This window comes from Thamnophis elegans, chromosome 1 (genome assembly GCF_009769535.1).
Source record: "Thamnophis elegans isolate rThaEle1 chromosome 1, rThaEle1.pri, whole genome shotgun sequence".
Taxonomy (NCBI): domain Eukaryota; kingdom Metazoa; phylum Chordata; class Lepidosauria; order Squamata; family Colubridae; genus Thamnophis; species Thamnophis elegans.
In genome coordinates, this window is record NC_045541.1 from 153,996,012 (window position 1) to 154,140,190 (window position 144,179).

General features: G+C 39.9%; 2 protein-coding genes across 2 annotated transcripts; both read right to left on the bottom strand.

Annotated features, from left to right (window-relative positions):
• Positions 1–41,048: 41,048 nt before the first annotated feature.
• Positions 41,049–55,335, bottom strand: SNAPC1 (small nuclear RNA activating complex polypeptide 1). The gene is made up of 10 exons (XM_032235645.1): positions 55,101–55,335; positions 53,021–53,180; positions 51,716–51,856; positions 50,685–50,792; positions 49,897–50,055; positions 48,756–48,824; positions 48,344–48,406; positions 46,325–46,469; positions 45,189–45,290; positions 41,049–42,596 (listed from the first exon to the last, which is right to left on the bottom strand). Exons 1-10 carry the CDS (start codon positions 55,226–55,228, stop codon positions 42,562–42,564), a joined length of 1,110 nt encoding a protein of 369 aa, XP_032091536.1. The 5' UTR covers positions 55,229–55,335; the 3' UTR covers positions 41,049–42,561.
• A 7,787-nt stretch (positions 55,336–63,122) lies between these two features.
• Positions 63,123–109,054, bottom strand: HIF1A (hypoxia inducible factor 1 subunit alpha). Its single transcript, XM_032235661.1, has 15 exons — positions 108,803–109,054; positions 88,406–88,596; positions 86,363–86,508; positions 84,587–84,671; positions 81,977–82,089; positions 78,895–79,097; positions 77,536–77,642; positions 76,423–76,570; positions 74,838–75,058; positions 74,385–74,668; positions 73,632–73,757; positions 72,033–72,445; positions 69,346–69,454; positions 66,599–66,722; positions 63,123–63,504 (listed from the first exon to the last, which is right to left on the bottom strand). Exons 1-15 carry the CDS (start codon positions 108,844–108,846, stop codon positions 63,353–63,355), a joined length of 2,466 nt encoding a protein of 821 aa, XP_032091552.1. The 5' UTR covers positions 108,847–109,054; the 3' UTR covers positions 63,123–63,352.
• Positions 109,055–144,179: the final 35,125 nt, after the last annotated feature.

Genomic DNA, 144,179 nt, shown 5'->3' on the forward strand with positions numbered 1-144,179 from the left:
TGTGGTTAACAAATCTGAAATTCACATTGTCTTGCAATTTAAAAGAAAACTTTTTTAAAATGGTTGATATATTAAAGGTGCTTCTAATCACTGTTGGAAATGTGCAAAGCATCAAGGGACATTTATAGGCTTGTGAAAAAGCAAAAACATACTGGATAGAAATACAAAATGTGGTGATGCAAAAATCGGTTTTAGGTATGGCAACTGCAGAGAGGATATTATAAGCACAAAGATGGAAGTCTGCAGAAATAACAGTAAGGGAAGAAAGGTTTGTGAAGATGGCTGAGTTTGCAGAAATGGTTAAATTGACTGGTTTGATCAAGGAGAGAACTACAATTACTTTTATAAAAAAAAAACCTGGAAATCCTTTATAGACTTTTTGCTGAAAACGGATAAAAATGAACTGCTGATTTCAGGATTTATTGATTTAAAAAGATTTTTATGGGAAGGAGGGAATTGTGGTCAGAGGAAGTGGCCTTGAATTAAATTATTGCCAAACCTATAAGTCAGCTCTTCAGAGTTCTGAAACAGGCTAGCCAATTGAGGTTCCTATAGATGCTGGCACAAATTTCACTGTCAGGAATAATGACAAAGGTATAGATTGAACAAGGGGTTGGGTATCTAGTATCTGTCACTTACAATCATGAGATAAATGGCCTTGCTGAAAAGTTTAATGGAACTTTGGATTAGCAAATGAATTAATGAATGCTGTAATAACTGGGACTTGATGTTGTCCATGATATTGCTATTAGCTTACAGGTAGTACCACACTTGTGTCTTGAGTTCTTCCCCTTTACTCTTTGCTTACATAAGAAAAACTATCAGAAATGATCAGAAGAATGTAGTTTATGTAAAAAGAGGCAACATAGTCCAGATATGGGAGCCATGGGAATTTTTTTTAAAAAAACTTGCCTTAATTTACTGTAATTGTGGCGGAGAATTTACCCTTAGAGTTTTTAGTTGTACCCAAGACTAGCTTTAAAAATGCTTGTGATATCCATGTAGGTTCTTGATTTTTTGGTTTATCAGCTACATAGGGCATCAGGGTTAGCCAAGGTGGCGCAGTGGTTAAATGCAGCACTGCAGGCTACTGCTAGATCAGCAGGTCAGCGGTTCAAATCTCACCGGCTCAGGGTTGACTCAGCCTTCCATCCTTCCAAGGTGGGTAAAATGAGGACCCAGATTGTTGGGGGCAATATGCTGACTCTCTGTAAACCGCTTAGAGAGGCCTGAAAGGCCTATGAAGCGGTATATAAGTCTACTGCTATTGCTATTGCTAGTCCAAAGCCAGAATAAAGGAAGAAAGTGAAAATCCTGGATGTTCAACTACAGAAATATGGTTTTCAGATAGATTTATTCCATTTGAAAACAGCAAGTGTGAAAGAAATCAAAATGGAACATAAGACTCAAGGGGAAATGATTTCAAGCTTCACTCATCATTACAGGCATAAGTAATTATTTCATCATCATTATCATCATCATAGCATTTTTCCCCACAGGGGCAGGGTCTGCTTTTTGGGTCAACAAGCACCATCTTGCCTGATCAAATGCAGCATTTGGGTCGAACGGGACATTTTTCATGCCTGCATTTATTGTATCATGCCTTCTTTGCTTCAGCCTTCCACGCCTTCCACATGCATAAGTATATTTCAGATCCCTAATAGTTGACAGCAATACTAGATCAATACAAGAATCACTGCTTTTTCTTTCTGTGTTTTATTTATGTGACAAGGAGAATATATTAAAGGAAAAGAAGGTACCTCAAGAGTCAATCAAAACTAAAATTGCCATTCTAGCTGGTAGAGCAGAAACAAAGCTCAGGAAACTCAACACCAGAGTGACTGATCAGAAGCACTAAGACATTCCTCTCTCTCAGGTGAGCTTTAAAATTAGGAGGGGAGGTGCTCAATTTTGGTATTTGTTCTTTTCCCTTCTATCATAACCAGCTAGCTGGCTTTCCATATTGACTTCTATCCAGTCAGAATTGAAGTCCACGATAGACAAGAGTTGAAGAACCAGAAGAAAATAGGCATCTAAAGGAAGGCAGAGCTACATGAGAATTAAGATCTTTTTTTAAAAAACTGAAATAAGTATGGGTTGATTTAAGCTATTTCTTGGCATTCTTAGTCTTTGTTTTATCTCTATTATGAGTATATTTAGACATGTTTTCACTCCTGTAAGGTTAAAGTGCACATGAATCATGAGATTTTCATTTCCTTTTCTCCCACAGCCTTCCATTTTCAATTAACTTCCAATCTTACTTTGCAGTATGAAACCAGCAGTCTCATAATGAAAAGAAGCTACGCACATCTCAGCCTTCCTGTTAGCTTCAGAAAGAGAATCTAGAGTGGTGTTTGTCCATCTTAGCAACTTTAGGATACGTGGGCTCCAACTCCCAGAATTCCCCAGACACAGGTCTACAATATGGGAATTTTTTTCATTCCCTTCCTCTAGAATAATGGTAAGGTGAAGGTTCCCTTGCACATGTGTGCTAATCATTTCCAGTTCTAGGGGCGGTGCTCATCGTTGTTTCTAAGCCGAAGAGCCAGCCTGTCCGAAGATGTCTCCATGGTCATATGGCTGGCATGACTAAATGCCGAAGGTGTACAGAGCACCGTTTCCTTCCCATCATAGTGGTCCTTATTTTTCTACTTGCATTTTTGCGTGCTTTCGAACTGGCAGAAGCTGGGACAAGTAATGGGAGCTCACTCTGTTACGCGGCACTAGGGATTCAAACCACTGAACTGCCGACCTTCTGATCGACAAGCTCAGCGTCTTAGCCATTGAGCCACCACGTCCCACTAGAATAATGATACAAAGGGGGACATTCTCTACAAAGATGATATTACTGCCCAAACAAATCCTCCCTCACAACTCTCTAAGAAAGTGATTAGGGGCTGGAGGCTAAAACATAAGAAGAACGGTTGCAAGAATTGGGTTTATCTAGTCTAGTGAAAAGAAGAGCTAGGAGTGACATGATAGTTGTGTTGTAATATTTGAGGGGCTGCCACAAAGACGAGGGGGGAACCTATTTTCCTAAGCACCAGAAGGCAAGGCAAGAAACAATTAATGGAAACTAATCAAGGAAAGAATCAACCTAGAACTAAGGAGAAACTTCCTAAGAGTGAGGACAATTAACCAATGGAACGGCTTGCCTTCAGAGTTGTAGGTGCCCCATCACTGGAGGCTTTTAAGAGACTGGACAGCCACAGGTTTGGAATGGTATAGGGCAGTGATGGTTAACCTTTTCAGCACCGACTGCCAAAACTGGAGCGCAAGCACATGTGCGCGAGAACCAGAACCTGGAAGAGAGCAGCTGGCTGGTGCGCATGTGCGCTACCAGCTGGTACAGTGCACATGCCGAGAGAGAGCTCTGCATGCCACCTCTGACACATGTGCCATAGGTTTGCCATCATGGGTACAGGGTCTCCTGCTTTTTCAGGGGGTTAGACTAGAAGACCTCCAAGGTTATTTTTAACTCTGTTATTTTGTTAAAGTGTCACTGTAGTTATTGTGGAGGTGGGCTTATAAACACTGCTTGAAGGAATCAGAGGAGTCAACCCACCACATCCCTACTTGTGTGTGCAAGCATGTATTCCATTACATATGTCAGCCACTGCTTCTAACGTCCTTTACAAAAAGATGCTGAGACCAAATATTAACCCTGAATAGCTAAGAGAGCAATCAGCATGCAGATACAGTAAGCAAGAACATACTTAATGGTTCGCCTTCAGAGGCTTCATCAGCTCACCATGTTATCTTCTTCAGGTTACATAAAAAAATCTAGATGCTGAAACCACAATAGGTCAGCTCCTAAGTAAGCTGCATGAACAGAAGACATGGGAACTTTCTCTGAAGGAACAAGTTGAGCATAGAAGTAAAAATACATAAACAAAATCATACAGACTGTGGGCGTTATACTTCTTTGGCCAGCTTTTAACTACTGAAATTAATAAGGGAAAAAAACCTGGCATGTTCACCAAGGGATTTGGCTTTCTTTCAAATTTCAGAAAGCAAGGAAAGATAAATGCAACCGTTTATACAACACATCTGTCTCTTTTGGAGGAAGGCCAGAGTGAGCCTTCAATACCTTCAGAAGAACGAATAGGAAATCAATCCACAAGACACTCATTTAATCTTACAGATGCACCTTGGCAACAGACCTTTTTATAGTGCTCTGAAGGCAAACTCGTTGCTTTTTCTGGGCTCAGATGGGTTGACACGTGCACTGAACCTATGAAATTCTAACTCTTCTGTTGAACGGGAAACAGAATGATGTTACCTGGGTAACCATGCCTTTCGTGAAAGGATGTTTGATTTTTTTTTAAAGTAATAATAATAAGCCCAATAGTAAAAAGGGCAAAGATTCATGAGACAATCGCCATAAAGATTTTTTTTAAAAAAATAACAGCTTGACATTTAAAAGCAGTAACAGAGAAAAGAGGCAGATTTTACTATTTAGTTAATGGTTGACATATACATTAGCACCAAGAGGCCCTTTGACACAAATGTAGGTGGTTTCAACTGGTCCCATAAGACAATTCAAAATGAAAAGTATAAATATAAACCTGGATGAGAATTCCACTCACTCATTCAATTCATTAATGAAGGACAATTTCTTTGATAGGTGTACAGGAATTTAATTCTCCTTTATCCGTTTGCCTTTATCCTTCTCATCTTAAAACCTTGAGGTTTTAAGATGAGAAGCAGGAAGATAAAGTTGGAGAACTATAAAACAGAAAGAAAGAAACTATATAAAAGAAGCCAGTGATTCTATAATCTCTTCAGCATTCTCTATTTCTGTATAGTCTTCAGCCTTCTGAGCTAGATTTAGACCATTGGGCTTACCTGAAAGGTCCTTCTCTGTGCACTGCGGGAGAGTCCAAGCAATGGGTTAATTCAGTCTGGTTGTCCTGGAAACTGAGGAAACTTTTCCCTGACCACGCCTCCTGGCGTGATCGCTCTCCAGAAATTTGAGATGGTTTGGCCGTGAGGATGCAGCAAAAAACGACCAAAGAGTTCCATAATGTTGACACGATGGCTTTGAATCCCTGGATGGACCAGGGTGGGTTGGACTCTCCCGCGGTGCACAGAGAAGGACCCTTCAGGTAAGCCCAATGGTCTTTCTCCTGTGCACTGCTTGGAGAGTCCAAGCAATGGGACATACCCAAGTTAATGTCCATCTGAGCGGGCAGAAGAAGAGTCCCAGGATTCGACCGGAGAAATCACTGCCTGGAGCACCCGCCTGCCAAAGGCCGCCTCAGCTGAGGCAAATGTGTCCAGTCTGTAATGTTTGATGAACGGAGACAGTGAAGACCATGTGACCGCCTTGCAGATCTCATCGATCGAGGCCTGAGTGGCCCAAGCTGCAGAAGTAGCTGCACTGCATGTAGAGTGGGCAGTTATGTGGCAAGGCACCGCCCTAGACTGGAGTTTGTATACAGACGTGATGCACGCCCTGAGCCATCTACCAACGGTGGGAGATGAGACTTTCTTGCCCATGGACCTGGGATGGAATGAGATGAAGAGGGCCTCAGACTTTTGGAATTCTGAAGTGCGATGGAGATATATCTTCAAGTCCCGTCGCACATCCAGTTTGTGCCACTTGTGCTCACTTGGATGGGAAGGATGAGAGCAAAAGTTTGGCAGGATAATTTCTTGCGACCTATGAAACCAGGTATTGACCTTCGGAATGAAGGTCGGGTCAAGGTGCAAAACGACCCTGTCGGCGTGAATGATACACAAATCCTGACGAACCGATAGGGCCACCAATTCTGAGATACGACGGGTGGCCCCTGGGAACCCTGCTGAGGGGTAGGAAGGGGTCTCCAGACATAACGGTTGACAAAGCTGCCACCTGGCAATGGAGCATGGCTGGAGAGAGACCCTTCTCAAGGCCCCCCTGCAAGAAGTCCAACACTCGAGACACTGGAACCGTGACCGGATTGAGCCGTAATTCCTCGCACCACTTGGCAAATGCAGCCCAAGTAGAGTCGTATATCCTCGTTGTCGAGGGACATCGAGCAGCTTGGATGGTACTCACAACCTCATCCAACAATCCCTCGGCCTTCAGCAGGTCCCCCTCAAGTGCCAGACCGCCAACTGGAGCCACTGGGGTTCCGGGTGGACGATGGCCCCCTGGCTGAGGGAGACCTGATCTGGAGGAATCCGCCATGGCAGGGACACTGACAGGCTGACTAAGTCGGCGAACCATGACCTCTGGGGCCAATGAGGCGCTACGAGGAGCACCTCCGCCCCCTCCGCTATGATCTTGTGGAGAACCTGCAGAAGAAGAGGGAGAGGAGGGAATGCGTATAGGAGGTCCTGGGGCCAGCTGCAACGAAGGGCGTCCATTCCTTCCGCCCCTGATGAATGGAAGCGGGAGAAGAACCGCTATAGTTGGGCGTTGTCCTTGGTGGCAAATAGGTCAACTAGTGGAAGGCCGAATCTGAGATAGTTGATCGAACAGAGCAGGATCCAGCCGCCATTCTGCGGAGTCTATAATGGTCCTGCTCAGCCAGTCCACTTGTGTGTTGTCCACTCCGGAGATGTGGTCGGAGCGAAGGGACTCCAGATGTCATTCCGCCCAACGACTCAGGGCCTCTGCTTCCGCCATCAGACTTTTGGATCTGGTGCTGCCCTGGCGGTTAATGTGCTCCTTCGTGGCCACATTGTCCGCCATCAAAAAAAAATGTGGCAGTGACGGATGGACCTGTGGAAGTGTCAAAGGGCCAACCTCGCTGCTTGCAGCTCCAGGAAGTTGATGCTGCAATTCGACTCCACTGGCGACCACTTGCCCTGAACCACAATGCGCCCCATGTGCGCTCCCTAGATGGCAAGACTGGCATCTGTGGTAATGACCAACCGGTTGGGCTCCTTGAATAGATGTCCTTTGAGGAGTGCAGGTGATGTCCACCACCGGAGGGACCTCTTCACCGTCTGTGGTATGGGAATCAGTCTGGTCGAATTGCTCCTGCTGGCTCTCTGGTGGGGTAGAAGAAGCCACTGCAGCGCCCTGGAGTGGAGGCGAACCCAGGGGACAATCGACAGGCAGGAGATCATTTTCCCCAACAGCTGGGAGAGGAGGACCACCAGAACCTGCCTCGCATGCATCACCTTGTGGGTCATGGACCTGAGGGCCTCTAACCTGTCCTGGGATAGGAAGACTGCAGGACATAGTGTCTATCACCGCCTCCAGATGGTTGATTTTGGTGGTGGGCGTAAAGTGGCTTTTCTCTAAGTTCAGGGAAAAGCCGTGGTTTCTGAGTGTCCTCATTGTGATGTGAAGATCCTGCAAGGCCTGCTGCCTGGACGATGACTGAACGATGATGTTGTCCAGGTAGCATTGAAGCCTTATGGGCCTGCATCTGAGATGGGCTGCCACCACTGCCAGGACCTTCGTGAAGGTCTTGGGCGCTGACCAGAGGCCGAATGGAAGGGCCCTGTATTGAAAGTGGTGGCCGGCATAAAAGAAGTGCAGGAACCTCCTGTGCCGGGGGTGAATGGGAATATGGAGGTAAGCCTCCCTCAGGTCAATAGAGGTGAGGAGGTCTCCCTGGCGGATCCCCGCCAGGATCAACTGGAGGGACTGCATCTTGAACTTCCGGTAGGCAATGTGCTTGTTGAGGTTCTTGAGGTCCAAGATGGCCCTCCACCCCCCTGAATTCTTCGGGACCAGGAAAAGAATGGAGTAATACCCACTCCCTTCCTGGTCGGGGGGCACCTCTCTATCACATTGATGTCCAGGAGATGTAGGATCTCCTGGTCCATCTGCTCCCTCTTGAGAGGACAATCTGCAGGACCCAGGCATCCTGTGCTGTCTGAGCCCAATGGGAGGTGAACAGTTGGAGTCGACTCACAATGGGTGACAAGCTCGGGGAGTCACTTAGATTTGCGGAAGGGCCTGTTGGAGGCACCCCCACGATTGAATTTGCGAAAGCCAAATTGTTGCCTGCCTCTGTCTTGAAAGGAAAACCTGTCCTGAGCTCTATCCCCAATTGCCTGGAAGACCTATTGGGGGAGTTGAAGGAAAAGGAGGTGGAAGGTTCTGAGGACTGAAAGGACTGCCTTCTCGGGTATGGGGCGGACTTCCGGTCCTGTTTTTTAGAAGTGGATGGTAGGACCTTCCTCTTATCCTTTGACTCAATGAGGTAAGGGCCCAGAACCTCCCCAAATAATTTTGATCCCTTAAAGGGAGCTGGAGCCAATTTCCATTTATGCTTCAGGTCCACTTGCCAATGTCAGAGCCAGAGCAAACAGCGGGACGTGGCATTCACAGCCAGAGCCCTGGAGGCGAATTTAGTGGCGTTGAGGGCAGCATCCGCCGCATACTCCGAAGCCGCAATAAGCTTGCTCACGTCCTGTTGGAGACGCACGTCTCCCGCGGGGATTTTATTCACGAGTTCATGCAGCCAAGTCACTGTGGCCCTACTAAAGAATGAAGTGGAAGAGCACTCCCTAATGGCCCAAGCCGCCGCAAGATGAGTCTTGTGGCAGACCTTCTCTATCTTCTTATCCTCTGCCTTGAGATCTTCTAACAGGTCCGCTGGAAGAGAGGAGTTAGAAGTAAGGGCCTTAATGGTTGGATCCACAGTCGGAAGGGCCAGGATATCCTCTAGGATGGGCTCCATTGTATAAAGCTTCTTGTCCACCCTGCTGGGAGAGGACAGCATGGTAGGTTGGGTCCACTGGCGCTGGATAAGGTCTAGAAACAAGCCAGCTCCTGTTGAGGAGTTGGGACGTCAAACATGGCTGTGTTTGGATTTACCAGGGCCGAATCAGCTGGAGGTGGAACAGGTTTGGGTTTAATACCCACCATGGTGGTCGCCTTGACCTTACAAAGAACAGATTTGAAAAGGCTGGGCTTGAAAAGGCCCGAGAAGGCAGGTGCATCTGGGAGAAGATAGCAATAGCAGTAGACTTAGCAGTAGACTTATATACCGCTTCATAGGGCTTTTCAGCCCTCTCTAAGCGGTTTACAGAGAGTCAGCATATTGCCCCCAACAATCTGGGTCCTCATTTTACCCACCTCGGAAGGATGGAAGGATGAGTCAACCCTGAGCCGGTGAGATTTGAACCGCTGAACTGCTGATCTAGCAGTAGCCTGCAGTGCTGCATTTAACCACTGCGCCACCTTGGCGCAGATCCTCATCCTCTGAGAGCCCCTGCCCCACCTGATCAGGATCTTCTAAGGCCGAGGCCTCGCTAACCACAGATGACTCTAGGGAGGGATGATGAACCCGCTTAGCCGGGGGAGGCCCGCCCTGATTGGAGGGAGAAGTGACGGGAGCCACAGGTTTGTTGTGATCCCGCATGCCATCTGCAATGCCCTTTGCGATGGCACGTGCAACCACGGCTTGCATGCGGGTGGACAATTCAGGTTCCTGGTCTGAGTCTGGGTCCAGGACAACGAACTCCTCCATATGAGAGGGAGGGTCCTCAATTGACTCACCCCAGGGGAGATCCTCTGGGACAGGGTCTTGGTCGTGAGACCAAGAGGGGGCCAGGAATGGAGGTTTAGTCAAGGTCTTGGGACTCTACCTCCTCAGCCATCAGGGCCATAGGATCCCTCCTATGGAGGGGAAGGACAAAGGAATGTCCAGGAGGAAGAATCTGGGGAGTGTCCTTTGCCGCCAGGCGCCGGGCCTTCTCAAATTGCTTGTCAAGAGCCCACTGGTGCCTTGCAGTGTCTCTGACCTCAGCCACTGTAGGGGCCTTGAGGGAATGTGCCTGGGAGGTCACCCTGCCTCTATCAGCCCTACTGCCCTTGGGAAGGGAAGAAATCTTGTTATGGCCCTGGGAGAGTCCGGGTCTACTGGCTGATGGACCAGATGAACTGGGCATTTCCATTGTCAATGACCGCACAGGCTGCTCTGTCAAGCGCAGGCCAATAGCTGGAGTAGCTGAGGCTGTTACTGGCTACACTGCAATACAAAAGGAAAATCATTTATTAAATTGAGCAGGAAACATGCAAGTGCAAAAAATCATTTTAATCCACCCATTACACCTGATAATAAATAAGACTCAGTGCCAGTGATATTACATGGAGGTTGCAGCCTGCAGCGTTAGGCTGACAGGCCAGTCAGGAAAGCAAGGAGGCCCAGGCCCTTGAGCAAGCAGGGAAAAAAGGGGCAATGCCTGGGAACCCTCCCTGTGCCGATGCGGTGGCCTCAAGTAGACCAGGGCCCCAGCACCGCGTTGGTAACGATGAAGGTGGCAGGTGGACAGGAGGCAAAGATGCTTTTTTCCCCCCAAGATGCACGTGGATAATGCTTGGGTCAAGATCAAAACACAGTAATTGGAAGCATTCACCAAACATATCAATTCAAATTCACATGGGAAGATGTTAAGAAAAATAGTCTAGGTTTCCTGGACTGTACAGTACACATTAAGGAAGACAGACGCCTTAACATTGAAGTTTACAGAAAATCCACTCACACAGATCAATATTTACATTTTGATTTCCACCACCCACTGGAGCACAAAAAGAATGTTGGTCTTACCTGAACGTGTCTTTTAAGAGGAGGGGAGGGAGTGGTCACCAGTGGGTATTCTCAAAACCTGACTGGCCCAAAGACTGAGAGCAAAGCCGATGGTGGCAGAGGACACCCTAGAACCCAACATTCCTGGCTGGAACGAAACAAACATGGCCTCCGACCTACGGACCCCCTCAGTCTGCCGGAGGTAGATCCGCAGAGCGTGGCGGACATCCAACCGATGCCAGAGCCTCTCCCTATCATTGGACGGGCCCGGGCAAAAGTCGGGCAGGATGATCTCCTGAGCCCTATGAAAGGGAGTATTTACCTTCAGGATGAAGGTAGGATCAAGGTGAAGCACCACCCTGTCCTGGTGAAAATGGCAAAGGTCGTTCCTGGAAGACAGGGCGCCCAGTTCTGAAATACGTCGGGCGGAGGTAACCACCACCAGGAAAGCCACCTTCAGTGACAAGAACCATAGATGAACAGACTGGAGAGGTTCGAATAGGGCCCCTGTCAAAGCCCTGAGCACCAGGGGAAGATCCCACGTGGGGAACCTGTGGATGGGGGGGAGGCCTGAGATTAGCCGCCCCCTTCAGAAAACGCTTGATCAGGGGGACATGGGAGAGGGAAGAAGACCCCCCGCAGGATCAAAGACAAAGCCGCCACCTGGCGGCGCAACGTATTCTGTGAAAGCCCGCTGTCAAGGCCCTTCTGGAGGAAGTCCAAAACATTAGGAATAGTGGCCCTATCGGGAGAAATGACCAGAGAAGAGCACCACCGGACAAAGGCCGCCCAGGTGGAATTGTAAATGTGGGTCATCGATGGACGTCGAGACGCCTTGATGGTACAAATGACCCCGGAGGACAGACTATCCCCCCTTATAAGCCGCTGTTCAAGAGCCAGGCAGTCAGATGGAGCCACTGGGGCTCTGGGTGAATCAGAGCCCCCTGCAACAAGACCACCTCCCCACGGAATCCTCCACGGAAGGGCCACCGACAGCTGGACCAGGTCTGCAAACCAGGGTCTCCTGGGCCAATAAGGGGCCACCACAATGACCAGGGCCTTCTCCGCCGCCACCTTCCTGACGGTCCCCGGGACAAGGGGAATGGGAGGGAATGCATAAAGAAGGCCGGAGGGCCACCGGCTCCTGAGGGCGTCCGTGCCCTCCGCCGACCTGGACTGGAAACGGGTGAAAAACCGAGGAAGTTGGGAGTTTGCGGGCGAGGCGAACAGATCCACCAGAGGAGTCCCGAACCTCTGACAGACCCTCCGAAACAGCAATGGGTGGAGCTGCCACTCGCCATTGTCCAGAGTCGCCCGACTCAGCCAATCCGCCTGGACGTTGGAGAGCCCGGATATGTGTTTCGACACCAAAGACGACAGGTGCCTCTCCGCCCAGGTGCCCAGCCGCAGAGCCTCCAGCCAGAGGGCCCGCGAGTGGGTTCCCCCTTGACGATTGATGTGGGCCTTCGTGGCTACATTGTCCGTCAGGAGGAGCACCTGATGCCCCTCCACCAAGGACTGAAAGTGATGCAGAGCCAGGTGGGCTGCCTTCAGCTCCAGCCAATTTATGTTGTGGCGGAGATCTGAGGCCGTCCACCTGCCCTGAGCCATCCGAGAACCCACCAGGGGCCCCCACCCAAACAGACTTGTGTCTGTAGTGATGGTCACCCTGTCTGGCTCCCAGAAGCAGCGGCCCCGCTGAATGGCCGGGGAAAGCCACCATGACAGAGAGACCCGGACCCCCGCCGGGAGACAGAGAGTCCGAAGAGAATTGCTCAGTCGCCCCCTCTGAAAGAGGATGAGCTCCCACTGGAAAGGCCGAAGGTGAAGCCTGGCCCACGGGACAATCCCGATGCAAAAGACCATCTTGCCCAATAACTGTGACAGAGAGAGGACCGAAGCTAACCGGCTTCCGCGAACGCTTCCCGCCAGTTGATGAAGGCTGCTCTGACGTTCCTGGGACAGCCGCACCACCCCCGACACAGAGTCTATGACCATCCCCAGGTGGCGAATACACGTGGAAGGGGAAAGATGGCTCTTGGCGAAGTTCACCAAAAAGCCCAGGCTCTGAAGGCTCTGAATGGTGAGCCGAAGATCCGAGATGTCCTGAGGAATAGACCCCGCCTGAACCAAGACATCGTCCAAATAACATTGGAACCGCACTGGGATGGAACGTAGATGAGCTGCCAGGGCCGCCAGAACCTTCGTGAAAGTCTGGGGAGCTGAGGCCAGCCTGAAAGGAAGAGCCCTGTACTGGTAGTGGCGGGACCCGTGCGAGAACCTCAGGAACCTGCGGTGAGCAGGTAGAATAGGTATTTGAAGATAGGCCTCCGTGAGGTCCAGAGGCCAGGAAGTCCCCCTTCCGTATGCCCTGAAGGATAGACTTAAGGGAGGACATTTTGAAACATCTGTACACCAAGAAACCGTTCAGGCGCTTGAGGTCTAGAATCGCCCTCCAGCCCCCCGTGTTCTTTGGAACCACAAACAGGTTGGAGTAGTGGCCCAGGCCCCGTTCCTCTAGAGGAACTGCCTCCACCGCCCAAATGTCGAGAAGGTGGGCGATCGCCTGATCCATCAGGCAGCGGCGCTCCAGGCTCTGAGACAGAGGGAACGACCGGAAGAGGTTTGGGGGATGGAGAGAAATTCTAACCTGAGACCATGACGAACCGTGGCTCGGACCCAAGCGTCCGATGTGATCTCGTCCCATTGATCCGCATAGAGGGAAAGGCGGCTGCCGATGGGACGATTCGGGTTCGAGTCACTTCCCTCTGCAGTAGGGACGGCCGCCTCCTCTACGAAAGGGCCGCCTGGACTGGTTCTGGAAACGGTTCCTGTCCTGAAAGTATGACCTAGGGAACTGCCTATCAGAGCGGAAAGAAGCAAAACGCTGGTTATAGTTGTAATCCGAAGCCCTATACTGATGCCTATGATAAGGATGAGGCCTATTGTCGGACTTCTTAGCGTTAGATGGGAGAACCTTCTTCTTGTCTTTATTCTCGACCAGAATGTGGTCGAGGACCGCACCAAAAAGATTAGGCCCTTTGAATGGGGCAGCGGCCAAGTCCCACTTAGCCTTGTTATCTATCTGCCAGTGGCACAGCCAAAGGAGCCTGCAAGAAGTGACAGAAGTGGCCAAGGCACTGGACGCAAACTTGACCGTGTCTAGGGTCGCATGAGCAGAAAACTGGCAGGCCGTCATGATCTCGAAGAGCTCTTGGTGAAGCCGCTCATCCTGAATGGGAATCCGCTCCTGGAGCTGTTTAAGCTACATGACCGTGGCGCGGTTAAAGTAAGAGGCCGAGGCTGCGGACTTGATAGCCCATGCCGTGGCATTAAAATTCTTCCGCAAGGTAAGCTCCACGCGCTTATCCTCCGGCTTCATTTTATCCGCCGCATCACCTGATACCACTGGGGGGGAGGAGACAAGGGTGGCCACTGGAGCATCAATGGCCAGCAGCTGAATGGCCTGAGCAAAGGTCTGCTCCACTTTATAGTGCCGGCGGTCATTGCTCCCAGGAGCTGAGAAATTGGAGGGACGAGCCCACTGGTTGGTCAAGACCTCCAGAAACAGGGGAGGAGCCGGAATCTCCTCCTTGTTCGTGGCTGTGGCAGAAAACATGGCCATGTCAGGGTCCCTAGGCGTGGGCACCGAAGGATCTCCCTTCCCCACCTTGGTGGTCTTTCGCACCTTGTCCAAGAGAATCTTGAACGTGGCTGGGACAAAGAGACCTGCAGAGGAAGGGTCATCTGAAAGGCCCCTTTTCTCGTCATCCAAGAATCCCATGTCCTGGATATTCTCCACCCCCATAACTGAAGCCTCCATGGAAGGAGAGGAAGCCCGATACTGGGCCCTGCCAAGCCCTCCCTGTCTAGAAGAAAAAGAGCCTTTATCTCGCTGGGCAATGCCCCGTGAAATGGCAGCAGAAATAAGCCTCTTAAGACCTTCAGGGAGATGTTCCAAATCCTCCACATCACCAAAAGCAGAACTAGGCCCCCGTGGAGCCAACCCGCGCGAGGGACATGGCCCCCTAGATGTGCCCTCCAATGGATCCCTCGAAGGGGAAGGGGAGGTGGACCCCCTTCTCCTGGAATAGGAATGGGGCCTATCCGGAGAGATCGAGGGCGAAGAAGGGTTAAATCCCCTAGGGGAAGAGCATGCAGAAAGAGGCCCCAGGGGCGACTTGGATCTATCCCTGGATAAGGGCCCAGTTGACCTGGCCTGTCTCTCTGCCCTTGCAAAGATCTTTTCAATCGCCCTGTGTCTCCTGGCCTCCTCCCTAGTGGAGGCCCTAGACAGGCGCTGGGCAGCCAAAGAACCAGTGGGGGAGGCTCCTACTCCACCCCCCCGCACAAGGCCTTCTCCACCCCAGATTGGGTCCACCACCTGGCCCTGGGGGAGCTCTGCACCATCGTCCATAACCAACTCATGCGTCCGATGCTTTCTCGAGGGTTCCCAGGCTCTATAAGCCCCACCGGGACTGTGGCCTGCTGGCTCCTGCAAGGAATGAGGCCTGGGATGCCGCAGGTCGAATCGCGCTCCTCACGCCACGTGGTGGCAATCCAAAATGGCTGCCGGAACTTTCACCCAAGTTTAGCGGCCGTAAACAAACTCCAGCGGCTCAGCTGGGCTTCCAGCCATTCGCACCACTGCCAGTAAAATCAGGGGAGGCCACGTGGCTCCTGGCTCGCACCTCCCTCCCCTAAGGCCAACCGAAGCACGGGAATAAACGGAGCGAAGCGCGGAAGCTGCTCTGACTTGTTGCTGGCTCCACAAGCGCTCTCGCGCGCCTCGTGGCTCTGCCGCCACTTCCCTCACTCAAACTGCAAGAATGGCAACTGCTTCAGCAGCTGAAATAGGAGCTGGTAACCCCGCACTCCCGGAGATAGGGCTAAGGCTCCAGGCCCGTGGGGGGGAGGCAGAATGCCCCACGGGGCCCTCCCCAACTGCCTGAGGTAGAGAACTGTCCCTTGGGGCCGCAGCTGCACAATTTGGAATTTAGGAAAACTTTGTGCCCAATTAAGCCAAATAGAAATCCAGATTGCAATAAAAACAAAGCCTACCTATGGATATCTCAAACAGTACTTGGACCAAGAAAGACTGAGAGAAAACTGGGCCAGGATTGGAAGGCACCAGTATTTAAGGCTTTGCTCTCAGTCTTTGGACCAATCAGGCTTTGAGAATACCCACAGGTGACCACTCCCTCCCCTCCTCTGGAAAATGGAAGTCATCAGAACCTTACATCACCAAGCTGAAAGCCTGCCTACTAGCAAAGATGGGAAAGAAAAAGAATGGAAACACATCAAGGAAGCTCTCAGAATGTGTGGCTATTCCAAGTGGGCCTTCATCAAATCTCAAAAAAGACTCCACAGGAGCTCCTCCATAACAGACAATGACGAGAACAATAAATGAAGCAACGTTGTCATTCTGTACGTTCGAGGCATATTGGAAAAGCTCAGGGGAATCTTCAGCCAACATAACATACACTTCAGACCTAAGAATGCACTAAGGCAGAAGCTTGTCCACCCCAAGGATAAACCACCCAGACATAAACTGAGCAACATGGTATATGCAATACAATGCAGTGAGCCAGGTGCAGATCTTTACATTGGGGAAACCAAACAACCACTTCATAAACACATGGCACAGTAAACCATGTACAATGGTCAATAATCAGATCAGCAAAATCCAAGGCAATCAGTGAAGCCCTGCGAGGCCCAAGACTTGTTCCTAGCTTAGGAAGATACAAATGAAGAGAGTTGGGATTACAATTTAAATAGGGAAAAGGCTGCTTGCTCACTGCATGGTTGACAATCCTCAAGGATTACAATTTCCTTGCTACTGTCTCAACCTTTACCCTTTCCCCCATCAATAAAACAATTTAAAGCCAGAGTTATTTTCTTTCAATAAACCCCATAAAAGTGCACCTTACACTCTTCTGAGCTGTGGAAAATACAAACTATTGATGGTCTGATTTCAGAACTTAAAACCAGCATCTCTATTTCCTTTACCACTTACATCTCCCTCCACCCCACCAGCGAGTAACATCTTGTCGAGTCAATTTAATGTTGCATTTAGGGCCCTCCTGCTCCATACACCATTGATTTTTATTTTAAACAATACCAGACAGTCATTCTACCGCTTCCAATCAATGCAAAGATGTTTATGCTGGGCACATAAAAGCTTTCTCTGCTACAGAGAGACAATTGCTCTCAGCAAGGAACTTGCCGATAATTGCCAACGTTGTGGGATTATGTATTTCTCATTCTGTAACTCTGCAATTTACAGGAAAGACCAGCCAATTTTGACCAAGCAGCCTGCTAGACTATAACCGCCAAATATACCAAGGAAGAAGTCTGAAATCCCTATAGGATTCAGATTAAAGTGTGGCTTCCTGCTGACTGCTTCATATATCTTTGTATAGAGGCATAGCTACTCTAACTGCAACATCGAGTAAGCATCAGTTACAGCTTCAAGAGGCTTAAGGAAATAGGAAACATGAGCATCCCCCTCTAGTGGAAGCATAATGTAAGTTGTTAAAACTTGCTGAATTTTGTAAATGTACGGGATATGATTGCCGCTACTTCTTAGATATGGGCTGGAAACGGGAGAATTGTTTACCTGTGGAGATAAGATCATAGCTCACGGCCACTCACATAAGGTGCAGCTGATCAGCAGCTTAATGAAAATCTTAAGATACAGATATAATTCTGTATAATTCTCACCCTACTCTATTTTTTGAGGTAAGTGTCATCTGTCTAGTTTTTCTGGAGCTAAGGTGGATAGACCACGGTTAGTACTTAGACCAGTGTTTCTCAACCTTGGCAACTTGAAGATGTCTGGACTTCAACTCCCAGAATTCCCCAGCCAGCATTCGCTGCATTCTGGGAGTTGAAGTCCTGACATCTTCAAGTTGCCAAGGTTGAGAAACACTGACTTAGACTGAAGATCATTGAACAACATGTCTGTAAGCCAGACTGGAAATAGAAGGATAGCCCACCTTCGGGCCAGCAAAGTCAATAGGGAAGCCAGATTCACTTAACAAGAGTTTGACCTAATTTAACAACTACATTAATTCACTTAGCAACTGTGGCAAGAAAGGATGTAAAATGGGCCTTAAATGTTAGATTGTTATCTCTGTTTTGAAACAGCTTTCCAACTCAAAAGTTGACTAAGAAGTGAGATTGCAGGTAGTCCTTGACTTAGAGGACATTCAGATGCTTGGCAAACTGGCATGTCCTTATGACAATTGGGGTGTCCTGGGCTCAGTGGTGGGTTCCGGATCCCGTTCCAACCGATACGGTTGGAACAAGCCTGGCAGCATCCACATGGACGCGCGCATGCATCTTACGGCCTCCAAGAGCCTCCGTGTCGCTCCAGTTGCTCAGCGGAGCGTCGCATAGGCATTGTACATGCCATGCACATACGCGGAAGCGCAGAAGCCTTAAAAGACAGGTAAGGAGCTTGGGCAGGCGGGTGGGCCCTCCAGACCACCGTACCAGAACGGTATGCGGTGTTCCGGGCAGACTCCAGTACATTCAGCCTCATCACTGCCTTGACTTACTTAAGTCTTTAGCGTCGGTACGGCCTCGCCAATCCCTTCGCTGTAGAGTCGCATGCATCCCGAATCAACGGGATCCATGATTCTAGGCTGAGTACTACTTGAGCTCGCCGGGCCCAAGAGTTGACAGAGCCCCTTCTGTTGGAAAAACGGTGGGCACCTCGAGAAGGCAGGGGTTGTCTTGATAATGAGAGGCTATATTTTGCGTGTCAATTATCCTTGCCCACCCATCACTGCCTGGGCTCATGGGATCAGCTTTTGTGACAAGGAAAATCAAGGAAAATCAAATTCACTTAACAACAATGTGTTACCAACCTAACAATTCTATTGTGGTCATAAGTCAAGGATTACCTGTATTTGGCCACTGTTTACAAATTCGCCCATCACATAAAGGGAAAGTTACTGCCCTATTGGATTAAAATAAAATGTATAATATTTGCTTTTAAAAGCACCTATGGTCCAGTTTCTTATCCTTTCCCATAATTAAATGAAATCAGATTCATACTGCGAAAGAAACAAAATTATGCAAAATTTAAAAATTATGTAATGTTACTATAATTTAATTATATAGTCTATTTCTACAGAAATTTGCAAAAACAAAATATAATTTCTCTTGTGCTGCCAATCATATACTCAGTCATTTACAATAAAGCCTGCATAATAATATTTCATTATTCTTAAGAATCAAATATCAATTCTGGAGACAGTAATTTTCACAAGGGAAATTTTCCTTGCTAATTACACTCATCCACCAAAACATATTCAAAATTTCGTATTGTAAACTACTGGCCTAATACAAACTCCACTTAGAGGTTTCTTCTCTGATTTTAATTCTTCTTTATGCACTATTTACTAAAGGAAGGCAGCTAGTTTAAAGTGGAAGGATCTTATACTGACCTCTAGTGGCCCACTATGAAACCATCCACTTGAGACTTCCAACCACTTCTGAAAAACCTTGCCAAGAAAACTTCAACAACTTGTCTAGACACAATTGAACAGAAAAAAATAAATGATTTTTTAAAAAGCATCTAATATGTACATCTCCTTAAATAAAATTATATTTCCCCCCAGTTTGCTAAAATGCCGGAACCCCTTTTCCCTTTCTTTGAGATTTCTTAGCCATTAGCTGAACTACTTTGATGCAACAGAAGCTTGGCTGTTTTAAACGGGAAACTTTTCCAATAGGAAAATAACTGGCAGTTATATCACAATTCTGGAAGATGGAACGAAATTCAAGAATGGATCATTCTTTATCTCTCTTTAGCCTCCTTTTTCTATTATCCAGAGGTCCCTTTTCAGTTTCTTCCATAGACAAACAAAACTTCCCTATACTACCCCAAAATAAGCCCTAGTTAAGGTCGCCATCAGTGGGGAGCATGGCCAACACCGGAGGCAGCGAGGTTGCTGGGGCCTACAGTGGCAGCCGCAGCCTGCACGGTGCAGTGAGTTGATTACCTGTCCAAGCAGCAGGCGGAGGCAGAGGAGGGAGGATCTGGACGCATTGCACAGGATGCGAGAAAGCTGAGAGTCTACCAATGGAAGCAAGGGATCACACAAATTTTACAAGTTGCCTTTCTCTACATAAATAAAGCTGCAAATGTAAATGCCTTCAACACCTGAGCTACTGCAATAGTTTAGCAAGCCAGGGTCTTGTTCCCCATGCAACTCCTTGCACATTAATGACTTGGACACAAGCTTTTTCTTCATTGGCATCTGCAGTGTGGAATAACCATAAAGGATTAATCTGAGGTTAATGTATTTTAAATGTCATTTAAAAACCATTAGTCTCCTTCTACTAATATCTGTTTCTTGTTTCAAAAGAATTGTGCATATTTTTCTTTGTTATTTTCACTGTTTTTATATACCTTACTGTATTGCAATAGTGGCGAATATCTGTAGCTCGGGTGTAGGATGAGGGTAAAGGTTTGTTCTCTCCAACTGTGGGTTGGTTTCTGAATGTTTTGTTAACAGGCTAGGTAACATCTTCAGCGGAGTTTAGGGGATGTTAGTGTCCTTCCGTTTATAAAGGCTGTGTTGTAGAGCTGGCAGCAGATTTGGACAGTGAGGAGGTTAGAGGAACATGGGCCAGTCATGGAGTTTGGGGAAGGCTCTGATTAGGGCTTTTTGTTAGAGGCAGAGGGGAAGGCAGTCAGACATCAGGAAGGCAGACAAACAGCTGGAGCCTGTTCCCAGTGTGCGCATGGGCAGAGTTGTCAGACGAAGGGAACAGCTAAAGAACAGGGGTCAATTTGGGAGTAAGGCCACAGGTGGACGATCAATGGCCCCTCCCAGAGGAAATAAAAGAGGAGTGAAAGGGTACTTTAGTTTGCAGGAGACAATTAATTTACTTAATGGGTTCATGACTCTCCAAGACTCCTTGCCAAGTTTTGCAGATATCGGCTGGCAGCACTCCAAGCCAGATAAGGTCTGTGACTGTAAATCCTCCCTTGAAAGACTTTGCTGGATGTGAATGAGCAACATTCACAGTAAATTAATAAAAGAGTTTTTGTTAGGACCAGGAGTTTGCTTCATGCTCTTGGGAAGCCTAGGTCAGAACAGGCTTCATGTATGTCAAGTGTTATAATGGGTCAGGTGTGAGTCATCAGTGGGTCTTGTGATAAGATTACATCAGGTCAGGGTCATTGGGAAGTGAACTGCTGATGGGGAGGCTGCGTGGATTGGTTGAGGGTTGGTGTTGTCTCTGGTTACATTCAGAAACCAACCCACAACCTCAGAGAACAAATCTTCACCCTCACCCTACTGTATTTTTACTGCTACTGCAAATAGTTTTAGGATTATTAAAGTAAGAAGAGGCATATGGGTACTCTTCTGGAGAATATATATATGTAGTTACTAAGAGATGACAAATGGCGCAAAACAACAGCCATCAACTATATGTATGATTTCAATGTACTTATCAAAGATAATATAAGTGACGTTCTGTGAAATATATTTTACAGAAATATGTATTATTCTCTACAAAGGCAGTTTGATTCCAATGCTGTCCTTCTGTGCAATTAAAAGAACAGATTTTTGCAATCACATACCAGTCTGTCCCTGTTAAAATAAAATTATTTTTATTTCAATACAGAATCGGTTAGTTTTAACACACTGTATCCTGAAATAATAATTTGAAAAAGAGAACCAAAACAGCAGATTCTCCTCAAATATTGATTCCGGTAGGAGAGAATATAGTAGGTAGCTCCAGAGTGGAACTGTGGAGTCTTTGGTACTCTCAGAGTTTGGTTCTTTGCCTGCAGATGTTTCATTAGCTGACTGGGTAACATCCTCGATGTTGCCTATAGGAAAACAACAAAGCTCAGAGAACATCAAGGACTCCAAATATGGATTTCTTTACTCCCAGGGGAGAGTGCAGTCAGCCCAAGGGAAGAAGACAAGGTGGTAATCCAATCATTCCATGTTCACAAACAGCCTGGACTGACAAGTGATGAGATACCATCCTTCGACATACCTGAGGTAGAAGACTACCATATTTTTCGGAGTATAAGACGCACCAAGGTTTTGAAGAGGCAAATTTTAAAAAAAGGTTTTGCACTCCGCAGACCTCCCGAAAATGGCCCCATTTTTTAGAAAAAGGGCATGAATAGCCTTTAGGAGGCTTGTAGAGTGCTCCTGGGTGGTGATGGGAGCAAAAATGAGCAAAAAATGGCCCATTTTTTGTCAAAAAAAGGGGGGCATGGATAGCCTTTAGGAGGCTTATAAAGTGCTCTGGGTGGGGCAAAATTGAGCAAAACCGGGCCATTTTTTGCTCATTTCTGCCCTCCCCAGCCCTCAGGAGCATTCTGGAAGCCTCTAACGGCTATGCATGGCCATTTTGGTGAAGGGGGCAGGGTTTCGGGAGGCAAAAAATGCTGTATTCAGTGTATAAAATGCACCCAGATTTTTACCCTCTTTTTTGAGGAGAAAAGGGTATGTTTTATACTCCGAAAAATACGGTAGTTCCAGGGACCTGGGACAGATAATATGCCATATATTGTTCTACTCTCCAAAAGGGGAAGATCTGAGGAACTCCAGATAAACAGCCTGGGATTCTTGAAGTGCTTTCTTTCCTGAACAGCTACTACGAGAAGTGCTTCCTTCCTTGAACTGAACAGAAGAAACCCTTCCAATTCCACAGATCCTCTTCTCTTACCAGCAACAAATCTTTACATGTTATCTTAGAAGAGGGTTCAACAACCTTTTAAGGTAGTAGGCACTATCACGTGGTTTTGCATGATGTCTTAGATGCCAAAACAAATTTAAAAAACGTGTTTTGAACATGAAATTACAAAAATTAAAATAGAAAAAAAAACCACTCAAGAGAACTCACGTGAGAACAAATAACACATGAAACCTCAGCTGTTACATTTTTAAAAAATATTTATTTACTTTACTTAGTTTATACGTTGCTGCATGCCAAACTCTTGAGTAGCTTAAAATGTCATATATTAAATTATATGATTAGAAACGGTAAAAACCATTCAGTCCATAAGTGCTCTCATAACACAATGTGGCTACAGCACTCGGGAAAAGTACAACTTTCCCACAAATCCCCAAAGGCAGTTTTTCAAGTCTCTTTGGAAACACCCAAAAAGAATCATAAGAAAGTAAGAAGTGGGATGAATCTGATAAAAGAGCATCTCTTCCAGGATTCTGTTACTAAACAACCTCTGCTTTCCAGTTTCATCCAGGGTTTGAAACATGTCTATGATGTCTCCCATCATTTTCTCCCCCTCTGAACTAAGAAACTTATGCTGTGATATTTCCTGCTAACAGCTATTCTAACTTCTTGATCATTTCGTAGCCCTTCTACTATTTATTTGTTATTATTAAGAGCCGCAGTGACACAGTGGTTAGAGTGCAGGACTGCAGGCTACTTCTGCTTCCAGCAGTTTGGCACATCAAATCTCACCAGGCTCAAGGTTGACTCAGCCTTCCATCCTTCCGAGGTCAGTAAAATGAGGACCTGAATTGTTGGGGCAATATGCTGACTCTGTAAACCGCTTAAAGGGCTGTAAAGCATTGTGAAGCAGTATATAAGTCTAAGTGCTATCGCTGCTAAGTGCTATTTTCCTTTAGACACATTTATTATTTGTTGAATTGGTGAGCTTTCATTTCTAAAAGTAACTTGGAGCTCTCATGTCCTAATTTAACACCTGAGCCACTTGCCACACTTGCTCTCCTTTTTTTTATATCTTTCCCAATTCTAGAGTATCTTTCTTCAAGTTTTGGGTTCAAAACTGGCTGGTGGATTTATAAGATTCCAATGTGAGGTTTGCTTTTCAGAACAGCCATCAGAACAATCGTTCAGTCACCATGTCCGAACCTGCTGCCTTGGCAAAGGCAAGATTTCAGTTTTTTCCCAAGACAGTATTTTGGCCAATGGTGATTTAGAATGCTGAGAAAATACCTGGAGGCCATGAACCCAAGACCATATATGTAGACCATTGTTTTCATGGCATTAACCATCCCAAGATCCAAACCTGTTTGCTCTTTAGAGGCATAGAATCATCAATTCCAGCCTGTAAGTTTACTGATATTCTGAGGTTGTTAGTCCTTTGATATAGTCCAGATAAAAATCACAATTGTAACTCTATATTTATTATAAGATTACATTAATAGAATCTTGCTAAACTTAAAACTATTTCAACCCAGCTCTCCTTTTACTCTCTGGAAAACAAGGAGGGTCCCTTCTAAAATGCTTCCCATGCTCAACTCCCCTTTTGTGACCTGAGACACCTTTTACAGTTGTCCAGTTCTTCCTGCTATCTCCCAAGATCATTCCCACATACCATTAGAAGCTAAAACAATCTTGATTGCTACAATCCTTGTGAGCATTACAGGTTGTGTCAGGCACAAGGAACCAGGAGCCAGGATAGAGCTCAGAAAGCACTGCAAATTTATTCCAGGCAAATCTGACCTGTTAACAGTCAAGGCAAATTGGCGACAGATAAGAGTCAACGGACTTCAAGACGGGCTGGACTTAGGTCTCTTTCGGGGGCATAGGGACTCCAAACTGATGATACATTTGACCCCACCCTCGGCCTCAGCCTGGTCATCTCCTACAAGTTCTCTTCTAAAGCAGAGGGATTTACTTGGGAGACTGCAGTAAGTAGATGCTTTCCACATTGAAAATACAGCTTTTCCTGTCAGGAGTTGTAGTCCTAGAACTGTGCAAGAAACTGACATGTCATCCCAGCACTGATTTTAAAAAAATGCTAGATATCCTTTTCAGTCTGTGCTTCAAGATGTTCAAAGATCCTTAGAGCAGACTTCCAGCTTTTGGGAGGGTGAAGATGAAAGACAATGTGGCTATACTTTCAACCCACTGTCAAGCTGGTTGCCATCTGGAAACCTGCCAGGAACTGGAGTTCAGGATCCGAAGCAAGAAGTTGAAATAAATACTGAAACAAGAATATATATTTTAAAACTAACAAAAAAGAGAGGGGAGAAAGAAAATGAAGGGCGGGTTTTTGATGCTTTGAAAGTAGAGAAGGGTAAGAAATGCTCACCATCGTATCTCAAAAAATCTTGATCATAAATAAAATAAATTATGAAACAATCAACAAATTCTATCATGAGCCATTGCCAAAACTGGCATTACTCAGACTTTCATCAACAAGCACACCCTATTTGTGAATGCTTTCCACATCATTATCATTTCTAATTCTTATTTCCAGTTTGGAGCCAAAGCCACAGACTGAAGTCACCATGAGCCAATTCAAAGCCTGTACTATATTTCTAATTACTAGCAAACTGAAGAACTGGACAAGAGGAGGAAGAGAGAAAGTTGTACTCACCAATTGACTTACCACCACATTCAGCCTGACTGCAATCAGATCTAAATCTTTGTGATCCCACAGCATCAGTAGTGGTTGAAAACTGATTTTATTTCTAGTTGTGTTGTATCCGAAAGTAAACTTTGTTTTTGCTACAACAAGCCTCAAGAGGGCTGGTTTCCTATTAGCAAGAACTCTTGCATCACCCGGGTTTTCCAGCTTCTGGATTCAATGCAGCATTTTCCTGCTCCAGGTGAAGAAATAAATACGAGTCCTACCATCCATAGGATGCTAATCCCATTCTCTATTCTCACTCCCATTCTACAGGAACATCACTGAACAAATGCAGACAAATGAATTTAAAATATGATATGGAAGAGTCAGAGCCCTGACTGAATGCCAGTTTATGCACTCTTCAGTTGGTCAACTAGAAAAGGCATCAATTGGTTCATGGTGATCTTGGCATTTTCAGGGTCTGTGGCCATGAAGAGTTTAAATCCAGCTTCAAAATGCTTTTGTGGAACTAAGCCCTGGAAATGATATTGACGCAGAGACAGCAGCCTGAATGAAATTTTAACAAGACACAGTAATTTAAAGGTTACAATAACAACAGCAAAAATACCAGTGCTGTACATTTTAACCATCAACGGTTCCTTCATCTTTTCTAATGAACTGCTACACATTTGACAGAAAAAGAATGAGCAACTAAATGCACTGCCTTTAATTAGAGTTCTAATTATTGTATCATATATAGCTGCAATGGAATATGAAACACCTCCAACTGGAAAAATAAAAAAAACTGGATTAATTATTCATTTCTATCTGCACTAGTCTTCCTATTGTTATTGTAGGGAAAATATTCATAAGAAATACAAGTAATACTGGAGAAAAATCAATTAAAAGGTGCGGAATTTAATTCCACTTCAATTGTGAACAGTTGACAAAATGCATCACTCAACAGACTTCCCATATCGCTCCAAGATATATCAAAATTAGTTCCATCTCATAATTTCAACACTGGGGGTGCAAAAATGCTTACATTACTAGGCAGGAGCTTTCACTTACTGGTAAGAACTAAATATTGTAAATTGAGTTATATAAAGTTTTGAGCCCCCAAATTTAAATATCTGGCATCTCCAATTAAAGGAATTAAGTAGCATAACTGGCATACTTTGCTAGAAGGGTACCAGGCCGCATGGAGCAACTGGCTTGGCTCTGTATAGGGCTAATCCTTCATTACATGTGCCATCTAACATATGAGAGAATATGCAGCTGGAGAAAGTATGTCAGTGGAGAGGGAATGTCAGCAATAGCACTGTTAGGGAAGCTCCCTGTTGGGAGAACGAGTGCGTTCAGAGAGGCGTTGTAAGAGTTGTGTTGGAGAACACACAAACCAGCATACAGAGACATTGCAGTTTAAATAGGCTTTTACTTTCGTGGAAATAGAGGTATCAGAGTCCATCAAACAGTCCAGGTCATACATGGTTAAGACAGTCAGTCATCAACGTCTTTCAGTTAAGGGATAATCCAAATAACATAGTCCATAATCATACAAACAGTCCGGTATACAAAGTTTGCTAGCAGATGCAAAACCTACAATAGCTCAGCCTGATCACTATACAGCACTTCTAACATCAGCTTCCAAACACTCACATCAGATCAGCATCTTACAGTGATTCTGGCTCCATCTTATGGCCGCTTGAGGAAACAGCAACCAATCACATTTACAGCATGATTTAAAGAAACAGGTACAGCATTGTTACATGATTTATATATTGCCAGCCCAACCGTTAGATTATATTCCTAACAAGCACCATGACTTCCCAGACAGGAAGCAACACAATCCATAGAAGACTGCTGTCAACTAGCAAAGCATCCCTGGCCTGCTCTTGAGTTGCCATAAGAAAGTGGGGATGGGAAACTGATGACGCAGTATGGTAGGCACAAACAGCAGCACATTCCAGGCATATCTTTCTCAAGGTTGTCTCCAAGGTTACCTGCAGCAGCCAGAGGAGCGTGATCTCTAAAGCCCGTGCTCCATTGGAGAATGTGATTTATGACACACCCTGGGGGAGGGGGAAACAGGGTGATAATTGGGTCATAAATTACGTGAGGTCAGAGTTGGCTTCACTTGGGTACCTGCTGACATGTTACTCCTAATAAATAACTGGTTTATTTTTAAGCTTGGCTCAAGACTCATGGTTTAATTAGGGCATCCATTGGAACCCTGACAACTGCACAGTTTTGAAGTGGATTGGGGAGTGAGGAAGTGGCTCAGGATAAACACACCCTAGAATTTCCCAGAATATATCTATTAGTTTAAAAAGTTATAGTTTTTGTCTGGCAAGATTCTGTCTGTTAAGTATGATCAAGTAAAGAACTAGACTCAAGAGAATCCACAGATTATCCCGGCTTCCCTGTATATAGCAGAAGAGAGCTACATACAACCTATGTAATAATACATCAATGGGTCACTGAATCAGCATTTTCTGTCAAATATTCATTCATAATCAAGTCTCTCTTACAAAATCACTGGTGAATGCTTATAAAAATGTTCTCGGCAGCTAAGCAGACTTTCTCAAGTACGTTTATTATGTTGTATGAACTCAGTCACTGTAATTGATAAACCATGGAGTTTATAACCATCCAATTGTGGATTATTCAATAAATAATATATAGATAACTGAAGGTTCAACCTAACATTTGGGGGGAAAAACATAAATCAAAGTTTGTAAACCACAAAGACTGTTAATTCAATATACCAAATCAAAACAAACCAAGGTATGGCTTACTGTTACTCTATGTAAGAATTACACTGCAAAAATCCTGAGCACATTTTATTATGGAGAACCAAATGTATAAAGTGGGACTGTATGAATATTTTTATGGAAACTAATCTATGATTTGTTATAGTCTTCCGGAGGCTTTTCCATTGTAGCTGTTCTTAATTTACTTTGTATAAGAGTTGAAATGAAGGAAAAGTACTCTGGATTATAAACTAAATCTAGAGATAGTTTATTGGCTGGGATTTTTATTATGAGAAAATAATGTGTCAGCTTGAATGAAATAAATAAAATGTTATTTTATAATTTAAATGTGCTATAGCTGTCCAAATAATAGACAACACCTTTAAGGTTGGGGCCTTTTAGGAAACAGATGAGTTTAATTTGTTCAGAAATTGGGAAGTGCCAGAACAATTAAAAAATATTAGAAAATACAGTATATACAAGATGAAGGATGCTCGTAGAGAACTGAAAAAACCATGAACTATAACACTGTTGTTTTTTTCGGTTAAAAGCAAAAGAAAGAAGGACAAATAGTATCCTGGTAAAAAGGCTGGGATAGTGGCCAAGCCATATGAATTTAATTATAAACAATATGAAGAACCACATAACTGACATACAACCCCATCAAACTGGCATGTCTCTAGTTCAGTGAGACACGTACTCAGCCTTAATATGTGTGGACTTCAACTCTGAAAATTCCCCAGCCAGGTTGCATTAGTTGTTCTGTTTATTTGTCAGCTTCTTTTGGCTCCAAACTTTTAAAAGAAAAATAACAAGAAGGTTCAATAATTCAGGCTTACTTTGCTCACTGCTCTCATAAAAACTCCGAACAGTTGTTTCAGAGATTAGGGGGATTTGTCATATGTGATTTCATATTTCCTTAGAGATTTGCTCAACACACTCAAATGAAAGAAGACAAGGCTATGTAGTTCAATGTATTGAAGCACATAAAAAAGATGAGAAAATGAAAACTTTGAAATTGGAACTAATTTTAATTACTTGACCGGAGTTTGCGTATAATGAGGGGGGGGAGTGTTCCAATTTCTTAATTACCCAAAACAACTTTGTATGTAGTCAGACTGAGACAACTCCATATCTTAACAATACAAATATTGTTATTTATATTATTTATATTATCAGGCTTTGTACATCCCTAAAGGTTTATAAGGCTGTCCATCCAAGGTCATTATGGAGGTGGATGTTCACCTATTTCCAAAATGGCTTTAGCCAGTCACAAACCTCTATTTACCTGAAGACAAATGGATAAAGTTGTTCAGCGACAGTTTCTCAACCACCAAAGTGCCCTTTCTATTTTCATCTTTTAAAAAAAAAAAAAAATTGGGCACTCTTCCAAGCACTTTGTTGCTACTGGTATCACCCTCTTTTTCCATTTTCTAAGCATTCCTATGGGTCTGATATGCTGGAGCCTGCTGCTTTATGACATCCCAGCAACCCAGTAATTTAATTTGCAAAATTAACATTGGGAGAAGGGGTATGAAGTGCATTCATGTATACAAGCTGTAAACAGACTATAAATGGAAATGGAAATGATGAACATGAAACAATGTGTAGGGTCTTGTGAAAATCTCAAGAACATACAAATCTTTTAAAATAAAATAAAATGGAAATGTTCCACGTTGTCAGCCATCTGACAACCATCTGGATTCACCACAATTTATCTTGTTTGACCCAACATCTGCTTCATTCATAGGAATTTGTTTAGGGGGCTCATTCAGGTTCAGTGCAGAATATTTCAGAAATGAAAGTATATAATAAGTGGGACTATCCAGTTGGTCCTGGACAATTGTTACTATTGTAAATTGCCATCCTTGTGCATCCCCCCAGATGCCTGAAGTATCAAAGGGAATCCTCACCTATTGGGGGGGGGGGTTCCCCCATCTGCAGTCTTGCCAGGAGGGAGGATCCCTGAAAGTACTTTCCCAGCTTCCTGGCCAGAGGTAGCTTTCTTGCTGCTGGCCTTGTGGCAAATGCGCTCCAAGGCTCGGTGCCTCCACCTTTCGTATTTGGAGCCAGCCTTTGGGAGCTTGGAGCTGCAGCCTGCTTCTTTGACCCCCTTGGAGGAGACATGCTTTCTCTTTGCCTTTGCCTTGCCTCCTCCTCTTCCCCTAGCAGCCTCTGTAGCAGTCTCTGACCTGATTAGCTGCTCCTCTGCTCCTCTGCTCCTCTGGTGAGGCTGCTGGCTGATGGGCTGGAGGTTTGAGTCCGGCTGACATCCTCTGTGCTGCTGGGCGTCACCATCTTGGATCATGTGGTTCCAAAATGGCCACTGGCTCCAAATTCAAAAAGTTCCTCTCCCTGGGAACATGTGGAAGCGGCTTGTGCCTTTGGGGCTGCCGCGCAGCTTCCACTGCCACTGGAGACCTCTTCTCTCACTTCGTCTGCTCTCTTCCGAACTTTGTGAGCTCCTGCGGGCCGCTATCTCTCTCCGGGAGTCGCAAGCAGGTGCAGGCGCTCCACTGCATTTAAAAATGCCCCGCTCGATCCCCTCGGGGGGGGGAGTGCTCCAGCACCGGCTGAGCCTCTCTGATGTGACTCCCGTCCCAGGGCTTCCAGGGAAGCATCCCCTCGCCCGCAGTTTTGATTAGTGCCCTAGGTCTCTCTTTATGACCTGGGCTGTGCATTGCCCTGAAGGGCTTGCTGCGTGTGCTCGCTCACTCTCTCTCTCTTCCCAGCCAGGGAATCAGCCAAGAGTCAGTTACTCACTCAGGCAGGGAGGCAGCAAATGCAATCCAGTTAACAATGAGTTCAGTCCTTTCTTTAAACATTTCCAGGAGCTTGGGATGATCACAGCCGCCCATTGAGGGGCTGAGTCGATAACTGGGTGGTACCTGGTGGCCAGGGGCGTGGCCAAAAGAGCTTATCTGACTCAGCCCAATCAATGAGAGGACAAGGTCAACCCATCCTGGATACTCCTCCCCTCACTATGGAGAAAAGCACTTTTGGGACAACCATGACCTGGATGACTGAAAATCTCCATAGACAAGAACTGAAGAAGCTTCTTGGATGAGAAGCAAAACATCTTCAAAGAATAAACAGAAAGTCTAGTTGCCTCTTGAAAAATCACTTTGGGGATTTCTATTCATTGTTTTTAATACGATGCATGCACGTTATGGAGAATAGTCCCCTGTGATAGCCCTTCAAGTATTGGGAAACTATTCTCATTTATCCTCCAAGTCTTTCTTTTTTTTCTTCTTTAAACCTAATTGGTTCCTTTAATCACTCTTCATAGGATTTAATCTCCAAGCTCCACACTTGTCTGCACTCTTTCCACTTTCTCAGCATCCTTCCTGCCTTTGGCAACCAAAAACTGAATAAGCATTCCAAGTGTGACCTGACCAGCGCAACAAAATGAAGAATACCACTTTCCACGATGTTAACATCTCAACATCATGCCTTTGTTAAGAGCGCTCAACAGCATATGGCAGCTCTGGCACACGTCATGCTTAGTCCATGATCTACCAAAATGTACAGATCCTTTTCACAAGTAATTACTACCAATCCATCTACTACCTGCTTTGTACCTGCACATCTCAGTTTCCCAAATATAGAACCTTATATTTCTTACCCCTGAATATTTTGTTGAATAGGATCCAATGTTCAAGTCTGTCAGGATCCTTTTAAACCAGTGGTAGTCAACCTGGTCCCTACCGCCCACTAGTGGGCGTTCCAGCTTTCATGGTGGGCGGTACGGGTTTTGTCCGATATTGAAGCACTTTCCTTTTTAAAATTTAATTGATTTCCCTACTTTATAAATCACCATTACTGTGGAACCGGTGGGCGGTTAGAAAATTTTACTACTAACAGAGATACAAAAGTGGGTGGTAGGTATAAAAATGTTGACTACCCCTGTTTCAAACCTTGAACCTCTTCTCAGGTGTTGGTAACTTCCTGACACTTTTATTCATCTCTCCCACTCTTCTCTTATTTCAAGAGAGAGTTCTCTTCTTTCCTACCATAGTTGTCTTCATAAAACAGCAGCAGTGCATACATACTGTCTTAATAATAAAACTAAAAACTGATCTATAATTTCAAATATGGTTGCATCTGGGCTGCAAAAATACAAATAATTTGTAGTTCTAGCAGCAAAGAGAGATTTCTGGCTCTTTAAAAAAATCTTTAGGTTTTTTTTTAATTTAGAGACTATCACACTCACAGAGCAACTATTAAAAACACAAAAATCACATATTTTAATAGACAATTAAAACAGGAATAAAATAATTAAAGTTTTTTGTTAGTCCCCTGGTGGTTATTTGGATTCTTACAGCCCAGAAATGATTATCTAAATTTTAAAAGTTTCTTTTGTTTGTATAAACTCCCAAGACATGTAGAGTTGGTAGTTCTTTAGGAAAATTAAAATATTTGAAAACAGACTACTTAAGCTATAATCCATCAAGAGATTCAGTTCCTGATGACGATGGTGAGTTGTATATTCCCAACTCAGAATAATACTTCATAGACTTAATTAGGTCAGCTACAACTTATCAGCTATATAAGTAGTGTATGCATGCAGAGTAGTATATGGTACAGGTAGTCCCTGACCTACAATCACAACGGAGCCCAAAATTTCCATTGTTAAGCACTTCAGTTTTGCCCCATTTTACAACTTTTCTATCCACAGTTGTTAAACTGAATCTTAGTTAGTAACATAGTTGAATCTGACTTCTCCATTGACTTTGCTTGTTAGGTCACAAAAGGTGATCACATGACTCCAGGACACTGCAACCATCATAAATACATGCCGTTTACCAAGCATCTGAATTTTGATCACAGTATCACAGGGATTTCACAGTCATATGTATGAAAACAGCCATAAGTTATTTTTTTCAGTGCCATTGTAACATTGAACGATCACTAAACAAATGGTTATAAGTCAAGGACTACCAGTGTAGTGCAGTGTAGTTTAATATAGTGTAGTGTAATGTAGTTCTTAGCTTTTAAAATGCCAATAAATATTTTAAAATCTTAAATTTCCTTTTTGTCTTCTCTCACCTGTATTAGCAACTCTCTATCTCTCTTGCACACACACACACAGCAAAAAAGCATCCCAAGTACTATCTGAATATGACCAAGGGATGTTATAAGACAAATCTGGAAGATACACAAGAGCCATGAGAGAGACTCCCTTCCAATTCCATTTACTCATCAAACATGTTTTTCCCTTTTCTTATCAATGTCCTGGGTTAAGAAAAAGAAAAAAGAAAAAGAAAAAGACCAACATTCTAAACTTAACACTACTCAAAATATTATATTAAAAATGTAGTAAGATTACAGTAAGTAAGTAAAACTGTAGTAAGATGTGTTTCAGCACCTAAGGTCAGGAAAACATGAAAACACTGCACAATTAGGAGATCTTAGAAGCAGTAGTTGTTCATTCATACAATCTTTAAGGACTAGTATGATCAAAATTAGAAACAGAAAATGGTTCCACCACAAAACCGCGCTCGACTAAACCGCGCCCGACTAAACCGCATCGCTGACGTCATCAACAGGGCGACAACAGAGCGGAGACAGAAGCACGCTGTAAACCCTAAACCTAAAATTAACCCCTAAACCTAAACCTAACCCCCCTAAACCTAATCCTAAACCTAAACCTAACCCTAAACCTAACCCTTAACCTAACCCTAAACCTAACCCTAAACCTAACTCTAAACCTAATCCTAACCCTTAACCTAACCCTAAACCTAAACCTAACCCTTAACCTAACCCTAACCCTTAACCTAACCCTAAAGCTAACCCTAAACCTAACCCTAAACCTAACCCTAAACCTAACCCTTACCTTAAGTTGAATCAGCTTGCTTTCAAAGCGCTATTTAAAGCGCCCTTCTTTCTCCATGCTGGCTGTTGTTGCCCTGTTGATGACGTCAGCGACGCGGTTTAATCGGGCGCGGTTTAGTCGAGTGCGGTTTTGACGGGTCACGACAGAAAATATCTCTTGTAAATTAAATGTTAACACATACAAAGATCTCCAACAGTACAGTAGCTAAGCAACCACTGTACAAACCAAAATAGAAAACAAAACAGCCATGACACCTTAATTTTAGGGGCTGTAATCCTTTTCAACTTGAAAATAGCTAATTGAATCAGTTCTGGCTCAAGGCTATTTTTCTATTTATTTATACCGATGTTTTCCTTTAATCTACTTTTTTGTTAATTTTCATTCCCATTCAACATGCTTAATTCACCCCCTCTCCCAATCTCTTCTAAAATTAAAAGTCAAGATGACTCAGTGACCAAAGTATTGGATTTTGCAGTTATTAACTTTTCCTTTTTAATACTGCAATCTCTGGCGTGTGATGCTAGTTCGCCTCCTCGTGGTGCACCTGGATAGCATGGAAGTGTGAACCAAACGACTAACAACAATTGGCAGCCAGACTACATTGAAGAATTGGCAGTTGACAGTTGGCAGTCAGACATCTTTGTAGAACTCCTGGCTCTCTAAATACATGGCAATGAACAACATCAAAAGGTTACATCAGCCCAATGTCTGGTTTTTTCAGCATGGACCACCCTGTCCTTGGATGGCTGGGTAGACTGGAGTTTGGCATTTGAACTACTAAAAGTCCATGTGTATTTGCCATAAGTTAAATAAATAAATAAATCGCAATCTCTAAAACAGAATAAAAGCCGACTTGATGAGGCCTTAACGTCAACAGATACAACAACCTGTCTAAAAACTAATAGTGAAAATACTGAAGTGCTGGACAGATTCTGCTTATTTTGGATTGACTATGAATAATAAAGGAATCAGCAGTTGAGAAATATGCCACAGACTAGGACAGTGATGGCTAACCTTTTTGTTGCTGGGTTCCAAAAAGAAGAATTGGCAGTTAACCACAGTTGGCAGTCAGACATCTTTGTAGAACTCCTGGCTTTCTAAACAAATTTCCGGTTGGCCCATTGGCCCTGTTTTTCACCCTGCCCAGGCTCCGGAGGCTTTCCTGAAGCCTGGGAAGGGTAAAAACTGCCTTCCACAGCCCTCCATAAGGCCAAAAATCAGCTGGCCAGACAGCTGGAACCCCCCACTGGAACTGACAGCTCACCTGCCAGCAGATATGGCTCCACATGCCACCTGTGGCATGCTTGCCATAGGTTCGCCATCGCGAGACAAGGATATGGTAGAATAGCCACAAAGGTTTTGTTAAAGATACTCAGATGTCATGGTGTGTCCATACCTACAAAGAATTCTCCAAGCTATGGTTTTCCTTATGATGCTCTATTCAAGTGGAAGTTGGATTTTGAAGAAGAGAGAAATAAATAGAAATGTTGATGTTTTTGAACTTTGAGAAGATAGCGAAGAAAACAAACAAATGGATCATCAATCCAGATTTCTCACTCCAGGCACAAGTAACGAGGCTCAAATGATACTTCAGATACATTATGCAAAGGCCTTACTCTTTGGAGGAGTTTAAAATTATAACTTTCTTATTAATTAAATACTACTACTACTACTACCACCACCACCACCACCACCACCACCACCACCACCACCACCACCACCACCACCACCAATAAAACATCAACCTTGGAAAGGATTTGATAAGTAGACAACAATCCCAAATCCAGCCTGAACATAATGATAAACATCAGCATTCTGAGAAATTCTCTAGCCTAATACATTTTAGTTATTGTCTAATTTTTTCTGTCAGTTTCAATTTGACAAATGCATACCATGTATTCACAAATATTAAGAATCAATGTACAAAGATATAAAAATCTAGAAAGACTTTTAATGCAAACAACATATACTTCTCTCTCTTCTCTTAAAATATGGACAACAGAAAGTTTAAAAAATTAAGTAGTATTATTCAATCTATTATATTAGCCTGTATGCGTAATGAAAATAATCTGCCACCCCAAATAGTTGAGCACCCAAATTATGTAATATTAAAATGTCCTGTTCAAGTGGGACATGAAAAGCAACTTATAGCACGAAAGAAAGTCATAACATTCAAAAGAAAAATAGAACATCTAACATGCAAATAGAAAATTCATCAGAAACAAAAGGTTTGATTTTACTTATAAAAATATGTGTCTGAAATATTTTTGTAAAGGCAAAGAACAAAAGCAACCTTGCCCATTTCAAACCACAGAAATCTTTATAGGGCCCTCTCTTGCAGATCTAAATGTCCTGATTCAGAACAAGATAGTTCTGCCCTAATCCATTTGAGCCTTAAAGTTTATATCAATATCTTAAAAGAGGCCTTCAAAGAAACAGCAACATATGTAGCTGTCTAAACAACAGCCCCATATGATTTCTACCTGTTTAATTAATTGAATGGGGATTGTCTTTAATTCCCATAATCACCAGTCAGGGGATTATGGGAGGCTATCAAATTTGGTGAAAGCTGCTTTACATACTGTGCCTTTTCTTGAAGAGTCTCAAACAAGAACTCAAGTTGTCCATTTATTTCACCTGCACTATAAGCAGATATTGTACCAGCTTTAGGGGAATTAAGTTGCTTGTGAAATTAACAGAGGATGCTGCTGGTTTCCTGGGCCATCTCCTTCCTCCATTTCATCATAGCAGACAAGGATGCCTCTTTGCTAAAGGCCTCATTCATGTCCTGCAGTCTACTTGAAAATGAACCTTTGCCACTGCAGAGATCAAGAGCTGAACAAAAAGCTTTCCAGGAATTATGGCACCTGACAGTTCATTGCCGGCTTTTCAATCAGCATCTAAGACAGGCTGGGATGGCTGTGCAATATTTGGAAAGCCACACATTGTATTCTGCAGCAGCAATTGCACTCAATTCTGAGTTCAGGCTTAACTAGGTTAGAATGTTGCCCAGCCCTATGCTTGCAGATGATGGTGATAACATAATCAAATCGACACAGCCTTAGATTAAAACAGAGCTGCCCAATCCAGGGCCTCAGATCCTTAGAAGTCAGATCAAAACTCGGATGGCCCAAATAAATCTTCAACGGTCTCTTCTGCCAGAAACAACTCCAGGGAACAAGACAGGATTGATGACTAAGGGACCCAAATTGCATACAACTTTTAAAACCAATTTGAAGACAGATTGAGAGATCTGGAAAGAAAAACTCAGGTTGGAGCAGCTAAATGCAAAGAGAGGGGAAATGGGGAGGGGACAGATGAGGACAAAGAGCAGGAGAGCATCCATAGACATCCCACCCCCCCCCCCCTTCTCCAAAAAAGAGCTTCCAAAAATATCAGCCTGTACCAGGCCTGGTGGGATTTGAAATCCCAAACATTGTAAAGGTCTCCCAACTGAGAGAAGTATGGCAAAAATGCAGAATGGATAGCAAAACCCGGGGAGGGGGGCTGGCAGACACACAGCTCCCACCAAAGCAAAGGAAGCAGGAATCTCTCTCTCACACACACACACACCAAGCGCAGAGTGGAAAATCCCCGCAGAGAATCCCGCGTTCTGCGAAAGCCCGCAAGAAGGGCACTTACTATCGGTCGCCATCTCTGCTGCAGCGGTTTGAAGAGACCCACTTTTCCAACCGAGGACTTGTGGAGGGGCGGCGACAATCGCCACCTGCTTTTCCACCTCGCCGCCGCCCGCCGCCGCCGCTTTCCCATTAATCGGGAAGGAGTCGCATCCTTTAATCCTTTACTTCCCTCCAGGAAAAGAGGAAGAGGAGGAGGGGAGGGATTTTACGCACGCGCTCGCCGGGATTCGGTACCTCGGCAGGCGCGTGCCGGAGGGGCGGCCTGCGGAGGCGCCGAGCTTCTGCAGGAGGCTCGGCACGTGCTCCAGAGTCCCTCCCCTCCCTCCGGCTCAAAGACCCGGGTGGAATCGGAAGGCTGGAAGGTACCGATGCTCCTCTTTAGTGGTTGTTGCTGATCCTCCGTCTCGCGGTCATTGGAAAGGTTTCCTGGAATGTTTGCATTAAATGCGCCAAGTAAAAATGAAAATCCTATAGAAAATCGACCCATATAGGGGGAAAAATGCTTGGACCGATTTATATTATCAGCCACAAAAAAAAACAAAAAACGTTTCCTATTCAGTTCCCCCCCCCCCCTCTCTTCAGTCCTGTCCAGTTTAGAGACTTGCCTTCGTCAAGATTTTCGGAAGTGGTTTGCCATTGCTTCCTTCCCAGGGCTGAGAGAAAGTGACTGGCCCAACCTCACTCAGCTGGCTTCATGCCTAAACAGACTGGACTAGAGCGCAGTCTCCTGATTTCTAGCCTGATGCCGTAACCAAATTGGCTCTACATTTTCTTTAAAATGGTGCAAAACAGATGATATACAAAATGATTAGCTTCGTTATTATCAACAAGTTTTGAAACAAGCAAGAACGGTTGCCTTGATTCTGGATAGGGGAAGGGGCATGTTTCTTCCCCAACTCCCAACCTGTTAAATGGTGTCTTCCTTCAACCACATAAATATCCTCTAAAGTATATTTAAAATATTTTTCTTGGTAAAGAGCTTTTAAACCAGTAGCCAATTAATAGGAATGTGAATAGCATCCTCAATCCTTCTCACTTTCAAGGTTGGTTGGGACCGGCTCCAGTAATGACATAAGATCATAAATCCTGGAAATTCTGGGACTTGGGAGTCTCAGTTGGTCCAGAGAATGTCAGGTTGGGAAGCTGACAAAAAGGAAGCTACATGCTGAACAAAACCCATTCTATGCTGCAGAGCTGTGCTTTCCACACAGAAATAGAGCCAGATTTAGTTTCTTGCAAAAAGAAGTTGGCAATATCAGGCTTATGGCCTCTCTATATCTGACCTACTCCTCGGCAACATTAATTTCTCTTACCAGAATTCCTTTAAAAAAAAACAAGCATTGAATCCAGTAGCTAGGACTGTCAAAAGCAGATAGCTGTTTTTTATTATTGAAATGTGTATGCCACTGAAACAAACTTCCAGCAGTTTATAACATAAAAATGCAATAGAACATCCATAGTAATAAAAAGAAAAACAAATGCAATAAAATGTCTGTCATTGTGGGGGTGGGGGGGGGGGGAGAGATTACTTCACAACTCCAATAGCATCACAAGAAGAAAAAACAAAGGTGAAAACTATAGTTCAAATTAGAAGTGCAATAGTGGCCATTCATATCTCAAAGGCACTCTTTAGAACAGTTCAACTGTCATCAGCTTCTGAATGGTCATAATTCTGGAATCTCCAAAAAGCAGAGAGATCCAAAAGTTACTCTTTCTGGCCTCATTTCACCCAACTGGGATGTTGGCAGCTACACTGCTTCAAGGTTGCAGGAATACACACGTAGACACCGTACTCAGAAGCTGAAGCAGATAACAGCAGACAGAAATGTAATTTAAATGTCTAGCAGAGAATGCTTGCCTAAAAAAAGGCCGATAAAGTCCAAGAATAATAGCATAATCCAGAGTCACAGAAAGCCAATCAAGTACTTGGTAGGTCCAAGAATCATAAACCATTATTCTGAATTGTTGTTTCCAAGAGACTGAAGGCAGCTGGCTGCAATTATTCAGGCCTCATCCTTTGCTTAGAAAGAAGCCTCATTGACTGGCATTGCTCTGCTCACTGCTGCAAGCATCCAGACTTGGGAGATTGTGCTTAATCATCCAACAGCTCCAGCTGATCATAAAATGCCTGTGATTGCTCAGCCTCCTCAGATTAATCATGACTTGAAGATTCCCAAGTCTGATAATCTACAGTCTCGGCTGGAGCAACATTGCCAGTGTCCGAATCAGAATCCTGGCACCTGACAGCAGTGGTTTCTCCTGCAAGCCATCATCAGACACCTCAACTCTGATTAGATTGGATAGTCTTTGCAGGTATCTTGATGCCAACCCAGCTTTAAAGCTAAAAAAGCATTTTCAATTGCAGCTGGAAGCATATTGATAAGGCTTCCTTCCACATAAGCCTTTTGTCTTAAGATAATAGCAATTAGCAACAAACAGGCATTTTACACTAACTGCAGTTTCTGAGTGCTGAGTTTCTGAGTGGTCTTCAAAAAAGACTGAGCACATAGAGCATACCGTGATGATAAAAGAATGAATCATGTAACCAGTTTGTGGTTAACTATGATAACAGTACATAAATCTGGGTGGAGGTGTCCAGATTTGTTAGGTATCCAGTAGCTGCATGCTCAAAGTCAGAATTCTTAAGAATTCTGATTTAGCATTTTCTGTAAAGGTAGCCTTTTCAATTAAGTAGCCTTTTCAATTAGTTGTTGTTAGTTGCAGTGTCATGTCCGACCCATTGTGACCCTATGGACAACATTCCTCCAGGCTTTCCTGTCTTCTACCATCCTCTGGAGTCCATTTAAGTTCACGCCTCCTGCTTCAGTGACTCCATCCAGCCACCTCATTCTCTGTCGCCTATAAAGTATATTTAAAATAGTTTTCACATTTGGTAGTCAAAGTATTTTTCATCTTCAGGATCTGGTCTTCTAAAGAGCAGTCAGGGTTGACCTTCTCTAGGACTGACCACTTTGATAGCCTTGTACTCCAAGGGACTCGCAGGAGTCTTCTCCAGCCCCATAGGTCAAAGGCCTCAATTTTTTGATGCTCAGCCTTTCTTATGATCCAACTTTCACAGCCATACATTGCAACTGGAAAAAACATAGTCTTGACTATACACACTTTTGTTGGCAGGGCAGTAATCCATGAAGGGGTTTCAATCAGTAGGATTGCCAATTAGAACTGAACTTTGATGGGCTGTTATTCAACAGTTCTGTAGCGGACTTCTTTACCCACCTCCTCAGCTTGAGATCTGCAGCAACATGAGCAGATTTTCAAATGTGAATTTAAAGGAGTTCCTGTGCAGTTCAACTCATTAAAAATATACTAAAGATTTTATTGTTCAATTATTTAGGGCACTCATATGAGCTGAAATGCTATGTTTCCCAGTTACAATACATTTGCTTAAACAGAATTAGTAGTTTTACAGAGAAAAATACAATCCACACACTGTTCTTTTAGAAAAGATGCCAGAAAAATGCCTTTACAAATGGAATTCTTTATCTTTCTGCCTTAGGCTGTAAAAGCAGAAATTCTTGTATTTCTGAGAAAGCTATAAGCTTAAGAAGCTTGAGAGACCACCTGCTGCCAATTACCTCCCACAGACCCATTAGATCTCACAGGGTTGGCCTCCTCCGGGTGCCATCTACAAGCCAATGCCACCTGGCTATTACCAGGGGGAGGGCCTTCTCTGTGGCAGCTCCGGCCCTCTGGAATGAACTCCCCGCAGGGATTCGGACCCTCACCTCTCCAGGCCTTCCGAAAAGCCGACAAAACCTGGCTTTGCCGGCAGGCCTGGGGGTGATGAGTTCCCTCCCCTCTCGACATGTATGGTTGTGCGATTGTTGTCGACTTTTATTATTTGTATTTTGTTTTTTATGTTCCCCCTTTTTTTCCCCCTTTGAATTGTTCGCCACCCTGAGTCCTCCCAGAGAAGGGCGGCATACAAATAATAAAATACCAATACCAATACCAATTTAAATATTTGAAATAAACAGCAAAAAGTCAAATTAACACAAGACATTTATAAGCAAATCAAAGGACTATGTGTCAGAGAGAGACTGTCCTGGTCAGAAGGAGGGTATCAAATGGGATCAGTCTGGAATCGTTACCAAGATACAAGAAGGCAAAGTCTGACACCATCACCATCCCACTTAAATGCCATTGAACCGTACGTAGTCTTTCCCAGGGGCAAACTACCAGACTGGGAAGATTGCTATGAAATAGGCATAGAACAATAAACAGCAATTTGAATTCTTCACCTGTGGATAAAGATGGGACAGCCTAAAAAAATGGAAACATTGGGGGGTGGGGAGGGAAGAGATGAGTTTTCCCCATATTTTCCCAAAGCTGCTGCTTGGTTTTCCCATCTCTACCTGTGGGTCTGGTCATCAGGCAAATTTGGAATAGGAGAACTTTTGCTATAAGATTTTGAAAATAATTAAACCAATATTCCAACAATCCTACAATGAAATAAAGACTAAGGTGATTAGTAGCAAAAGGAAAGACTACAAAATTTGTTTAAGGTTTAAAACAAATGTTTCAACATTAAAAAAAAATTTATGGATTTTTTTTGCTGGCATTAAGATTGAATGAAATGTTAATGATTTATGGATTTGCACATGCATAAGGGATGGGTTATGGGAAGAAGAGATGCTTGCATGTAACCTTATGGGAGTGAAGAATTACTGAAGATCTGAAATGGCTTCTTTAAATAGTTTTCTTATTTCTTCCTTTTTCTTTGCACTTTTATTCTTTATTATTTTTTATTTCTGAGTTTAGTTTGCATTGTCTTTGACTGCTGTTATTAAAACAATATTGAAACAAGCAGGACAAAATTATGATTTCTTTCAACTTCTTATAATACATCACATTTCAGCCTGCCTGTAAATTTCAACCCTTAGTTTAAGCTAGGAACCATCTGGTTTTCTATCTTCTCCTTTGTGAAAAATCTAGAATCACATAAGGATCTTTCAGTCTAGTTCATAGTGCATTCAAAGTTTTGCAGAAAAAAAAAGCAGAGCTGAACTCCATAACCTTCAACAGTGCAAAAATGTTAAATCTTCTAATTCTTCAGAATGTTGTTTTGTTCTAGGTTCTTCTAACAATAACTTACAATTACAAATAAACCAATGGAAGCAGGAGTAATATACATACATAAAAAGCTAAAACGTACATATGCACTGCATTTACAAATCTGTTACTGTCCAGTACAAGTGGTTCTTCTTTCATATAATTAACGTGGTTGAAGACTTTTTAAAAATGAAACTAACTTTTACCAAAATCCATTTTAAATATGAATAAAGAATCCATTATAATCTTCTATGAAGTAAATCATATGTAATGCTTAACAGAATTTACATAATGTCTTTTCTGCTTCTGTGCCTTCTTAACAAGTGTCAAGTTCACAACATAGCATGGTCACTCAGGGTCACTCAGATTGCCTCATTCCTGGCTGGAAAACATGGTTCATTCAGACAGATGATTCATCTATCACCATTTCCCTTAAGATGCACTGTTAATGAGCCTTTTTCCTCTTGGTAGGTATGAAATCTGAAAATGGAAGAAACAAGACCATAGCTTATAGCTATGAACAAAAAGAACTCTATATTCAAATCTTAACAGTTTTTTTGTTTAAATTGACCAATAACAACTATTTTCAATCAACATAAAATGCCGTATTTTCCAGCGTATAAGATGACTTTTTAACCCCCAAAAATTATTTCAAAAATTGTGGATCGTCTTATACGCTGGGTATAAGAAAGGCCATACCAAAAAAACCAAAACAAAATAAAAAGCAACGCCAAGCAAAAAGCTGCGCCACCATCAGCGCAGACGCCGGCCTTTCAATCGTTAACCTCGGCGCTCCTCGCCTGGGCATGTGGATGGATGAGCGCTGGGATGGCTTAGTAACGTCTGGCTGGCGGTCTGGAGGAGGAAGGCGCTGAGCTCAAACTATGAAAGCCCAGCAGCACGGAGGCCTTCAGCCGGCTCACGGGTGCCTGAAATTAGATCTTCTTATATGCCCAGTAGCCTTATACAGCGGAATATACGGTACTGATTTTCTCAATACATTTCACATGCATTAGTAAATTTAATGTTAGATATTTCATGTGCTTAGGGAGAAAATGACCAAATGATTACTTATATACCTTATTCTGAATCAATGCAATCAAAAATTATCTAGGCACCCTAACAATTCTGTAAACAACTGTATTCAGAAGTATAGAGTTTGGGTTCCTTGAAATTAAAGAAAAAATAGACTCCAGATTTTGACTCCATTTTTCCTGGAAACAATGGGATTTCTTTGTGGTTTCTCTCTAGAAACTAACCAGATGTGACCTTGCTTAGCTTTCTGTAATCTGTGTAGGTCAGCTATGTGCTATGCATGCTGTGGTGATGTTAAAAGCAGTACTTAGCAAGCATTGCAAATAGGTAATTGAGGATCACATCTTAGAAGGAAGAATATAGTCCTTAGTGCTCTCTGAGCCTGGTTGTCTGCTTGCTGCAAACATTTAAACTAGGTAACATCTTCAGTGCTAGGAGGGAATGAAGTTTGCTAACTGTTTACATCAGGGGTCCTCAAACTTTTTAAATGGGAGGGGGGAATGCACGGTCCCTCAGACTGTTGGAACCAGATCGGCTGGGTGGGTGTGGCTAGGTAGTCATGTGACTGGGTGGGCATGGTCAATTTACCAGTCCATTTTGCCAATTTAGCAAATACACACAAATTAAACATTAATTTGTTTTGCTCCTGAGGTGTTTGCTTTTGTTTGCATGTTGCTCTTTTGGTTGATTTTTCTTTCTACTGGACCATTTTTTAAGTTGTTTAGGAGTCTAGTGGTCCACTTCAGGAAACTCAGTTTTGCAGCAATTCTTCTCCCACTCTCTGACAGGTAGATGTTCTAGCCTTTTTGTTTCCCTTTAGCTTTTTCATCAGCTCTTTTGGTGTATAAATATTGCCTATCTCAGGGGTCCCCAAGCCCTGAGCCACAGACCGGCATTGGGCTGCGACCCACCAAATGGTCGACCCATCAAATGGTCACTCACGCCCTCGTCACCTCAAGACTTGACTACTGTAATGCGCTCTACATGGGGCGAGCGATACTGGGTGTACCGAGGTACACCCATGTTACACCCATCCTCCGTGAGCTGCACTGGCTCCCGATAGGTCTCCAAACGTGATTCAAGGTGCTGGTTATCACCTTTAAAGCCCTACATGGCTTAGGACCTGGATATCTACAAGACCGCCTTCTGCCACATCCGATAAGATCTGCCCAGCATCCGATAAGATCTCACAGGATGGGCCTTCTCTGGGTGCCGTCGACTAGACAATGTCGTCTGGCGGCTCCTCGTGGGAGGGCCTTCTCTGTAGCTGCCCCGGCCCTATGGAACGATCTACCCCCAGAGTTCCAGACCCTCCCCACTCTCTCGGCCTTCCGAAAGGCCATTAAGACCTGGCTGTTCCGGCAGGCCTGGGGCTGTTGACCTCTTGAATGAGGTCCATCCCCACTAAGGTTGAGTGCATGTTGTGTCTTTTTTTTAACTTGCCTTGTCTTTCTATTTTAAATTTTTTAGTATTCTTTTAAATTGTTTTTATGTAAGCCACCCGGAGTCCTCCGGGATTGGGTGGCATATAAATTTATTAAACTTCAAACTTCACCAGGAACCATGCCACGCAAGCAAGCAAAGCCCCATTTGCTTATGTGCGGGATCCAGGCAGCACGTGAAACCACACCTTCCCCAAGTCTGCGGAAAACTGCCCTCCACAGAACTGTCCCTGGCAATCAAAATGTTGAGGACTGCTGGTCTATCTCAGTTTGCCAGTTGAGGGCTGATTTGTCTGAATGCCAAGTTTGCAGGAATTACTTTGTGTTTTTTGGATGTAGCTTGGTCTAGAACACCTTGTTGAAAAATTGAGTTGTTCAATAACTGAGGAATTACATTACCTGTACATGAAAAAGGTTATAGTTTAACAGCTGAATGTTTTTCTCCAGTGTAATATTTGAAAGGAAAACTTCTCAAATGGAAGAGAGAAGTGGTACTTAAGTAGGATTACTCATATATCTGTTTGTGTCGGAGATAGCTAAGAAGGATTTTTCGTTTTTGGTCAGAGGTATTGTGCAAAAGTGTACTATAACATACCTTCATCACTTGAGTGATCATTTCCTCCTTCTTCATCATCATCTCCAATCACAGGCATATTCAGTCTCTCAATATTTTCCTGTGCTGTCGGTAGTAAAGTTCCTGCAAAACAAACAAAATTAAAGAGAAATTTTCATTTCAGCTTTACTGAAATTAGATTATAACTTTGATAGCCAATCTTATAGGATACCCTTACATTGGAACAAGCAACATTTGAGGGATTTGGAACCATAATTCAGCTTTCCAAATTTCCAAAAGCTGCATCAAATGGTTAAGGTGTAATCAAGCAAGGGTGCTTGAAATTTTTGTTCCTTTTGAAAGATAATATTTGTTTTTTTTTAACTTCAGTTAGCAACTCTATGCAACTACAAAAGCAACAACTATTGTAATAATGTCAAAATACAATAACAATTACAGATTACTACAATTAATTGTAAAAACAGTTGTAATGTTTCTAAGAGCTCCATAACACGCAAATCCGAAAGGCCTTCTGGAATAGACAACTTTCACAAGCAGGATAAATTTTTGACAGCCATCCATTTACAGAACTTGTTTTTCTAATAGATCCTCATTGCTGTAAACTTCTACAAAAGCAAAATGCAGACTATGCCTTTAGTTAACTTTTGAAGATCAGCAGTTGAGTCAGAATGATTATTTTAGCTTATCTCATAACATATATGTTCCACCTTTGCATTCAAAAATACATAAATGATATGTATTGTCCCGAGCTTAAATTGGATTAAAATCTTCCCATATCATAATTGCAAAATCCTTCCCACTAGACAGGAGACTGTTACAACGATTTACAGATGAACTAATTCTCTTTCACCAGACCTTTTCATCAGTTATGAAACTGTTATGAAATAACACACACACACACACACAAACAAAACTACAGGCAAATTATTTTGTAAAACAAGGAAGGACATTCATGAGTAATACATTTAAAAGTGGCAAGCACAATATAAGGCTATTTTTATTGATTTATCACCCACCTTTATTATCAAACATTTACATCTCTTGTATTATGGTACATCATTCACAATGCACAGAATGCACACTGATTAGGGGGCCTATACACCAGGGGCATTGTAGAAACAGCAATTTCCCCAGATTAATCCTACTATGCTAATTACCTCTCTTTTCCTGATGTTCTGACTTCTTTGCTGTTGGTAAACATTTCCTGACACTTCTTTTCCTAGGCAATCTGGTTTTCCCACAATTTGATCCCAATCCAGAAGATTCCAGCCTAACTTGGCGATGTCGCCTAGACTTTGAAGCCTAAATAGATTTTCAGCCAGGGAAAGTGCAACAAGAAAAATATCCAAGCAATGAATACACAATAATATTGCTCTGAAAAACAAAGATGATGTTCCAATGAATTTATCATAAGGTATTTAATTCTGCCACTGTGTTTGTAAACTGATCATATTGCCATGTTCATCAAGAGCATCTTTACAACATAAATTAAATCCAAACCTAAGTCAAATGGTATAGGTAGGTTTAAAAGTGCACTAATGGAGAAAAGATACATTCTATTAACTATTAGGCTCTACTATCTGCAATTGGGGATACAAGCTTGAATATTGTTACGGTATTGCTTCCAGGGTAGATGGGGGTGGGGGATATGCAATTTCAAAAAGGAAACTTCTACTCAACCCACTAGAGCGGACAGGCAGGGGATTCTATGGCTCGCCTTTCCTAAGAAGGTTCATGTAACAGGACCAAGAAGAAGGGCCTTCTCCATGTTGGCTCCCTCCAGCCCATCATCCCATGGAAATAGGATTGGTTCCCACTCTGACAAGGCCCTAAAGACTTTGCCAATGGGTTTAGACCCCAGAGTGGGATGGAACCCACCAAATGGCTTATCTGACTGACTGTTGTTGGGGGGGGGATAGATTTTTGCTATTTTTATGTTGGATTTTCATCTTTGTAAACCACCTGGAGTTATTGATAGTGAATTGGGCAGCTATATAAATTTCTTCAATAAAATCAATGGAATGAAGTGGTTTGCTGCCTCTTCTCTCCATGGCTACAGACAGTCTTCAACATACAACTATAATTTTACAGTTGTAAGTCATGGCAATCATTAAGTCAGGATTAAGCTGTTAAACAATTGCAATTTGCCAACTTTATCTTTACATACCAAGAAAGCATGTTAAGGGTTACATTCAATGTTACCTAAACAGATTTCTACTTATCAGCAGGACATCTTGTTTAGCACTAATTTAATTTGTCTGTTTCAAATGGCTTTTCTTACAAGCACACTGAAACACAGTTCAGCACTTACATTCAGGTAATTATGGCCTTTAAGAGAGTCAGTGTGTTGTAGTGGTTAAAAGCATAAAGCTAGAAAGTGGGACACCATGCAGTCTAGTTCTGTCTTGGGCACAAAAGACAACCTTAGTCCAGTCACTTTCTCTTAGCTATAGGAAGAAAGCAATGGCAAATCGCTTCCAAAAACTTTGTGAAGAAAACAACAGGGATTCGTCTAGGGCTGTGATGGAGAACCTGTAGCACGTGTGCCCACTATGGCACACAGAGCCATTTTGCCTGGCACATGTGGCATCAGCCGTTCCTCTTCCGGGTTTCTGGCATGCATGCGCATATCACTGGCCTTTTTGTGTGCGGCAGTGCCGGAAACCGGAAGAGCTGGTCTTCCATTTTCCAGTGTGAGCATGCAGCCGGCAGCTGATCGGCACGTGCCCATGCATGGCAATTACCAGAAGACTTGCCGGAACCCGGAAGTAAGTTTTTCAGGGCATGCATGCTCCCTGGGCAACTTTTCTTCCTGATTGTGGCCCAGACACACATGCATGCGCATGAAAGCTCCATTTTTGGTCTAGGGCAGTGGTTCTCAATCTGTGGGTTGGGACCCCTTTGGGGGTCAAACGACCCTTTCACAGGGGTTGCCTAAGACCATTGGAAAACACATATTTTTGATAGTTTTGGGAACCGAGACACCAATTTTATAGTTGGGGATCACCACAACATGAGGAACTGTATTAAAGGGTCGCAGCATTGGGAAGGTTGAGAACCACTGGTCTAGGGAATCTCTGGAAGTTTTTGGTCTAGGGAGTCACTCCGCCATTACTGGTCTAGGGAGTCTCTGGGAGTCAAAGGCACAGAAAAAACTCCAGCCTTTACATACTTACCTGAGCAACTGCAGAATATGATCTGGATTTGATTTCAGCTAATGTTTGAGCTCTGCCAGATGCCTGAAAAGAGAAGATTGCCAATACAGTTTGCACTACCTTTTTTTACTTCTTGGCTTCTAATATTTTAACAATTTTCCATATCATGCACACAAAAACTTGAAATATGCTAGAAATATATTATTTTTCTTTGTAAATAAATTACTGTTTCAAATACCTACTCAGCTTTGAGGACAATAAGGATAGCTATCCAGGGATAATCTATCCCCACCCCCCACCCCCTGGCCTCTTCTTGGTTCTGTACTACAGAGCTGAATTAGAAATGACTACAAGGGACTTTTATAGTAAATTATATCCTATTAGGAATTCCTATAAATAAAATATTCCACCATGATGATGATGATTTCCTTACATCAGACTCTTGGGAACAACCTTCTTTTCTGTTCCTTTTTTCATCATCTACAGTAGATAAAGGGGATTCCTGAAAAAATACAGATATTATTTAGATCCCAGAATACATTACATACACATTGGATTTATACAGTTAAATCATTATACAGATGAAAGGTGACTTTCCTCTCCCAGAAATATCACAAGAGGACCCATGCATGTGCATAGAAAGCTGGTGAACCGCTACTCCATTTAAATGGTAAACTAGTTCCAACATCATCCATCAGGAATTTCGTGCCTCAAGAAGCAAGATTATGTCGAACCGCGGTTCGCCCACGTTACACCCATCCTCCGCGAGCTGCACTGGCTACCTGTCGGTCTCCGGGTGCGCTTCAGGGTACTGATGACCACCTTTAAAGCACTCCATGGTAGTGGATCTGGGTACTTGAGAGACCGCCTCCTGCCGATTACCTCCCTTCAACCAACTAGATCGCACAGACTGGGCCTCCTCCGAATTCCATCTGCCAGTCAATGTCGACTGGCGACTACACGGAGGAGAGCCTTTTCTGTTGCAGCTCCGACCCTGTGGAACGATCTCCCTGTTGAGATTCGTACCCTCACCACCATCCAGACCTTCCGCGCAGCCCTCAAGATCTGGCTCTCCCAGCAGGCCTGGGGATAGGTTTCCAAGTTACCCGCCCGAGTGTTGATTGCTGAACGAAAGTTGTGTTTTATTTTTTTTTTCTTTGTTCACATTTTGTTTTGTCTTTTGATACTGCACCCCCTTCCCTTGTGATTGTAAGCCGCCCTGAGTCCCCTCAGGGAAAAGGGCGGCCTATAAATCTTAATAAATGATAAAAATGATAAATGATGTCTGCCTCTGTCAACATGTCTTTGCAACATGTCTTTAAATATTAAGAGTTTTGAGTTGCCTCCATCTCAAAATCCTTTAGAAAGATCTCAAAGACAGATTTTTTTTTCCACAGGGCTATTGAAGCTTAATAGTTTATAAAAAGATTATAAAAATAGCTTATATAAAGTGATCTGACTGATGCTGGAATTTTGTTCTTACATTGATTATTATTTTTCTAATACTATGTAGTGAAATCCATTAGTTTATAGCACTTATACACCAATTTCTAAAGAAAAATGAAATTATATACCATTTTCTTTTTCTGCCACTGTTGATAATCCAGAATGATATCTTGGAACTTGGCTGCGAAATCATCTTTAATCAAACTGATAGCCTTATCTGGCTGACTTTGATCCATAGAGATCAGACATTTCATTTTTTTATAGTGCTCATGAATATTTTTTGTTTCCTTATAAGAGAAGCAGATAAAAAACAAAATTTGTTAATATCCCCATCAATAAAAATTGAGATTGTTGTCATATTTTTCTGTACATCCTGCTCTTAATGTTTCATCCAAAAAGAAAACATGATCAGTTCTGCATTCATATCAGGAATATATGCTGGTAAAACTAAATTAAAAGATTTGGATCTGTGTCGGATCATAGAATTGTTAGGGAAAAAAACTTGCTAACTAAAAGGTGCAAGTTATGAATATGCCTTTAGAAATTAAAAGAGATCGTAATATCTTTTTATATAAAACTTATCAGAGATCTCCTTTGTTTCTATGTTCTTTAACTTTTCAAAGGAATTCCTGGGGGAGATCAGATGGAGTTGGAGATCTCTCAAAATTCAGTTGTACTTCTTTTCCGGGTACTATGTGAAAATGGCCTGGCTTGGATTATAGCAAACAACTTGAGGTTCAAGCACCAAATATAATCCATACAAAGTATGGATTACATTCACAGAAAGATATTTGGATTATAAGGTTTTTTTTTAGTGTTATATCTATTTCTCTGTAAAATTGTTTATGGATATCATTGTTACAGTGTATAGGACATAAGCCAAAAATAACCATGTTGCAAAAGATGTTAAGTATACCTCCAAGAAATTTTCATGGCAAAGCATGGCAACACGATCAGTAGGATCTCTGAATTCCCTCTTCATCTCAGTATTTGCATGCATGTTCTTTTTAGTCCTAAATGAAAGCTAAGAAAGAGACGGTCATATCAGAATCAAAACAATAGGAAAAGCATGTATCTGAATCACCCAACATGCATGAAATGTCAGGCCTTGTTAATGCCACAATAGCAGTAACTCTGAACAAATTCCAGTACCAACCAAAGAACTTCTTAATGAGGGGGGCACCAAGTGGAGCCACATTTTTCAAAACAACATCCATACTGTGTTACACATAATCCAAAGAACCATAGCAAATCAGAATTACTGCAGATCCCACCAGGTCCAATTAGGTCACATTTTGCAGCAAATAGTTGAGGATTATGGGAAAAGCCAATCATTGTAGAGACAACAAGCATTCTAAACCAAGTTGTCAGCTCAATCTTTCTAATGTACCGTATTTTTCGCTCCATAAGACGCACCTGACTGTAAGATGCACCTAGGTTTAGAGGAAAACAAGAAAAAAAAAATCAGGCAGAGCCTAAGAGGACCACAGATAGGTGTCCTGTTATGTGCCAGCTCTGCCTACTGACTCGTACACTGAGGAAAAGAGACAGAAGAGGCGGGCAATGACAAAGACAGAAGAGGCGGGATTCAGCACTGTAAAAGGACCCTGACGCTACGGGCCAGCCTGAGACACAAAATTTTCTCTGTAAGACACACAGACATTTCTACCCACTTTTTGGGGGGAGGGACTGTGTCTTAAGGAGCGAAAAATAAGTTATTAATTGAAGAAGCATTTGTATGAGAAAGAAAACTGGATCTGTGCGAGAAAATCAATTTCTCCCATTGTCTTGTGATGCTTAGATATTGCAGGACAGAGAATAGGAAGCAAATACCAGACAGAAACAATCCCAAGTTTTGTTAGCAAAATGATAAGACGACCATCCATTTAGCCAGAAAATAGGGACGGTACAATGAGTACTTCCGTTAATATGGTTTTAATAACTCACAAATTTGGGCATTGCTGTGAAATAGAATGCTTTGTCCATCAGAAGTTTCCTGAAGATATATGCTGCATCATAGTGCTGGGCATCTAAAAGTTCCTGCTTGAATTTGCTGACTTCAGCCCAATCTTTAAGTGCAACCCTAATCTGAAATAAAAAACAAACAAAAATGTCATCAAACAAGTCAGCAACATACCCTGAAGTGTGAAGTAATTAAACAACCTATGTGGCTAATGAAAAGGATATTACAAAGGATGTCAGCACAGTCAGATACCTAAATCACCTAGCTCTAACTGAAACAACAAACTGGAGTGCTATAGTTTATTCAGAATGCATGGAGTTGGGGTTTACATGGTCTTCTTACAATTAATTCCCAGAATATTTAACAGTAGGAGATTGAAAATATATTTCTAGACTTCATTGTTATATGATTAGAAAGTTAAAAGAGAAAAGAAAATACCTCCTTTGAGTTTGACTCCTGATGTTATTTTCTTGGCAACAATACAGAAGTAATTTGCAATGCCTTGTTATGGATTTTTTATAAAAAAAAACTCACACACTAGCCTATGGCCCAGGAATTTACTGGTGGTTTCCATCCCAGTAATCTGAAGTATCTGAATACTTTTTAAATTGAGATAATTTGTATGTACACATTTCTACATCCTGCTTTTTAAGTTTATCCAATATGTTTCATGTATATTGGTACTGTTTAACACAGTTCTGTAAAGAAACCCATTTTTAGCCCTATATGAGACAGCTGTGAGGCAAAAAATCAGAGCATACTATTCACTAGGTCAGCCTCCACGCTCATATCTTTTATATTAAATAAAATTTCAACTCCCCAAGAGTAAAGAACAGGGGTGTCAAACTTGATTTGATTGAGGGCCACATCACGTTTGTGTTTGACCTTGGGTGGGAGTGGGGGCATGGCCAGGGTAGGCGTGGCCAGCTCGATCTTACTTGTGTGATCAAATGCCATTTTTGCTAGTAGTTTGTTTTGCTAGCACTCTTCCAGCAAAAACAGAGTTCATGAGGGCTCATGACGGGCCTCCCGGATTCCCATTTTCGGCTGTGACAGCCTCCTGCAGCCTCTACCAGTGAAAACAGAGCTCAGCCCTTCCAGGCAGCATTTTCACTGGCAGAGGCACTGTGGGCCAGTACTTCGCTGTTTCCAGGGTGGCCCCGCAGGCCAGATCTAAGCACCCCATGGGCTGGATCCAGCCTGCGGACCTTGAGTTTGACACCCCTGCTAAGAACATCAGTTACAATGCAAGATTACTGGACAATGAATTAAAAGCAGTTTAAGATTACCTTTTGTTTTGGTTGACAGAGTTGTGTGTTGTACAAACCATATAGAAGATAAAGAGCACCAACTCGGATCTGGAAAGTGTAAGGAGGCAAAAAGTAGGGCCATACCAGGGCTAAAGCTTCTTTAGTGAACTTGATTTGCTCTGGAGTCCTTATTTTACCACTAAAGATCAGCACAAAAATAAAAAATACAATATATATCAACCTCAACCAAAATGTAAGGTCTTAGTTCCAGAAAAAAATAATTATCAACTACCTACATCAAGGAGAAAAGATTGAAATATGCCATTTGCATATCAAATCTGCAGAAGTTCTGCTATAAATGTTATTCACTTGTTTATTGCATTAACACCTGGAAAATTTATAGAATAAGAAGTGGAACAAATTACATTTCTCTATATACCATGCTTGGAATTGATAATTACTTTATTTGAGCTTAAGAATTATTTAAAGCAGGAATACACTTTTTAAGAACTCCTGGGGAGATTTTTCCTGCAGTTGTAACTATCACCTAAGGGAGGTGGTGACTAAGGGACGTGGTGGCTCAGTGGTTAAGACGCTGAGCTTGTCAATCAGAAAGGTTGGCAGTTCAGCAGTTTGAATCCCTAGCGCTACGTAATGGAGTGAGCTTCTGTTACTTTTCCCAGCTTCTGCCAACCTAGCAGTGTAAAAATGCAAGTAGAAAAATAGGGATCACTTTGGTGGGACGGTAACAGCGCTCTGTGCACCTACTATCTAAATAATAAAGTGTCTATAGAAATTCTCAGTCATCCAGGTCATGGTTGTCCCAAAGGTGCTTTTTTCAAGAGGCAACTGGACTTTCTGGTTTTTCTTTGAAGACGTTTTGCTTCTTATCAAGAAGCTTCCTCAGCTCTAAATAATTGAGTGGTAAGAATTTAAGAGTGTTATATAAATATAGTTCTATTGGATCAATTGTATTAAGATTTATACTAACTCAATAAAAAGAAAAAATGTGGAAAAAGATAAACGCGCAGAGGATTAAACTGCCAGAATGCCAAGCCAACATCCTTCATATGGATGTAGCAGCTGCCAAAAAGGCCAACAGAGTTCTAGGCTGCATAAACAGAGGGATAGAATAGTTTGACTCCCTCTTCTTTGTGGCAACCCCTGAGATATTGGAACACTGCTATCATGTCTCCCCAAGTCCTTCTTTTCATTACACTAGACATATCCAGTTCCTGCAACCGTTCTTCATGTTTTAGCCTCCAGTCCCCTAATCATCTTTGTTGCTCTCCTCTGCACTCTTTCTAGTCTCTCCACATCTTTTTTACATCGTGGCAACTAAAACTGAATGCAGTATTCCAAGTGTGGCCTTACCAAGGCATTATAAAGTGGTATTAAAACACTTCCCGTGATCTTGATTCTCCAAAGCACCTGAGGGTAGGACAAGACGCAATGGGTGGAAACTAATCAAGGAGAGAAGCAACTTAGAACTATGGAGAAAGTTCCTGACAGTTAGAACAATTTTGTTTATGGATATCATTGGAACAACTTGTCTCCAGAAATTGTGAATGCTCCAACACTGGACGTTTTTAAGAAGATGTTGGATAACCATTTGTCTGATTGGATAACCATTTGTCTGAAGTCGTGTAGGGCTTCCTGCCTAAGCAGAGGGTTGAACTAGAAGATCTCCAAGGTCCCTCCCAACTCTGCTATTCTAGTCTATTCTATTCTATATCTGGACGTTCTCCAAGTTGCAATTCCAATGCATCTAAATGGTAAAGGCTGCTCCAAAGAGATCATCTTTTCCATCCTGTCTTTTCTCATCCTTAACTACAGTGACTAGGGAATGTGCAACTAAAACGTTAGGAAAGCACCATATAAAAAAGTGCAGGAATATTTCACTATTTCCCTTATTTCTGATTCACTATTTAAAGGCGGGGAGGGAAAGTGAAAAAGTGCGGAGGGGAGGCAGGGGAAATCCAACCGTGTTCCAAATAAACTTTTCAGAAGTCTTGGCGTGCAGGCTCAGCACTCACAGGTGGAAAAGCCCCACCGCCGCTCTCTCTCTCCTGGGACGAGGGACTTGAAACCACGCAGAGCAAAGGGGAAAGGGACTCACTAAAAAATGGTGTCGAAACGGTTCTGCCTCCAGAGCAAGGCGAAATCTTCGAAGCGGACACTCTCGGCTTGCTGGAACCGAGTAAGCATCGCCTCACAGTCCGTCCTCAGCCCGGGCCACCCGTTCATGGTGCACGACCATTCACCGTGCGGGAGAGCCACCCCACCGGCCCTCCGCCTCGGAGGGAGTCGACTGCGCACGCGCACACGGCAAACAAATACGCCTGCCTTAACTCGTTCTCCGGCCAAGGAAGGAAAACTTCGAATCTGCTTAAACGCCGACTCTCAATAAGGCGGCCTTCGAAAGAGTTAATCCAATCAGGGGGCGGAGGAAAAGAATCAAACCAATCCGGGTTAACTTTGGGTGCTTCGCTCCGCCCACAGCTTTTTCTTCCCTTTCAAGATGGCTTTTGGGAGGATGACGTCACCGTCCTGGAAGGCGGAATGGGCGTCGTTTTATTTTTTTTGTGTTGGAATCGGAATGAATGAAGCGTCCTGGGGAGATATCAATTACTGGATGATTTTTTTTTTTTTGCTGCGATGTTACTTATTTAAGATTATCGATAAAAGAGAATATATATATAGCTCAGGGTTGAAATGAGGGCTCCTTGGTGCTCTCTGAGCTTGGTCGTCTTCTTGCAGACGTTTCATTACTCACCTAGTTTGGGTAGTGAAATGCCTGCAAGAAAACAACCGAGTTCAGAAAGCACCAAGGAGCCCTCATGTTTTTATTTATTTATAAATAAATATTTATTACTTCCCTCAGTAATAAAAGAGAAACAGAGAGAAGCCCTACCTTAACATCGCTTGTGTTAATTTTCCAGCCCCCTGTCTGTGTTTTGCCAAATTAAAATTTTAACTGTCAGCGGAGGGGGAGCGTATTTGTGTTTGCACGTGTGCATGCACACAAAAGCGGCGGTAAGTGTCGACATTTTATGAAGGGGTCAAAAAGCGAAAGGAATAATTATTTCTCTTTCCACTCTTCTCTGTTTTGAAATCTATTTCTATTGTAGTCATTAAAAGAAACGTTATGATCTTTTTTTTAAAATTGTATGCCACAAAGACATTTCTCATAAAGTAGTTTGAATAATAACATTGGAAATTCCCTGTTATTATTTAATCGACCTCTTAATGATTTCCTTAATAAGTGTCCAACCACTTATTATTTAAAAGAACTTATGTAATAAAAATTCTGCATCTTCACAATTATTTCCTTCACATAATTTGATATAAACAATCAGTATATAATATTTATTAATTAAATATATTGATAATTATCTGCTCTCTTACCAGCATGGGGTGTATGGAATGAGTAGTATTTATATTTTGCTCTCATTTGTTCAAAGCAGCAGTATTTACCGACTATCACAGATTGATTTAAAAGTAACCTTACATAAAAGTCACATAACATGACTTTTCACAAGCACATCTTTTACTTCTTTATACTGTATACCCTAACTATCCTTTTCCTCTTTCCTCTGTCTTTCCTCTACTCTCTGCAGGTTATTAGCTTTTTGACTTCCTTTAATGTAACAAACTAACTATAAATACTTCACAACTCTTAACATCTTATCACATATTGTTTCTTTGACAGTTTCAAAAATTAATGTAAAACATTCTGCCTAATGAAAAATTTTACACTGGGTTTAATCTGCAGCGCCAATAAATCCTGAACAAGCTCCAGGGAGACACTTAGTAAGAGAATACTCTATCCTGCTATTTCATTCTATACAGTACAATTGCTGCTTGCCAAAAACAAGAGCTATCTTTTCTGATACAGAGAAACCAATTTTGTTGTATTTAAGTACAATGACAATAAAGATTACACTTATAAGAAGGGTGGGGAGGGTGAGAAATACCTCCTGGCTCTGTCTAGAGTGCTGAGCTGCACGTACAGTGGGCGTGGCCCCACTGAGCCGATAGGCTGGGAGCATCCGGAACATTCTTTCATTTGCATCTCCTTCCTGCATCTGAGAGAAGCATCCTCAGCTGAAACTAGAACAGAACACCACAGCATATTCCAAGAGACGTTCTGATGGTGAATTATTTAAGATAACTTTTTGGGCAAACTGGGTAAGTATAATGGATTTGGGGACTGGAAATGCTTTGATAATGAAGTACTGAAAATTTGAAGGTTAGTGTTTTTTTATAACTGCACATATGTGACTTTAGGAAGACTAGAATTGATAAAAAGGGGGAGATAACTGCATGAGGCATAAAGCTACTAATCGTTATTCATTCTGAAAGTTGAAGGAAATCTTCAAGAAATAAGCCCAGTTCGCCAACATTACTCCTCCTCCTCCTCCCCCCTTTATCCATCCAATTCTATTGAGTCCTTCCCAAGAACCTGAAATAGGCAGAGGTTGTTGTTAAAGATATTGTCACAAGATGTAAACTATTCTGAGTAAAGCTGCCTTTTGTGATTGATTTGTGATTTTTTTTTAATGCAGTGGTTCAAGTGGTGCTCTAGTTGTTTTGGGATGCACCCAAGGAACCTATTGCTATCTTTGCCATCTTTTGTCACACTCGTTCTACTTTTTTCTTCTATTCTGCTGGCTCCAGATTCTCCAGGTCCACAATCCAGACTTTTTTGTCTTCCTTATCTACAATTGTTAACTCTGGGATGTTATATGGCAGGTGGTTGCCTATTTAAAGTCTAAAATCCCAAAACACTTTAGCTTCTTCATTATTCAGTCTATTTTGTGATCTCACCAATTGTAACTTGCAGGCAAATGGTATTTTTTGCAGATATTCCAATGCACTATTGTTACTATTTTGTCATGCTGTTGCAGTAGCTAACTAGAAGGTCCACTGTTTCTTCAGCTTCTTGGCAGAGTTGGGATTTGCTGTTTGTTGCTGCATTGTCAATTCTGATTTTGTATGCATTTGTTCTTAAGCTTGATCTCATATTATTATTTTCAACTCAAGATGGGAAACATCTTCTTTTCCTGGATTTGATTGACAAGATGTAGAACCGAGTTGCATGTCTTATAATTTGGCTGCCCTCCATCCCCATCCTAATTCAGCTTCTGTTCATACTACAAGGATCCTATTACATTGCCCCCCTCCCCATGAAGCACTGCATAATGGAGGAATAGGTATTTATATGGATTAGTAGCTGCAGAATATGCTGAACAGCTACCAATACTTCTGTTCTCTGTTAATTGGTGGTTTGTGAGTTCGCTAAAAATAAAGCTGGGATTTCTAGATAAAATCATTTCAAAAAGAAATATGTTCCATATTGTTTACAAATTATACAGGGTAAGACATTCTTATTGTATCAAACTGTATACTGCTTTCTTTTCAGAAGGTAAGATAACATTTAAAACAAGTTAATATTTAAAAGCAGCAGCAGCCAAAAGTCAGGGTCACTGAATATCTGTGGCTGAAACCAAGGAACTGAAACATAAAACCAGTGTAAGTTAAGAGGCCTGCATTTCCTAGAAATAACAGGTTCCCAGGCTCAGCACCACCATAATATTCTGGCTCACCTACATTCCCATAATGACATCCCCAGCCCCAAATTCAAGCCCCCAATTCCTAAAACCAGGGAAGCCAAGCATCCAAGGCACCTTAGCTTCACTATCTCTTAGCATTACCAGAATACCTAGCCACCAATTCCCAGGCCACTACAAAACACACACATATTGCAACACACATTTACTAATACTAATACAGGAACCATTGCCTGCTGCTCCCACCAATTGATAGAGGGATCCCATTCACATACTCCCATTCTCCTCTGGTTCTCACCCAGGAGGAATCAGTCTTCAATCTACAGTAGGCCTAGCAGATGGATCATGTCCTCTTCCTTATTCTTGGGTTATCCAGGGAAAATAAAGTAGCCTCTATGAGTGATGGCGAACCTTTTCAGCCCTGAGTGCCGAAAAAGGAGTGTGCGGGTGGCTGGTTGATTGGCTGGCTGACACCAACTGCCAAAAAGGGAGCACCTTGTGGGTGCACCTCCAGCTGTGCCACAACCAGGAAGAGCAGCTGCTCAGGGGGCATGTGTGCACTGGAAAAGAAACTTCTGGTTTCCGGTGTGCACATGTGCGACAGACATTTGCTTGTCTGTCACTACTTGTCTGTGAAAGTGTATATATTCACATCCAAAATGAATATCAGAATTTGGATATGGAATTTGCTTCACCCAAAGTATCCTAGGTTTATTCCTCACAAAAGAAAAGAAAACTTAACTATGTTTTCTGGCCACAAATACATTTGCAGTTTCCAATAGGGGAGAACATGTAATTCAGGTTTGAACTATTAGAATCCTTGGTGCTCTCTGAACTTGGTTGGTTGTTGCAAATGTTTCATTACCCAACTAGGTAACGTAATCAGTGCTAATGAGTGTGGGGTTTGCTCCCCATTTAAATACAACAGCTTGCTCTGCCAATGTTGGGGCTGGGATTGATGCTATGGGTTTTCTCCTTGGTAGTTCCCTTGAATAGAGTATTATTTTTTGATTGTCTGCTTATCTGGATGTAGGCTATTGAAGAGAATGTGTTCTGTTTCCTTTCTAGGTTCTCTAAATTGTCATTTGAATGGTGTGTAAGTGTGATTTATTTCTATGTGTCTGTTGATGGCTGGTAGATCTGAATGCCAAGCTTCCAGGAATGCTCTAGCATTTTGGCTTTAATTTGTCTACAATGCTCAGTTTCCAGTTAAAACTGTGGTTGGGTCTGTTTATGTGTTGTGAGATTAAGGAGTTTTCATCATGTCTTTTAACTGCTACATTGTGTTCAATGCCTTCTTCAAATGCTACAATTCAGATAGATGGCTATCCAACCTGTTTAAAGATCTCCAGTGTTCTCCATGCTACGTCATATGTCAGCCTATGCTGATTGATAGCTCTTACCATCAGGAAATTATTCTAAATACTTATTCTGAATCTATTTCCCTGTAGTTTCAACACAGCAATTATGGTTCTACCCTCCAGGGTGACAAAACAAATCCACTTCCTTCTCTATTTGGCAGCCTTTTAGATGGCTATCCTATCTCCTCTCAGTCACAACCGAAGCATAACCAGTTCCTTTAACTGTTTCCTCTTAGGACATGGTTACTGCCTTCCTCACTATCTTGATTATCACATCGATGCCCTTTTTAGACTATAGACCAAACTGAATGTAGTACTCTAAATAAGGCCTGGCCAAGTAGAATAGAATACTTCAGATAATCTGGATACTAAATCCCTGTTAATACACTTCCAAAACAGCTTTTGGGTTTTTGGCAGTTGCCTAACCCTATTAGTTGATGTTCAGTTTGTGATTCACTAGAACATCCAGTTATTTTATTTTTATTTATACTACTTCAATCCAAAACTTTCCCATCCCAAAATGTGTCCTTTTTTTCTGCAGAGAAACAATTTTCAGTTTTCCCTGTCAAATTTCATACTGGCTCCTTGTTTGTATTTTTTAAAAACTTCCCTTTCTTTTCTAAAGTACAGGTAGTTCTCAATTTATGACCATAATTGAGCCCAACATTTCTGTTTTGCCCCATTTTACGACCTTTCTTACCACAGTTGTTAAGTGAATCACTACAGTTGATAAGTTAGTAACATGGTTGTTAAGTGAATCTGACTTCTTTTGGCTTGCTTTTGACTTGCTTGTCAAAAGGTTGCAAAAGGTGCATGACCCCAATGCTACAGGCCTGGTCCACATAGTTTATTGATGTCATAAAACAATAGTTAGTGTCATATCCAACCACAAAAAGAAAAAAAAGAATGAGTAGGTAGAATTTATTGTACAGCATGTAGAAAGAAAGATGTTTTGTGACTTATTTCATAATTATGAGTCAGTTGCTAAACATCTGAATTTTGATCACATGATCATGGGGATGCTGCAAAGGTTTTAACTGTGAAAAACCATCATGTCACTTTTCCAGTGCTGTTGTAACTTTGAATGGTCACTAAATGAACTGTTATAAGTCAAGGACTAACTGCATTAAACATTCCTTCTAGTTCTTTATCACCTGAAAATTTTACAATGATCTCCCCCAGCCCCTTAATTAAGAAACTGAAAAGGTGCTTCAGAGTAGGAATCAGAGGTGGGTTGCTCCTGGTTCAGCCCAGTTCAGCCAAACCAGTAGTAGCGGCAGCATGAGGCTCTTCCCACCAACCCAGACGCTTCTGCACATGCGCAGAAACATCATGAGCATGCGTGGGAGTGCGCCCAAAGCGGTAGTAAAAAAATTGGCAACCTACTACTGGTGGGAATGGGCACATATTTGTCAGCATGCTGTTGAAGTAGACATGTTCAGGATTGCACTGTAAGAATCATGCATGCCTTGTGAATTTTTCTAACATTCTGGGATGAACATGTGCTTATCAGAGTTGCAGCACCCACCCTTACAATACTGCTCAACAAAAATTTCATGGCATGATTGCTGGACATCTGAGCAAAAAAATTACAGTACACACTGGAAATTCACTATCATCTGCAGATACAACCTTTTGCTACAGGCCTGGTCCACATAGTTTATTGATGTCATAAAACAATACAGTTAGTGTCATATCCAACCACGAAAAGAAAAAAAAGAATGAGTAGGTAGAATTTATTGTACAGCATGTAGAAAGAAAGATGTTTTGTGACTTATTTCCTAAATTAAAAAAAAATTCTAAAGTATATTCAGCATTACTGAAAGCTATGTTCAATGGAGTGGGGGGCAGGTCTGATGTTAATAGCAACAAGATACTTAAAATCCAAAATACTGAATTATTAGCAAGCAACTTAATGATGAAACTAGGTAACTTTACTAAAAAAGCAACAAGGTATATGACTTTGTCTGAAATATCACCTCTACCAAACAAAGTAATGGGAACATTTAAGGTGTTGTTGGTATATTAGTATTAGCATGTACTTTCACAGCTATGAGCTAGGGAGAATTTTGAGCTGGTCAAAAACTTCCAACATCGAAAATGGATTGTTTTTCAAATGAAAGAATTTTTTTTAATGTAAATAACAAGAAGCTGCCCTGCTGGATCAGACCAAAGGGCCATCCAACCCAATCTGATGCTTCTAGAAAGTTTATAAGCAAAGGATGAAAACAAAACCCTCTTCCAGAAAACTATAAGAAGACACCTTGCCTTTAAACACAGATGACCCTAAGACCATGTCCATTTTTTTTAAAGAAAAAGACGTCTTTTGGCAAACCATTTCTAAAATGGCTATGTTGTGGCAGTGAATTCATTCATTTGCAGAAAAATAATAACTTAAAAAAGGAAAACAAATGATTTTCAACTGGTCTGAAGATCAACCTTATTTAGTGAGCCCAATTTTAAAAAATCCAAAAGGATTTCCACAAATATTTGCATGAGATTCCCATTATCTACTTCAATAATCTTTTTTCCTAACCTGAAAGTCTCCAGATGTTGCTAGCCTCACATACGCAACTTGTATTAACTTTAATATTAAAACTCAGTATTGAGCATCTTGAAATACAACATAAAAAAAATATAGTACTACTACAAAATTTCTACATAATTTCACATGTAATTAACATAAAAGAGAAACAAAAAAGAAAAAAATGTTCATATTAAAAACTAGTTTTATAAACGCACAATATTGCATGAGGAACTACTGGTATTTTGTTTATTTTCATAAGAAAATAGATTGTGCGACTGGCTACAAATGCAATATTTCTTTTTTTTAAAAAAAAAGGTAAAGTAAAAATTTATTCAAACATTAGAGATAACAGCACAATGTGCCTTCAAGTATGCCTACAACCACATGATAGAAAGCTTAGACAAATTTATTGCGGCAATGTATCATCAGATAAAAATTCTTGAGTGACAAAACTCCTAGTCAAAATAAAAAATAAATACTTTTTGAAAAGGTGCCTACTTCAAAGCTGTCATTATGAGTATGTTCTAAATTTAACTGACATGAACTGTTTATGTACCAAAAATGCATTCATTAGCTGAGCTAATGTGAGAGAGAGAGAGAGAGAGAGAGGGAGGGAGGGAGGGAGGGAGGGAGGGAGGGAGGGAGAGAGAGAGAGAGAGAGAGAGAGAGAGACAGAGAGAGACAGAGACCGAGGGAGAGAGAGAGAGAAAGAAAGAAAGAAAGAAAGAAAGTATGAAATTGTCCAAAATAGAAAGGGGATCAGATACAAACTAACTGAATTAGTGCAGTATTTGTATCCAGGCTTCTAAAATCAGATATAGAAAATATAAATACACTGCTTTTAGGTGGTAAATCACCAATGTCCAAGAAAACAGAACAATTATGAAGAAGGAGGTGCAGGAAGAGAAGCTCAGTTGATCTGATCCAGGGCTCTGAACAACTCTTCACCTTGTAACAAGTTTCGGTTGCCTTGTATAGGAGCATTGACTTCACAATCATAGCTGGTAAGCTGTGGAAGTCCCTTCTCATCCATTGACTGCCCTAGAAGTTTACTTGCTATATCTGCAAGGAAAAAGAAAATGAATGTTATCTGTACAGCATTCTGGAGCAACTAACTGAACAAATAAATAGACATGTCACTTGTCATTGTTAGATAATTTAGCTATGAGTATCTGATAACAAGGCTAAATGAATGTTTCAATTTTCTGGAACAAAGCCTTTCTCCTGACTGTGAATGATTGGTTAGATAATGCCCAGCTGATATGCATTTTATTTTTTATACTCTATTTTATTTATTTTATTGTAAGTCACCTATAGACATGCAAAAGTACAATGTGTGTGTGTGTGTGTGTGTGTGTATTGCATTTGTGCTGAAAAATAAAGGGAGACAAATATAGATCTATTTCAAGCTATTTAGCTCTCATTAGCTGGCCATACCCTTATAGCTAGTTTGTTTTCGTAGATTTTCATGGGTGTAGGTATGCTGGTCTTGTTGCATTCGGGTCTTTTCCTGTGTAAGATTGAGATTGTCTTGACAACGTTTCAGCGAGGTCCCACTCGCCTTCTTTAGGCTGGTTTTTGGGCTTAAAGTGTGATCGGAGCTGCCATCTTTCTATAAATCTTGGGGAGGGGGGGGTGGAGTGCTGGCTTTGTTTCAGTAAGTGGAATGATTGGTTGTGTGGTTGTATCATGATTGGTAGATTGGTGCTGGCTGTGTATCCATTGTTGTTTTGTGTTGTAATGGCCTGGGTGGTGGGTGGGGCTCGTTTGTTGACTAGGGCTGGTTTCCAGATGTCTGGTAGGCGGGAGGTATCGTCACGTTTATTCATGTTGTGGGGGTGTTTATTTTGATAGCTTCCATAATTATTATCTTGTTGAAGTGTTCTGTTTTGGAGATTAGCCTGGTTCCTTCAAAATTAATTTCATGTCCTGTAGCTTTAAGGTGCTGGAAAAGGGAGGAAGTTTTTTCTTACTGCGTTCTTGTGTTCTGCAATGTGTGCATTTATTCTCCTGTTCATTTGTCCTATGTATGTTGCAGGGCAGATTTTGCATGGTATTTCGTAGACTCCTTGGTTTTCTAGCTGGATTTTGTCTTTGGGGTTTCTTAAGATGTTGGCAGTGTTGACGGCTGTCTTGATATTGTTTTTGTGGAGAAGTTTGCTGATTTTATCTGTGGTGCCTTTGATGTAAGGGAGGAGGGCGATGCCGTTGTCCTGTTCTGTGTCTCCGTTTTTTTGGGGGGGGGGGTTTCCCTTTGGATTAGGTTGGTAATTGTTTTTATTTGGAACTCATTGGAGATTAATACGTTTGTGAGAGTGTGCAATTCAGTTTTCAGGTGGTCTTTGTCGGCTAGGCGTTTGGTTCTGGAGATGAGGGTCTTGGCTACAGAATTGATTTGTGCAGGGTGTTGATGGGATTGTGTGTGTTTTTTTTCCGGTAAATGGTGTGTCCTAGGGAGCCATTCGGTTTTTTTTTAGATTAGGACATCCAGAAAGGGAAGTTGGTTGTTTGCTTCTATTTCTATGGTGAATTGTATTTTGGGGTTTAGGCTGTTGAGATGTGTGATGAAGTTGTCCAGTTTTTCTTTCCCGTGTGGCCAAATCACGAAAGTGTCATCAACATATCTAAGCTAGAGTTTGTGTTTGTGTTCAGATTTATCTAAGGGGTTAGTTTCAAAATGTTCCATGTATAAGTTTGAAATGAGGCGTGAGAGGGGTGATACCATGGGTGCTCCTTCTATGTCCATTATGGATGAAGTATGTGTTGGTTAGGCAGTGGTTGGTCAGATCCAGGATGTGTTTAGGTTGTGTTTGTTCTGGATAGCTGTCAAGGCTTCTTTTATAAGCATTTGGGTGAAGAGGGATATGACATCGAAGCTCACGAGTAGGTCGCTGGGTTGTAGGTTTTGTTTCTTTGTTATTTCTATGAAGTGGAGTGAGTTTTGTTACGTGTGAAGTGATGGATTCTGCGTAGGGTTGGAGTTGTTTGGCAAGGAATTTGGCAAGATTCTGTAAAGGTGAGCCTATGGAGCTGACTATGGGTCTGAGTGGTGTTCCTTCTTTGTGTATCTTGGGAAGGCCATAGAAAATAATAAAAGGTGAAGTATCCTTAAAAATAAAACAGAATTATTGGACGTATGAAACTATATCCTAAATATATCCTATATTTTCTGCCCCTGGACAGAAACTAAGTAATAAGAGAGTCCTATCTACCATTTTTATTACTGTATTTTTCGGAGTATAAGACGCTCCGAAGTATAAGGCACGCCTACATTTTGGGGAAGAAAACAAGGGAAAAATATCTGCCTCCCAGCAATTTGCCTCCTTGCAACAAACAGTACAGGCAATACACAGTTTGTAGTGTTATATTTCAGACTATACGTGTACAGATGCTGTTAAAATTGATGTGCTTTCTGAAAGTATAGTTATTCTCTGCTATTTAAAAGAATAGCACTTTTTAAAACAATAGCACTGTGCCTCTTCAGATCAAGCATTTATTTTAAAAAGCTTCTTCATTTTGTTAAGTTATCTAGAATAATAATAAAGCAGCCTTTAAAAAATAAGTCTAATATAGGCATTTATAGTTGTTGACTTACCTTCTTGCAGCAAACAGCCTGATTAGCCGCCCCCCCCCCCCAAAAAAAAATCTGCCTCCCAGCAATTTGCCATGTGGAGCAAACAGCAAGTTTCACTTTCAATTTCTCCTTACAGGCTGCAGGGATTGCTATAGCTTATTGAAGCCTTGTTGCTACAAAGAGGTAAATTGTTGGGAGGCAGAGGCCAAAGTGTTGGGGCCGGTGGGTGGGCTACATTCAGTATATAAGATGCACCCAAATTTTCACCCTCTTTTAGAGGGGTGGAAGGTGTGTCTTATACTCTGAAAAATACGGTATCCTATGGAAGGATATTAGTTAGTTTTAATTTCACATTATCAAGGTTCTCCTTACCCTATGATCCAGTCCTTTTCATTCCTTTCTAAATATATGTATTAAAATAGAATTCCTCTAATAGCCAACCCAATATTAATAGCTTGGGCCTTCATACCCTTCCCAATTTTTATTAATATTAATTTAATATTTTATAATATAAGGTATTTACATGAGAAACAGAGAAGGGATTGACATATTTTATTATGTTAGCATTACACAGACACTAACCTGATGGTAATAAAATTACAGTCTTCTCCGCCACCTCATTCTGTCCATTTGATCTGCATCCTTTTACACGTTTCCAAAGGGATATATTTGTTCCAGGAGGCCCCGGTTGTGCCAATAGTGTACCCTTAAAAATATATACACACTTTTTAAAATGTAACCAGCACTTCTACTCAAAAATACTGAAATGAAAAAAAAAAGTACTCATTTAAAAGCAGATGTTCTGAAGGGAACGTGATCTCTAAGAGCAGGGAGGAATCCTGGGTGCGCCTAGGCCTGCACTAGGCCTCCCATTTTCCCCCACCCGAATCACCCCATGCTCTATTATTCGTTTAACGAAGGCATTGAAGAAAGAAGGGACAGGGAGGTTATTAATTATGCACTTCAACTTCCAACATGAATGGGCATGTTGTAAGTTGTAAGTCAAGGACTACCTATCTCTAGATCAGGGATGTCAAACTCGATTTCATTGAGGGCTGCATTGGGGTTGTGTTTGACCTTGGAGAGTAGGGGCTGGGGTGGGCGTGGCCAGCTTGATGTCACTCGTGTCATGGGTGCCTGTGGTGGCCCAAGCACTCTGCCAGCAAAATGGGCTCCTGACTTCCATTTCCAGCTATGATGGCCTCCTGCAACCCTCTGCCAGCAAAAACAGAGCTTGTGTGTGTATAGCCATTTTCGCTGGCAGAGGCACTGCAGGCAGGTCCTTTGCTGTTTCCAGGGTGGTCCCGTGGGCCAGATCTAACCCCCCGTGGGCCAGATCCAGCCCATAGGCCTTGAGTTTAACACCTCTGCTCTAGATACTATCTAGATGTATCTAGAACACATCTTAAAGGGAAGGTTACTACTTTTCTAGGGGATTAATTGCATAAATGAATTGCACTTGCAATTTTCTTTAACATTCAAGCAAAATCTGTTTTCTAGTAGATTCAAACCATACATCCATGTCCTATATCTTGCCTTTTCTTAAAGCTAATCAAATCCAGCTTCTTTTTCTCTTCCTGGGGCTGTCTATAGTTGCTTGTTCAAGTTTGTTAACTTTCTCAAATCTGCTTCACTTTCACTGAATTATTTTTAAATGATTTTGCTCAGAAATGAACACAGTATTCAAGGTGAGTTCTGACAAAACAATAGAGTAGAATAATTTCTTTCATGAGTTGAAGTATACTATTGTTGCTGATTATGATTTGTAAGATTTCTATACTATTGTTGCTGATTATGATTTGTAATCATAAGTCTTCAATCCAAAAGACTTCAATACTTGTTTTCTTTGCAGCCATGTCACACTGCTGGCTCATTATCTTATTTTTTTTTAATAGCCCACACTTAACTAACCATAGTCAGCATGCAATGGGTGAAATGCTTTGCTGAAGTTAGTACAGGTAGTCCTCAACTTACAACCAGAATTGAGCTAAAAATTTATGTTGCTAAGTGAGAAATTTGTTAAATGAGTTTTGCCTCATTTTACGACTTTTCTTGCCACATTTGCCAAGTGAATCACTGCAGTTGTTAAATTAATAATGGTTGTTAAGTAAATCTGGTTTATCTATTGACTTGGCTTGTCAGAAGGTTGCAAAAGGTATTCACATAACTGCAGAACATTGCAACCGTCATAAATATGAGTCAGTTGTCAAGCATTCTCATATGAGCCACAGTGGCGCAGTGGTTAGAATGCATTACTGCAGGCTACTTCTGCCAACTGCTGGCTGCCTGCAATGTTGCAGTTTGAATCTCACCAAGCTCAAGGTTGACTCAGCCTTCCTTCCTTCTGAGGTCGGTAAAATGAGGACCCAGATTGTTGGGGGCAATATGCTGACTCTGTAAACTGCTTAGAGAGGGCTGTAAAGCACTATGAAGCGGTATATAAGTCTAAGTGCTATTGCTATCCAAATGTACATCACTTAACCATGGGGATGCTGCAACAGTCATATATGTGAAAAATGGTCATAACTCACTTTTTCAGTGCCTTTATAACTTCAGTCACTAAGTGAACTATTATAAATTGAGGACTAGCTTCAGTATTCCTAAAATCTTCTAAGAATGCTACTTATCAAAAGTTACCTGATCCAGAACCATATGTCTCAGATCTTCTGAAGGGAGGGTATAACAATACCCTCTTTGCAAAGCAAACCTACTCTTTTGACCTGGATGAACTGGTAGTAGGATCACTAATCAGAATTTTATACGATTGTTGTTTGAAGTTGCAGAGTGAAAATTAAAATACATAAATATATTTTAAAAGATCAGTAGAAGTAAATAAAATAGCAGATTACTAAATACAAAAAAACAGAATACTTAAAATCTAAATGGAAAAAGCCAGTTAACTAAATTATAAAACTACATTATGAATAAAATAATACCATAGTGTACTAAGCTACTAAGTGTCTATTTGTGTATATTTATAACCTATTGTGATCAGTGACAAATGAGATATAACATAAAAAACAAGACAGCCTGCCTTCTTTCACATCGACACCCTTAGAGGTTCTGGTGGTCTCCTATCCCACCATTAAACAAGACCCAGCTCTGAAGCATCAAGGCCATACTTGTAGTCTACAACTCTGAGGCTGTAAGTAGTAAAGGATATTGTTAAAGGGCAGAGCTAAGCAGACCTTTTATGTACCTGACAACTCTGGGCTAAAAATTGTAATGTTCCTATGAAATAACAACCTGATGACTCAAGAAAAATACATTTTTAAACATGCAATACCCAACATTAAAAGAAAGGAGTTGAGAATCCTTAAAAAACGTACAATTCCTACTGCCTGGAAAAGCAAGCCGTCCTGCTCCATTTTTCGTTTCCTCTGAATATTATGAAGAGCTATTATCCTTGGATTGATGTCTTCATTCACTTCAGTTGATCTAGTGTGGAATATAAAGCCAGAGGGTTAACAACTCTTCCAGATCAATTAAAACTAAATCTATGAATAATTCTATAGAATAAAATCTAGACAGGTTTCTTTTGTAATAATATTAGCTCATCACGGTTTAGGCCAGATGTGAGAAATTATTTTCAGCCAGTTATTGTACTGTCCTTCTGTGCTTGGAACACACTGCTGATGACATCCTTAAATGAAAAGGACTGAAATTTTCAGCTCAAGGTGTATGTATGTGCATTTTATGTGGGCTAGACAGAGTGGACTTAGGACTTTCAAACTCAGAGGCTATCTATGTCAAAACTGAACAACCCTCCCTCAACAGAGGGGGCCCAGGGATACAACATCATCTATCTTCAGTCTACAACAGAGTCCTTTCAACACTATGCACCACTCAGGTGACCCTGACACAGATAAACCTCCCTTAAGGTGGCCTTAATGACTCACTAAAAGATTGCAAATGACCAGCTGTCTGCAAGGAATATAAATCCTTCCATTCCCCACCATCCAGTCGAAGCTAAAGAAGTTTCTTGGATGAGAAGTGAAATGTCTTCAAAGAAAAATGAGAAAGTCCAGTTACCTCGTGAAAAAAACATCTTTGGGACAGCCATGACCTGGATGACTGAGAATCTCCATAGACATCCAATCAGCAATATTTTAAAAATACTAAATGTGCTTTCAGTATCAAATTTGGCTTAGCTACATCAGAAGACCAATATTAATTGCTAATTAATTAAAACAGAGCAAAATACTAGTCTAAGTGCAATTTTATTCATGTTTAATTTGATATGGAAGTAGGTTTTTTAGACCATTTAGCCTCACAGGAATGACTTGTGCTCCAGAATGTAAAGCTAAATATCCGAAAAGATTCTGAACTCCTAAGATGAAAATAAAGTTTACAACTTATAGCAAGACTAAAACAAGAACGGTTTGGACCTATTAGAAAGCCCATTAAGCAGCTTCATCTAGTAGATGGGGCTAAAATATTAGGTTGCAAAATTCAGCTGCATTTTGACTTAATTGATAACTTGGATAAGGTGCTTCCTTATCTATGAATAGGGAAAATTCTATACTATAAGGCAACACTGGCATAATGAGAATAAATATCAAGATAGCTGTCTTTTGTGACCCATGGCATTTTGGATTATTTAAAAACAGGAGTAGGCATATCCATCAAATGACTACAGGTGGTCCTCACTTAATAAATATTTATTCAACAAGCATTTGAAGTTACAATGGTGCTGAACAAATGTATGTATCCCAAAGTGATAGCCGCTACAGCACCCCAGTCATATAATCAAAATTCAGCCCAACTGTTTTTACTTCAGCATGCACTTCCATCTCCTCCCCCACACATGCTGCTGTGCAATCTTTCCCCCTTGCCGACCTTTGCCATCTTTTTCCCACTGCTGACGAGGTACTTGCAGCCAGCAGCTGCTCATGAAGGGCCAGGCCAAGTGCAACTTTGTCAGAAGTGGGAAGAAGACGACAGGGAAGGCAACAGGGAAGGAGTATAAAGTGGAGTGCAAGACAGCCAAAAGGGTATAGCTGGGGGAAAATAGGTGGGTGGGAAACAGAAGTATAGCCTAGTATAGCACATAGAGGAAGTGTGAGATTCTTGGTTAAAGATCACAACCAGGATTACTGGAAGGGTTGCTGCTAAGTTGTATGGTCATTTAATATTTTACCTAATGACTGAATAACAAAATGACAAAGTTGGAAGGGAACTTGGAAATCTTGGAATCCAACTCCCTGTTAAAGCAGGAAACCCTATACCGTGTCAGACACATAGTGGTCCAATCTCTTCTTAAACACCTGCAGTGTAGGTGCACCCACAGCTTCCTTCTGGAGGCAAGTCGTCCTATTGATAAATTGTTTTGTCAGGAAATTTTTCCTTAGTTCTAGCTTGGCTCTCTCCTTGATTAGTTTCCATCCATTGCTTCTTGTCTTGCCTTCAGGTGCTTTGGAGAATAGGTCGACCCCCCTCTTCTTTGTGGCAGCCCCTCGATACTGGAACATTGGTATCACGTCATCCCTAGTCCTTCTTTTCATTAAACTAGACATACCAATTCCCGCAATTGTTCTTCATATGTTTTAGCCTCTGGTTCCCTAAAGATCTTTGTTGCTCTTCTCTGCACTCTTTCTAGAGTCTAGAGTCTCAACATCACTTAGCAATGGAAACTCCTGTCCCAATAAGGTTCCTTAACTGAGGACTACCTGTATCAGAGGAGATTTCCCTGTTTACAAATTAGTTGTCACAGCCAAGAGCAAGATACCTTTTTAACAAAAATAAATTAATCTCCTCCCCAGTTATCCAGCATTTAGGCTGAGAACTATTTCCAGAAAAGCCTTTCTCGATCCTCAGAAAGACTTTTCTAGAAATAGTTTCCAGCCTAAAAGTTAGTGGTTTGCCCTTATTTTTTAATAAGAAAATTCTAAAAGAAAAACAAGTAGGATCAGTGAACTTACTAGTGCCTGCAAGCAATGCTATCCACAAGTTCATTCACCTTTATGTGTTTAAGAGTATAGATCACCTTTAAGATCTGACAGATAACCCCATTTACCTGTTATCAAAAGTGACTGTCAACAAGTCCGGTGCTCCTGTACTTATTTGGTCTGTCGGGTCTATTGTGCCTTTTCCCGTTCTGACTGGAGAGGAAGTCCGACTTTGATTCTTAGCATAAGGTGATGCCGGGGCACTGATTATGGGAGCAGGATCTGTGAGTACTTTTGGATTAATAGGGGCAGGCGTTACAAGCATCTTCGGAGCAGTTTCATGTTTGATTGTCGTGGATCTTATCGTGTCAGTGGCTGATGACTGCATTGGAGTTTGCTGAAACCCTGTCACAGGAGTCACATTAGAAGAAGAACTTGCAGTATTGCCCTCCAGTGGAGAAAGCTGGTCGAAGGTGCGCAACTGGAAATCATCGTCCATGGGGATATAAGGTGCCAACATTTCCAAATCTAAATCTGTTTCCTGAAAGAAGATTATGATGATGACATAATTGCACAATTTGACACAGGATTGTGATTAAACTGCTATCAAGCCTGTCAGCTTCCAAGAATCTATCAACCCTCCTTTTCCTCCTGGTTCCAAAAGGCTTAGCTGGGAAGGTTACTGAAATGGAGAAGGTGAGCAACATAATTTTCGGGGGCTATTTATACCTTTTTTTAAAAAACGTGCCCATTCTTGCAAAAAACGGGCCATTTTTGGGAGGTTTGCAGAGTGTAAAAACTTTTTTTCCCCCTTTCGGAAAGCTCTTTAGTTAAGAGTGATTGATGTGAATTAGATTGATCAAGTGCTGTGCCAGCAGAAACAAAGTCTTAGGTGCTGCAGATTGTCAGCGATTTCCTTTTCCAGCACATGGATAAATAGGCCTGGAAACATCTTCCCAACTATCTACTCTCTCTCTCTCCCTAACTACCTTCTGTATTTCTTCCCCCCTCTATCTACCTATCTACCTACCTACCTACTCTCTCCCTACCTATCTACTGTTTCTCTATATATATATTTCTCTCTCTCTATCCCTCTACCTACCAACCTACCTACTCACTCACTCTCTCCCTACCTACTGTATTTCTCTTTATCTCTATCTCTCTCTCTCTTTCTCTAGTTCTCTCTCTATCCCTTTATCTACCTAACTACGTAACTACTCTCTCTCTCCCTACCTACCGTATTTCTCTCTCTTTCTCTGTCTCTCTAACCCTCTATCTACTACCTGCTTTTTAAAAAAATTGCTTCTTCAAAACCTTGGTGTGTCTTATACTCTGGTGCATCTTATACTCCAAAAAAATGGTATTTTGATTCCTCAGAAATGTATATTGCAGGTGGTCTTTGACTTATGACAATTCAGTCAGCAACCACGTGAAGTTACAGCAGAGCTAAATTACATCTATCATCTATCTATCTATCTATCTATCTATCTATCTATCTATCTATCTATCTATCTATCTATCTATCTATCTATCTATCTATCTAGTGTGCCACCCATCTTGCCAATTCCCTCATCCACTCACCTATATCTAGTCAGATAGTAATGAACTTTGTATTCTATCTTGGTATTTGAAAAATTACAACAAGCACTGTAAGTAACACATCATGAAAGTATAATATTAAAATAGAATGAACCAAAAGTTTTAATTAATGTTTAATTAATGTTCACCTGCATTGAAAAGGGATTTTTTGATTCTGGGTCTATTGCAAAGAGCTTTTCCACCAATTCCAGCTTGAACTCACTTGGCATCTCATTATCCACGCTGAAGCAATAATCATTTGGAGGACTATTAGGCTGTAAAAAAAAATCAGCAACTTTATTCAGTAAAATGAGACCAAATTTTAAGTGCACTATCATAATGAATCCAATGTCATGGAAAAAAGGTCTATTCATTGAAATTTTAAATCACTAAGCTCCTATAATTAGGATGAGGCCCAAAAAGATATATAGATTGGAATAATAAAGCTCACACAATCATTTTGGCACATAGCTCCTCACATTTTAAAACTGTATTTAAAAACATTCTTAAGGCTTAGGAAACAAGGCTATACTAATAAAAGCAAATGGTCAAATGCAAATTCTATATCTCAGAATAATTCTTAACTGTCAACAGAAACAAATCAAAAGAAGGAGGGAAATGAATTGTTTTAATCTTTAGCTGAGCAAAACAATTTAAAACTGTTACTACACTGTTTGGAAAAGAAAAATGTGAAATAATAGTTTTATTATTTCTAATAAAAGGTTTTTAATTGGAATTCTCATGCAGCACAGAGTTCACTAGCAAAGATTCAATCAGTTTTTATTTTCTCCCTATATCCTCTTCTGGTGTTTCCTAAGAAATTGACCTCATACAAGGTCAATAGTGCATAAAATTGAATACATAAACAATGGAAAGCTGCAAAAGATTATTAAAAGACAAACCTCAGGTGAGCTTTGGCTAGTGCTTCCATCAGAAGGAGTAGCTGGTTGATCCTGGGTCCGGCGGCTGGCGAAAGTAAGATCTAAGGGCTCCGTGCTGGGTTCCAGTTTGGCCACCACCTCTCTATTGAGTGCTGGATCAGCATTGCTACAGAGGGGCTTTGTTGCTTCAGAAGCAGATAGTGGGGACATTGCCAAATTTATATTCTGCAGTTTCTCACTGGATGAGGGGAGCATTACGTCATTATACAAAGGAACGTCATCAGATGGTTGATGTTCATCTGGCTCTACAAATTTTTTTAAAAAGACATCATCAAAAAAAGAAATATTGAGTCACCAATTAAGAGCCTTATTATAATTCTGTATATGCCAAGAACATCTTTAAGAAATTCTAATGGTCAGCATTTATGGATAATTAGACTTTTTCTTTAAATATTTGATTAAATATACACACACCATCGTTGTCAAAATCTAATGCAATGATGGTATCTCCAGCAGCAGGAGCAAGATAGACTAATGCATCAGGTTCCTTCTTAAGTTTCTCAAAGAGGCTGCTGCTATCTTCCAAATCACTCTTGTTGAGTTCTGTCCTCATTCCCATCTCAGGAGAATCCACTGGTTTCAACATACACTCTGTTTGCTGAAGTGAAAAAACCAAGTCCCGCTGAACAATTCCACTGCAAAAGAATAAAGACGGAAAGGATAAAAGAGATGTTGAGAGCTGCATAATGCACATTTATTTACAATGTATGTCTATTGCATAAGAAACATATATTTAATATACATATTTGGGCTTATACTGCTGTCAAGGCAACAGGCCCCTGAGCATTTATCACAGTCTCTGCTTACTGAAGAAAATTCTGGATGTAAATATAGATGGTGAAATATCCAAAATGAAAAGAGTCAAAAATATAAATGTGAGAATGTACTGCACTTTTCAGAGTATAAGATGCACTGGAGTATAAGACGCGCCAAGGTTTTAAAGAGGCAAATTTTTTTTAAAAAGTTTTTGCACTCTGCAGACCTCCCAAAAACGGCCCGTTTTTCACCAAAACGGGCCTGTTGTTTTTCAAAAAAAGGGTATGAATAGCCTTTAGGAGGCTTGTACAGTGCTCTTGGGGTGTGGAGCCCCACTACGAGCAAAAAATGGGTCCGTTTTTCGCAAAAAAATGGGCGTTTTTTTGTCAAAATAAAAGGGCATGCATAGCCTTTAGGAGACTTATAGAGTGCTCCGGGGGGCTGGGGGCGGCATAATTGAGCAAAAAATGCCCCATTTTCGCTCATTTCTGCTCTCCCCAGCCCCCAGAAACACTCTGAAAGCCTCCTAAAGGCTCTGCACGGCCATTTTGGTGAAGGGGGTGGGATTTCGGGAGGCAAAAAATGCTGTATTCAGTTTAGAAGATGCACCTAGATATTCAGCCTCTTTTTTGAGGGAAAAAGATGCGTCAGATTCCAAAGAATATGGTAGTTGAAAAATGTATTAATCCAGAAAACTCACCATTTCAGGCAAAGCTTCTAACCATCTAATTTGGAGAATGACAGGGACCAAAAATTGGAAGTAAATTCATATACAAGTACCAAAGAAAGGAGACTTAACACAATGTACAAAATATTACACAATCTTTTTAACTTTGCACACAAATAAATGTTTAGGATATTCAATACAGATTAGAACCCAACATGGAAAGGGACATGTGAACGGTTCAAGCTGGCTTTAGAAAAAAACCAAGAAATTCTATACATGGACTGGAGAAAGAAAATCTATGAATGGCACACATGCTTATTTGTTGCGATAACTACATTCATGATCAAACTCTGATGTAAGTTCTCGAAGTATAAAGCCTCCAAAAGGCTATGCATGCCCTTTTTTTTGACAAAAAACGGACCCGTTTTTGGAAGGTCTGCAGAGTGCAAAAAGTTTTTTTTAATTTGCCTCTTCAAAATCTTGGTGCGTCTTACACTCCGGTGCATCTTATAGTATGAAAAATACAGTATTTGCACTCCCCCCCCCCCAAAAATAGCATTTACAGGCAAAACTTACCTCAAGACATAGTTCACACACACTATACATTGTGGTTGAGAATTCTTAGTATTGTATATAACAGTTGCTTGAGTCTCTACCCAGACATAGCCCCCTTGCTTGGCAAGCATTCGGTACTGTCCGGTGGTGACTTGCCCTTTGGCAAACACTGGAAGAAGAAAGAGACCCAAATTATTTATATACTGAAGACTGGGTTGCCCAATAGGTTGCCAGACACTCACTCAACTCTAATTGGCCTTGTCATTTTTTAAAGCAATTCTTTTCAATGAAAATAATGGGTGGCCAGAATACTGCAAAATAAAGTTCCAGCCTCTTAAAACATCTTTATTCCCAAGAATGCTTTTAACATTAATATTTTCAATGTTAAGATGGGAATTGGGGTTTATATTTGGGTTTTATTTTTGCAAGCTGGCTGGATTCACCCTGACTTGGGCAATCATATTTTTAACAATAATAAATAAATAAATAATAAATAAATAAATAATTGTTTTTTCAAAATTAAATGGTGATTGGAGCTGGGGACAATGTAGGACATCTGAGTAAGCTAAAAGAGATGGCAAAGGATTATAGGAGTTTTGATTCACCATGTGCACATATATGCTTTGTTCTTGACTATTTTTGAGAATAATTACATGGCTTGTTTCTAGTGTGATCTTTTCCTACGTATGCGTATTTATGAATCAGAGTAATATACTGAGGGACCATTGTGAGCATTACCAGTTTGCATTTAATAAAGTTGACATACATGGGCACAAATAGATAATTAGGTATTTGTGACTCAGACATTTCCTCTACTTCTTCAGTTATTGGGCAAATTACATCCATCTAGCAACCGAATGACAGCAACTGCATTGCTGTTTTATAATTAGTCACTTATAAATTTGCCATTTCTTTATGGCAGCAAATCTGTGCCCAAGATTAGCTCTCCAACATTTAAAATATACTCATCAGCCTCTCAAAAGGTTCAGAACTTTTGAATTGATTAGAATTGCACAATAGCATACAGCATCTGACAAAACACTGGCATAATGTGTACAAGATCTATGATAAATAGCATAGAATATGTTAATGAAACCTGAATAGCATGCAACTGTCCTGCCTTCATCAACTTACTGTCATGATGTGTTTTGGTCAGATGATCAGAGTCCAATGCATGATAATATTCATATACAGAACGCCCCAGGAGTTCTTCAGGATCATATCCTATTAGTTCTGTAATCCTTTATACAAAAGGAAAGGGAAAAAATAAATTTATGATATCTTTAAAGATTACAGGTAGAGTTTATTTGAAAAGTATTGAAAGTTTATTGAAAAAAAGCTATTGCAATTTATTATCTGTTTCAAATAAAACAAAAAGCATAATACAAGCTTCCCTAGTAACTATAACATTACCTCAGCTTGGAGCCAAAATAAGCTAGAGCAATCAAGGTTTAGCAATTTTACTTGATTCAAAGCAACTTAGAAAAAAAATCAAAATTAAAAAAATTTGCATACTGGTTTTATTTTGCATTTTGGGGATTAATAGAATCATGTCATTTAATGTTTTAAAATATGCTTCTTCCCAAGTGCATGGAGAGATGTTATAAATAAAATGCCAATGGAAATAACACAGAATGAAATGGAAGTAAACATTGCATTAATTAGACAAACACAGATCACAATGCAAACTTTACTAGTAGCTACAATATGACCTGTGCTCAGAGACAAAATTAATTAGAGAGATAAAGGTTTGAGGATTGTTGCTTATCTCAAAGAAAAAATCATAAGCACAAAAACAAAGAATATTTCAGCATTACACCAATTATACATTATACTATTCCTATATAAGAATACCATATTTTTGTCTTATTAGTTCCTTTCCCCAATCAGGTGCCTCCAGATGTGGTGAACAGTAAGTCCTATTGTTCCAAGCTAGCGTGCCTAATACTGTTGCTTGAAGTTGGAGAAGTGGTCCACCACCTCTAAAGACACCAGACTGGGGAATGCCAAATTTAAAATAAGTTCAGCCACTTGATGGCAGTGTTACACAGAGCAAGGAAATGAAACACAAGAGAAAGCAGAAGTGATTTTTTTTCTAAAATGAAACCATAACCATAATGTAACTGTTGCTTTAGCTTTAATATATGCTAGCTAATTAAATAAATTTTTCCAATAATTTGGTTAAAAACTGGAAAAATTTAAAACATGATCTTTAAAAACATTTTGGAAAATGGGAAGCAGAATAGAAATCATTTTGCATCCTCATTGCTGAGAATTAAAAATTACAAAACTGAATTTTCAAAAGGATGCACATGAATTTGCATCATCATTTACATGATCCTAATTCTCTTCCTCAACTTTTAATAAACAAATGCATGGTACAGTAAAATGGCACAGCATGCCATCGGCAAACAGGTGAGTATGATAACTCAAAGGGAATCCATTTTGGAAGTGGAGGAGAATGAGGTATGCATTGCTGTCTAGAGGCTTTACCTTTCATCACAATAGGAAAATTTCATGTCAAGGCTATGGCGGCTGAGGAACGTTTTACTATCCAATGGGACTTCAATATTTGATGGATGAGGTATAGGCTCACAAATTAATACCAAACACGTCATGGGAGGCTTTTTATAGCCGCACACAGTCGGATTGTTGCAATTCTCAAAAACACGAATATGACCTGTACAATGAAGTACCTGAGTTTTGAAAAGAAAGAAAAGATTTTGTTTATCCACACCCTGATATATAAACACTGAATCAATCTCAAACACCATTTATTTATATTACAAAGTCATTTCTTTAACTGGCGGCTGAATTGGGGATTAGTTTGGACAAAAGTAGCCAAAAGAAGCTTGTTCTTCACTACAGCCAATAGAGCACTCTTGTTTCCCTTTGTTTCTGGACCTACATTTGCATCATTAGTCTGCAGCACTAAAGGATTATTGTTTCATCTTCAAATATTAAATAAGTTAAGTGAAATTAGCCATTATGTCCTCCAGCAGTAGCAAATAGGTTTCACTGAAAACTATTTTAATTGTTTAAAACAAATGCCGAAATAAAGTTCAGAGCTATGTAGTTTTGGTCTGGTTGCCTATATATTGCGCAAAGAACTCAAATCAACAGAAAAAGGTCCATATTGCTCCGGTTTTCCCTCTTGAAATGGTCTCTAAGTAGATGTACGATTGAGTAAGGAAAACAATTTTTGCACTGGGGTGAGGTTGTGGTTTGTAATATACATAAAGCATACCAATGTCTATGAACTATTTCATCCCAGGTTAATTAATTTGTTAATGAGATTTATCAGTTTATGAAACCTAATAGATTCTAGTTGGTTAATCAATATTATAATTAATTAAAACTTACAAAATCCAAAATCTATTTCCACAACTTAAAATTAATGAGCTAATATTTGTTTGGTATGGTGCCAATAGTTATAATTAATTTCTCAAAGGCCATTGGAAAGAGCCAGATTTTCATCTGCTTCTTGGAAGGTCATGAGGGTGGAGGCAAACTAAAGGGGAGCTCTTACAGAGAACACCCTCCCCTCCTGCCATACCTCTTTAGTAGCTAAGGATCCTTAGCAGACGCTTCCTATCTTTCCATGTAGAAAGGGCAGAAACTATTGGGGAACACTGGGGTCTAAGATGTCCAGGCCCTGCGCCATATAGTACTTTATATGCAGTGAAAAGCAGCTTGAATTGAACTCAGAAACCTAGTAGCAACCAATGCAGCTCCCACAGCTGAAATGCAATATTTAATAAGAGTTCAGGAAGAGCCCCAGATAGTGGCCCTGCTCTTTTCTGAGAAACAGACTACATCAAGAACCAAAAAAGTCTATTCAGTCATGCCTAGATTGGGTTGAGTCTGTTTTTCTCCATCCAGATGTAGACTGTCAGAGGTCTAGATAATTCATATTCTCCAGAGTCCTCTGCAACTATAACCCCATCATTTTAATCCCTGAGAACAAACAAGGTGAATGATAAGGCTGTTGTTGTCCAATCTCGCTGGATCCAGGCATGGCCTCTTCACTAGGTGACAGACCAGTGTATCTTCTGTTACTTCCCCATCCCTTAACAAACTGCTGTCTGCAGACAGAATCCAAATTCCAGGCAGCAGAGGACTTTATTTCATCAAAATCACAATCTCCCAGGTACCGCACAAGACATCACCTCTATCATCTCAGTGGATTCTGTCCATCCAATTTGTGATTCAGAGTGAATGTGAGAGATTTTATCCACGAAATGCTTGGCCAGATGATCACAACTTACATAAACTGGATCTTCCTTTCCATTCTTTCCCAAGGGGTCCAGGACACTCTGAACAGTGTAGTTGGCCAACATTCCGCAGACGCAATAAGGGAGGGAAAGTAATTATGCTTCACTGCCCTTATCGCCACAGAGTAGGCTCGAATCTGGGCTCCTACTCGTGTCCGGTCACATTCGCTTCTTGTTTTTCACCAGCATCATTCTAGACGGTTCTTCACTTCCTTCATTTCCCGGAGCTCCTCAATGAATCAAGGAGCTGTGAGGGGTTGATTTGGGGGAGGAGGGGAAGGGAGGGGGGAAAGAGGCTGCTCAGGGGTAAATGCTGCCGAGGAGTGCCCTGGCCGCCACCGTATTCCAGAGGTCAACAAAGCGCTCAACAGAGTCGCCCTCCAGATCGCTGGGAAACTCCCCAAGCGTCATCAGGAAACCTTTAATGTAAAACACATAGATTTTTCTCACAGATTTGACACTGTGACTCTCTCCATCCTTCAAATTATTTTAATATGCTTAAAATATTAGATTTAAGTTCTTGAACAACACAACAAAACAAACCAGTCCCAAAACGTTTATGTACTATTGTGTTTTAAAAAATATTTTACACAATGCTACTTTTCAGTGAAACATCACTCATAGCCATCATGGTTTCTTAACTGGTTAAAGATATCGAAGAAAAAGCTACTCTATTTAATCTTTAAACATAACATCAAGTATTCTATTTTATTCAGGCTGGGTGAACACTGGATTGGAAATCTTACCACTTCAGACTACATAAGTAAAATGATATAATAATGCTTAACAACTGCAAAAAGTATAATTTCTGCAGCTAAACACAGGTCTGCAGCTAAAAAGCTGTTTGATTATTTTCATCTAATTTCCATATATTTTGGTGTGCTAAAAACAAATAAAATATTGAAAAAACTCCTAGACGTCATGATTTGCCACAACATGCAAAACTGTCTTCAAATTTATCATTTTTTTTTAATTTTTGGTATTTTTTTATATTATGGGTTTTTAACCAAATTTAAACTACAAATTACTATTAATTAACTTTGGTACTTTCCCATAAAGTTCTTCTACCAACTCTCCACATAAAATTGGGATGGATGAAGCAATTCGTAAAATCACTTCCAAGAGATGGAGAATGCTTCAAATACTTGATCACCAAGTTTCCATGCCTGTCGGATTTGCTTTAAAATATAGAGCATCCAAACAATGTGAGATGTCAAGGGAGCATCTTATAATACATATGTTCTTCAAATGCTCTTGAAGCATTTATTTATACACTTCTTTCAGAGCATAAGTAAAATTACCTTCCATGTGGCTGATTTTATATTCACAGTTCTTCCTCTGCTTGTCAGTGTACATTTCATTCTGAGGAAAAAACTCCGTTCTGTATTTTGATCCTTTCCCTTTTTAACAGATCCTGATACAGAAAGAACACAATGGGAATGAAAGAAAACAGATGACAACAATTGAAACACAGAAATAGATTTACACAATACAAAATACTATGTGTAATTTGCATTGACTTTCAACTATGAATTTATTTAAACAGTGACCGTACATGTGCCTTCATACAACCATTTGCAGTCACAATAGCACTTCCCATGGCCCATAAAGCACTTCCAGCTGTCATAAAATGTTGCATGATTCCATTTGGGGTGCTTGGCAATCTGTTTAGATTTATCACCAGTTGGGAAGTACCCTGAAATCATTTGAGTAACAACTGCAATCTTCTTTGCTGGCTTCCCCAGAAAAATCAATGGAGAAGCTGGCAGGGAAGGTTGCAAGCAGAAGAGGTGTTGGATTTGAAGTCCATTCTACCAGCATGCCAAAGGATTTCCCCTCCCCTTCCACCCCTTTTGAGGGGGAAAATGCCAGAACCCCAGCACTGTGAACCTTCCACAACAATGGTGCTCACCAGCGCATTCACTGGATATGAGGTCCCCGCAATCTCACCATGCCCAGGCAGTTGAGGACCTCTCCCAGTGTTCTAGTTAACTGCAACTTGGAGAGCCAGGATTGCAGTTGTTGAGTGAAACAGTTCCATAGTGATTTGCTTAATGACTACTTCATTTGACGATCAAGATCCCAGGCCCAATTGTGTTCTTAAATGGAGGAGTACCTGTATTTGTACTTTCTTGCTTTTCCCATGAACTTTGTCCCTACTGCTGTTGGTTTAGTGGATAGGTGTGAGATGGGATTAGAGTGTTGGGAGGAAATTTAACACATGAGACTACTGCTTCCAACTGCATATCTATACTATGTTGTAACTTACTGTTTTTAAATGCTTCATTATTAAGACAACTGTAGATCAAGTGCATTATTGTATGTGTTGCATACATTAAAAATTGGGATGGGACACACGATTTGTTATACTGTAAAAGCCCACTCTACAGTATATCGCATCAAGAAAATCTTTAGAGAAGAGCATATACAGGTAGTTCTCAACTTACGACCACACTTGATCCCAAAATGTTTGTTGCATAAGTGAGACATTTATTAAGCTTTCCTGCCACAGTTATTAAGTAAATCACTTGCAATTGTTAAGTTAGTAACATGGTTGTTAAATGAATCTGGCTTCCTCGTTGACTATGCTTGTCAGAAAGGTGCAAAAAGTGATCACATGACCCAAGACACTGCCATAGTCATAAATGAGTCAGTTGCCAAGCACCTGAATTTTGATCACGACTATGGGATTGCTGCAACAGTTGTATTTGTGATAAAACGTCATAAGTCACTTTTTTCAGTGCTGTTGTAACTTCGAATCAGGGGTGGATTCCTGCCAGTGCTAACCTCTTCTATGGAAGAGGTTCCACAAATCTACAGTGCCGTTTAGAACGGTTCCAGCTCCCTCCCCCGCCTGTCTGCACATCATCAAGATGAAGAGCGAGAGGAGGAATTCTGGGAGTTGAAGTCCACAAGTCTTAAATCTGTCAAGTTTGAACACCCCTGGGGTTTTTTTTCCTAAAGGGTTAGGGGTGCAAGGGTCTTGTAACTTGACAGTTTTAAGACTTGTGTACTTCAAATGCCAGAGTTTCTGAGCCAACATTTTGGTTGCTAAGCAAGAGCGTTGTTAAGTGAGTTTCACTATATTTTACAAGTTGGTCACGTCCACCCAGTCACATGGCCAGCAAGCCACTCCCACCCGGTCACATGGCCAGCAAGCCATTCCCACAAAGCAGGACACACCTACAGAAGAGGTTCTAAAAAATTTTGAAACCCACCACTGCTTTGAATGGTTACTAAATGAACTGCTGTTAAGTCGAGGAGTATATGTATGTGAACCGGATGAAAATTTTTACTTAATCCAAACTATTCAAGACAAGTTTCAGAAATCAACAAGAAAACACAGTGTTTTATATTTTAATTTTTAAATCTCAACTTTTTAATTTTTAAATATCAATTCAAATTCATCTTACAAATAGCAGTTATAATTTTTACAAATTTAAAATTTGTATTTGTATTTGGAGGGGACTCGCTATAATTAAGATAAATTATGGGATTGCTTAACAACATTAATCAAGCACATATTTAAAGAGAAGCCATCTCATAGCAAAACTCTGAATGTTTCTCTCTCATTGAGTTCTTCCTCTTCTCTGAATTTGCTTTTTTTCTTTCAGATGTTTCATTTCAAGGATAAATATAATCATCAAGCCTAAGGAAGTGACATTTGTGAACTTTTTTCTCCTACAAATGTTGATTTTCAACAACAAAAAATGTCTAACATCAGGTAAACAACATCAAAAAATAACAATAAATACCCAGGTAGGTCAACTATATATATAAACAGCCAACAAATTTTATTCCCTGATGCACTTATAATGAAATGTCTGTAACAAAACAAGATAAGAGAAAACCAATAACCCAACAATTCAACTTCAACCTACATGTATTTTCCACTATCTTTTCTTTCTTACCATTTCGATGGATGAGCATTTCTCTCAACTCTTCATGATCACATGGATGAGTGAAATCAAACACGCTGTGTCCTGTCAATTCAAACTGCCAAAGGGGGAAAAAAGCTCTATTTAGCACTGTATATTTATAGCAGGAAAAAATACTGGTTATAATCCTAGTTCACTAACCTGTTCATAGTCACTAGGAATTCACTATGCCAATGATGCAGCCAGACTGTCTCTATTTCAGAAGAAATCTACAGTCCTAGCATATTACTATATATGAAACGCCCACAGTAATTTATTCTAAATCCAAAGGGACTGGATGCTTGAAAGGATTGAAACACCATAAACACTAATCAAAGACAAACAATCTTATAAACCAGGTTTCAGCCTTCAAATATTATGGCATAGTGCTCCAACCATCATGAATCTGGACAAACAAATTAAATCTATATCTAGTAAGGTTATTAACCTACTAGACTTCTTGTATACCAAAGGAGGCAAGGATATGCTTGTAGCCATAAAACTATTTACCGTATTTTTGGGACTATAAGATGTTCCAGACTATAAAACACACCTAACTTTTGGGGAGGATCTGTCTCTGCCTCCCAGCAATTTGCCTCCTTGCAGCAAACAGCAAACAGCCTGGTCAGCTTCAGCACAACCTGATTTAGCATGTATGCCCCATTTTCGGCCTCTCCCCCCTTATTTTTGGTCTCCACAGATCCCGTTTTTGGTCCACTCCAGAGGGCAGGGAACCCCACCGCTGCCTAACCCCACCGCCTAGAACGGGCTGAAAATTGGCCATGCAGAGGCCAAAAATGGGGTGTTCTGTGGGCGTGGCTTGATGGGCACAGCTTGGTTGGTGTGGCAGGGGAAGAATACTGCAAAATGCCCATTCCCTCCCAATCAGCTGGGACTTGGAAGGCAGAGAATAGATGGGGGTGGGGCCAGTCGGAGATATTTACCGGTTCTCCGAACTACTCAAAATTTCTGCTACCAGTTCTCCAAAACTGGTTAGAACCTGTTGAATACCACATCTGCTACTCGTGCTAAATCAGGCTGTGTTGAAGCTGACCAGTCTGTTTGCTGCAAGGAGGCAAATTGCTGGGAGGCAGAAGTCAAAGGGTGGATGGGTGGGGCTTCAGTAACATTCACTCTATAAGACGCACAGACATTTCCACCCACTTTTTTGGGGTGGAGTGCGTCTTATACACCAAAAAATATGATAATTGAGGAGATGGGAGGAGGGGATGTAAATTTACATTTGCAGCTTGGTATTTATAAAGTGAGCATTTTCATTTCTTATTTATAAATTAATTTGTAATCCATTTAATTAGTTTTAGTAGTAAATATTTATATTCCTTAGTATATTATTATCTGCATTTTATATATTTATAGCATTATAATGAATCATTTTATTGACTTTTACTGATTTCCATACTTTTATTTTTTTAATTTGAGAGTTATAATGTTTTGTAATAGTCACAGAAAATGCCGGTTGACTACAATAAGTTTAACAACAATAATTTTTAACACCTGTGTCATTGTAGTTTAATGGCCTAGTGAACTATGACTATGGTGACCTGCTATCAAATCCACTATCAGCCACAGAAGCTGATGGCAATGTCAGGCTAGTCATTTTCCTGTAGGATTGTTATAGTGGAAGAAACTGATGGCAGGGGGTTTATGAACACAGTCTTGAACTCCTAGGGGAAAGGTTAGAGATCTAGTCAACAAATGAATAAAAATAAATAATACTCTACAGAATCAAAAGAACGGTTCATGCCATACCTGAGTGAGTCCCATACACTTGTTCACATTTTCAGAAGTATAGATCATGTCACCATCTTCAGAGAGGACCATAACAAACCCATCCAGAGCTTTTAAGTAAAAACAATTCAACTGGGTCTCCATTTCAGCTTCTGCCTCTAAGTCATCTAGAAGAATCAGTACATATTGAATGCCTGCAACCCATCACTATAAAAAACAATGTATCAACTGCCATAAAAGCAAAACTAGATGAAAACCTAAAACCATGCTGGGTGGATCAAGAGTGCAAGTTAGCTGAGGCCATATGGATGTCGCCCTGGGAATCTTTTTAAGGCAGTTTTATAATACTCTACCCTGAATAATCAATGGGCAGAACTTTCAGGGCTGCTAATGAAGTTCTGTCTGGAATAAATACCTTTACTCTGCAACTGTGCATATATAGCTGCTCAGTGACTGTTTAAGCATATGTTCTCTCTGAAAAAGGAAAAGTATTATAGATTGGTGGGTTTGTTTCAATGGTGGGTTCCTACAGGTTCGGACCAGTTCACCCGAACCGGTAATATTTTGGTGGCCTGGGTCGTTAGAACATGCAGCGACCCAGGCCTGCCACACCACCGAACCGGTTCTCCAGGCGGTGCCATAGGCGGCACCATCTTGTTTTTCACTTCTGCGCATGCACAGAACAATTTTTATTGCACTGCATATGCGAGTGTGCAGGGCGCGCACATGAGCAAAACGGCAGTAGTGCCTTCTGGAACCAACCTCTGATTTGTTTGTTTGTCATTTTTGCTTTTGGTCTGCATATTTTGCTGGAATTACTTCCCATTTGTATTGGTTTGTATGTTATTGTCTATAAACTGCCCAGAATCATTTGGGATTGGGCAGCATCTAAATGGAATTAAATAGCGTACCAATAACTTGGAAAACTGAGTTTCAGAAAGACATAAACACATTTAATTATATCCAAAGCAATCTATTTTACTATCCTCTAAATATTACATGTCTAGTAGTGGGCATGTTGTCCTTGACACCAATTTTTTTAAAGTTTGTCTTACTTGGGTATGAGTAGTATTTTCAGAAAAAGAAGAAACAGAAGAGGCTAAGTCACCAACAATTGTAAAACAGGATTTATAATATTACACTTGCATCTCCTGTTTTCCTTTAAAAAAAACTGTATATGGATTGTGGAACTTTCAAAGAGCCTCCCATTTTACCAAATTTAGTCCAGCAAATTTTAAACATCATGTGCCTTCAAACCATGTATATATGTTTGGCTCAGGAAATTTAGAAAAAGTTGTACTGCTTTTTTTGGGACAGTACAAAATTAATTGTTGCTTGCCTCTTGGGCTTTGCTGTCTAAAGTAGAATCATGACTTTCAAGAAAAAAGCACTAACATTTCTCTAACTTTGGATAAATTTAAGTAATGTAGCCTGTTAGACTTACAGCCTAACAGAAAACCTACTTTTAGGTAGCAAAATTCAATCTTTGTTATAACCCAGGTTTTTCCTGAGTAAACTGCTGGAAAGGTGGACAGAATACTTTTTCTGCCAAAATATATTGTGGGTACACAATAGTTTGTCCCTGTACCAAAGTTTTCAAGTTTCAATCTTCATCCATATATTGAGCTTCAAAGTCTGAAGGAAGCATGACTATTTATCAATTCTAGACCCACACCTGTCATGGTGAATAGTTTTAATTAAGTCTTCAATCAAGTATTAAACGTTAATAAGCAAAGTATATGAAGCAAATTTTTAATGCATAAGTAAGGTTATGTACAGAAGATTAAAAAATGTTCTAAGAGATATGATTTTTATTACACATTCTAGACTTACCAGCAAGTCCTTTCCCTTGAAGCAGTAACAATAATGGAAATAATAGATAAAGAGCTTGTGAAATTTAAAAAATAGGTCCTTGACTTTATCATTCTAAGAAATGACTTCTTGAGATTGAGAGATAAAAAGAAACTGGGAAGTGATACAGTTTCGGATCATGGTGCCACAGACAGCAAAGTATTCATTCACCAGCCACTGAGAAATTTTCACATCTGCAAGAATAATGCTTACCTGCATCAAGCAACTTTCTCATACGGAGGTAGCTGATTGTAAGTCTCATAACAGAGGCTTTATCAAGATGTGCGCTCACGTGATGGGGAAGAGGCAACTGGTGAGCAAGTTCATAGAACACTTCTGATTCTTTACTCCTCCGACACCTGGCTGCATCTCTAGACTTCTCTTTTCTACGTTCCGAGCTAATCCTACAAAAATAAACACAATATCCAAATGGCTAAATATCATGTATCAACTGATTGAAAATGAGTTTTTAGACTACTTAATCAAGATTCACAAACAAATATTTGTACCCAATGCACATTTCTGTATCTATTCATCATCATGTCCTTGCAATCCATAAATCTATCAATAGTTTATGACTTTAAAATATTAACACCTGAAATGTTAAAATCAGCAACAAAAACCTTGTTTTGAAATGTGCATTTTAGAACCTTTTAAAAAAGGCAAGAAGGGGTGCATTTGACAATCCTGAGTTAATTATAGAGAAGACCCAATAAGATCATTGTAACAGTAAATCAATCTTATCAGATTACTTCAGTGAGCAGGATGATCCAAATCACAAGAACTTTAAAGATAATAACCAATACTTCCTATACTAATTAAAGTTTCTAAATACAATTCCTTGTGGAAGCCTTTTTGCAGTCAAATTTTAAGATTATTAGTAGATTCATAATGTCATTTTTTTCCAGAAAGTGATAAGAGTTAGCTATAAAAAACCTTAAGTAATATAAAGGCTTTGGGCTGTAGTTTTAATCTAGGAAATTACAGCAAGTTCAAAGCATCCATAAATCATGCAAAAGTGTAATCATCTAGTACATTCCCTGGAATTATAAATCACCACAATAAGCACCTCTCTCCTGCCTGAATTTAATTTTAAGATATCCTTTATTCAATTACCATTTGCAGACAAGAAAATATATACACTGAATACTCATATGCAGTCACTTAACAAGTAATTGAACACAAAAGTGAAGCTTACACAAATCTTGAAGAATTTTTTCTATCAAGTTATTATAATAGCTCTCGTTTGATATTACACACAGCAAATCAAAGTTCAGGCTAGTTGCTTTCCTCCATATAAGTCTAATGTTTTGAAAGGATCATATTAGTCAATTCTCTTTGATTTCTGAAGAAAATAATTATAAATAACTTCTTGAATCTAGAGGCTGAGAGCAACTGGATCAGGAGAAACAAGTTCAGACAAAACCTCAACAAGATCGAGTACTGTTTGTAAACATTTTAACTTAAATATGTATCAATCACCAATGCAAGATCCATATAGCAACAATTAAACAGAAGTGTTGGACTTCCAGATAGCTGCTGTAAAGAAAGATTGGTAGACTCAATGTCTCCTTCCATCACCCAATTTCTACCTGCCAGTTTTACCAGGTAGACTAGACAGGAAACACAAGCAGATATGCTAATTCTACTTTATTGTAAAGCTACATTAACCGAATCTTGCCAAGTTTGAAAATACAGTTCTCTGCTGCCACCATGTTTACAGCCTGATAACCTAGGGAGAGTCCCTCCTGAGCCTCTTGATCCACCCACTATGTAACTGTCAGGTATGCTCTCTCTTATCTGACCATTCCCTGGGCAGCATCTCTTTGCCCTCTCCCAAGGTCATTCCCACATACCATTACACTACCCGAGGTCCATTTTGAGCTATTTGCAGTTCTCTCTATATAGAATATTGCCTAGCTTTCTATTGGGTTTGAAAGTAAATCATACTAAGGGTTGCAACTCATAAACTAATTAAACAAGGTTATCTGAGCCTAGGGATCATGTCATCTGTGTCATGGTGTCTGCCTTCTGGAACTACATCTCCCTTGATATCTATATAGCTCCTAATCCAGCATAAGGGCAAATTCATGCAAATTAACTCAAATTAACTTGAATAAATAGTTAAGAAGCACCCTGGGGTAAATCAAACTATTTTTAATTGTAGAAAGATTTTTTAAGTCTAAATCAGAATTGAACTGGTTTTAAATAAAAAATATACTTCCAATTTATCTCCCCCCAAACCAGCCTAGGTTTGCACAAAAGCTCTTAAACCTGGTCGCATTCAGCAGAGCCTCTAGGTCAACGATGGCGAACCTTTTTTGGCTCGCATGCCATAAGGGGGGAGCGCAGGGCCTTCATGCTCGAGCGTGCCGCACCCATAATGCAACGCATGACCCCCGTGAACATGCGAGTGCTCCCCCCCATTTTTTGCATGCTTTTTTCGCCATCCCCAGGCTCCGGAGACTTTATAGTGACTTTCTAGTGACTATAGCTTTATAGTGACTTCCAGTTTGCTCATAGGGTCCTTTTTAGTCCTCTGGAGGCTTCAGGGAAGCTCCTGAAGCCTCCGGAGGGCAGGTTCATTTCACCCTCCCCAGGCTCCTATAAAGCCTCTGGAGCCTGGGGAGGGCGAAAAATGGCTTTAAAAAAGGCTGAATTCAGCTGGGCAGCGCACGCATGCGCGCTGTCCAGCTAACAGGGCAACATCTCCCGTGCCCTGACACATGGCTCTGGGTGCCACCAGTGCCCTTCTGACCCAAACAATTATTATAGCCATCTCCCCAATTTTCTTTCCCCTCTTTGTTCTCTCATCCCAGATAAGACCCAGAGGATCAAATCCTTTTCTTCAGCTTTCCAAGCCTAGCTCAGTTCCACCAGAAAGCTCAAGAGACTTGTGGTGCTACCTTTTCATTCTCAGCTATCCTCCTGTTCCTGCTTGCTATCTTTACACTGAGCATAAGCAGGGATCTCTGCTATCCTGACCTACCTTCCTAGATCTTCTAAAAGCCAACACCGCTTCTCTTCAAAGGCCTTCTGGTGAATCATCACAAGGCAATGTTTTCCCTGCTGCTGCTTGAATAAGAAATTAAGGCTGCCACGATGTTCCTTTTGACTATGTCAGCTGCACATTTGTCTTTTCTTAGACCCTTCTATGCTTGTCGCAGATTTCATTTAGTTGCCTTTGTTTTCTTGAGATTCCCCCCCCCCCTATTTATAAATACTTTTTTGGTTTTTCAATTCAGTTGGTATTTCTATTGATTCCTTCAATGGTTCTTTTCCTTCTATTGCTTTGCCTCTTTTTAATTTCAATAACACTTAACAAGCTGAGTATTATACCAACAGATTAACTCTGACCTCCAGGTCTTTTTCAAGACATTTTTCAGGGCAATTCCACTTGGGATAGTTTCTGCTCTGTAATCCTTCTTATTATGTGATCCAGGAAAGGGGGGGGGGGGTAAAAATCATCTGCAAATGCCAAAAGAGAACTTATGACATAATTTGTTAAATTTGATGGAGTATAGTGTAAACCTTTATTTTGTTGCTAAGACTAAAATTCACTAAGAAGAATAAAAGAATGCCCAGGATCAATACAACATATTTAAGAAATGATTCTTGATTCTTGATGATATTCTTTTGAAGATTATGTATACTATTATTATTTTCTATTATTTTGCATCAATTAACCTACACTTGTTGACAAGGAAGTTTACTTAATTATGCAACGAGGGATTTTTTTTTAAGTCTTGAAGTCAACACTGTTAAATCTTCAAGAGGCTGAAATAAATACCTTTTGCTGCTATTTTGTGTACTGCTAATCCCAAATCTAAGAAGATAAGATACAGCAGACTGGAGACACTTACTGCTAGACATTTTATAGACTTTAGCTAAACTATAGCAAGGATTTATAGATGAATTGTGAATTAAGAGTTTGGTTAAAGCCACTATCGGTTGTTCAATAGAATTTATCATCAAATAATCAATATTTACTATATTTATTTTTAAAATAATCTCGCATATGCAACCTTTTTTTCCCCAGGAAACCTATCCTGTTGATAAATTATAGAACTAGACACTGACGTAAATATTTTAGATACAATCAGCAGGAAGTTGAAAAAAATGATTTTCAGTATTTCTTTTCATATGTAGTGCTAATTACTGGCTAGATATTTTAAAACACTCTTAAATACTTCTTTTATGTGCTAATTCATGTGCTTACTAAATGTGATATACTGTTTAAATAAATGATATGTAAATATTATAAATCATGTTGAAAACAACTTACACAGCATAGCATTTATGTTTTTGAATCCAATATTAACCTATATTTGTGGCCTCAATCAACACTGATAATCTGTGAATTCAGAAAGCAAACAAAGTAACATGCAATTGGAATGAAATGTTAATTTAACTAAAAATTATTTTATCCATTTTTTTAAAAAGTCTTTAATTCATTTTAATAAAAAAAAATTAAATATTTTCTGTTAATTATTGTAAAATTGATCTGAAATCTCTGGAAGGATTAGTCCACCACATTTCCAATATAGCTTTAGGTATCTTTGACGTGCACTATACATCCTAAAACCATTCTTCCTCATTACAAACAATGCTATAGGAGAGTGAGAGAGTACTTAGAATTGCTACCACTAAAAGATGTGTGTATGTGTGTGTTGACACACCACAATAAACCATAAGTAATATCAATTTAGTATTTTCTGTCAATTCACCCACAGGTTTATAAACCATGATTTATGGCCTTAGTTGTATGAACCAATTTATTGAACCAGGATTGAGATTTTCAATTTTACTGAGAAGTATAATGTGTGTGCATGAGCAGGATTAACTCTTATCAGGAAACAGTATTTCAGAATTGTTCTGGTTATGAACTTATCTTTCCACTTCTGAGCCAGTTCTATCAACTGCCTGAAAAGGTCGAATAAAAGAAGGTTGTAGTTTTGTTCCAAGAATACTTCCTATATTTACTTGCTAGCTTCCCTTTCATTATACTGCAACCATTGCTAATTCTTAGATGAATTACATTAAAGACACAGGAGCTTTTAGGTACTGCCTAAAAAGCAGATTGTTTTTACAAGCAATTGAGTCCCCTTTCCCTTAAGAAAATGACCACGTCCAAGGGAAATACATAGAGAGAGAAAATACAAATGGAAGTTGCAAACTATCCAAATTTTTTTATTGAATAGCCTATTAAATGTCCTCTATGTTTCTGGTAAGCAATTGTAGGCATGCCAATTCTTCTTGACCTCTCAATGACATTTGTTCCTATGATATAATCCTTGGTATTTTGATGGAATGGAAGTAGGCAAAGACACAGTGATTTCTTTTTCCCAGCAGAGTTCACCTCAGAAATAAGCATTGGGGAGATTCTGTACCACTGAAGGCACCGATACTTTATCTTGATCTTCATAAATTTTAACAGAAAGCTGCCGGTTGAAGAAATCATGAAGGCTGGAGTGAAATGACACCAATCCATTAACATTATTAACTCACACTGTAATTGGAGTCATCCAACGTTGTGCAAAAATTGCATGGACGTCTGGATGAAGACTGAACAAGAGCAAAAATTAAATGTTACACAATTTTTAAGCACTATATTTGGGTCTATCAAATTCTAAATGCTCAAGGACTGAAAAGATCATATCTCCTTGAACCAGTCTGTCTTCGCCTCTCTACCAAGAAAGATTCTGTGGAAAAAAGGCAAATAACTTCCTATATGGCAGTAACTTGTCCACAGAATATCTTCCACTGCCACTACTATGGATTTTCACATCAGTTTAAAAACAGATATTTGCTTAACTTGAAAATTAAGCAGCAAAAAGTCCAATTACCACTTGAATGGGAGATCTATTCAAGAAATTACAAGGTAGAAGATAGAATAACAGTTGGAAGGGACCTTGGGGGTCTTCTAGTCCAAACCCCTTCTTAGGCAGGAAAGCTTATACCATTTCAGACAAATGGTTATCCAGTCTCTTCTTAAGAAACTTCCAAACTTCTAGTGTTTGAGCAGATACAATTTCTGGAGGCAAGTTCTTCCATTGATTAATTGTTCTAATTGTCAGGAAATTTTTCCTTAGTTCTAGATTGCTGCACTCCTTGATTAGTTTCCATCCATTGCTTCTTATACTGCTCTCAGGTGCTTTGGAGAATAGCTTGAACTCCCTCTTCTTTGTGGTAGCCCTTGAGATATTGGAACATTGCTATCATGTCATCCCTAGTCCTTCTTTTCATTAAACTAGACATACCCAGTTCCTGCAACTGTTCTTCATATGTTTTAGCCTCCAACCCCCAAATCATCTTTGTTGCTCTTCTCTGCACTCTTTCTAGAGTCTCCACGTCTTTTTTACATCATGGTGTCCAAAACTGGATGCAGTATTCCAAGTGTGGCCTTACACCAAGGCATTATAAAGAAGTAACAACACTTCACATGACCTAGATTCTATCCCTCTGTTTATGCAGCCTAGAACTGTGTTGGCTTTTTTGTCAGCTGTAACACACTGCTGGCTCATATTTAAATGATAAAAGTTGTAGCTTAAACTGGGAAGTTAAAACAAACACTACTTTATGATAGATCACTTCCATAAGGTTGCTCAGAAAACTCAAAGACAATTACAGACATGTAATTGTAAGAGTCAAATTAAACAGATCGACTTACTTTTTTATATCTGTATCATATTGTAACAAATTATTTTTCATGCAGATTACAAATTACCATGATAGTAGTAGTTGGACTTGGCAACTGTTTGAGGTGGCAGATAATGATACGCCTCTAGACAAGATGGGTGGCACACAAATCAAATTGAAATGATTGATTGATCGATCAATCAATCCATAAACATCTTTATGTAATTGTGGAGGCATCATTGTTGTCACATTCTATTTTTTTTAAATGACAATTTTGTCATTATGATAGCAAATATAGGTCTGGTATACTTTCCTAAAATCTTTGCAAGAACATAATAGTAACATGAGAATTGGGCCAGTTCTTTTTTAAAATATTGTTTTTATTTAGGTTGAGGGTTGCATGGAAACAATCTAAGCGCTGTACCTTAGGCTACAATTGCTCATTTAATATATACATAACCACAGAAAGATAGAGTAACCGTTTTCTTGTAAAACGAGGAAACAGATCTTTCCTGTGAAAATTATTTCTAGCTTAATTTTATTATTGTCTTCCTGTAATTTCCGAAAACAACTATTTCAATACTGTAATTCAGCACTTCCCTATTCTCCTCTTACCTATAATTGCTTCCAGATAACCACCTACATCCTTCTGAAGGTTTGGATTTAAAAGAAATACATAGCATTTATATTTCTCTCTGAACCCAGAAATTATTACTGATTTTCAGCTGACAAAGGCAAACTGACACCAAATTCAGGCTTCTTAAAATAGGCATGCTGTTTGTATTACAATATATTCATCCAACTTCTTGCGACTAGAGGAGTGGTTCCCAATGTGGGGCTCAGGCCCCACAGGGGGACAATTTGATTTTTAATGGGGGCAATTTGAATCTTATTTAAACCAAGTTAATGGCCTTTTAGACTTCCTCTGCGTGAGTAGAGTTCACTTTTTGAGTAAAGTAAGAATTATATTGGGGGGGGGGGGGAATAGGATTTTAAAGATGCTTAGGTGGGGCATGGCCAAAAAAAGGTTGGGAACCACAGAACTAGAGACTCATACTCACTGTAATTTAAGAGTAAAATAAGAAATATTTTATTCAAGCTATATATTAGTTTGACTTCCAACTAATTCATCCATAAATAAAAGTAACAATGTCCTCCTTTATAATATTAAGTGTATCAGTATAGCCTCAAAGTGGTTTTTTCTCTTCTTTCTATTCAAAGTTTAGTCCAGCTTGACCAAACAGAACAGAATTAAATTGTTATAGTGATATGGCTTTACAACTCCACAAATTTGCTATCACTTTCATTTTTGATCATGACCTTCCAAAGTGATTCACATTAAAAGTCCCCAACTCACAACAATACTAGAGAACCAGTGAGACTCCAAATTTTGTGATTATTATTTATTAAATTTACTCCAGCAACTCTGGGAACTTTTACAAATTAATTAAAATATGAACAAGCAGACATGAACAATGCCAAGTAACAACCCCCCCAAAAAAGTTATAAAACGATAAAGGTGGTCAGATAACAAATTTGGTAGAAACAATCTAGGTTAAAAAATGACTTCAATCATCCTTACCAAAGACTTGGGTGAACAGCTGTTCCTAAAGCTGCAAACATATTTAAAATTGATGGTGCTACCTAGGACTGTTGGAAGTTACAGTATGACAATTTCTGGAAAGCAACCATCGTTGTCCTATATTGTTTTAATGATTATCAAACGCTTTTTCTGGAAAGCAACCATCGCTGTCGTATATTGTTTTAATGATTATCAAACACTTTTCCTGGAAAGCAACCATCTCTGTCCTATATTGTTTTAATGATTATCCAAAGTTTTTAACACTGAGACAACAGTATTTACATCTATGGTAATGTATAGTAGTGTCCACTTTTTAAAGGTTTCTATTCAACCCTTTCAAATATTTGGTAGATATCAAACTTATGCGCTGAGCAGATACCACTGAATTCTTCCTGATATTGCAGCTCCCATCCCCCATCCCAGAGACACAAACAATAAATCTGCCCCAACAAGTTTGTAGACTTTCTAGAATACTGAAATGATGTTTCAGACTGTCGATGATTAACCCAAGAGAAGCACTTATTATGGCCCATATATATAGAAAGGACAAATACAATACGCACCTCTATAACCATACAGTCATATCTGTTATTGTGAGCAAATGGAGAAAGCAAATGAGTAGAGTTGAATAGTATCTTCATGTGAATTATGTCCAAATTAATTCAAAGCTTAACCTGAATTTGTTCAGTTGGACAATAAGAAATACACCATTTGTTTTGCCAACTGAAAGGAATATATTCATTTGCAAAATGTAAAAAGGAAAGTTAGGGATGCCAAAATGTAGACTTTTTATTGCATAAGGCAGCCTGCACAAGGGTTGAAAATCAGCTGCATTGTTTCAAATCTGCAACTTCTCCTTTTAAGCTAAAAATGAACATTTTACTTGTGTTTTGCAGAACACTTCCTTTGTGCACTTGAAACAGTAGTTTCATAGTTGAAATGAAGATGGGGGTTTAGTTTGAATTTAAACCAAGTTACCTACTCCTTTCCAACAATTAAAAATATAAGAAATGCCTAACAATTGGTATAAAATTACTTAATTCACATGAATTTGCAGAAATAATTTTACAAGAAGAAAACAGAACCAAATGTACTCATCATTCTGTCATAGCAGACATAAAGTTGGGTATTTTGTAATTCATTTCCGGGAACAGATATAAACTGATAAATCTGGAAGGGAATATCCAAAGTTTCTGCAAGGGGGGAAAAAATCTACTTTCAAAAAAACCTTATAAATTTGAAAGTTTCAAAGTTGTATGATATTTGTTTTATAGATGAATGTTCTTAAAAATATGGGAGAAACAGGTATTTCATGGCTGGTTTTAAGATAGGAAATAAGAGCAGAGAGAGGTTTAATTTGCAAAATAATGAGAAAAGCATTCTTGTTCTTTCCCCTAGCCCCCCATGTGGCCAGGGCTGCATGGTGGATTTCCTGCTGTGAAGCAAACAGACTGGAAGTGGCCAGAAGTTAGTTCCACAATGCTCCATACTGACTTTGCAATGGTCATCTCTGATGACCTGATTGTGAAAAGGACTTGGATCTGGTAATTCCTAAATGGGGGGGGGGGGGAGCATAGCATCTCATTGATGATGATATTTCAATAGAAGAGAATAAAACAGTGGCCATTTACGGCCTCTTTTCAAGCAGTATTCTTTGATGGCCAAATATATATTGTAATTGCATATGATCTCATTGTCTACTGCCCAACATTGCTTCCAACATTCCAGTGCAAATATTTTCCCAAATATCAAATCTTTTATTTGAATGTATTTATTTAGCTGCCCATCTAACATATGAATGACTCTGGGCAGCATACAACACTTAATTTAAAAACCAATAAATACATAAAAAACAGTCACATTAAAAAAAAACTATAAGCATGTACTATTCAAAACAGCAAAAAATGACTACAATTAATGTAATCATGCATTAATGTAATAATAATGTTTTATGTATATATTGACACTAGTTTGAGCGGTCCTGCCATAGTTTGGTAGGAATCTAGGAACTGATTCACACATTTAGATTCAATGAAACCTCAGAAAAAGATCTTATTGTCATAAAGGCAACAAAGAAAGTATAGTTGCCATTGGATTAAGTCTTCTATCTAAGGGCCTGAGGTTTATTGAGGAGGCTGGGGAACAGCAGACAAAATAGGCAGAAGAGAAGGTAGGAGATTTTGAAACAATAGCAATACTGGAAAAATCAGGAGAAAAGAGGAAAAAAGAGAAGAAAAACAATGGGCATAATTCACTATTGAGTTATGACAAAGAGACATGTTGCGAGAGAAATGGTTACCACCCAACCATTCCCGTATCTTTAGGCAATTTTTGTGTTTGAACTTGAGAAAGTTTGGAAATAATTTAAATACCTTCTGCATTATGTTTTAGTCATAGCAGTTAGAACCAAGATTATGCTACAAAACCAATCAATATAGATTACCCAAAGAACTAGGTCAATAGAACTTGGACAACCTCCTACAGATTTGGAACTCTGTCAAGAGAAGTACTGATTTCAGAAGTGTTCAATAGAGAAACTAGAATTGAAAACAAAAATAAAAAATTGTATTCTTAGTGTAAATCATGAATTATGTAAAACATTAATATATATAGTGTTGTTCTGTCTGTAATTTGTCTTAGCTGTCATTTCAGATCACTAGTATACAGCAAATCAGAGATCCCCATGGATACGTATCCTTAGCATCCATCCTTCTGTATGATTTTTTTTTAAATGAAAATGAAAAAGCTGATGACAGACTCCAACATTATTTTTATTCCCAAAAGTGCCTCTAAACCTCACGGAGGTATTTCAAGAAAATAAAATCCCTAAGTACATTGAAATATGATGTGAAATATTTTGGGGAAGCAGAAGAGAGCAATTTTGGTTTACAAATTGTCTTTCTGTGATTAGCTATACTCCCAATGGCAGTCATTTTGTAAGATTGCCCACAAAATATTCTTAAAATTTCAGATATATCAGGAATGTAAAAATTAAAAAATGACTCAGAGACTCTTGCATTAGTTTTCATATCTCAACTAGTTTTTTAAAAAGTGTGTCTAGAAACCCATGCACAAGATTAATAGCAAATATGGAAATGCCAGTATAGCTGTAAGAAGCCAAATATTTTCACAAACTTGCAGCAAGTGAAATTATAAACCCACAGAACTGGCAAGCAATTCACCAAATCACCTACACACTTAATCTCTGATGTATTTCCCTTGAAATTGTCATTTATACACTGATGTACTGATTCTTAAACCTATCACAATCTTCTAAAGGCAAAGATTAAGTGAGTACTTTGCAGAAAGGGATGTAGAGGGAGTGACTAAGAACTGGTACTTAGAACTGTTGAATATTCTTGGGCAGCCATTTGATGGGTGAGTAAGCTCACCCATTTTGCAAAAGTATCAGCAACATATTAGTATGAAGAGTTTGGAAACCTTCGTGTTGAACCACAATGTAGTTTATTTCATTTTGACATTTTGACTTGGCATGTTGTACAAGCATGCCATTATAATTGTAAATGATAAATTTATAGATTTGTGTAAATCCAACAACGGTGATTTATTGTATAAACTGTGATCAAAATAAACAAGATCCAATTGAAAATATAGGAAAAGTTATTTAAAAAAACAATGACATATGCAAATATTCAGAATCCTAAATGAAATCAACCTTGATTGTTCTTTGGAAGGACAGATATTGAAACTGAAGCTCAAATACTTTGGCCACCTAATGAGAAGAGAGGATTCAATGGAAAAGACCCTGATGTTGGTAAGATTGAAGGGAAAATGAGAAGGAGATGGCTGGGAATGAACTGATCAGATAGTATAATTGACACAATGAATATGGATTTGAGCAAACTCCGGGAGACATTTAATGTTCAGTCACACAATGCCCACCTAGAAAGCCACTAAATAGGGTATGAATCAATGACACCTCTTCTCTTGTGTTCTTTAGTAAATAGCTTCAGGGGAATATTTATAACGCCAGAAAAAAAAAACATAGCTTAAAACTGTCAGCCTTAAACTCCAATTTGATCATTCAAATCAATGTCTATTACTTTATCTTGTAGTAAATTCCACACTAATCTCCTTTAATGGTAAAATAATTATTATAATTATCCAAACTGTTCTAAGTCTTCTGAACTCAGGACCAAAGAGTCTGTGCTTATCCCAAGTGGGAGACAAGGTGGGAACAGTGCATTACATATGAGAGGCATAATATCTGCAACCAGTTTTTTCTTTTTTTAAAAATTCCTCCAAGCCTTTTATATTTGAAGAAATGTTTGTCAATAAAGCATTTTTGCTGTCAATGGCTAAAGCTAATTGAAGGCAGGAGAGAGTGGAGGTGAAGAAAAAATGGTTAAACAACGTTCAGGTATTAAAATCTGCTTACAACTTAAAAGAAAATTACTATTTGCCTGCTGAATAAGTTCATTGCCATACTATATGGAACTCTGTGGTTACAACTAGATGTTCTGCTTTATTGTGCCTTCTTTTTGAGGCAAGCGGCTAATTGTAAGATGTCTACTGTGAAATACAAAACATTACAAGTCTATTGGGCGCCTGAGCTTGCAAAGGCCCAAACTATTGCTCACTGAACTTTTCAAGAGGAGAAATACCTTTTTCCTGTTATCTATTAAGAAAATGTATACGGCCACCAGGGTATGAAGTATAGGTTACCTCCAAGATGGTGTACCTCGGGCAACATTCTGTCTTAACACTATGGCTAAAATCTATACATATGACAACCCAACTGGGCATTACAGTCAAAAACTAGAGAGGCAGCAATTAGAATAAATATGGCCACCCAACTCATTCACTCATTCAGGGTGGTTACCACTAGTCCTCAACTTACAACAGTCCATTTAGTGATTTTTCAAAGTTGCAATGGCCCCAGAAAAAGTGATTCATGATTGTTTTTCACACAATCATTGCAGCATTCCCATAATCACATGACCAAAATCCAGCCACTTGGCAACTGACTCATATTTATGACAAATGCAGTGTCATGTGATTCCCTTTTGTGACCTTCAGATAAGCAAACTCAATAGGGAAGCCCAATTCATTTAACAACCGTGTTCCTAACTTAGCGACTGCAGTGATCCACTGACCTGTGGCAAAAAAGGTCATAAAATAAAACAAAAGTCACTCAACAAATGTCTTACTTAGCAACAGAAATTTTGGGCTCAACTGTGGTCCTAAGTCAACGACTATTTGTATTCATAGATTGGAACTGATATAAATCAATTATGATTATTATTACTAGTTTAAGGTTTACTTTTACTTTTTTTAATTATTAAAGTAAGCAGACATTAAGCAAATTATACTCTGCAAGCCTCCCAGAATTTTATTAAAATTTTTGAATTCAAAATTCTTTGTATTTGTATTTTAGACAGGCTCTTCCATGCTCATTGGAAATGTTTCACATTTATGCATAAAATACTCTCCATCACCCCCCACCCCCCAAAAAAATCAATGTCCAACAGAAGGAAGGTAGAAGTGCCAGAACATTGGGTGCAGACAATCTGCCAGTGTCTTCTTTAATTTTTCTGAAATGTTTAAACTGGCTTATTAAATTTTTTCTATTGTTGTTATTCTGATTGGGTTAGTTTATACATCATACTGAGTTTTGTTTTAATCATTACACTATACCAGAATCAAATAAATCATGGTTTGTACCCCGTTTCCCTGAAAATAAGCCCTCCCATGATAATAAGCCCAATCGAGCTTTTGAGCGCATGCGCAAAATAAGCCCTCCCTGAAAATATTGCAACATAGCAGCAGCCATGAGGTGACCATGCTTGCTGCCTCCTGCACCTCAAAAATAATAAGATCTCCCCGAAAATAAGGCCAAGCATTTATTTCAGGGGTCAAAAGAAAATAAGACCTTGTCTTATTTTCGGGAAAACATGGTAGAATAAACCAATGAGAGTTGAGACATACCATAAATAAAAATTAAACCGACTACTGTGAATTTGTGCTGTAATCCTATGTTTAGGATTGGATCCTCAAAACATTTGTTCCAAAACAGCCTCACTGAGGTCAACCACAGGGACAAAGTGATCTCATGATAATGAAAGTTGTGTAACAAGTTTCAATTATTGTAGGCAAATGCATTCTTCATAGTTGCTTCAGAGTACCGCTAGAGAATGCTTCAAAACAAATAGTTCAGATAATTACTCCACTGGCCAATACAAAAAAAGCTTTCCTACTGTCATAAATGTGGCAAATACCTTTTGCAATCAATTATTTTTTTCTGTAGCCCCAAAGGAACTTATGCTATAAATCTAACACAACAAAATTGTGATTTTCCCAAAAACCTGTCCTGTAGAAAAGAAAGTATTATTTAAAACATATTTCTAGTTCACTGTCTTATATTCAAATTGGTACCCAAATTTGTTTTTTTCTGTAGTCAATTTCCCACACAGGTCATTTGGTTGAACCTTCTGTTCACTGCAATTTCTACAAGTACAGAGAAAAGTCTGGTCTGGTTGACCGTAGACCAAACATTAGTAGTGTTCTTTTGGAGAAACATGACATCCAATTGATTTCCAGTTGGAAGTTCTAGAGATCTGTCAATAACTTCATCTAGTGTTCCTTTCAAGTCTTGGCCTCGGTATGGACACTAAGTGTACAGGATGTACAGGATGCTTCCTTTTCAGCTGATCAGATTCTACACTATAAAGCTGTAGAGCTATATATGCATCTATTACAGGAAATGCTGCTTTACAACCCTTAGAGACCTGATACGATAAAAGTATCTACATGCAATTCCAAATGACATGTCCAGTGTGGCAATTATGAGAGATCAGGTTTAGTTTCTGCAGTCTAAAAGCATGCGCAAGATGTTTGTGATGGCATGTTCTACCACAATGGCTACGACAGTGAATTAGGAACATTTTGCTACACAAAACGTATTATTGAATAATATGTTGTTGTTAAAGAGTTAGTGATGTGAACACCCACAAAGCGGTACGCCAATGGAAAGTATTTTTTTCCTCTTGGGCAATATGATGAAGAGAATGAATGTAACCTAACTACAAAGATTCTTAGAAAAAACTTTTTCTAGATCCATTTCTATGTGGGCTTCTGCCTTGCTGTGGACAGAATTATTTTGTCAACGTAGCAGATTACATTGCTGGAAGAGAGACAGCATCTTTTCAAACCATTCATCATGATCCAGCTGTACCATAGGGGCTGGAGCATACCATAGTTATGTAATGATTCTATTCTTATTGGTGAGACATGTCTCAAGGAACAGTATTTGAGAGATTTATACAGGTAGTCCTTGAATTGAGACCATAATTGAGCCCAGACGTTATTGTGGTCATAAGTCAAGGCATCATGTGACCAGACCTGATTTTTTTTTGCTGCAGCAGCAGCAATCATTAAGTGAACACAGTTCTTAAGTGAATCCAATTTACCTAATGGTGACTGTGGGTCACTGCAAATGTCCACAAAGATGACCTAGTTGCTAAGTGCCCAAATGTGATCATGTGACTTTAAGAATGCAGTGTTCAGGCTAATTCTGATGACTGCCAGCTGCCAGCAGTTTGATTTTCACTGGCTCAAGGTTGACTCAGCCTTTCATCCTTTTGAGGTCAGTAAAATGAGGATCCAGATTGTTGGGGGCAATATGCTGATTCTGGAAACCACTTAAAGAGGGCTGTAGAACATTATGAAGCAGTATATACAGTAAGTCTAAGTGCTGTTGCTATCACAACTTCAAAATTGAGCTGTAAGTAGCTTTTCTGGGGTCTGTCATAACTTCAAACAGTCACTAAACAAGTTCATGTTTATTTATTTTATTAAATTTAAACAAGTCAGGACAACTAACAAATTAAATGCTTTGTCTTTCTCTCAAAGTACCCTCTTGTCTCCTGGTTAGCTGTTTAATATCTGCCTGAAGTTCTGGTGTGTTGAAGACATCCAACAGTATTTTTCTATAATAATATTGTAATCAAGAGAAGCCAATCTAAACTAATAGTTAACACTTAAATAATGCAATAGCTGCTTTAGATAAATAAGCTGAATTTCAAAAGATGGCCATAGCATAAGTAGTTCTTCTATTCAAATAGTATAAGTATTACTCATTCTGAATAAGGTTACGTTGGAAGAATGATCTTGCAGTACAGGGACACTTCCAGATTTATCACAGTTATATGGTTCTATGACGTCTACAAATACGATTGTCCACTATAATTTAGAGTTTATGTGAACTGTCCTATTTCTGGAAAGGACATCTTCAACACAGTGAAGGTTAAAAACCTTATACAAGTTCACATTTTTGAGGCATTCTCAGTGTACGTTTTTGGATTCGTAGTCATGGCTCAATCTCATAACTAGTACAGATCAGTTCAGTTGCTATCATAAAACCATATCCAAAAAGCATACTAATTACACAGCTATCAAATTCCTATTACTTAATAAAGTAAAAATAAAAATCCCCAACAAAGTTAATGGCATGCACGAATTGGTGAACAAAATATCCATTCTTAAATCTTGTTCCAAATTAGTTAGCTATGGTTAACAAAGTGTCACTATTATATCAAGTCCAATAAAAACATAAACTAAATGGTGACCTAAATATTATGCTCTAGAGTGTTACTAAACTTTCACTTCTTAAATGTCTTAAAAGATCCTAAAAATGAAGCCAATGATAACTCATGTATTCCAATATATTTTTCAGTTTTTATTTTAACATTTTAAGATTAGAAAACCTATTCCATGCTTATATCTATTTGGAATTAAACCTCTGAATTTATTCTCTACTAATGAACTTGCTCTTTATTGACATAATAAAAATGCAGATCTTTAGATATGTAATAATATCCTTAAAAACAGTTTTCTATTAGTCTTTTATTCTGTTTTGTAAACAAAAGCAATTTAAAAAACCATCTCTGAAATCAGTAGACTAACCTTCAAACAGTGTTAAGACTGAGCTGAGCAGCAAATCTTCCAGACACAGCTTGTTTTGAATTCACAAAGTTCTACTGTGATCCCTGTTTGTTTGTTACTGTAAGTTTAAACAAAACAATAGGGGTCTGAACTGTATTTTGCTATCCTATTCAAGGGACTTAAGCCTAAAGAAGACAATCGTTTTTTTAGAAAAAAGGAAATATCATTTTAACAGCTGCATAAAGTTCCCAGAAGCATACGTCTGTCTATTTCCATTCATTAAGGAAAACATGAAATTAAGACACACTTGGTTTGAAGCATTATGGAAATGTTTATATTCTCAGAATTAGAGAGTAGCAGAATGGTTTAGTTAGCTGGCAAGGCAGAATCCAACATATTCTGAGATTGCAAGAAAGTGATGTTTCCTTTTCTTTCAATGGATAATTCCTAAACTCCAAGGAATATTAAATAGCATAAAGATTGTGGCAAACTAGTCTTGGGCAGAAAGCAAACTAAACCACTATCAAACCACCATTACTCTGTGCGCTTGTTAATATTATCAAATATTCCTGCGCAAAGCTCCCTTCATCTTTGATTTTAAACTTTTATTTTTCAACCAAAAAAGACTTGGGCTAATGAAAGCAATGGGGCAATTAAAATTAAATTGGGAGAATAAAAACAGGTTTTATATAAGCTACAATTACAATATGGTAAAATATAATCTCTGCAAAACAGAAAGCAGCTTTCCAATTCTCCCTTTGGAAGGTAAAACAGCTAGAGGGAAAGCAAAGCTTTCTTGACTTCATGATTTTAAAAGAATCATGTTTCAGCTTCTCTGAGGGGCAACTTCCTCTACTAAGTTTACAATATTTTTTAACAAAAGCATTCACACCAAATCATGAATCATTTCATCACATGTTGTTTATTTGTAATTTAGAACTGATGTAGATGAAATAGGGGCTGAGAGGAAAAACCTGTCATATTAATCCCACAGCTCTACAAAATTCTATTAGGTCTTTTAGAAGATTTCCTGGGCTATCAGGTGAGTAAAGAGGTGATAAATACATAAAATATTTACAATGTAAAAATTTAAGAATCCAAATTTTAGTCAAGTTCTGAAAGAAAGATAAAACAAAATAAAGACAAACCAATCTTGCAAGCTGTTTTCACCAGACTCTGAAAAATGTAATATCAAATATATTGACTATTTTAAACCATGAACGGTTTAAAAAAATCACATTTAATGGGATGTAGTAAGATCCACCTGTTTTCTACCCAAGGTCTATAAATGTATGAAGCAATCCAGTCCCCTTTGAAGAATTTTTAATTGTTTTATAATTTAGGGGTGGAGACAGGATTTATGGAAGCTGTTCACTAGTACTAAATATTTAGTTACAAACTGCTACGTATTCACACTAAAATTCAAGAGAAGGAATAACATATAAATTGATCCAAAGGGAATTTGTATTGTTCCTCTTAGAGCAGGGAGATATTTTTGAAACTTAGTGGATAATTACCTTTTTCATACAACTTAAATGTTTCTCAAAATGGAGACTGTCCTACTATTACAAAAAATGAGACGAGACAGATCCTAGAGGTGGGGATATCCAAACCTTTACATGTCACATCAGCTGTTCCCCCACCCCCAATAAAAGACACTGTTTTGTCAGTCAACCTGGTCTATTACTGAATATTAAATGAAATGGAAGAAGTTGTGTATTTCACAATTGGTAGAGGAAAGCCTCAGATTAATCCTACAGAGCAAATTATTCTTTATTTTTAACCAGTAAAGCCATTTTTATGTCTAATCATATCAAGGAGCCCCCATGATATTAAAACACTCTGTTTTAACAGAGTACAGAATGCTTATCCTATTGTTTACATATTCTGTAAAATTGATAAACTTAACCCTTAAACTTAAAAGGTTTGGAGTTAGTGAAGTATAAAACAGACCATCTAAGGACCTGCAACTTCCAAAAACACATGAATGCAAATCCTTACCACAAACCCAAAAAATTACTGCTAATAATTCACTGATGTGTAGCAACCATATTTTGGCAGGAGTAGCTTGGAGGGAATTCAAGTTGACATTATCTCAGGAAGATTCAGATAGGAGCACAAGTTGGGGAGTTAGAACAACTTCTGGCAACCTTGTAGGATAATGCCCTATTGAAGTCATTTCACTAAAAATTTCTAGGTAATCTGTCCCAGCACTGAAAGAAACTGAAAATCTTAAAAGTATCATTGACTCTCCCACTTAAGACAGCATATATCCATCTCTATTATTAACAGTTATTCTACCTGACTTTTTAATCGATATCTCTTATTGTCTGCTTACAAAGAATTTGAAAATGTACACAGGCAAAGTGCTGTTCCTTCCAAATCATACCAGTCAGGACAGACCCATCCTTTTCATATCCATTTACAAACAGTCAAGATACATTAACATAACTCCTGTGGACAACTCCAAAAACCAGACAATCATTATATTAAAGCCATCATCACATTTCCTGACTCTTTTGAAATGCCAGATCTTTTTTTCTTGTTATGCCTTAATGAATAGGAACCCCCCCCCCCAAAAAAAAATAGAAAAACTCAAATGTGGAGTCTCCATGTCATACATTAGCAATATATTGCAAAAAAAAGTTGCATATTTAGCAAGCTAAGAACATCTTGAAGAGAAATCTGATTTCACTCTCTCTCTGATTCACACATTCCCCCCCCCCAGCACAAAATGGCGACGTGGACAATTGGGGGAGGAGAAGAAATACAAGAGTGAAAACATCTTCCTAAGAAAAAGGAAGAAGGGTGGTGGGGGAGAGGAAAGGGCATAAGAGGACAGGGGGTGGAAAAAAGATGAAGACAAATTTGAATGGAGGGAAAGCGGTTTAGGGAAAATAGGAAGAAAAACGGTAGTTGAGAAGCAAAGAAGGTGGGGGGGGGGTCGCTACGAACAAAAGATGGGCACGAAAAGCAGGTAGGAAGGGATAATTAAACAACCCCTGGGAAAAGAAGAGATCTTCCAACTTCATTCTGGCCTGAACCGCCGCGGCTACCCGTGTTTAAAAAAGGTGGCACAAAATTTCGAACAAGATCATGTTAGAAGGCAGGAGTTTTACATAATTTGGCAACCCCCAGACACACGGCAGACTACAGTGCCCATCATCCACCGGAATTTCGCTCGCCTGTCTGCGATCACCCACAGGCTGGGGTGAATAAATCTAGGTTGACGTGGGCTTTGCCTGTGAAGACGGAGAGATTATAAAGATGGGGGAGGAGAGGTTCCCCTTGTTCCTCGCAATACAGACGCTCCTTCCTTCCTGAAACTCCACACACCGAATTACATATTGTTTTTTTAAAAAAAAATGGGGGGTGGGAAGCCTCTGTTCCCCTCCTGGACCCTTATAACGACGACAGGCAGTCCCGATCCGGAAAAGGCTCCCAGGCCCCGGCCGGCAGTGAAGGGCAAAGAATCGCCTCCTTACCTTTTCTTCTCGCAGGAACCATCCGTCGTCGGGCAAGGCTCCATGGCGACGGCCGAGGCCAGCTTCGGGCTGGCCCAAAGAGGTTCTCACAGGACGGCGGGCTTCAGCGGCCTGCAAAGGCGAAGAGAAGAAGCAGCCCAACCAAGTGTGGGAGGCGGGGAAATTCTCTCCGAGCGGCTCAGAGGCGCTTCGCGACTGGCGGCCGTCCGATTTGTGAAGTGGCGCTGGCTGAAGGGGGCGGCAGAGGGGGAAAGAGGAGGAAGGCCCAAACCCGCCGGCCTCGGCCTCGCCTTCTCATCACGAGCGCTCTCTGCCCCAATGAGAAGCCTCCTGGCGGCCCGGCCCCCCTCACAACCCCTCTCGGCTGAGCCCTCCGTGGAGAAGGCGTGGTGCGTCTTCCGGCTTCACGTGTGTTAAGAAGGATGCGTGAGGAAGGAGCAGCCTGGCCCGCTTCGGCGCTGCTTTTCGTGTTTATTTGCTTTATTGTCTATGGAGATTCTCAATCTCATCGTTGTCCCAAATGTGCTTTTTTTCCAGAGGCAACTGGACTTTCTGGTTTTTCTTTGCAGACGTTTCGTATCTCATCCAAGAAGCTTCTTCAGAGAAGCTGAAGAGAGCTTCTTGGATAAAGTCTTCAAAGGAAAACAGAGCCGAAGAAGCTTCTTGGATGAGAAGCGAAACATCTTCAAAGAAAAACAGAGCTGTAGAAGCTTCTTAATGAGTAGCAAAATGTTTTCAAAGAAAAACACCCTGAGCTTCTTGGATGAGAAGTGAAATATCTTCAAAGAAAAACAGCTGAAGCTTCTTGGATGAGAAGTGAAATGTTTTCAGAGGAAAAACTAGAAAATCCCGTTTCCTCTTGAAAAATTACCTTTGGGGCATACTTGCTTTATTGATCAGAAAAATGTTTTTTTGAAAGCCTCAGCATTCTGTTCTCCTGCTCTCACCCAAAGAGTGTGTTGTATTATGATCACACACCCTTGGTATATTTCACACTTATTAATCACCTCAGCCACAAGTGTGCCTATGCTTATCTTGGGTGAAAAGAGGGACTGCAGCTGCACCACTGAATTGTTTTGATTTCACCCTTAAAAGGCAGTCTAGAATGCAGTTTCATTTATTTGCAACATAGAAAAAAACCAATGTAACAGCAATATTACAGGCAAACATTTTTAAAATGGGGAATGATTAAACACAAATTGATGTAAACCTGAAACATGTTTCTAAGAAACAATTTTACTCAAACAATTTTATTGATTTACTCAGCCCAATAAATCGACCATACTGTAAATTAATCCCAAAGGCTCGGTTCATATGACAAATGAAACTAAATATAGCTTACTAAATGCTACCTAAGCTGGGAAATGAGTCTAGCTCAGTGCTTTCCAAGCTTTATCCTTCATAACCAAAACTGCTTATCAGAAAGTCCTTTTTCAAATGCCCCTATTGTGATTAGGTAGTGAATCATGTCATTGCCCAACGAAAAACACTTTTACTCAGTTTTACCCACGGTTGGGAAGTGTTGCTCTAGCTAGATTGCTGGATATGATTAAACAATGTAAAAAAAAAAAAGATTAACTAAAGGAAAAATATAGTAAACTACAAAGTGTGCAAATATATTCTCAACCAACTATCAAAAGCTCTATACTACCCCAAGGTCTTTTGAAATGTTCCCCAATTAATGCTACAAGCTTTTGTCACTTTCAAACCATTTAAAAATAGGCCCACTTGTTCTACATTAAAAAATGAGGAAGGGGTTATATTTCAATACAGTAGTGATTTTCCTTTTAATAAATATACTTCATCATTTGAGGTTTTTAAGAGACTGGACAGTCACTTGTCTGAAATGGTATAGGGTCTCCTGCTTGAGCAGGAGGTTGTACTAGAAGACCTCGAAGGTCCCTTCCAGCTCTATTCTGAATAGTTAATTGCTTAATCAAACTCACCAAACTTAGTATAGCATAAATTCAAATATAAATAATATGGATATATATTCCCAGAAAAAAAGGCATAATTGACTAAAGTCCCTAAACAATACAATGTAATACAATGAGTATATCTATCATAGTTATCCATCTGTTCCCATGTGTATCTTTATGTGTCATAAGAGGGATTTGTTACCATTATTTGCTACCTAGTCTTTTTAATTGTGTATGCTAGAGATTAAACAACCATTTTCCACTTGTAAAACTACAGACTTTTCTCTGTCTATAGGTTTATATAATACATAATGGCAGGGCATGGATCACTTTATAAACAGCTACAACTTAGCATAGCACATCATTTAAAAATGTGTCTCTTAATATTAAAAAAAACAAATATTACATTGCACATTAAGTGTTGTACTGATATGTTTGCAGCATTATATCCCAAATCACTTCTATGGCATAAGAAGAAATGACCATCTCTTCAAAATCCCACATTGATACCAACATATAGATTCAAGAAGTTCCTAATCACTTGGTATGGTATGGTATGGTATTCCTATACAAGCAGATAAACAAATAAACAAATTATTGTTTATTTAAATGTTTTTAAACAAACGGTTTAACTGTTTTAGAAAGCATGATAGAAGAGGTTAATGTAACAAACATTAACAAGAAGGCAGTCAAACTACACAGCTGGCTTGATATGTTGTGGGAAACCAGACTACAATTCAATGCGCTAGTAGCTTTGTTGAGCTTCACTAGTATCCTATTTTATTGTACACTACCCAGAGTCCCTCTCTAAGGGAGATAGGCTGTTTAGAAATGTGAAATATTAATAAATATTTGAATAGGAATCTTCTGCCTAATGATTAAAGGTTTTTTTTTCCCGTGCCAATATGGTATAGATTAAGATGACCCAACTTATCTACCAGAGTACTAAACTATTTCACCCAGAATTATCTTGTAGGGGAGATGGGCATTTTTTAATTTTTTATTAAAAAATTAATAAATCACCATCATCATCAATAAAGACTTGTTTTTCTAGAAACATGCTTCTCTAGAAAACATTTTAAAAACTTATCTTGACGTGTTACTTGACAAATGCTTTCTTTGCAACAGCAACAAACAATTGGTTCAGAAAAATCAATCAGCTACTAACTCATATATTCTGACTCCAGCATCACTTTTTCTTTTTGTCTGCCCAGGTGTGTTGGACTACAATTCCCATCTCTGCCAGATAACATGTGGAAGATTTGTGAGAAAAGCTGGTTAAGAGCCTCAGATCTGGATTATGTCAAAGGAAACTTACTTTGGAGGGGGGGGGGAAGAAAACTCAAAATGAGAGAAACAGAAACAGAAAATACCAATCATACTGCAAACAGAGTCTAGGTTATTTTTGCTACTGTGAATTCATCCACTCAGAAGTAATGAAAATCTAATCTTCAGCTATTCATGTATAAATAAACTTGTTTACTATCAGTGGTGGGTTCGGATCCCGTTGCCACTGGTACAGTTGCAATGGGGCCCGGCATCCTCCATATGAACACGTGTGGCGCATGCACACATGCGTCTTAACATCCAGCGATGCCTCCGCAAGCCTCCACGATGCTCCAGCTGCTTGGAGGAGCATTGCGCAGGCGCTGTATGCGCCATGCACGTGTGCAGAAGCGCCAAAGGGTCCAGAGCACTTCGGGCAGGCTCCGGTACACCCGTACTGGGGCGTACCGCCTGCAACTGCTTGCTATAGTATTAGAAGCCTAAGTGGGACATAAAAGCAGACAGAGATACACACTATAAATGGGGCTAGAACTACCTCTCTTCTTAAATTTCACAGCATGAATTTACAGTTTTCATGAAAGAGAAATGCTTATATTATATTCTGTTTTGCTAAAGTTTTTAATCTATAATTTACTACAAGACAGATTGTTCTTCCTTTATATTAGCATAATGATTTACATCTTTTTAAAAATTTTCTATTCAAGACAATCCTCTGAATAAGGCATACTTTACTCTTATAAACAAAACTTGTTATAATATACAATTAGATGGTTCCTATAAAATAATATAGAGCAGCCTTCTTTATGCTTCCTATCATATGTACTTCTGCCCATCTCTATAATCCTTTCCTTTCTACCTCATTTTATTTCTCTGCCCCCAATCCTCCATATTGACACATCTATCTTACATTATACCACAATCTCTGGCACCCACACAGTCTGTTTTGAACCATACTGCCTATTCTTTCTGTAGCCACTTTGTAGCCAGATTTTCAAATTCTTCCCCTCCAGCAAATTTTGTCAGCCCTTCACCCAGCCCCTTTCTGCCTCCAGATTCTTCCCTTACCCGGCTCCAAATTCCTAAATAAATAAATAAATAAATAAATACATACATACATACATACATACATACATACATATCACTGTTAAAGAGTTAAAAGATTTCTACCATATTTACATAAAACAGTATAGAGGTGTATAACTCATACTTATTTTCATTTTCTTTCTCATTCTCACACAGAGGTATACCTGATTTCCTGTTCATTTTGCACATATTATCTAATTGAAAATTAGTTCTATAAAGTTAGTGGATATTATCTCTATATAGTTGATAATAATGTAGAACTAGGGTATAGCATGACTCAATGCATCTATTATTTTCTTCCAAGAGATTCAAACAATATTTTAGTGTGTCATTTTCCAATATCTATATATAAGATTATATCATATTATTATGTTATATAATGAGTGACTTCCCTATACCTACTTGATTATATTGTGAAATGCCAGCCAGGCAAAAATATTTTTATTTTCACAGAATTTTAAAAGTTAGAAGAACCCATTGCACTAAGCTATGTCTGAGATGTTGTATGAACCCAAATCATGATGGTTTCTAAGTCACACTTGTTTATAGCTTAGTGTTTTTATAATATATTTAATAAAACATGACTAAACAAACCAAGGCTAAGTGCTAGGACTAGCAAACTGATACTGCAAAAATCAGCAAAGATCAACGAAGATAGTCAGGGTTAGACTTTTCTACATCTCGTTACTACTCTAGGTAGTCCCTGATTTATAAATCACAACTGAACTCAAAATCTCCATAGTTAAGCAAGAAAGTTATTAAGTGAGTTTTGCCCCATTTTACAATATGCCTTACCGCAGTTGTTAAGTGAATCAATGCAGTTGTTAAATAAGTAGCATGGTTATAAAATGAATCTGATTTTCCCGCTGATTTTGCTTGTCAGAAGGTCACAAAAGATGATCACATGACCCCTGGACACGGCAGTCGTCATAAATATGAAGTTAGTTGCAAAGCATCCAAATTTTGATTGTATGACCATCGAGATGCTACAATTGTCGTAAGTGTGAAAAACAGTCATAAGTCACTTTTTTTCAGGACTGTTGTAACTTCAAATGGTCACTAAAAGAATGGTTGTAAGTCCAAGTAAGTCACTTGTATCTAATGACCATCAGCATTTTTACAGCAAAATCTGGCAGCTACACAGTGTAATTTATGAATTCTATCTGTTACATTGCAATAACACCTTGTTTAGAATAGAATAGAATTTATTTTACTTTGCTATTTAGTTCTAGTCTGAGTAACTATATTTAAGTTATCATTTTTTGTTTAAATCTCTAGTTCATAATTGTAAATGTTGTAAACTTTTATTTTGAAGGATAAGCATTTAGTAACAAATAAACATTGTGAAGTAAGTTCTGATTTGATGGGTCATAGGACTGCAGCCTCAGTCATCAACTGACAAAACATACCTATCCTTCAAACAAAATTGCTTTTAGACTTTTAAATAAAACATTTCAAGGGCAGCATTTCAAGGGTGTTGTCAGAAGAAGGGATTACCGCTCTAAACAGGCACGAACTACTCTTTGGAAGAAAACTGCAGCTTCTGATTTAAGGATTAATTATTGGCTTATTCAGTTTTTCCTTTGAATCAATGTCATATGACAGAATCACAATGCATTTCTTTCTTACTTTGGATTAAAGTAAGATCTATTAATTAGTTGCTCAAGCAACAGTAAAAACTTATATGAACTATGATCGTAGTTCTTTTGTTCATGTCAATGAAACTCCAAGGAAACAAGATTATAGGAAAACTTAATCTGTAGCACCATCAATGATATTAAGAACAAAACAAAACACAGGTATATATTATTTAAAAAAGTATATCAGCTGGTTACAACATGTTTTGGTGCATCTCTTCCATTAATTCATATTAATTCAAATATCTTAACTCAAATGTTTACCATATTGACATCATTATACCTCCTGTGTTTTGTTTTGTTTTTCTTTCTTTCTTTTTTTGGTCTTTTTTTGGTTTTTCTTTTGTTTTTCCTTTTTTTTCTCCCCTGCCTTGTTTTTTTTAAGAGAGCCGAGGTGGCGCAGTGGTTAGAGTGCAATACTGCAGGCCACTTCAGCTGACTGCTATCTGCAGTTCGGCGGTTCTAATCTCACCGGCTCAAGGTTGACTCAGCCTTCCATCCTTCCGAGGTGGGTGAAATGAGGACCCAGGCTGTGGGGGCAATATGCTGACTCTGTAAACCGCTTAGAGAGGGCTGAAAGCCCTATGAAGCAGTATATAAGGCTAACTGCTATTTTTGTCCTGGTGTGGGCATGTGTTGTTTAAGTAACAAAAATTATTATTATTATTATTATTTTTTAATAACAATTATAGTCAAATGAAAATGGATATATGATGATGGTGACATGTATGAATATTTGAGTTAAAATGCTTGAGTTAACATGAATTATGTTTGTTGACTGTGGAAGAGATGCACAAAAATCTATTTGTAACCAACTAATACACTTTCTATAGCATGTAAAGAAAGATGTTGTATTTGTTTTAAATTAAAAATTAAAAAAAATTAATTAAAAAAAAATGATATTAAGCCAGAATAACAATGTTGCTAGAAATGTTAGTCTGTTTAAACTATTTCTGACATAGGGACATCAAAACTTATGTGTTATGGTTAAATGTTACATTATTTACATGAATTCATGGAAATGTACTGTGTCCTACATTTTGAAAAACGTTAGAACAGCAATATATTTCAAATAGTATGTTTATCAAGTTGGAGTTACTATTGATTAAAAAGTTACACTGGCTATCAGGAAGCAGGCACTACATTATTATTTTCATTGATTTTAAGATTAATCAAACATGGGAAGGCAGATGTTATGCTATGAGGTTTAGACCCTTTACCAAAAATTGAACACACAGTCCTATGCGCTCAAGATGACTACAATGCGATTGCTTAAGATAACTTGTTTGGTTCTTGGTGCTATCCGAATGATAAATACAGTCTGCATTCCTTTAAAGCTTATTCCTTAAAAACAATTATTGACTAGAGCAAAACATTGTGACTTGGTAATGAGCAATGATCAGAAACAGACCTCCTTAACTCCTATTTTGCATCTGTTTTCTCTCATAAGAAAATGGGAGACCTAACTAATCATTATACAGCCTTGGGGGGAGGGATTGTAGCTTAAGGCAAAAAAGGAGAAGGTAAGACATAATTAGAAAGGTGGTTTGATAAAATACTTTGATGAAGGCACAGATCTTGAAGCCAGGAGAGTAAATGCTAATGAATTCTAGAATTCTGTGAGTTCTAGCCCTGCCTTAGGCATGAAAACCAGCTGAGCGATGACCAGTTGCTCTCTCCCAGCCCTAGGAAGAAGGCCATGGCAAAACAACTTCTGCAAATATTGCCAAGTCAACTATAAGGGTCAAAATTGACTTGAACGCAAAAAAGAGGAAGAAAATTGGGCTTTCATTTATTTAACTGAAAATATTTCTGGTTTCAAATGAATTATATCGCAAGTTATTAAAAGAACTAACAGGGATGATCTCAAAATCATTCTTAACAATTTCGGAGAACTCCTAAAAAACTGACAAGGGCCCAGAAGAGAGAAAATGTTCCCATCTTTGAAATTGGGAAGATAGAAGATCTGGGAAACTACAGATCTGTCAGCTTTACAACACATGGGACCATGTCTTCAAATAGATTTTCAAGCAACATGTTTGTGGAAAGGCATGCTTCCTCTGAGAGGAGCCAACATTAGCTGTTGCAAACAGATTGTGCTAAACTAACCATATTCTCTTCTTTGACAGATTAGTTTAGTGCACTTGGACCTTAGCAAAGCTTTCCACAGAATATGGAAATATGGCTTTAATAATATTATTTCATATGTATTTACAATTGGCTGAATGATTGCACCTAGAGAATGTAATTACTTATCTTTTAGGGAATCATTAAATGGAGTGCCACAGGGCTCTGCCCTGGACTTGGTGCCATTTATCATTTTATCAATGACTTAGATAAGAGAATTATGAATTTTGCAGATGACACAAAACTAAGAGTGACAGCTAGTTTAATCTAAAGGTGGGGAGATTAAATAAAATCTAGCTAGAGTTGAGAATGTGTCAAAAATAGGATCTATTTTAACAAGGAAAAATGTAAACAACTGCATCTGGGTAGGAAAAATAAAAAAATATGGGTCTAGGATTGCAAGACCTGGCTTGAGAGTAGGACACGTGAAAAGAATCTGTTTGTCCTTGTCAACCACAAGTTAGACATGAGCTAGCAGTATGCTAGCTAAAAAAGCAAATGCTATCTTAGGCTATATCAGCACTCAGGAGCAGAGTCCTGATCACAGAAAGTAATTATTCAATTCAACTCTGCCTTTGTGGGATACCATTTGAAATTTTATATCCAGTTATGGGCATTACTATTCAAAAAGGAGAATGAAAAATTGGAACTAATTGAAACACCATTAAGATAGTGAGAAGTTTGAAAACAAGTTCTACGGGAAACGGTTAAAGGATCTGGGAATGCTTAGCCAGGCTCTAGACAGAAGACACCTCAGGGGAAATGTGATAGAATCTGAAGGAATGCCACACAGAAGAGAGAGTATGGACTTCTATTCTATATTGTCCCCGAGAGCAGGATCAGAACTAATGGGTTAATGCTCTTAAATCAGGGGTGTCAAACTCAAGGCCTGGGGGCCAGATCTGGCCCAAGGGGTACTTATATCTGGCCCATGGAGCATCCTAGAAACAGTGAAGGACTGCTCTGTTTTCACTGGCAGAGGGTTGCAGCTGAAAACAGAGCTTGGGAGCCCGTTTTTGGTGGGAGAGTGCTTGGGCCACACAGACCCCTGTTCCAAGTGATATCAAGCTGGCTACACCCACCTTCGCCATGCCCACCCCAGCGCCCCGAGGTCAAGCACAACCCTGATGCGGCCCTCAATGAAATCAAGTTTGACACCCCTGCTCTAAGGCTAGACATCAGAAAGAATATCCTGACTGAATGTCATGTCAGTCAGTGGAATCACATGAAATGGTGAATTGTTCTTCACTTAAAAGTCTTGAAATGGAGGATGAGTAGTCATGTCAGAGACATTGGATCCTGCATTTAGGTTGGATTAGGTGCACCCAAATCTCCCTTCCAATTCTGTGATTCCATGAAACCATAAAATAAATCTCAGTTGACTTGAGTTCAAGCATCACATGAAGCCATAAACTAGAATGTTCATTCACAATTATAGGTTTATAAAACTCAAAGAATGAAAACCAAAGAAAGCATATTACAGATTATAACAATAGTTAAATCAGAAACAAACCTTTATATTTTCTCTCAGGGAACAAAATAGGGAGCTGCTTGCTTGAATTCAAAAATTTCTGCAGGAAAGACATGAGTTTCACCACTGATCAAAAGCAAGTACTTAATGTCCTGTTGTTTATCTGTTGTCACTGGATTGTTGTATGCTGTCCAGTGTCACCTCCCATGAGATGGGTGGCCATATAAATTTGATAAATATAAATAAAACAGTGTGAAGTTATTTGTTTCTTGGTGTAGCTGTGTTCTACTTTAAACAACTCATCTGACTCTAGTATGAAAAGGTTATGGATGGACATGGAAACCACCTAAAAAGAAGGGAGCATGGGAGAGATTGAGAAAAAGAGAAGCATTTTCTTGTGTTACTACTTTCACTTAGGACACCATAAACTGCTTCGTTTCAGATACAGTAGCTGACTTGTGGAAACACCATTATGACACATGAGAAGCAGACAATTAATTTTCATATGTGATGGGTTTTATAAACCTTTTCTCTGTCAAAAGAAGAAGGATTGGTCCCACCATAAGGCAGAATATACTGAGAATGGAAGAATTATTGCAATATCAGAGACGATGTGCCCTAGAGTATCTATTGACATTTTGTGCTATCTTCCCTACTCGCACCCCCACCCCAACCCCAAGAAACATGGTGGAGGTTTTAAGTACTAAAATCTAGTTGATTTCTCTACTTGGATTGCCTTTGATCTGCCTTGAAGCAGGATTTTTCTTTGATTTCCACCAGTACTTTTGTTTCTTTTTCTGAGTCTGTCTGAAACTATAAATCTGCTCTTGTACAGTCCTTATATTGCTTTATGATCATACCATGAGCTCTAGTTTACTATATATTTTGTTCTACTACCTAACTTTAAAACAAACACCTCCAAATCATATGCTGCTTATTTAGTCTTCCCTTTTATGAAGCAAGTATCATAACACGTTAAGAGCAGATCATTAGTCATTTACTTTTCCTACTTTCTGTTGTTCTACAAAGTTTATTCTCTTAAATTTGCATTTTATGAAAAAAAAACCCTTCCTGACTCTAGATATTGTTTGAGCAACATAATGACTCATTTCGAGAGGGCAAATGTTCAGGAGACCTCAAACAGGAAATATGACAAAGAAAAGGTAAGGCTGATATGTTAACAATTTTATCTCTTTGACTTCCAATGCAAATTCATTTAGAAGTTCAGAAATCAGAGAGCACTTCCGTACTCTGACTTGTATTGCTGATATACCTTGAGAATAAATGTGTCCAATCTCTTAGCTACTATCCTTACAATGCTTCATCCTCTCCATGTACTGATCAGTGGTTCTTCCAGTAAAGTAACAGGACTCAGCATTCTTGGTCCCCTTTCTGCCCATTTGTGTGGTTATCTCACTACATTTATCCCAGAGTAAAAAAAGTGAACCTCATTTAAAAGGCCTTGTGAAAAAATGTCAAGATGCCATGGAAGTAAGACTTCAGCAGGGAGCGGAGAGAGAACTAAGAAACCAGGGAGAAGAGTGTGGCAAAAGTTCTCACACAGGAGAAACTGCCCACTTTACAGCTCCATAACTACCACTACATATCTCTATCTGCAATCTAGAGAGCCGAGGTGGCGCAGTGGTTAGAGTGCGGTACTGCAGGCTACTTCAGCTGACTGCTAGCTGCTGTTTGGCAATTCAAATCTCACCAGGCTCAAGGTTGGCTCAGCTTTCCATCCTTCTGAAGTGGGTAAAATGAGGACCCAGATTGTTGGGGGCAATATGCTGACTCTGTAAACTGCTTAGAGAGGGCTATAAAAGCACTATGATGCGGTATATAACTCTAAAGTGCTAGTGCTATTGCAACACACACGCCCCCCCCCCATTTAACAGTCACTGGCTTAGTGGCAGAAAGAGCATCTAAATCATGAAAAGACAGGCATAGGATTTGGATAGTAGGATACAAATGGTTTCCCAGCTACTGCTTCTACTGACCAACTTCAACCATGGGTAGCTGAATCCATCATTTAAATAATTCATAGATAGGTGCAGAAGTGTCCATTACCAACCTCAGTGATGAAAAAACAAAAACAAAAACTGTGACGTCTTTTATTATTAAAATGTTTTTATTTTCCATTTTTCATTTTCATACACTCACATATATACTGTGCATAGCCGGGGCCATACAACCTTAAACAATAATCACAGCAATTCCTCTTGTCAACAATACCCCCAAAAATAGAAACCCAATATACCTCTTCCACTCTCCATACACCTCTTTCTTCCGCCCCCCTCCAACTTTCTATCTTCCCTCCATCATCCCCCTCTAGCCTACTTCCCCTCCCCCTCTACCAATCCTCTCTCCCGATCCACTCCCTCCCTTCCTTCTCACCCTCCCTCCCATCCTCTCTCCCACCCTCTCTACCCATCTTTCTTCTATCCCACTCCTCCTCCCCTTGGTGTATTTCTACTATATGTCAATGTACTCAACTTGTCCTATTTTTACAGAGAAATTAAAGAGAAACAGTATACATGTGAAGTCGCATTACATTGAAATCTAACACATAGTATATATCCCCCCTCCCCCTCCCTTCCCCCCAACACCCCACCTCCCTCCCCCCCCCCCGACTTCCCAGAGCCCGTACACGGTATAGAAAATGTGACGTCTTGATGTACATTACTTCACTTGACACAAATATCATTGGAGAGATTTTGCATTGTGACATCCATCGTTTTATTTATTAATCATTTATTTATCAGCAACATTTGAATGCCACTTATTTGAGTGGCTCTCTCTGTCTTTTGCTGAAAAGGAGTATGTAAAAAGAGGAAGAACAAAGGACAGCAAAAGATCTGTCCTTGGCAAAAAGAAGCTACTTTCCACTGTACAAATTCCCCGGACTCGGAAAGCAACAGGCTCTAAGCGGTTTGAATGATGCAATCTGCTCACATGATGCTGGAGACATTCCACCTCATGCAGATAAAGTCATACAACAAATACACACACAGCATACAAGCCACTACATGCTGCCTAACCTTTGCCTCAATGCAGTTAATTTTTAAGAGAAGTGCCTGGCATGCACTGGCCAAACAGCAGTGACTCCTACAGTCAATTGCAAGCTTGCTTATGAAAACTTCTGAGGAACATGTTGAATAGTCCCCATAGTGAGGGATTCCCTTTTTATGCTTTTTATTTCTTTGCTCAAGGAAAGCAGGGCAGCAGATTTTATCTTCTGTTCCCAGCTACATGCTGCAATTAATACATCTGGAGAAATATTACTTTTAAAATCCAAGAAACTCCATTTAGCACACATCATGGCTACTAATCACTGACACGTTCCTTTAAACTTCTTTTAAAACAGCTGGTTTGTAGTTGGTTTTATAATTTTGTCTGCTGTGCAATAACTAGGTTACTGGGTTGACTAAAAGATAAATTAATCGTGGTAAATGTGTCACTTGAACATTAGAAACCACCATGGCAAGGGTAAGGCAAGGGTCACCTAATAAAAGAATGTTTTAAGTAGAAAGAGAAACTTTAATTCAGAGCAGTTTTTCCTTTGAGTCTCAGAACATTTCTCTGTCTTAGGTTTGCTCATCCTACACACTATCTCACTTTCTGTTGACTGCCATATCTGGACTGCAAAAATCCAGGCAGCTATTAATACAATACAATACAATAGCAGAGTTGGAAGGGACCTTGGAGGTCTTTTAGTCCAACCCCCTGTCTAGGCAGGAAACCCTACACTGTTTCCGACAAATGCTATCCAACATCTTCTGAAAGACTTCCAGTGTTGGGGCATTCACTATTAGCTGGAGACAAAGAAAGTAGTATATCTTTCTTTACTTCCACTGAGTACCCACCCAATGCTTGCAGCCCTTGGTTAATGTAACTGTCCCCTACTAAAGTTAATTCAAATGCTTGGGTTCACACAATGCTACATATTATTCCCATGGGACTGAGTTTGCCCATCATGTTAGATTAAGATGGGTCCAGTTTATGGTTCAGTGTGTTATTTATTTATGTAATTTATATAGATGCCCGTCTCACAAGTGTGTCCCGGTGGTGTACAACAAAACTAAAATAATAAATATCTAAAACCATTATTTACAAAGATTAAAGTATTAAAAACTATAAAAAGAGTTACAACTATATTAATAGACAAAGTGATGTTAATGGTAATGCAGCCCGCTCGCTACTTCATTACTTATTTTGCCAAGACATTTTTAAAATGGACCGAAGCAGTGAGTGTGGATAATAATGAGTCCAAACAGGGCAATTGAAAAACATAATGGAGAAGATTCATGTAAATTGTATAAGCACAGCATTCGCATCAACTGGAAGAAAAAGCTAGAAAATTGAGGAGGTGAATTTAATATCAAGACAGAGACACTTTGGGTAGATTAATTTTAATTGATTTTTTTTTGTAACTACACACATCCACGGCGGATGGGGGTGGGCAAGTCAAAAAAGTTAGTATGGCATCTGCATCCATGCAACTGAAACCCTGGGTCTTTTTCTTATATGTCTCACAATGCGCATAAAAGGAAAGCGGGGTTTCAACTGGGTGATCTCAACTGTCTTCTCGATATTTTGATTCCACCCTGCAAGCAATCTTCTTTTCTAAGCGTAAAGATCTTTTGTTAAAATGCATTGAACTTTACATGTGGAGTGTTATTGTGCAGTCAGAAACAAGCAGAATTGCACTGGACACAATCAATTCGCCTTACAGAGTTTAAGGCAGAAAACACAGACACATCACAAAGCACACTTCCATTTCAACAATTATCTCAGCAGCAGTTCACAGGTTTTGTAACGTCTTAAAGGCTTGTCTGTTTGATCAAGAGAAGAAAGGAAAAAGAAGAAAGGAGGACTAGAGGTGACATGATAGCAATATCCCAGTATTTGAGGGGCTGCTACAAGGAAGATGCCGGGGGGGGGGGTGTTTGTCAACCTATTCTCCAAAGCAGTTGAAGGGAGAAAAAGAAGCAATAAATGGAAGTTTATCAAGGAGAAAACCTACCTAAAACTTAGGAGAAATTTCCTGATAGTTAAAACAATCCATGAAACAATTTGCCTCCAGAAGTTGTGCTCCAATACTGGAGGTTTTTTTTTTAAAAAAAGACTAGACAACCATTTGTCTAAAATGGTGTAGGGTTTCCTGCCTGACAAGGGGGTTGGACTAGAAGACCTCCAGGCTTAGAGTCTCTGTTTTTTCTGTTAAAGCAAGCGGAATAGAGTTGCCATGTCTCCTTCCACCTTTGAACAGTAGAAGCCAGTCAGATGGGAACACAAAAGGATGGAGGAATCCTAGGGCTTCCACTATTAAGATGCAAATGTCTGGGCAATCACTAGATGGAAGAAAAGAGGCATTTCTCTTTGCTGCTATCACATGGTCATCTAATCCAGGTACAGCACATAAGATATATGAATGTAAGCAGTGCTATGCTGGATCAGCCAACTGGCCCATTAGTCTAGCAGCCTGTTCTCCCAGTAGCCAATCATTAGTCACCCATAGTGTATGTGTCTTCAATCGCATTGCTATCAAAGCTAATAGCCTTTGATTTTTATGATTTCCATAGGAATTCCTTGGACCAAAATCAAGCCCAATATGGAGAATTCTAGCTTTCTCCAAAATAACTTGCCCCTGGAGCTAAGGTGGTCCCCTCTTTGTTACAGGAATCTAGACCTAGGCCTGTAGGGGTTTTAAAAGAAATTTCTTAGCCTGGTTTTAATTCTTGTAGCTGGGTGCTTGCAAGCAAGCTGCCAAGATCTGCAAATTGATGGCTGTTGCATGTGTACATTTAAAAGAAATAGGTGACATCTATATCAATCTTTCAATTGCCTCTGCCTCCAGCTATATAGCTTGTTTGGGATGAATGCCCAAACTTCATTTTAACAATAGACAGAAAAATAAAGCCACTATTCTATGTTGCAAACAAAGCCCAGCATCCTCAGAATAACCAAAGCCTTAATAGGAAAACCGAACTATTTATAATTGTAATGCAGACAGGAACCAACAGAGATAAACTCTATCATCAAATGGTGCTCAGGGTGGCCGTAAAATAAGCAAACAGTCTGTGGCTGTGGCTGTGTTGAAGACTGCAAAGCTTGCAAAAGCTTTGTAAACACCTAGCTCTAGACTCTATATTGTTATTTTCTGATTGTGGGACTTAGTCAAAACAACATAATTGACAAACAGTGGTGTATTAACCATTAAGCAGACTAAGCATGTGCTTAGAGCACCAGGCCCAAGGGGGCACCATAAAGTTGAAAAAGAAAGAAAAAAGAAATGAAGATTTGTACAGGAGAGGGGCGCCAAGATTTGTCAGTGCTTAGGGCACCAGTGAGCCTTAATCAGGGGTGAAATCCAGCAGGTTCTGATAGGTTCTGGAGAACCAGTAGCGGAAATTTTGAGTAATTCAGAGAACCAGCAAATGCCATCTTTGGCTGGCCTCAGAGTGGGGTGAGAATGGAAATTTTGCAGTATCCTTCCCCTGCCACACCCACCATGCCCACCAAGCCACGCCCACAGAACTGGTAGTAAAAAAAAATTGAATTTCACCACTGGCCTTAATCCGCTACTGTTGATAAACAAGAGAGGCATCTAAGTCAGAGACACAACAACAACAAAACTAAGGAATGAGCCTTAAAAACATTTTAATTCATTTTTATTTATCAAATGTATAGACCACCCATCTCACTCTCAGGGAAACTCAGTGATAGAGAAAGTTCAGTTTCAGTTTCAGTTTATTATATTTATATTCTGCCCTTTTCCCCCGAAGGGGACTCAGGGCGGCTCACAATTCGAACCGGGGAAGGGGGGATACAGACAAATTTTTTTTTAAAAAAAACAGCAAGCATAACAATATATAATTTAAAACTCACAACAGTCATACCATTCGAGACGGGGGCAACAGCTCTTTAGCCCCAGAAAAATGCTCTCAGGAGTCACAGCAAATTTGGACAGAGGGGAGCAGAACGGGGTTTCCTGGAAAATTGTATGATTGACTAGTGGGAAAGGAGCCTTTTATTCATTCAATATTTCATTTTAAACATTTCTATAGGCAACCATCTTAAAACAACCCTGGGCAAATTACAGCCAGGAATAAAAAAAAGAGCTTTCTTCTAAGTCCCACTTTGGCAAATTCATTCTGAAATTATACACCAGTTAAACCTGAGTTATAGGTAGCCTGATTGATGTACAGAGAAAAGTGATGAAATTGGTGGACAGAGGAAATCAGCTCACCTTTTCTGTTTTTGTTTTTGGCACTGCTTGGGATGAATGAGGGAAGTAGGGAACCTTATTGTGAAGTGGTGATATCACTAGAAGAGTCAAGGCTGGAGTTTCCTGCCTTTTTTTGTGATGAGTGGGTGGGTGGATGAGTGTTTGTTGGAGACTTAACAATCAATTTCCTTTCATTGCCTGCCAAAAACCAGCTGGAAACCATACCAGTGTAACTCAACACTTTGCCCCTAAATTTCAGTAGCAGAACTCTGGGTGGCTTCAGAGTCCATCCTAGCATTAAGGATTTTTTGTATGCATGTTAAAGAAAAAAGAAAAAAAAGAGAACCCCATAGGTTACTGCTTTAACAAAAGAAATTGCTTTCAGTGATCGCTTTCAGTGATCAGTCAGGCAGAACATTACCAGTATACAGTAACCCATTTTATATCACATGTTGGGCTCTAGCAAACAGAGTGTTGATCCATCAAAGGAGTAAGAGGATATTTCCTCCATCCCTGATTACAGAATGGGCCTCCCTTCCCAGATTCCTCATGCTTTATTTACACAGATTTCTCCAAAGTGGTAGAAATTTAACTGTTTCTTCTTTGGAAGCAGTCTCAAAAATACTGATCCTCATCCATATGCTAGGCAGACTGAACACTAGACAAAACGAACCCTGTCTAGATTTAAGGCTTAACTATATTGTAAAGGAATCAGTTCATGGGTGGGCATTCTGTGCTGACTGACTGTGTTTGCACAGCACATTTGCTGTCAGTTATTTAATTAACCCAATTCTCTGGATTCCAGTGACATACTGAGCTACAATGTAATCACATGCTTTGGCTCACACACTAGGCTGAACTAAAATATGAGTGGTTGATTTATGGCTCCGTGTTGTTGTTTATTAACTTGATTTCTATCCTACCTTTCTACACAAGAGATGATGACCTTTTTTTCCAGGCCAGCAAACATTTTCCTTCGGTCCAAGCAAAGGGAAGCAATCTTTTGCTTGCTTGCCCAGTGCCAATTGAGCAAGTTTTTTTTCCAGAAGCATGGAAAAGATTACAGGGAGTTACAATATTTTGCACAACAAAATGCTGACAACTAAAGTGGAAAGGTCAAACACTACAATCCTACCTCAACATATTCCAAGCCTCATCTGGAGTTGGCATGTTACCAATACTTGCACTGTATTGTGGATACAAGTTTGACTTCCATCATCATCTACAATATAGTTAGCATAATGGTTAACCCAGGCTGGGAAAAACCCAGATACACAAAGAGACATGTTTCTTCAGGTCTTTCCGCTACTATTTTCAGGTACAAAGTGCAGAGCTAGGCAATTAATTTTCTGCAGGTAGAGAAAAGGTACTGTATCTCCCCACTTGAACTTACAATATATATAGACATTCGTCCTGGTAGCAAAATGATTAAGCCAGAAAGTTACCCTTTACTCTGGCTGGAAAATACCCATATTATACATGATTAACATAATGAGTAAATGCAGTAGATGGGATTACTTTGGAAAGGCCATTAGAGTACCAGGGACCCTTAATTTGACTCACAAGTACTAAATCTAAACCTTGCATTACCAAAGAACTCATAGGCATTGCTTACCCTCAGCCTCAACCCGCATTTCTTGTTCAAGATAAGCAGGAGGCTGCCCAGGCTGAAAATAGGCCATGGTGGGGGGGAGGGGGGAGTGCACGGCCCCTTCAAGCCCCGTTTCAACTGGCATGGTGATGCAGGAGTTGATTGTTCCAAAATTAATGAGATAATGGCTCTATTTAGAGAATAACCTGAACCACAAAATTTACATACAACATCTGACATCTTTAAGACTATGTGCCCTTCCTGTTGGAATGTGAAGCTTAACCAGGATCAGAAGGAGAAGTGAACAGGGTGGATCCTAAGTCACAAAGTGAACTGAGGAGCCTAAGCATCCACATTAAGATTAGCTTCTCAAAGTTGTGAGAGATGACTAGATCTATCCTCTCCGGCTTATTCATTCTTCCCAGAACACAGACTTACTGTAAGCACTCTTCAGAACTTCCCGGATCTGCAAGCTTGCTGAATATGCTTGTTTGGCAGGGAGGGTAAAATAGAGATAGTAGAAAGTAGGCAGGCAGCAGATGTATACCCAAACTAGTCTGAACTAACCATTATCCTCTCGACTAATTCAATCCTCTATGTCAGGGGTGTCAAACTCAAGGCCCACGGGTCAGATCCAGCCTGCGGGGTACTTAAATCTAACCTGCAGGGCTGGCCTAGAAATAGCAAAGGACGGGCCCATGGTGCTTCTGGTAGCCAAATATGGGGCATGGGGGGTGGGCGCACACAGTTCCCTGCACCTCATTTTGGTCAGCAAAGTGATGCAGGAGGCTGTCCAGACTGAAAATAGGCTATGGGCAGGGGGGAGAAGCACATGGCCCCGTCAAGTCTCATTTCGGCTGGCAGGTGCTGCAGGAGTCATCAGTCTCATTCCCCCCCCCACACCTCCCTGCCGGCCTGTGGAGGAAAACTACAATGCTGATCCAGTCCTTGAAGAAATCCAGTTTGACACTCCTGCTCTATTGGTTACTTATCTGAATTGCCAAAAAAAAAGGTTGACAAAACAAATCAGGTATAGTGATTGTTTGTTTGTAGAGCCGAGGTGGCGCAGTGGGTAGAGTGCAGTACTGCAGGCCACTTCAGCTGACTGCTATCTGCAGTTCAGCAGTTCAAATCTCACCAGCTCAGGGTTGACTCAGCCTTCCATCCTTCCGAGGTGGGTAAAATGAGGACTCAGACTGTGGGGGTGATATGCTGATTCTGTAAACCGCTTAGAGAGGGCTGAAAGCCCTATGAAGCAGTATATAAGTCTAACTGCTATTGCTATTGTGGCATAGTTAGACACAACTGGGAAGGGCCAACTGTGAAAAAGAGAGAAATCTCACTCTGACCATTTAATATATCCACATATTCTTTTATGTATTCCTGTCACCGTTGTTCTCACTATCCTATGTTCTAAACCTTCCTTGTGAAAGAGCTGCCTCATCTGCTGTCATTTTGGTTACGCCTTTTTTTAAACTTCTGAAATATCTTTGTTAAGATTGGGGATGATCACAACTATCTTCAATGCTCTGTGTCTGTCACCATAGATTTGTTTATGGGCTTTAGTATATACTTGAAGTTCTATTTTCATTTTACTTCTTAATGTTACCATGCATGGAGTCTGCCTTTAAGAAAAAAAAAAGCAATCATTTACATCGAGATCTCCACTGTGATTCTACCATCTGATTCTGAATCTGTCACTACCAGTTCAACTTAGATGTACTACTGGTATGGAGGTGAAGTTTGGAGTTTTTTACACTAACAACCATTATTTTGCACTTGCTTACACTGGAGGTTTACCACTAGTTGGGTCTCCCCCATACATATTAAAGGTAATAGCATTATGATCACAGTTCTGTAGCAATTCAATAAGCTTCACTTATTTGACTAAAATCATTTGGGACAATTAAAAAATCTTGGTTTAAAAAATACCAGTATAGCATATTTGAACCCAGCCAGTATTTTCAGCAGGATTTCAAAATTACTTGTGTCATGTAAGGCAATTGGCACCGACTCAAATAGTGTGGTTTGTGTGGGTGTGGGAAAAGTGGTTCCATTGAACGTTTCTTTTAAATACAATTATTAAAGCATCTGCAAATTTGCATTTAATTGCTGTAATCTATGGATCAGTATGGATCAGCCTGCCATTTGTTTGAATTGTTTAAAAATGGAAGTTGGCATGATATAAAGCACCAATCATTGGTATAAGCTTTATTTATAAATTTGACTCTGGTTCCCACATAGGCCCTAATGGTGTTTTTTTTTAATTAAATACAAATAATAGGTGATTGTAGCATGATACTTTGCTTAGAAGTTGCCTACATTTCCAGAAATATAATAAAAGTGCATTAGAGTGATAAGGAATATTTGAGGGAAGATGGCTAGATGTGATAGTAGGGAACAATCTCTCTCACTATTCTGCCTTCTGGCAAATGGGTTTTCCTGGCTGCCACACTCATCACAGCTTTCCATGGCCAAAATGGCACATATAGTGTGAGAGTTTTCATGGCATAGTTTCCAAATACCAACTGTCTTCACAGCTACCCTCCCAAAATTGCTTGTGTAATTCTTGCAGCCTTTTTCAAGTATAGCCTTGTTTACTGAAATCCTTCTTGGAAGAGATACAAATTGCCACTTTCTAGTTCAAATCCACTTCTGTTGCTATGTCTTGGGCAGTGGTGAAATTCATTTTTCTTACTACCAGTTCTGTGGGCGTGGCTTGGTGGGCATGGTGTGGCTTCATGGGCATGGCTTGGTAGGTATGGCAGGGGAAGGATACTCCATTCCCACCCCATTGCAGGGGAAGGATTCTGCAAAATCTCCATTCCCACCCCACTCTGGGACCAGCCAGAGGTTGCATTTGCCGGTTCTCTGAACTACTCAAAATTTCCGCGACCAGTTCTCCAGATCTTGTCAGAACCTGCTAGATTTCACCCCGGGTCTTGGGGCCTTTTCAGTTAAAAAGTTCCATCCAGATATTGTTCCACCTTTGCAGGTCTCTGTTAAATGCACAACAGCAGAAGCAGATTGACAAGGTGGCAGGTGTCATGAGAAAAAGCACACACACACACACACACACACACACACACACACACACAACTGTTTATGAAGTTTCTAAATAGCCCGCATAAACCAGCCAAATTTTCCAAGGATGAATACCACCAGTCTTTCAAAGCCAGACCTGACAGTTTGCAATATCCTTGTACCATGTGTTCAAAGTACTGCAGAGTTAAACAAAGTATAAACAAACAAGCCAAAAATAACACCAAGGTATACAAATAAAAACTCAACAGGTATATTTATAAGACTTTCCAATGATAACCTTCTTGTGAATTACAATATCTTTAAAAGGAGAGGCACAATGGGATCCAAAACATCACGACGGCAGCCACAATCATGGGATCAAAATGACAGGTGTAAAAAGGGTGGGGCTTTGGTCACCTGGTTATGGCCATCATCATGGCTATTCCTCTTTCTTATGGACCACCCTGCCAAATACAAGAGCCTCGGTGGTGGCACAGTGGTTAGAGTGCAGTACTGCAGGCTACTTCTGCTGATCATGGCTGCCAGCAGTTTGGCAGGTCAAAACTCACCAGGCTCAAGGTCAACTCAGCCTTCCATCCTTACGAGGTTGGTAAAATGAGGACCCAGATTGTTGGGGGCAATATGTTAACTCTGTAAACCACTTAGAGAGGCCTGTAAAAGCACTGTGAAGCGGTATATAAGTCTAGGTGCTAAGGATAACTATGGGATAGCATGAAAAAGAATCTGAAACCTAGCAGAGAGGATGTTTTATTTATAGTGATTTCTGTAAATGTTGGTAGAAGAGGTTGTTTTAGGACATTCATGACCTGAATTTGCTCAGTGTTAGCAGTTGTACAAAGTCAAAAAAAATGGAGAATTGAGAACGAGAAAAAAAAATCATTCCCATACAAAGTATACAGTACAACTGAATCACATTTTTTAATCCTCATGATCCAGAGCCTGATATCAAAGTGAAGTTAATCATTTCATTTTCCACACCCCCATTAATTAGTTAAGAAATGATATTATCTCAGCAAAATCCCAGGGTTTTTCTTCTAGAATCTTTGCATGAGCAAAAAGGGAGTCACCACTGTATTTGCCTAGTTGTGTTTTTTTATTTACTTGTACATGCAGAGACCGTGGCCTTTTATGGTAATTGTATCTACCCCCCCCCCCATCAGCTTTCTCCTTAATCATCTAATGAGAAATTGTACTATTTGTGCAATAAATCCCTCCCCCTAACATTGCTTGAAGTTCCAGAGTTATATAACCTCAGCAGATGAGCTCTGAGCATTTTTTTTAGCTGTCAATTTGTATTATGATCCAAACAGGCAGCAATTGTTTCTCAGCTCATTCACAGAAGAGACTTCAGGCGTGTAAAAGGCCACATTGTAATTCTCAATCCCATAGTGTAAAAACTAATGTGATTATCTGACTATATCTTTTGAACCAAGATTGGCCATCTTCAGTTTTCATGTCAATGATAATGTGTATTGTATGTAGTTTCAAAGCCGAATCTAAATTTTTTTCACAGTCAAACCACTCTGTTTCTCACAGAGGCAAGAGATCCAGACTGCAAAAATCCAGACAATCAACAGATGGCAGCAAAAGCGATTTTCTTTGTTAGATGCCAAGTGAATGTTTGAGTCCAGATTTGGTAGCCACAAAAGCAGGTCCATATATTTATCATCACAATTAGATCCCACAGACTAGGCCTCCTCCGAATTCCATCAGCTGGCCAGTGTTGACTGGCGACTACCCGGAGGAGAGCCTTCTCTGTGGCTGCTCCGACCCTCTGGAACGAACTCCCCGTGGAGATTCGTACCCTCACCACCCTCCAGGCCTTCCGCATAGCCCTTAAAACCTGGCTGTTCCGACAGGCCTGGGGCTAAAGACTCGCTGCCCCACTTCGAATGGTATGATTGTTGTGCTTTTTAACTATGTATGGTTTTTTATGTTTTTGTTATTCTGTTTGTATTTCCCCTCCCTTTTTGAGTTGTGAGCCGCCCTGAGTCCCTTCAGGGAAAAGGGCGGCATACAAATAAAATTAAACCAAACCAAACCAAACATGAATGAGCTTTCCTCTCCCGGATTCCAAATGTTAGTGAACATTCTATAACGGGGGTGTCCAACTCAATTTCATTGAGGACCGTGACAGGGTTATGTTTGACCTCGGGTTGTCAGGGTGGGTGTGGCCAGCTTGATGTCACGTGTTGGGGGCGCCTGTGGTGGCCTGAGCACTTTGCCAGCAAAAACTGGCTCCCCAGCTCCATTTTTGGCTGCGACAGCTTCCTGCAACCCTCTGCCAGCAAAAATGGAGCTCCGGAAAGCCACCTGCAACCCTCCCGAGCTCTGTTTTCACTGGTAGAGGCACCGCGGGCCAGTCCTTCACTGTTTCCAGGGCAGCCCATGGATCAGATCTAAGCACTCCATGGGCTGACATCCCTCTTCTATAACAATCCAGTGTAGGAGCCACAGCCAACTTGCCATGGGGCAACTCACCATGTGACAAGAGTTACATTTATATTGAACAAGTCATGGAATGGAATCAGTAAAGAAAGGAGGGACAAAATTAAATGTGAATGACAAAAATTAAAGTAATTTTTAAATTATTTTAAATTATTAAATTGAATTGTTGAATTGTCCCATGGCACGTTGTCCCAAGGTGAGTTGGCCATGGCTAGTTATCCATGGCAAGTTGGCCACAGTGACTTGTCCCATTCCACAGTACAATTAGTCCTTGACTTACAAATGTTTGGTTAGTGACCGTTTAAACTTACCACGGCATTGAAAAAAGTAACTTTTATACCTATCTTTACACTTACAACCATCACAACATCCTCATGGTCATGTAATCAAAATTTGTGTGCTTGACAACTGGTAAATATTTATGTGTTATGTGATCTCCATTTACAATCTTCCCACCCGGCTTCCAAAAAGCAAAGTCAGTGCAGAAAGCTGAATTCCCTTAAAAACCATATGATTCTCTCAAAAAGTCCAGTGATTCACTTAACAGCTATGGCAAAAAAAGGGTCATAAGAAAGGGCCCAATGCATTTAACAACTACCTTGTTTAGTCATAGAAATTCTGGTCCCCAATTGTGATTTGGGAAGTTTCCAATCAATTCCCTCCTACGGACCAAAATAAATGAATCTATCTAATCAAATCACCCATTTTTCCTCATTCCTTTTCACTTACTTTTCAAACAATCTGTTCTGAATCTCTCCTTTTTTTTGTCATGTTCTCTTTTTTTCCGCATGATTTTGACGCATCTGCCAAATTAGCAACAGATCATATTCCATAGTCAGCACATTCCATGATACAGGTTCTAAGGCAGGGAGAAGGAAACATTGCAGAAAATCTTCTGGTTGCAGTAATCCTGCAGTGATTGGCTTAACTTCCTGCTCAGGACTAAGGTAATAAGATGCCAAAAGGGTCCACTGGCTGCAATTGACTGAATTGCTCTCTTCTGGCAGAAGGCCCTATCGATACAGTACTGTATCAATGCTTGCTATTTCATCTCTGATAAACTGGAAATAATGGGAAGTAAGTCACTGATTTGACTATGAAGTCCTTTGTCCTTCCTAAAAGATAGAATTGCCGTGTGTTGCAAAGGCAAAGTATTGTGATATCTATATATTAATTTGAAAAAAGCAGTAAGCAGCTAATCTTGGATGTATCATTTCTTTGATTTTTTTTCTTTATTGTGTCTTTTTGTATAAAGTATAGATATAGATTATATAAATCCCCAAATTCCATGTTGTCTGGGGCATCTCTAACCTCCAATCTCCACGGCTTGATTGAGAATGCTTTTCTTTTCCATCAGTAATGGAACTGACCTCATTTGGTATTGATTAATATTACATAAAAGGCCTAGTCAATGTAAACAGTCTCATCCTTTGGGATACTAATTTACAAGGTTACATTTTTTGCCAAGTGGTTGACAACCTAGATAATCAGGAAGATTATTATTTCTGAAATGCACAAGGAAACTCTTTGGTGGGAGTTAAGATCATAGCTTATGCAGAGACAATTCGGCTGATAAATTGATTTGCAAGTCCATGGAATTATTTCACCATAGGCAAGTTAATGTGTTAGGGTAGAGAGAGAGCAAATTCAATACTTCTCAATGTGATTAGGCTATTTAGAGGAAAGATGTATCCAAATTTGAAAGGTGAATTGTGAAGCTGAACCAAACTGATTTCTAATGAAGTTGTGGACATCACTTCTGTGAATCAGTTTGGCTGGGCTCACACATGGCCTAAGTCAAAATGGTTTATTTGATGTTGACTAAGACATTCATGAGAATTTAGTCAATTGTGATTAAGTACGGTAGTTAACCAACAATAGCTTGGCAGAGTGATTAAAGGACAAAACACTAGCAATAGCAGTTAGATTTATATACCCCTTTAAGTGGTTTACAGAGTCAGCAAGTTGCCTCCAACAATCTGGGTTCTCATTTGACCGACTTTGGAAGGATGCAAGGTTGAGTCAATCTTGAGCCAGTCAGACTTGAACTCCTGGCAGTGAGCAGAGTAAGCCTGCAGTTCTGCATTCTAACCACTGTGCCACCATGGCTCTTGTGGCCCAATATCCCCCAGTGCATTTGAATACTTTTTATTCAATGGTATTTTAAATCACCAGCCATGCTACCATTCTTAATGCAATGACTCTGAAGTTCCCTTTGTCTGTGGCAGACAACAGATGGAGGAACAACAGCATGAAAGACAAGGGAAAAGTACTAAGGAAAAGATTTGGTCAGCATATTGGCAAGGCTGCAATGCAAAATGCTATGGCTCAGGATCTAAATGTCTTTGGTACTATTGGTTTCCTTCCTCATACAATATGGAAGGAAAGTTCCCTTGTAAAAAAAACCCATTAACAACAGGGGCCTTAAAGATAGGCTTTTTCTGTTGCTGCCGCCTCAACCCTATCTAAGTAATTCTCATTTAGTGACTGTCCCTTTTAGCACCTATTTGCAATTATTATGACAATGAAAAAGTAACATTGTGACCAATCCTCATATTTATGACCTTTGCAGGACTGTAAAGCAAAGGAAAGCTGAAGTAAGTTTGTAACCACAGTTGCGGTTTCTCTTAATGAACACTCTGCTTAATGACCAAATTGCCAGTCCCTATTGTTGATGCTAAGCAGGGGCTACTTGTAACAGACATTTAGAAAAGTTCTTCACACCTGGTGGTTGTTGTTGTTTCTCCAGAAAGCTTTTGGGGTGGGAATGGAGGTTTGGGAAGAAATGCTCAGCAATTTTGGTATGGTTATTCCTTGGCATAATGTACTTTGATTTATTTTCTTAAGTTTATGTTGCGATGCTGTATCTGTTTCACTAAATGTGCATGCAGTTATGATTGAAGTGCCATATAAGCCTGAGTAATATGTAAATAATAAAATCTATGTTCCTTACTGGAACACATTAAAGCCTCTTGAGTCCCACTTCCTGCTTCTGGCAATGTTTAATTAGATATTCCCAGAAAACCCGCGGACAGGACATAGGAGGAAAAAGTTCCTTTTCCGCTTGCTGTTTTTCAGAAACTAGGATTCAAAGTACGAAGTACATTTTTCAACTTTGCTGCGACTAATAGTTCAGATATTTTTATTAGATGTTAGAGTGAACAGTCATGAACTGACCATTCCCCCCCCCAATTGGTTTATTCCCCTTTTAAAATAATCAAAATTGATTGTCACCCTCATGTATTTTAGCAGTGAGTCTATCCTAAGATTCCTTCTTTTTTAGGCAGAACAATCTCTAAGAATTTCTTGCTTAACTTAGTTCTATAACTAAGTCCGTGCATAGTCAATTACTCACTGTGAAAGAAAAGACAGATTCAGACAACAAATTTCCCATCTTCTAAAAGGCCAGTATTGGTTGAATTCGCACATTATGGAAAACAACATGATTTATCTCCATTCTGATTAATTGAATAACTCCCAATGGCCCGATACATGCAATTAAGGCAAGTTTATTAGCCAAGAGAGTAATACAGAATGCAAAGTCTTTTATTTTAGTTGTATCACTGAGATCTAGAAAGGCATGCAAAACAAACATGCTCTGAAAGAAAGTTAACTGAAAGACAGAATATATTTTATCTGTTATTGGTAAGTGACAGAAAAGCAGTTTTCTTGGCAAGAGAGAACATGAATGCTTATGTTGTGGAATACTATTTTTTTCTTGCAAAGAATAAATTTGTTTGGGATATTCTATCCTTGAGGAACGAGCAGGAAAGGGCTGATAAATATTTTTCTGGAGAATGATGGGGTGAGCGGCCATGCTCTGATTCTCAGTGTGCTGTACATCATTCACCTGGTTTCCAACACCTTGATCTGGATTTCTCATTTGTGTTAATTATTCAACACCTTAGATTACTTGCATAATAGAAAATGTTTTTTTTTAAAGCTCCAGTTTTTAAAATAAACACAATGCCCTCCAGTATCCTGGAACACTTAAACCAAGTGATTGCTCTTGTTAGTCTCCCATCTTGATATAAAGATGCTCAGTTTATTCTCAATGATTAATCCCAAAGGTGATTTTTCAAGCAGCAGATGGAATTCCTTTGTTTTTCCTTGAAGATGTTTTGCTTCTCAACCAAGAAGCTTCTTCCATTCTGACTGAATGGTAGGGAATGGAAGGATTTAAACTCCTTGCAGTCACCTGATTGTTAGCACTCTTTTTGAGTGCTTTCTCTTTTTCATAAAGAATACTAATGACCAGATAACTGAAGGGATATTAATCCTTCTATTCCCCACCATTCAGTCACAAGTGAAGATGCTTCTTGATGAGAAGCGAAACTTCTTCAAGGAAAAACAAAGACAGTCCAGTTGCCCCTTAAAAAAGAATCTTTGGGACTATCATGACCTGAATGACTGAGAATTTCCATAGACACTCAGTGGATGGACTTCTATTTTTTCCTTCTGGAGATGCATGGGAAATGGTGTTCATTTCCAAGCGATCAGGAAGGGGTGATACAAACTTTCTGACAGTGGCTAGGATCACATATAACATCACAGAACAATATGACGTGGTGTAATATATGCACTGCAAATGTTGTAAAACCAATGTAACACAACTGTAATGGAGCTTTCAAACCAGTTTGAATATAGAAAGGTTGACCAGTGTTGGATTTCTGAATTTAAGCACCATTTTTGCTAAGATTATTTTCAAACGTAATCATAGGATCACAGTTACAGAGAGGCCTTCTAGGATAACTGAATATTTGAAACTCTGAATATTTTATTCACCTCCAATGGGAAACAGGATAAGTCATTTAATGTTAACATTTGGTAAGCCCAAAGCTAATTCTCAACTGATGTCTATCCAGCTCCCTGTATGTGTAGCTGATGGATGATATTGTACAACTTGGAAATTCTTCCCTCAGGAAACTGGCAACAATAGTTTGCTCAATATTTAAGCAGGAGGAAATAAGGACACCAGTGTTCCCTGAGGTTAGGGCTATCACGCCTAAGATCTAAAAAACAAAACAAAACTGGACACTCATTAAAAGGCAGAAAGTGTGTCTCATTGCTGTGATCTCCTCGTCATCCAGATCTTTGCAGTTCCAAACTGGCAGCCCTATTGTATGCAAAGTTGTTGTACACAGATGCCCAAGTAAAAATTGTTCATTATAATGAATTACCTTACAATTTCTCCTCCTGTAGATAGAACAGTGGATGTTTTAATGATTTCAATACATCTTTAGGTATGCCCTGGGATGGCCCATCCATCATTTATCCAAACATAATTGACCAAAACTGTTTCGGTGGACCGTTGGGTCTTTTTCTGCCATCAGTTTTCTATGTTTCCATGATGATGTAATTGTGAACTGAATGGAGATCAATCTTCCACATGCTCTTAAGAGTAGATCATCTGCTGTTGGCATTTTATGAAAGCCGTGTTTGCTCTGGAAGGTCATTTGAGGTAACTGCAGCTTATACTGTACATCTGCTCTGTCCTGCGTGATCCTCTTAAAATCTCTTTCTAATTAGTATTGAATGGGAACTTCATTTCCTGTACAAGCCCAGGCCAGATTTTCCTTCCCTTCCAAGCAGACGCTCTCCACCGCACCCCCACCCCCTGCTATCAGTGGGAAAACTCATCACAATCTTCTGTCAACAACTGTGCTGTGCCTGCTAATAATACTTTCTGGATATAACTGCGTAACAGTGGCATTCTGTGTTTCTTCTTAAAAGGGAAAAACACCAAAAGGTTTGCAAGTGGAACTCCATTAGGAGTGAGGGACCCTCATGAGGGATCCCTCTCTTCCACACACAGAAACTCACAACTCCTAAACAGCTTTAGAGCATCATCTGAAAACCCAAGACATGGCTGCTCACAGTCACACAAACTGAGATGGGCAGCAAATAAGTTTGATAATAAACTAAACTAAAATAAAATAAAAGTAAAGTAAAGTAAAGTAAAGTGTAAAATAAAATAAAATAGTAAAGTAAAATAAAATAAAATAAAAAGTAAAGTAAAACAAAACAAAACAAATAATAAAACAAATAAAACAAATAAAACAAATAAAACAAATAAAACAAATAAAACAAATAAAACAAATAAAACAAATAAAACAAATAAAACAAATAAAACAAATAAAACAAATAAAACAAATAAAACAAATAAAACAAATAAAACAAATAAAACAAACAAATAAATAAATAAAGTAAAAAGTAAAATAAAACAAAATAAAATAGTAAAGAAAAGTAAAATAAAATAAATAAAATAATAAATAAAATAATAAATAAAATAAAATAAATAAAATAAATAAAATAAATAAAATAAATAAAATAAATAAAATAAATAAAATAAATAAATAAAATAAATAAAATAAATAAAATAAATAAAATAAATAAAATAAATAAAATAAATAAATAAAATAAATAAAATAAATAAAATAAATAAAATAAATAAAATAATAATAAATAAATAAAATAAATAAATAAATAAACAAAATAAATAAATAAAGTAAAGTAAAGTAAAAAGTAAAATAAAATAGTAAAGAAAAGTAAAATAAAATAATAAAATAAATAAAATAAAATAAAAATTCAGCCAGCCTGCTCTTACAGCAGCCTTGCTCCCAAGCATTGTCTCTCTGCATTCATTAGTAACCGAGAAACAGAGATCTTCAGAAGGGTCACTGGGAAGAATCCAAGACTTTGTCTTCCTGGGGTTGCCTAGTTGCAAGTGGCCTATTTGTGCTCACTCCAAACAGACCGTCTTGTGTGTGTAGAGATTATATTCATGGATAGATGAAACAAACCTTTCATCTTTCTTCTTGGGCGGGGTAATATCCATTTGATGGAACGTTCATCTTCCAGGGAGATGAGCTTCCACCAGTAGGAAAAAAAGCAATCTCTTCTCTGAGACTTATCACCTTTATATAGAGTTCTAACCTTTTTTTGTTGTTTTACTACATTTTTTAAAAAGTGTGCCACTGGTTTTCTTTCAATGATGAGGCCACAACATGCAGCAGCATCTGGCCATCCTTGACTCCACAATAGTACCTTTAGGCTTGACACTTCAAGCAAAAAATTAAAAGAGTTCTAGATCAAGAAGATCTAGGTTAGTTTATCCAAAGACCGATCCAGATCTTGGAGAACAGGAGGCTACAACTTGTAACTAGCACTTGCATAGTCAGGTATGGGTGCCATTGTTTTCACCAGTGACTCTCAAGAACATATTTGAAGTCTTGCTATTAACCTTATGATACCACTTAGCCTTTCTGCTGAAGCGACTAAAAGGCTCCACAGCACTTACATGGCTAAAATAAAAATCCAGAATGATGCCTCTCTCTCATGCCACCAACCACATTTTTAAAAAAATAAATAAATTATCTATTGATTTGTTTGGTTGGATTTTTCTTTTGGTCATCTATCCAGAGGGTTCCAGGAAAGTGGCTTCCATTTAGAAAACCCAAGGCACAAAAATAAACCATGAGCTTATTTTGCATTTGACAACACTTGGAAAATTCTACCGCAGACTTGAAAAAAGAAAGTTCTCTGTGTCCCTGGCAATACTACCTGGCCTGCAAAAATCGGATGCAGCAAAGGACCTACAGTACTCATCTTCATTATTGCTGTCCTGATGTGTCAGGCTTCTAATGACATTGCAGCTGAACCTTTGTTACTATGAAGGAGAAAAAAAAAGTTTTAGAATAGAGGAGAACAAGTGTCAAACTCAAGGCCCGTGGGCTGAATCCAGCCAACAGGGTGTTTCGATTTGGCCCTCGAGGCCGGCCTGGAAATATCAAACAACCGGCCCATGGCAACTTTGCTAGCCGTGGCCAGTGTTTGGCTGCTAGAGTGCTACAGAAGGCCGTGGAGGCCGAAAATGGCCGCAGGTGTCCTTGTGCAGCAACCCCATGCTCTGTTTTGAATGTCAGGGTGCTGCAGGAGGCATCTGTCCTGTCTCCCTTCCCCTCTTCCCCCCAGCCAGCTGCAGAGGAAAACTGCAATGCTGATCCAGCCCTCAAAGAAATCCAGTTTGACACCCCTGGCATAGAATAACAGAGTTGGAAGGGACCTTGGAGGTCTTCTAGTCCAGCCTCTTGCTTAGGCAGGAAACCTTATACCATTTCAGACAAATTGTTGTCCACTCTCTTCTTAAAAACGTCCAGTATTGGAGCATTCACAACTTCTGAAGGCATATTGTTCCTTTGATTAGTTGTTCTAACTGTCAGGAAATTTCTTCTTAGTTTTAGGTTGTTGTGGTCTCTCCTTGATTAGTTTCCAATCATTGCTTCTTGTCCTGCCCTCAGGTGCTTTGGAGAATGACTTGACTCTGTGTTTGTGGCAACCACTGTGATATATTGTTGGATACAATATTTCTGGATCCAGATCAAGTACATAAGTGCTATATAAAACTGCACCAACTTTTAATCTGCTTCTCCAGGAAGCAGAAGAACTACTAGGTAGAACTCTATGGAAACTAAACATCACAAGAAGTTCCTACTTTAGCAATGCATTCAATTGTTTCAGGTTTCTGCTCTCTTATCCTGGAGTAATTTAAACACACTCTGGGTAGCCATTTCTCAGGGATTCTCTCATTTTCCCAATTTCTACAATGAGCAAAGGTTAGACTCGATGCCCATTAAAATCCATTTCACCTGTAACATGATTCTTAACAGAAAGAAAGAGAGCAGGAAATAAGTGTACACACAGTAATTGAACAGAAACACCTCTCCCCTTTTCTTCCTCCCATGATCATACCTTAATGGCTTTAACTGATGTGGCAATTAAGATAAGTTTGATGGTCAGGTTTGTCCAGTATATCCCATCCAGTTTCAGGAAATGCAGATTGGCCCTTTCTCCTCCCACCTCATTGCCCCAAATAAATGCTCTTGTCACTTTCAATGTTCCTTCCATAACTCTACATGTAAAAAACTGGATGAATCAAAAAGTTGGATAATTTGTTTGAAAGCCTGCATTTCATAGCAAATTTCAGGAAACTCCCAGTAAGCATGAGGAACCCAAAGGTTACCTAACATTGAAAGCACAACTTTCATGTGTCAAATAGAAAATGATTTTATAATAAAGCATAAAATAGAACTGTGTGCAACATGTAGCATTTTGACAACTTTGAGTTTAACATTGGGGCAGGCCTTCGGCAGCATTTTTTTAGTTCCATGAAACATTGCAATTAAATCTGACCCAAAGAAGATCCCGTGCAGGTAGTCCTCGACTTACAACCACAACTGAGTCCAAAAGTTATGTGGCTAAGTGAGATATTTGTTAAGTGACTTTTGTTCCATTTTTTGACCTTTCTTGCTACAATTGTTAAGCGAATCACTGCAGCTGTTAAGTTAGTAACATGGTTATTAAGTGAAACTTGCTTCCCCACTGAATTTGCTTGTCAGAAGGTTCCACAAGGGGATCACATGACCCCGGGACACTGCAACCAACATAAATATGAGTCAGTTACCAAGCGTCTGAATTTTGGTCACATGACCTTGGGAATGCTGCAATGGTCGTAAGTGTGGGAAATGAACATAAGTTCCTTTTTTCAGTGACATTGTAACTTCAAACGGTCACTAAATGATCTGTTGTAAGTTGTAAATTGAGGAATACCTGTAATTGCATATAGTCCTGGAAGGTGGGTTAGTGTAAAGCCCCCCCCCCGCCCCCCATATGACAGAAGGAGATGCTGAAGCTGAGTTGCCTCCCTCCAGGCTTGGTTGGGTTCTGAAGTCAAGAATTGCACATCAGAATTTCAGTCACAGTGCTAGGCCAGTTTAGCTGGGACGTGACTTGGTGTTATATGTTGGTCACATGAGCAAGCTTAGTGTGTGTCATCCCAAAGACTAGGACATTCAAGGAGAGATTAATAAAACACGTTACTGAACTTCATTTGCACGCTTCACAATTGATGCCAGCTAAGCTCCAGCAAGATCCACCCAACGCTGTCTGGAAGAAAAATCCAATTAAACATTCATTGACTTCTGCCTTTAATCTATAAATAATGCTTTCAACTTAAACCAACAGAGATTTATCAGTGGTTGCTACATTTCTCCTCCCCAACGCGAATACATGTTTCCACCCAGTAAATGTTGGACATGCAATTAGAAAGTCAAGGAGCAACTGAATGACATTTTATAGAGGAGGGTATGGCCAACTGGCAGTAAGATTATGAAGGAATACCCCATGCTGTAATATTTTATTAGAGTTCCCATCCATAACGTTTTCACATGAAATTCAGGACTAATTGAACAGATTTCCATGGCACCTCTATGCTAGAACAGTTTTCTGATAGAAAAACCTTGTAAGCAGAAAAATGTTTCAAGCCCAGAATGAATAAGGCTGACATTTTATAGATGATGTGCTTTTATATTGCTTTCCACCTTGCTAAGTAAAGTTTTTTTTAAAAAAAAAATTGGGGTTATATTAATGCTTACATTTTGCAAACTACCAAACTCCAACATGTTGCGTTGATTTTTCTGCAATGCCAAAAGAATCTATTTGCAGGGTGAAATCCCACCGAAATGAACTCCGGGATTTCTTTCCATTCTCATTTCCACCCAGTTTTCATTGTAAATGATTGCATTCTCATCATCTTTTGCTCCCAGCAAAAGAAAAAAATTATAGGTTATCCATGGAAAGAAAGGTTGCTTATATTGGTTATAATCCAGAATCATTTTAAGCATGAAGAACTTTGTCACTGATTTTTAAATAGAATCGTGAATTGCAGACTTTATTAGTGGTTGTTTGTTTGGTTACATCAGTCTTAACCTGCTTTGACATCAAAATGCTCAAAGCAACCAAGGAAAATATGCTTAGAACCAAAAAGAAAACCAGCAAATGTCTCACAAATAAAGCATCATAAAAATAAAACAACTGCCAAATTGGACAAATATCTGTGTCAATAATTCAGTAAGTGGGGAGGACTTTATAAAAGGTACATTATAAAATGTCATTCTTTTTATTAAAGAAAAACATTTTAAAATACAATTTTATTATGTTTTGTAAGCTACTCAGGGTTACACAGGGTGAGTAGCCATATACTTACTGTAACCATATTTTTTGGACTATAAGAAGCACCTTTTTCCCTCAAAAAAGAGGGTGAAAATCTGGCTGTGTCATACACTGAATACAGCATTTTTTTTGCCTCCCCAAACCCCACCCCTTTTGCAAAAATGGCTGTGCATAGCCTTTAGGAGGCTTCCGGTGTTCCTGGAGGCTGAGGAGGGCAAAAATGAGTGAAAAACCGGCCATTCTTTGCTCATTTTTGCTGCCCCCACCCCCCAGAAGCACTCCAAAAGGCTATGCATGCCCTTTTTTGACAAAAAGGGCCCATTTTTGCAAAAAATGAGCCATTTTGGGGAGGTCTGCAGAGTGCAAAAACTTTTTTTTTAATTTGCCTCTTCAAAATCTTAGTGCGTCTTATACTCCAGTGTATCTTATACTCTGAAAAATACAGTACATTTGCTAAACAAAGAAATAAATTGGTTAAACAGCTACTTTGGTATAATGGTTTAAGGCATCAGACTAGAAACAGGGAGCCCT

Excerpts from the sequence above, each read along its gene's own strand:
- SNAPC1 (XM_032235645.1), bottom strand. The coding sequence starts at position 55,228 with ATGAACGGGTGGCCCGGGCTGAGGACGGACTGTGAGGCGATGCTTACT. Across the intron at positions 51,857-53,020 it reads TCTGTCAACCAAAACAAAAG|ATTAGGGTTGCACTTAAAGA; the intron begins GTAATCTTAAAC and ends TTTTTATTTCAG. Across the intron at positions 48,825-49,896 it reads AGTGGCAGAAAAAGAAAATG|GAATCCCCTTTATCTACTGT; the intron begins GTATATAATTTC and ends GTATTTTTTCAG.
- HIF1A (XM_032235661.1), bottom strand. The coding sequence starts at position 108,846 with ATGGAGCCTTGCCCGACGACGGATGGTTCCTGCGAGAAGAAAAG. Across the intron at positions 84,672-86,362 it reads AGTGTATGGGACTCACTCAG|TTTGAATTGACAGGACACAG; the intron begins GTATGGCATGAA and ends CCCCTTTGGCAG. Across the intron at positions 75,059-76,422 it reads TGTGTGAACTATGTCTTGAG|TGGAATTGTTCAGCGGGACT; the intron begins GTAAGTTTTGCC and ends ATTCTTTTGCAG.